Source organism: Camelus bactrianus, chromosome 12, assembly GCF_048773025.1.
Source record: "Camelus bactrianus isolate YW-2024 breed Bactrian camel chromosome 12, ASM4877302v1, whole genome shotgun sequence".
Taxonomy (NCBI): domain Eukaryota; kingdom Metazoa; phylum Chordata; class Mammalia; order Artiodactyla; family Camelidae; genus Camelus; species Camelus bactrianus.
Window position 1 is genome coordinate 64,976,290 of NC_133550.1, and position 131,414 is coordinate 65,107,703.

At 46.8% G+C, this 131,414-nt stretch overlaps 1 protein-coding gene across 3 annotated transcripts; it reads right to left on the reverse strand.

Moving 5' to 3' along the window:
* Window positions 1-395: 395 nt before the first annotated feature.
* PACSIN2 (protein kinase C and casein kinase substrate in neurons 2) lies at window positions 396-120,287 on the reverse strand. 3 transcript variants are annotated; one of them, XM_074375650.1, is made up of 11 exons: window positions 120,127-120,286; window positions 33,221-33,359; window positions 19,715-19,871; window positions 17,591-17,826; window positions 15,610-15,765; window positions 13,191-13,366; window positions 11,031-11,151; window positions 7,856-7,974; window positions 5,676-5,798; window positions 4,988-5,184; window positions 396-2,170 (listed from the first exon to the last, which is right to left on the reverse strand). In XM_074375650.1, exons 2-11 carry the CDS (start codon window positions 33,278-33,280, stop codon window positions 2,058-2,060), a joined length of 1,458 nt encoding a protein of 485 aa, XP_074231751.1. In that variant the 5' UTR covers window positions 33,281-33,359; window positions 120,127-120,286; the 3' UTR covers window positions 396-2,057. The 3 variants fall into 3 exon arrangements, with proteins under 3 accessions (XP_074231751.1, XP_074231753.1, XP_074231752.1); XM_074375652.1 differs by lacking the exon at window positions 5,676-5,798 and having other exon boundaries at window positions 120,127-120,287; XM_074375651.1 differs by lacking the exon at window positions 33,221-33,359.
* Between the last annotated feature and the right edge of the window lie 11,127 nt (window positions 120,288-131,414).

Sequence of the window (131,414 nt, forward strand, 5' to 3'; positions counted from 1 at the left end):
TGGGCATGTTCTTCGCAGACAGTGTAGATCAAGAGGGCCCGGTGCACAGCTGGTGCTCAGGAAATGTGTTCACAGAAGCTGGAGGATGAGTGGTCTCTGATCTGGTCCTGCTGTTCAGGCCTTGGGGTGGGAGGAGGAGGCACCGGCCTGCTGCCCACAGTGGGGGAGCCCAGGCCACACGGCAGCAGGTTTGGGGGAGAGAAGAACTCTGAGGGGTACAGGTGCCTCAAATCCCCAACCTCTAGCTTGGGAGAGGCAGTGGGAAGGGGACATGGCCCCTTGGGCAGTGGTCTTCTGCCTGGGGTCTTGCCCGGTTCCAGAGCTGGTACATAAATGCTGGTGGACAACCCCCCCAGCCGATGAGTGTGAGGCACGTGCAGGGCACAGACTCACACTCACGAGATCAATTGTTTATTGATTTTTTTTCCCTAAAATACTATACATTTAAAGAAACTCCTAAACTGAAAAGACTTGACAATTTTTGGTAAATCTGTAGCAAAGGAATGAGGATTTCTGCTGGTAAGTTCTCATGACAAACATAGACACACATCCACTCTCCAAGCAAGACATCCAGCTCACTGGAAACATTGAGTAAAATGCATAGCTTGTGATGGCGGCAGCCATTTCTCCAATGTCTGAGTTACACAAAATAAAGGTTTCCCTCCCTCCCCTGCCCCATGGTTACAGTGTAGCTTCCTGGCCCCAGCACGTGTGCTCCCCCATGATGAAGGACACCCAGAAGAGACTTGTGCTATGGGGTGAGGCCCAGCTTTTGTTTGGTCATGAGGAATACAGATGACTAAAATCTGCAACTGCTGGAAAGACACGGGGGTTTGTACAGTGTTCTGCTACGGAAAGGACTAAGGCTGGTTAGAAGTTGGACCCACGGCTGGCCAGTGGGGACAGACTTCCTACAGCAGGCTCCACTACAGAGAGGCCCAGGGCCCGAGCCCGGAAGGTCCCAGCTGATCAGCCAGGCCTGCACCCAAATGCCTCGGTCTTCAAGCAGTTTACAAATTAAACCCACTGTCAAAAGCCGTTAAACAGTAGACAAGCTCTTTAGATTCTCTGAATATCAAATAATATATACAGATATATACCAAGACATGACAGTCTAATATAAAGCATCTTAACTACAGATGCATTCGCTTGAAAAGTTAGTCTTATTTTTTAACCTTTCAAATCACTGATAAAATTGTTAATTTGCAAGAATAAAGTTTTAAGCACAAATAGAATGAAAATAGCTTTTAAATACAGCGACTTTAGAGAGTACTGCATAAGGTTATTTCTGAGGCTCACACTTGGACGCCCCAAATGCGGAGAGCATTCACAATAGAAAGCCAACCATGTGTTCTAGCTTCCTTCTGCAATCTCTTGCCTCAAACATTATCTGTCTAAATGAGCTACTGGCTCTCACAGCCTGCCCCAGGCAGCGGCATGGTTGATTAACAGCACAACGTGGAAACGGAGATATTTCCTCAAGACTGGTGTACATCAATCTGTGCCATAATTTAAGTATAAATGAATGGAAGAACAGGTATATAAAAAAGTATTAACTGTACACAGCCTTTAAATTAAAAACCTCAAAGTCTGCACTCAAAAAATGGCGTGTAAGTTTTGTTCATTTAAGTTGCAGGTGATGGGATGTGTCAGAGAAAAGTAATCAGCGGAGCAAGAATCAGCGTGACCCACCATTGACTTGGAGGAGAGGAGGAAAGACAAGGTCAAGACTATACAGATCCATGATAAGCCGACACACAGGGAGCGTGGGCGGGGGAGTGGGGCAGGGGAGGGCCCGGTGACTTCTGTTGTATGGCATCTTCCTGTGCTCAGAGTTGTCCATCTGCACTGTGGAAAGGGTGCCAAGTCCCAGGTGAAATGACCAGCTTGTCTGCCTTCAAGAGACACCACGAAGCCAAGAGCAACGGAACCATCATCTTTTGCAGGAAAAGGAGTGGATGCCCATGACCAGCTGGAGGCGCCGCTGCTGGGGCCAATGCTAACAGAGCTCCTAGGACCTCCGCCTCCATCCCTCCGCCAGCCAGCCCGCTGGCCTGTCACTGGATCGCCTCGACGTAATTCGCTGGGTACAGGCCAACCTGTCCGTTGTCCAAGCGTCCCTTGCACCAGCCCTGCTCATCCTCGTCCTCTATCTTGGTCAGCTCGTCCCCTGCCAAGACAAAAAAAGGAGCAGTCTGGTGACCACAGGGTCAGAGAGTCACCCTTGTGTTTTGGCCCCCACCCTGGGCCCACAGAGGGCCTCCAAATTGGGGGGGGGGGTCCAGGCATTTTCCTAGGCTAAATGTGGGCTGAGGGCCTGGTTCTTTCTCTACGAAGTTGCATCTGAAGTTGCACATTTAGCCCCGGGGGCCTCTGAGAGATCTAAAGACCCCATCTCACCCAGTGACCTAAAGGAAGCTGCTCTCAGCTGCCATGAGGGTTCCCACAGAAACTGCAGAATTAAATGCTGCAGGACTTTTGCCTTCTTGACTGTCCCAGGCCAGGTCAGAGGAATCCTTTCACAGGGTCCCTGCCACCTCCCTCATGGCCAGGTACTGCTGTCCCCTGGGCCCCGCCTGCCTGATCTTCTCGTAGCTCCTCCCGCACTTGTTGCCATGGACTCGGTGCCTCCATTTAATGACTGCAGGAGGGGCAGGGACCCATCATTCTATCCTCAGCACCCAGCTCAGGGCATTTGTCCTCCGAGTTAAAGAAATCAACCCCTTCCAATGCGGTTCTGGAATCTCCCCATGGCTCTGTGTGTTAGTGTGGCTTGATCTATCATTTGTTTGTTCAAGCATGAAGGAACCTCTACTTCAGGCCAGGCCCTGGGTGGCAGAGGAGATGCAGAGATGAGAGACAGATGGACCCCCGGTCCCTCAAGGGGACAGACCAGGGACAAGGACCAAACGTGTGATCGGGGCCAAGGTGGGCGAAGGTCCAGGTCTGGCATTTCCCTGTGTAGGGCGGACAGTGCAGCCCAGAGCCAGGGATGAGGAGCCACCTGGTGCTCTGGCTGGTGACCCCCCAACAAAGGTGGCTGTGGGAACCAGCGGAACACAGGCCAGCTGAGGTTTCGCCTTTACTGCTCCATTTGCAGCTTCGTAATTCTTGTTGGCATTTTGGCCCACTTTTCAGGCTTAGTCGCATTTTTTCTCAGCTGTGCCTTGTTCAGCAGCATCTCCCTGACTGTGTAGCAGCAGTGCTGGTGGGATGCCTGTAGGGCCAATACCCGGGGCGGCCGGTGCTCCCAGGGCCACTGGGTTCAAATCCCAGGCCAAGACACCTGGCAGAGGCCTCAGCTCTGGGGCCTGATTTCCTCGTCTGTGGACTGGGGGTACTGTGAGGGCTGAGTGTTAAAATGTGTAAGGACCTTGGGAGGGTGCCCGGCACGTCGTGAGACCTCAGTAAACGTGAGCTGCCGTTACTCCCAGAGCCGCTCAGCCACCGCACTGGCCCTGGGCCCACGTCTGTCAGCGCTGGTGTTCGTGCAGGTCTGACTAGGCAACGCTGGGAGCGAGCACGGGGGCTGCAGGGCAAGCGTCACGAGTGCTAACCCTCCTCTCCTCCAACCCCCGGGCGCCCCCGCGTGCTCTGACAGCTGGCGTTCTCTCATCCGGCCCTCGCACGGCTCGGCTCACAGCGCACAGTGAGGTACCAGTTCTATGGTGCTTCCACTTCCACAGTGAGAAGTGCACCGAGTGAAGGCTCCGTAGGCTCCCAGGGCCCAGAGGAGTGGAGAGCAGCCAGAGCAGCTGAAGACGGCAGAAAGCAGCGTGGGCCGGGAACTGACGTCATGTCAGGAAAAAGGAAAATAACACAGGAAACAGACAAAACTAATAGGAAAGCTTTCAAGTTGTAAAAATGAAAACGGGTGATTAGTAACATTCATTTCAGTTTGCTTTTGACAATTCACTGGAAGCAGAAGGAAACATTTTAAGCCCATAAAGTTGCTAGCAAATCCAATAGGTAAGATTTAGAAAGAATCAGAAATTAAAATCAACCAACAAGTTGGGGGGAAACAACCCTAAGCAAAGGTATTAGAAAACTCGACAAAAGTGTTTGAAGACACACAGACACTTTCTACAACCAAAGAGGCACCTGATGGCCCACCCTGGGGCCGAGCGCCTGCTGAGCACAGAGGGAGGGGCGCCTTTGGACACAGCCCCCGGCCGGGGTCCAGAGTGGGGTCGGGTGTGGGGGTCTGCCCCAGAGATGGAGAGTGGAGGGCACCCATCAGCCTGTGCTGGTTGAGTTAGGGCCCAGCACCCACCCTGCCCTGGAGGAGCGGACGCTGGATCTGGAGTGGCTTTGGGGAGGAGGCAGGGGCAGAAGGAAGGAGCTTGGTGCCCTTTGGGCCCGCTTGGTGTCAGGCCTATCAAGCCTTTGTAGTTAGGTTCTAAGATAGTGCTTTTCAGATGAAGGAGTGCAACCCATTTTGGTGAATTGCAACCAGCATTAAAAAAAAAAAGACAGGCTAGAAAATCTCCACAGGGAGAGCTCACGTAACCAGGAGCCAGACTGTTCCGTAAAACCAGGGCTTCAGCTCCTGGCAACAAAGGTGTGTCGGTGGTAGCTGTGCACATAGTGTGGCTGCAGGAAGAGACTGAAAGCCACTGCCCTGAGATGAGGCTCTGTGGGCCCAGGTGCACACGGGGTGCTATTCTGGGGTCTCAGCTCCTCTGCCAGTGGAGGGCCTCTGGGGCCCTGTAGGGCCAGCTGCTTCCAGGGGGAGGTGTGGGGGAGCTTCTCCTGCCCCAGTGCCTCGCTGTGCGCAGGTCTCAGCCCTGCTGGGGTGGCGTCTTGGGCAAAGGCACCCGGGCACCTCACTGTCTTCTAAGCTTTCATGTTGAGCATCTGCTATTTTTGAAATGGGGTCACACAAATGAAACTAGCAGGAACTTTACTGGACTTAAGTAAAGCAACCTCCCGCAGCAGGCTGGATCGCCCGCCCCTCAGGCCAGTGGGGGCGGGGGAGGGCACCTACCAGCCTTGAAGCTCAGCTCGTCATGCTCCTGGCCTTCGTAGTCATAGAGGGCCCGGACCCGCACTTCTGTCCCGGAGGCGGCATCCTCGTCAAACGGATTTGAGTCCCCATTGGCGTCCGTGGAGGAGAACGGGTTGTTAGACTCGTCGTCTGACCAGTCCGTGGGGTAGCTCTGCGACTTCTCGTAGCTGCTCACACTGAAAGAAAAGGTCGACCCGGGGAACCTGAGTACAGACGGGGCTGGCAGAGGCCTGAGGCCCTGCCTGGAGCCTTGTCCCCGCCGGGGAAGGCCACGGGAGCCCTGGTGGTGGGCTGGGGACTCCTTCCGCAGGAGCACGGCCCCCTCAGCAGCACTGCGCAGTCAGGCTCCCTGCAGGGCCTGCACCGGCGCCCCGCAGAGGCAGGCCTGGGCTCTGGCAGGGCACCTGGCACTCCTGTCTTCCTGTGCTGGGTGCTGGGACCTTGACGAGGGTTAATGGAGGGCAGAGAAAAAGCAACACAGATGGTTAACTGGTGCCCCCCTCCCTGAGAAATCGAGAAGCCAGAGACTGTCCACCAGCCGGCAGCTGGGCCACCTCCTGCAGGCCTCATGCATTGCTTTGAGTGCTGAGGAGACAAGACCCTGGACAGAGATAGAGGAGAGACAGCGAGCGAGGTGGGAACCAGAGGGAAACGTTTGTTCACCAACTTTTTGGCCTTAATGTCCTCCTTCTCACTGACGGTGCTCCCCGTGTCGTCCTCGTCCTCGAAGGGGTTGTAGCTGGACAGTGACTGCGCTGACCGTGCGGGGTTGCTCGGGACACTAAGGTCACTACGGGGAGAGAGAGAGCTTTCAGGGGACCCTAGCTCGGCGGCCCCCGTGGTCCTGAGTGCTCCCAGCTACAGGATCACAGGGCAAGGGTCTGAAGGGACAAATCAGCTCCCTGTCCAATGGGAGGATATATTTTATGAGCAGACAGATTGTTTTAGCAAAACACTTGCAATACTGTGGCTGTTAAACACACTTAAAGCGTTTAAGAGAACAAGATTTCCACATCCTCTCCTTGCGCCTCAACGCAGTCTGTCCTGAACAGGACGAGCCCCGGGGTGGGGACGGGCTACCGCTGGAGCACAAGTGCTTCTCTCCATAGTCCTCCCAGCCTGGCCCTCGTTCCCACTGCTGACAGCTGGCAGGCCGGCCAGCCTGAGGGGCTCAGAGCCCTGCTGAGAGAAGGAAGGAGGCTCCCAGAGTTCTCCAGACCCTATGGCAGGGTGCACCCTCTCCTTCTGACTACAAGAAACCTCCTCCCTGGCTCTTCTGGGTCTGGAGCTTCCAAAATCAGAACCAAAGCCTGCTGAACAGCACTTTCTAGGAACAAAGAAGGACCCCTTTTGTGCTCCAGAGAGGGAAAATCCATCTGCACAACTATCTCAACTTCCTACAGTGTGCCAGGCCCAGAGGGGACCAGAGAGAACCTTGACCCCAGCCACGCCTGAGCGCTGACAGCCAGGGGCGGTGAGATGCAGTGACTGCAGGTGCTAAGCGTAGAACAAAGTGGTAAGGAAATAAGACAGGCCCCTGAGAGCCAGGCGCTCCATCGTGGACTCCGAGCTGACGGACCAGAACACCATGTCGCAGGACGGGGCTGCAAAGGCCAACACTACCTCCTGCCTCCAAGCCCAGGGCAGCACGGAGTGGGCACTCAAAATGCTGAGTGGATGGCTCAGTCAGAGCAGGGAGGGTAGAGGAGGGAAGGAAATGCCTCAAATGCCAGCAGTGACCCCAAATGGCCATCAGTTTCAGGCCTGGCAAGGGGCACTGGGCCTAAGCCTGCCCGCTGCCTACATCTGGACCACATGTCTGAGACCATCAGGTCCTCCTCCCTCCTGGCACTTTCTTCAGCTGACTTTGAGCGGGGTTGGGGGGGCCAGTGCTATGCAGCTGAATTTGTACAAGAGCCCTGGGCAGCCTAGGCTTCCGGGTCCCTGCCCCCAGTCACACGGGTGCTGACCTGACCCCTGGCTCAGGGCTCACTGCTCTAGTCACCTGACCAAGCCCGCCTGGCACAGCAGCTGAATGATGATCAGCCACATCTGCCCAGGGAGCCTGGGCAGGGACTGCAGGGCCCAGGGCTACAGAAAGGCCCCCAGAACCTGTGCTGACCTTCCAAGGAAGCTGCAAGCCTGAGATGTATGCCCCTGAGCATGGCTCGGAGGCTCCGGGCCTGGGGCCTGTGGGGCAGGCATGGCTTCCAGAGAGGGCAGCTCGCAGCTGCAGCTCTGTAGGGGACAGCAACACCTACCTGCTGGCGACTCTGAGGCCTCACCAGCACAACTTCCCAGGAGATTCTAATGATCTCATTGCCACCTCTGTGATCCAAACTCAGTTTTAGCAAATGAGGTCAGAAATAACCAATGCTGTCAGCAAAAAGAGGACACTTGGCAATGCTCTACCCTCAAATCGGGCCCTGCATACAGCATGGGGAAGTAAGTACAAACCTGGTCAGGACACCTGGGCCCGCCTGAAGGACACCAATGACCATCACCTCCACCTGCCCATGTGCACCTCTGGGGACAGGTAGTGACTAGCACCTGACATCAGTTCCTGCCATCGCTTGGGGCCCAAAGCACGTTTGTGGCCCAAGCAGGCTCCTCTCTGGATCTTCCTGCAGCTCTGGCATCAGGTGGACTGATGATTCTCCCCAGAGATGCCCTTGGGCCGCTGCCCAGCAAAGCTCGGACACCCAGGGAGTGTCTGGAATGATGCCCCTGGGTTTCCCTGCAAGGCCGCACTGGGGAATCTCCCAGGTGTCCCAGTTGGGGATGTCCTGGCCAGAGCAGAGGACCCAGGGACCCTTCCCAAGGGACTGAGGCTGCCCCAGTGCCCACCTGCCAGGCTTGTTCTGCAGAGCCTGGTCGCCTGTCTGGTTGATGCCCATCAGGGTGACGCCATCACTCTTCTTCTTCTCTCTCCGGCTGAGAGTACGATTCAGGTCTGCAGACCACTCCTGGGCAACGGGCAGCGGGGGAGAGAAGTCAGGAAGTTCATTTGTGTCAGTCTGAAACACTGGCCAGTGAGCCAGTGGCCTGCCCCACACAGTTAGTGACATTTAGCCTCGCTGCCTCTGCTATCCCGTTTCTGAGCAGACTTCAGGCTCCTGACACCCACCACGGACCACTCCTCACCATGCGAGGTGGGGCCTCCTTGAGGCCTGGAGATCAGTACCAGGCCCAGCTCCAGCCTGTGCTGGCCCAGCCTCCAGGGACGGGTGGATGATGAGAAGACTGGGGTTGACACTCAGGGGTCCTGCATCCCAGTCCCGGAGAGCCTCCCGGTCCTGCCCCTGCCCCCGTGGCACTCAGTCTCTGGCCCCTCAGGCCAGCAGCAGCAGCCAGAGGCCTCGCTGTTTCCCCAAGTCTCCAAAGCAGACAGAGCCCACCCTCCAAAGTGCTTGGCCTTCAGTGCTGAAGACCCTCCCGCCTGCCCTGAACTGTCTGGTTCCCAGTGAGGAGGCAAGAGAGCTGGCTGCGGGGGCCTAAGCAAGCCTGATGTGGGGAATGAGCCCTGGATGCAAACAGAATCAGGGGCCAGGGAGCTCCTCCATCACTGAGGGGTAAACCCATCCACTCGAGTCTCCGGGGAACGGCACCCTCCCCTGCCCCAGAACTTCCTCTTCCGTCAGAGCAGCGTGCTGAGGGCCAACAAAGCAAAGCACAGAGCTGATCTTCCTGAAGGTTCACTATTTTTCCAGCACGTGAACAGGCTTTTATCAACTGCACTGAAAACACTGGGACTTATTTTCCAGAAAAGCACATGTGCACACATGTTTAATGAATCCGTCCCCCACCCTACTTCCACCCATTATCTGACAATGGAGTTAACACTTGGTGTGACTGAGCCCACAGCTTTGCTCACGTGTAGTCACAGAATTTCAAGGCTGGAAACCATCTTAGAAACATCAAGTGTAACCTGCCAATTTGTCAGATGAGGGAACTGAGGCCCAGAAAGAAAAAGTGACTTGCTCACACAGTTGGTGGCAGATCTGGGCCCCTGTCACCTATTTATATGTTAATTATTTTCTTAACTAAAATAAGTTGACTGAGAGCTCAGCTGAAACTTCAGAGTCCCCACAGTGGCCTTTTGAATATAAATCCATCCTGATGGGGTGGCTTCCAACGGCCAACGAGATCAACACCAGGCCGACTGTGAAGGGAAGGACCCACTATTATAATCTGGACAACAGAACAGCCTGTGCTAGGCTGCAGCCATGTTTTTTTAACAGCACATGCCGCCAGAACCAGAATACGGACGCTGCACGCAAACCCATGTAGGCTGAGCACACAACACAGGAGGTTTGGAATTCAGTAAGTTAGCCATAAAATAGAAACTTACTTCGTCCTTGTGGCATGGGAAAAAAAAATAATTTCATTAGAGAAAGGAAGTCAAGCAAGATCCTGTAAGAGCTGCAAGCACGTGTCACGTGCAGGGTCCCCAGCCTGAAGCGTCCACAGAGAGAAGGACCACCATGGGCTCTGACCAGGACACCCACCCCAGTGAGGCTTCCTGTCAAGTCTTCCTTTCCAGACCATTCTGTTCTCTGGGTAGTGACGAACAACCCTAAGGGACCTGGGGGTTGGAGGGGGTGCATATCCCGGGGTTTCCTGAGCCTCTCCTGACAGTAACAACCACACCCCCCGTGGGGTGGAATCCAGCTGTGTGCACAAGACCCATCACCAACTCGCTTCTTCCCCGTGTGCCATCACCCAGGGGAGGAGAAGCTGGGCTGTGTGCTTTCTCCTCTAGGCCCACTTCCACTTGGGAAGGCCCAGGGCCCCTGCTTTGTCCCAGTGCCTCCGTGAAGAGACATAGCCTGCTCTTGGCCCCCCCGGAAGCAGATGTCCTAAAGACGGTGTTGGGGGTGTGCTCAGCTGCAGGGACCACACTGTCATATAGAGAAGCTTTCTTGAGAATCAGAAAACAGAGGCACAGGTATGAGGACTAACAAAACTACAGGCTAAGACAGGGCCAAGCAGGCTTCTGTGTGGTGGGCCCAGGGGCAGTACCCACTGTGGACCAGGTCACTGACTCCCAGCCACCGAGAAGCTTGGTGCTGTTATCATTCCATTTCACACATGGGAAAACTAAGTCACAAAAAGGGCAAATGACTTGCTCAGCATCCCACAGCTGATACGTGGCAAGGCAGGATCTCAGTGCAGCCTGGGCTCTGGCCACGACTGAGTCAGGGGAAGTCACGTGACCTGGGCCCAAGGCAGAGGGGGTCGCCTCCAGCGTCCTCCCTCAGGGAGGCAGTAGCCATGGGCGTGTGGGGCCCCTCTCAGCCCCTGCTTCACCACAAGGCAGGAGGAATCCTTTCCCTCAGAGAACAGGGTGGCGGGACTGGTAGCCACTGCCTTCTCTGCTACCATCAGGGGGCCAGGTGGGGCCTGGGGACCCAATTCTAGGGCTGGAAGAGTCTCAAGATTCCCCAGGCTCTCAAATTCTGCATATAAAGACACTGAACAGCTTGGTCCCACGAAAATGGGAAAAGAGGAAAGTTAATCCTACACCAAAATTGGTTGAACTTATATAAGGAAATAAGGAGAAAACCCTCACATGAAGGGTAAGAATGGCTACATGCTGGGGCCACGCTCCCCATCTGTCCTGGACCAGAGGCCGCTGAGCTGGTGCCCTGGGCCCAGCGGGCCTGGAGTGCACTGTGACTACTCCCTTCCTGGCTATCTCACAGGGTTGAGCGGGGAACCAGGGCTCCTGCATGTCCTGCAGCTCCTGGGACTCACCACGAAGGGAATGCCAGTGGCCAACAAGTGACCATCAAAGTTCTGAATGGGAAAGAACACAACTGCACCTTCACCAGAGATTCAGAAGACCCTTCGGTAATGATGCCTGAAGCTCCCCAAACGTTAAACATCCGCTTGGTTTCTTTGGCTGCCTCGTAAATAGGGCCCAGGCCAATGCAGAGTTGGAAGGAGAAAGCCTAGGACTTGACCCTGTGGGCCCAGGCCCCTCCCAGGACAGCGGGTCACAGGCGCAGACTCCTCTTACCTCAAACTGCGGCCAGTTCATGGACATGCCCGGCCCGTGGTTGGCTCTGAACCACCTCAGGTCCTCCACTGCGTCGGCAGCTTTGATGCTCTGCTCCAGGTCGTGGTAAATGTTTTTGTAGCTAAATCAGAGAGAGAAGTATGACTCTTTTGGAAGGAAGAGAAGGCCACTACTATTCCTGCCCAGCGTCTGGCCAAGCTGGCGCCATGGTCTGCAGCTACACTAGAGTCAACTTCACAGTGCAGATCAGATACCCTGTCCTGGCTCAGCTGGACGGTCAGCTGGCCACGATGCACCCAGAAAGGAGCCAACAACCGTGGCATGGAAGCCACAGCTCCAGCTTCTGACAAATTAGCTTTAAATCAAACCAGGTGGCAGCAGCCTGGCTTTGCTCTGTGTCAGATAATACAAAAGGTACCAGCATCTGGACCACATGGGCCATCAACCTGTGTGGTCCCATCTAATCAGGTCCAGAACTGAGTGTCAGGGAAGTTCCCCCTCACCCCTTCAGGAGAGCTGGAAGGCTTACACTCAGATGTGCAGGAGCAGTCCAGCAAGACTGCCCGGTGCTGTGGTGGCCACAGAACCTGCCAGCTATCTAGGGGGACCCTGCTTCTGCTTGACAGCTCAGAGCAGCTTGCCTCCCTAGGAAGCCGACCGTGTTGGATGGGAGTATGGGCCACGGCGGGTCCTGGTGTTCTCACTTCTAATCTGTATGGCTGGCAAGTCATTTACCTTCTCAGGGCCTTGGTGTCCTCCTCTGTTGCATGAGCATAACGCTACATGTTACCGGTTGAAAACTGTGTCCTCCAAAAAAGATACGTTGAAGTCCTAACCCCAGTACCTCAGAACATGACCTTACTTGGAAGCAGGGTCTTTACAGAGGTGACCAAGTTAAAATGAGATCATTAGGTTGGGCCCTAATCTATGGGCACCTTTTTATAAAAAGGGGGAAATTTGGACACAGAGACAGTGAGAGGATGGCCATGTGACTGGAGCGACGTGTCTACAAGTCCAGGAAAGCCAAAAAGTGATGCCAAACACCAAAAGCTGGAAGAGGCAAGGAAGGATCCTCCCTAGGGAAGAGCTGCCAGAGGGAGCGAGGCCCTGCTGACACCTTGATTTCAGACCCACAAGAGAGTAAATGTCTGTTGTTTGAAGCTGCCCAGGTTGTGGAGTCTGTTACGGCAGCGCTAGGACACCACTGCACCATCTGCTCCCCAGACGGGCCGGAGGACTAAGCGAGGAAGCGTGTCAGGCGAGGACAAGCGCTTCCACGAGGGGCGTCACACCACACCTGGAAGAGCCTGGCAGCCCCAGCCAGCCGTGCAGCCTGGGCAAGTCATTTCAATGCGTCCAGCCTCAGCTTCCTCAACAGTAAGGTGGGGAATGATGCCACCTATTTTATAGACACTCATAAGATTAATTAATTGGTGCAGAGTAGCTGTACAATGATGGTTGCGTTTGAGTTTTTTATACTAGAGGGAGACAAAAGGAAAGTAATCTCCTATTAACAACAAAATTTGACCTGTGAGTCATTTCTAAATGGTTCTGTTATATGGGCGATAGAAGTCTAGGTCCAGGGTGAGCCCAGACCACTGCCCTGATGAAGGGGTCATGGGACCAAAGAGGAGGAAAGTGCAGAAGAAAAATAATGGCTTCCGTGTTCCATTCAGAACTGAGTCCCTGAGGGTCTGTGCTTCTCGAGGGCCCTGAACCACTGAAAAGTCAAGGAGCAAGCTGGTGGCCAGTTGCTCTGGATGGAAAGGACCTCATAAAGGTCCTCAAAGTAAGCCCACACCAGGGGCAGGATGTGCCAGCCCAGGAACTGCTGGAGTCGCTCCTGGGTTGATTTCAAACATGCATCTGTCTCTGGTCCGAGCCATGGCCCTCCCTTCCTGTCCAGACGCAGAGGACTGAGCCTGGCGCAGGCAGAGTGTGGCCGGAGACCGTCTGACTCGGGCCAGCAGTAGCTGTTCCAGGCAGAGGGCACTGCACAGCTGCAGACAGACTCAGCCAAAGGGCCCTCCCTGGGCAGGAGAACTTAAGACCTCCTGACAAGCACTGCCACCTGACGGCTGGGGAGCCCAACCGACCTCTATTCAGAAGCAGCTTTCCACTGACTCCATCAGGACTCGCTTCCCGCTGACGTGCACTTACCTGGCCATGTTCGACAGGTCTAGGTGCTTCTGAACCTCCAGCAGAACCTCCCGGAAGAAGCGCAGGCGCTTCTCCTCAAACTGCTGGCACTGCTCGAACACCTGCTCCATGCCCTCCATGTACTGGGGGGTGCTCTGGCCCAGCTCCTTCAGGGACTTCTCATACTTCTCTTTGGTCTACGAGAAAACCCAGGCACACGAGATGCAGCCTGGCTCCCTCTGAGCAAGAGCGAGCAAGCGAGCCCGGCTCCGCACCACCCTGTTCGTCACCCGGCTACTGTCCCTCTCTACACTCCTAGCCCGTCAGCATCCAGATGGTGACAATTCTCAGGTGACGATATGAAGTCCGACACTTTGGGTGACCCCACATCCAAGGAGCACCCTGACCTACTTCCTTTGCACCCTAAATTCCTCGCCCGAGGACTCACGCCCCACCTCTGCTCCTGAGGGGCATTCCCACCCAACCTGGCCTGTGGAAATATTTGGGAAGCAGCCCCCACCACCCCACACACGCAGGCCTCCTGGCTTATCTTGGGTGTCCTCTCCACCACCAGTGTCATCCTTGAGGAAAGCTTCTCAGGCCTCCTCAGATTCCAAAACATAAAGAGCATGAGCTCTGGGGTCTGACAATTCAAGTCCCGGCCCCTACACTTCTGAAATGTAAGTCATGCTCCTGGCATCTGCCAGGCCTCTCAGCTGGAGTAAGACCCAGACAGGCAGATGCTGGGGAAGGGGCGGTCACTCGGAGGATCACTGCCTCGCTGTCCCCCGTTCACGTTACACACACATGTCCTCTCTCCCCTGGGGACAGGCTGTCCTGGGTCACCCTTGAGCCTTGGATCTTGCCCACAGCAGCAGTGGCTCAACAGCTACCACAGAGGCAAGATCACAAGGCTTTAAGCACCAACCAGACCTGGGGCCAGATCCTGGCGCCTCTCTTTTCCTGGAGCCTCACTCTCCTTCCCAGAAAGCGGAGAACTTCCACTGCACAGTGTTCTGGCCCGGCCCCAGTCCTGGGGCAGCTGCAGGGGGTAGGGAGCTGCTCCCCAAGGGGTTGTGACGCTTGCGCTAAGCAACGACCTCCCCTCTCCCACCTTCCCTTGCTACGTGACGACAGCCGTGAGGAGCAGTGGAGAGGGCACGGGCTTTCACACCACTGGGCAGCACGGGACTGAACCTCTCTGACCTTCGTTTACCCAGTCACAAAACAGAGATGCCACCACCTAATTCCCTGGGGCTCAGTGATGCTTGTCTGAGGCCTGAAAATGTGGGCAGGTCGTGATGCACCAGCCCGGGATGCCTGCTTCCCCGGTCGGCGTCTTGACCTGTTCCTGAAGCCCAGCTCCTTTTTCTCCAAATCCAGCCTGGGACTGTCTTCTGCAAACGCTGCAGCGGGGCAGGCCCTTGACAGTGGCAGCCTCCAGCCACCCAGCGCTTAGAACAGAGCAAAGGAGGCAGGTGGGGCCAGGGGCCAAGCCGGGAGCCAATTACACAGGCCCAGATCCTTGCTCCCATCAGCCCTCACTTTCTGGGAACTTTAAAATTACAAGACGCTGTCTAGTGTTTAAATCCTGTGATTCAGACCTGCCTGCAGAATCACTGCCTGCATCTGTGGAGCCCGTGACAGTTTACACAATCATCCCATTTGATCTCACTGATCCAGTGTGGCAGAAAGCCTTCCCCCTTCACAGCAGAAGAAACTGAAGGGTACCCAGGACGCTACATTGCCTGTTTGCCGTCTTTTCTTGACTGAAAGGCCCTTTCCCACCACTCATGAGCTCCCACAGCCTCTGCCTACACCCCTTTGGGGGCCCTCACTGCCAAGGCTGCTGGAGAAATCCACCCCTTCCCAGCCCTCAAGTTCCCTGTGGTCACAGGGCACAGGCTTTTCAGCATATTCTCCCACCTCCACCCCTCCATGGAGACTCCCTTCTAAACCAGCCGTTTTGGTCCTCCACACCTCTGCCCTCCCCTCCCAGGCTCTAGAACCTTCTACTAGTGGCTCCCCTATCAGCAATGTCCCAAACTCCTTACTTTGCCCAACTTTCAAGGCCATTGGCAATGTGGTCCTCATAACTTTCCATACCAGCTTGTCGTCAGCTCCCTGCTGTTGATCTTCACAGCTCCACGTCCTGTACAAGCTATTCCTTCCTGCCTCCCTGCCTGCAGCAACCCCAGCCGCCCCACCACCTTGTTCCTTGGGTGCGGGAATCACCCGGTCCCCTTGCCTGCCCAGCCCACGGCTCCGCCCCAGTCCTGAGGTGGGCACAGATGGCTCTGGTCAGGGCAGGAATGTGTTTTACTGATGCAGCCATCTATCCACCCATCTGACCAAGCGGCGACAAAGGTTCACTGTGTGCCAGGTACGTGAACGGGCGAGGCGTGTGCTTTCAACACGCAACAAGAAGTGCACAATTTACCTTGAGAACGTCTTGCTTAGATTTTTCTACTTTGTCTTGCAATTTCTTAAGCTGTTCAGGGTTGAGGGATGGGTCCGCCTTGCTGTTGGTTTCTCGCGATATTGCCAGCTTCTCCTCTTTGCACGCCGCGTGGTACGCTTTCTTTGCTGCTTCTACCTACAGGGAGAACAAGTTCCTGAACATGAAAATCCTCACCAGGGGTTACAGACTAGGGGAGTGCTTGTGCGGCCAAGAGGGGAGGAAAGAGCAGGTACAAAGCTGTACGTTCAGTATAATCACAACTAGTTAAAACAGGAGTTCATTCAACAAATACTGACGGAGTGCCTGCTTCGTGGTCAGGCACTGTTCTAGGCACCAGGGGTACAGTGCAGACAGCCTGGCCTTCCAGAGCTTACAGTGTAGCTGCGGGAGGCAACCACAAGAAACAAACCACAGAGTAAGTTAGGAGGTGATTACATGCCCAGGAGGAGAATAAAGCAGGGAAGAGAGGCAGGTGCACTGGGGTGGTCGTACGTAGACTGGCTGGAGAAAGCCACCCAGATGGCACGGAGCTGGGGGTGAGGGAGGTGTGGCTGAGGGAGGAGAACGACAGGCAGCTGAGACCTAACACGAGGGGCGGTGGTGTTGGGAGGCAGGGCTATAGGCCACCTTGTCGGTATCTTTTAATTACTATTTACATATATATACCCATACACACACACGTATATACAGATGCAGATATATATGTAATTTAATAGAAGCTTCATACTTAAGCCAAAGGCACAGCTTTCATTCTAAAGAAAGTTTAGAATGAGTTTGTAACTGAGGCCTCATGAGGGGGAGAGTGTCCTTACAAATGGGGCCAGGGACAAGAGGGAAGACAAGAGAGATGTGGCAAAAGCTAAGACAGAGAAAAGAAGGGAAGGCTGCTGTTACAACCCAGAGATGGAGGCCTGTCCTGGGTGATTCTGAGAAGGAGGAAGGCAGTGCAGCTCCTGAGAAAAGCTGTGGAGGGGGCGGGGGTGGAAGGAAGCAGCATGTCTGCCCCTGAGAAGGGGGAGGGACAGGCTGCTGGCAGGGGTCCCGCGTGTGCTGAGGGCTGGGGTGTAGGTATGACAGCCTCCGGCTAGCCAAGGCTGGGTGAGACGCAACTGTTTCTGTTGCTGCTTTCATAAAAATGAGTATCAGTATCACTGCAAATTTGAGAGAAAAATCCATGCAAGAGAAAGAATAATTTAAAATTACCTCCTTTACTAGTCCGAAGGGACTTCTAATAGACAGTTCCCGAGGGTTGGGGGAATCATTGTTAGTGGTTAAAAGCTTGGGTTTCCAATCTAGGACATTAATGACCAGTCCCCAGTGCTACCAACAGTTCTTCTAAAACTGTGCTACTCAAAATGTAGTCCTTAGACCAGTGGGAGAAGCATTACTTGCGAGATAATAAGACTGAGCATTCATGGGCCCCATTGCTGACCTACTGAATCAGGATTTCTAGAGGTGGGGCTGGGAATCTGGGTTTTAACAAGCTGCTCAAATTTAAGAAGCATAATCTATAATATAGATTTCTATAATAGTTTAATATAATTTCTATAATCGTTTAATCTCAGATAACCTTTGGCAACTGTAGATTTAATATTCTTAATAGACCAGAAGGTTCGTGACATGGAGTTATCAAAAAAAAGAGAGAGCTTGGGTTTTGAGCTCTAAGCCCTGTGTGTGGTTCTAATCCTGTTTCCAGGACTGTAAAATGGGTTGATGAAGATCATGTAAAGAAGGCATATAAAGCACTGAGCGTCTTGAACCTGGGTAACATTGGCCACCACAGGCTTCGGGCCTGAGGGGTGGCCCTTTCTCCAGCAGCTGCGGCATCCTGTGCCTAAAGCAGAGGCAAGAATTCCCGGGGGTGAGGGAGGAGCCGTGGCGGGCGGGCGGGCGGGCGGGGGTCAGGCTGCCTCGAGAAGCAGGCTGCGGGGGCAGGGAGGGGCCTGCGGGAGGGCTGCACCTCCTTCAGCTTCTTGGCCCAGGGTTTCTGTGCCTTCCGAAAGCCATCTTCGGCCTCCTTGGTCTCCTTGAAGCCTCCCATCATCTGCTTGTGAAAGGCCTCCTTCTGCCAGTTCTTGATCTTCTCGAAGTCCTCATTCATCAGCAAGGCCTTCACCTCCAGGTGCAGCTCGCTCACCTTCTCCGCCTCGGACATGACGGCCACCCAGGCCTTCTCCACCGTCCCGTACTGAGGCCCTGGCACAGGAGAGAAGCCGGTGGGTTACAAGGCACTGCGGACCGGACGGGCCTGGGGGAGTGGGGGACCTCCTCTGCTAACCTCCCTGAGCTGTTAGGATGGGGTTTAGGCTGGCAGTCTGGCTGCCTGGCTGTTTCCTTTGGTTGTTTTCTCTTGGTGCTGTTCCTTTTTTAGTTCCTGGGATGAAGAAAAGAATAAGGAACCAAAGCTGGATCTGCTCTGCCGTTCTTTTGTTAGAGAATTTGAGGGATTGCCCACATTTCCTTTTTGTAAAATTACTGAGCTCTTTAAAAACTCAAATTTCTTCATCCTGGAAGTTTTGATTTGCTTAAGGCTGGCTAGAGAAGACGGGGTCTTCTAGAAGAAGTGAGCTGACCTCTGCCAGGCTGCTCTGAGCCCACCCTCTCGGGCTCCTGCTGGCCCCTGGCCCTCCTCCTCTGGGTCACAAGTACACGCAGAGCCCGGCTCACAGCAGGACCCCAGAACTGCTTGTTGAATGAAAGACTGTCTCCTCAGCAAATGGAAGCCCTGTCCTGGGGAGGAAGGAGAGGAAGGGACAGGAATCTGCTCTGGCCCAGATGGGACTCTCTAGAGAGTGGTGAGGGGGTGCCTGAGTCACCTCACTCACTGTTCTCAGGAAGAAAGCCCATAATCTGGCCTGTCATTTTGCTGAGGGTGTGACATGGCTCGGCATGAGGTGACAAAGGAGAGACAGGCTACACAGAAGCTGAGGAAGGAAACGGGAAGACCCAGGGCTGCCCTCAAGGGACAATGACAGAGAGGCATGGGGTGGGGGTGGAATAAACATGGAAGGTTAGCCCCTCTGAACCTCTAACCCCTCATGTCTACAAAATGAGCAGCTCCCTGTACTGCCTAGGTCTTGTGGCAGAATCCACAAAGTGAGGGGGCCAAAGTGCTTTATGAACCTCATGTTCTGAATAAACAGAATGGACAGCACTGACAGCTGGATCCTAAGAGGGGATTCAGGCAGGTGGAAACAGATAACGCCAGCTACCGTTTACTGAAGGAGCTGGGCCCTTACCAGCCACTCCTTGCCCATGCAAGGCCACCCCACTCCCTGGCACCTGCTCTGTACCACGGCTCTGTGCTGAGCCCCACAGAAAACCTGTTTCAGCATCAGGGAAAAGACCAGCAGCTGGTCCAGACCCAACTGAAGCTGCCTGGGGGCCCTACCCTGCACGACCCCTTGTCCTGGCCTGGCTTCCCCGGTCGTCTCCTCTGAGGACAACCAGTCATGGTAGAAAAGCCGGTCCCCAAACACACCCTGAGAAACCCCCATCAATCCGCTTCTGTCCCAGGAAATCCCGTAATCAATCAAGGTCCCCTCTGCTGCTGGGAAGTGCATTCTGAGCACAGTCTGCATCCACAGCAGCACTGTCACTGAGCTCTTGAATCTTCTGAGTGTTTTGCTGGGGAGGAAGGGGAGGCAACACCTGCATCATACAACACCTGCAGTAATTCCTGATAAAATTCAAAATTAGAAAGCCTGCCGATGTCACTTGTTATATCTGACTTGTTACATGTCTTATCTGACTTGTTACATGGCCAAGCTTACAGATAAACAGTGTCAGAAACCACTGCACTGAGCAGCAAGGCCTCTGACTGGATAGGAGCCTTCTCAAGTCTGGGCCCTGAAGGCTCTGTTCTCAGTTAACTCACTGTTCCCAGATGGGAGTCCTGCGTCCCCAGGAAGGGGGAGGAGGCTCCCGCCCACTGTCTGTGCTGCTGGGTCACAAATTACAGCCCCCCAGAAGTGCGAGATAAACTCCCACCTCAGTCTTCCGAGAGAGGAAGCCAGCCCAGAGAGGGTCGATGATTGGACCTAAGCGCCTAGGGCCGAGATGCGTCGCGCGGTGGCCTCCCTACCCTTGTCCACAAGCTGCTTCCAGCGCCGGGCCCACTCGGTGAGCTGCTGCGCGTACGCCTTCTCGATACGCGCCCGTTCGTGCAGGCAGTTCATGAGGTCGCTGCACAGGCGGTGGCCATCATCAATCCGCTTCACTGTCCGCTTGTAGTTCCCGACCTAGAAACAGAGCCACGCTGTGAGGCCCCCACACCAACCCCGCTCCCGGGGCTCACGCCCCTCCCATTTGAAAGGCACCCTGCGTTGTTACTGACAAGCTCCCACTTTGATTACTGGCAGGAACGTACAACACAGTGATTCGGAGCTTCTCAATTCCACGTGGCCAGCATCCATGCTCTGCCCCGTGGGTCACGGAGGGGAAAGGCCTGTGAGGAAGGGCTCTGACAGAGGAAGCGAGGGGCTGAGGGCGCCCAGAAGGGCCTCTCACGCAGACTGAGGGGCCAGGGACAGCTTCCCAGAGTAGGTAATGTATAACTAGAGAGACGGAAAACAACAAAAACAAAAATAATTTTTTTAGTAACTCAGATTAAATAAAACAATCTTCTAATAAATAATTATAGACTTGGCTAAAGGCCTTTTGATCATCACTGGAATAAGCAGGTTCTCAGGTGCCCACTGCTTTGACGTCGTCACATCCTGGATTATTGTTACTTCCCAATTATAGTAATAAATGCTGTTTCCCACGTACTGAGCACTTGCCATGTGCCAGGCACCACAGTGTGTTTTTTACACCTCTACATATTGCCACTGCCCTAATGAGCAGGAATAATTGTCCCCATTTTAAGATGAGGAAACCAAGGCTTAAGGAAGTTACAATTTTTGCTGAGATCCCACAGTCACAGTCATAGAGGCTGGGATGCAGTTGAAAGCAATTTTTCAAATGGTTCCAGGTAGGAGTCATGATGGAAAACTCAGATTCTTATTTGCTTTGACAAGGGCCAAGGTGAGATTTGACTATTTTTTCTCACATACGAAAGGAGAGACTAGCTTATCTAAATTATCAATAATAAAAGGGTAATTGAAAAAATATTAGTGGCTAACTTCGAGTGAAAATCAGCATACAATGTTTCATTCTTTGAGCTGCTAATTAGAAAGGACACCACATAGCTGAAAGTGGAACAGCCAGAGGAAATACGACAGAAAAAACGATCTATTGTATTTTCAACTCTTTCCTCCTTCTATCTTCAAAAACTGTAGTCACCCTTCTGTCGGCGTTACCATTTCTGTAGGTCTCTACCTGGCTGATCACTCTCACATTTTCTGTTTAGAGTCAATCTGGAAGCTCCTAGAGAACGGAGGACTACTGTCCCCCTCTACAGAAAACGGTGCCGTTCTCGCTCTGCGGTGCAGCCTGGCTAATTCTGACCTATGAACAGTTCAGGGAGTTCAGACTACCAAGGGGGGGGGGGGGTTCCTTCCCTCCTGAGCTGAGGTAGGCAGGGGGAGAAGAGGCTACAGTGGGCTGGCAGGGAGACAGTGCAAAGGGACAGAACACACGGAGAGGAGCATTGGGAGAGAAAGGGACTCTAGTTCCTCCAGGAAGAGCTGTCCAGAGGCCAGAGCTCTAGACAGGCTGAGATGACCCCACCCCCGTGGGAACAGCGAGGACTCTGGGAGGTCAGGTAGTGTGGGTGGCCTTCTCCGAGGTCCGTATGACTTCCAGCAGGCTTGCTGAAGTGCATAAACAGCTCTCCGGCCCCATGATCAGTCACGGTTCCCCTCCACAAACCCCTCCTGCCCAGGTTGGCCTGGCTGTTTCCCCAGCGAGGAGAGCAGGTCAACAGCTCACCAAAACACAGCAGCTGAACTGAGCTTTCAACCCCATCCTCCAGTGGCCCCTTTTTAAGAAAGGAGAAAGCAAGCATTTCACAACCAGTTAGAAGTGACATCACGTGCTCACTTCCTTTAAACTAGGGCCTTGCCGTCATTTTGAAGTTAAAGCAGAATGAAAAACGCACCCAGCACGACACGACAGCATTGCTGAGCCGGCGGAAGAAGAGCTAAGAGAAGCACAGCCCGGCTCAGACCTGACGGTCGACGTGAAACCACGGTGTAGGTCTGGTTTTCATCTCACTGTTACCAGCGTATTCAGACTGGTAATCAATATCAGAATACACTGGCTCCCCAGAAACCCGCCTAGCTCTCTGAATTTCAAAACCCTTGAAAAAGATTTCAGGAAAAGGAAAGGATATTTCTTAACAAGGTACATGTTGGTACAAAGCATCAGCACATACTGCAGTTCTCATTCACATTTAAATGAGAACTCTTAAAAAGCAGCAAAGAATACGAAGGATGTTTCTGGAAGCACGTGTTTTAGGTTTAAATGCTGGCACTGCTGGGGCCAAGGGGGAAAGGGAGTGCTCATGACAACAGGCACAGAGATGCTCCAGCAACATCTACCCTGCTGTCATTTGCTCAAAGAAAAGCTATATATGGGCTGTGACAGATCATCACTTTAGTCCACACACAGTGACATTCATCAGGTGTCACTCCTTCCATCTCCATAAACCACCCAGTGGAGGAGCATGTGGCTTTCCCACTCCCTGAATAAGGCGCCGGCGGTCATCCTAAGAGCAGAGCCACTGACGGCCGTTTTTCTAAATTGAGATATAATCTATATAAAATAAAAATCACCCTTTCCAGGTATACACTTAGATGAATTCAGACAAATGTATACTGTGTATAACCATCACCATATCAAGGTACAGAATATGTCCACCTCCCCATAGGGTTCCCTTGTGTCTTCTTGCAGTCAATCTGCTCCCCACACGGCCCCTGGCAACCACTAATCTGATTTTTGCCCCTTTTCCAAGATGTCCAGGATAAGTGGAATCACACAGCCTGGCTTTTGTGACTGGCTCTGGCACTTACCATAATGCTTTCAAGACTGGTCCATGTTGTTGCCTTTATCAGAAGTTCATTCCATTTCATTGCTAAGTAGGATTCTATTGTATGGATATACCATCATTTGTTTACCCTTTCATCCTGGGACATTTGGGTTATTTTTGGTTTGGGGCAATTATAAATAAAGAAGCTATAAACATCACCTATCGGTCTTTGTGTGAACATACGTTCTCATTTCTCTTGGATAAATACCTAGGAGTGGAATTGCTATATGGTAAGTGTATGTCTAACTTCATAAGAAAAAAATGGCTGTACCATTTTGCATTCTCATCAGAAATGTATGAGTTTTAAAACTGGTTTGCATTCTCACTAGCACTTGGTATTGTCAGGTTTTTTTTTTCAATTATTTTAGCCATTCTATTTAGTATATAGCAATATCTCATTGTGATTTTATTTTGCATTTTCCTAATATCTAATGATACAGAGCAACTTTTCTTGTTCCTATTTGCCATTCATGTGCCTTCTTTTTTAAAACTGAGGGATAGTGACTGGTTTTCAAAATGCAAGAAAAATTAATTTCAAATATATGATAAATTGATCGTACATTAAAGTCAGGACATACAGTTAGCTATTTCTGCTTTATCAGTTCTGTAATTAAAAAGCTTCTCTCTTGCTTTTCAAAATACTAGCTTGATTTGAGATGACTAAATGGCAGATAACCTTGTGTAGGAATTTAAAATAAACAAGCTTTCTTCCAATCTTTATGTTCAATTGATTTGTTCATAAAATGCCCATTTAAAAAAACTATGTCTGAAGCCATCTATGTTCCTAACTTCCTTTAAATTCAGGCTCCCTTCCTCAGATATCAAGATGCTAAAGACATGCTCAACATGCAAGTGCCCGGGTGCAGGGGGGACACCCCTCCCTCCCCTCAGGGAACCACCTGGCTGAGGGAGGAGTGAGGGATGGAGGCAACATCCAAAATCAGTTTTCAAGGACAAGCAGGAAGCTGGACAGATTAAAGGTGAGGTGAGGGAAATGATTCCAGGCAGAGACGGTGTTAGCAAAACGAAGGTGTGACAGTGTGGAGGCTCTATGAGAAGTCCGTTAGAAAGAGAATATGAAACACAGAACGCAGAGGGACGACTAGAGAATTAGCTGGGGGCTGGGTGCAGAGGGTGGAGTGGGAGGTGGGGTCAGACAGTGAAAAGTCTAGAGGGTTGGGCATTCGTCCTAAAGAGAAGGTGTGAGCAGCTCCTGACAGCAGTGAGGACAAGAGCAGGAAAGCAGGAAGAAGGATCCGCTCGCCCTCCAGGGGGCAGACGGCGGCGGGGACAGAAGTAGCAGGATCCCAGCTCCAGGCACCTTGGGGGTGGTTCCTACAGGCTGGGCCTGTCAGGTGGAAAGAGCAGAACCATCTCCTTTCCAGTCTCTTCCAGAAGCCTCTCTCTGCCTCCCTCCACCCAACCACCAAGCTCTGCCTTGGGCTCACCAGAAGCCCATCTGGTCCTACTGTCCTCCCAGGAATCTGAGTTCCTCAGCCCCTTGCCCCTTTCTACCCACAGTGCCCTCCGCCTGAGCCCAGAGGCCCCAGCTGCCCGCCATCCTCCTGGCCATCTGTATGCTTGGCTCTCCTCATTCCTCTGGCGCCCCTCTGCCCCAGGCCCCAAGAATCCAGCGTCCGACAAGTCTTGGTTTTTACAGCCAGCTACGATGAGTCTGGGGCTAGAGCTGCAGTGATCCCTTGGCAGAAACATCTACGTAATTGGGAATCAGAGCAGAGACAGTGGGCTCTGCCTAAAAACCAGCAGGTTTATAATTACAGGGTGGTGGGAAGGACTGTTCAAACAGGTTGCACCAGTTCCTCGTTCATCCTCTGCGTGTAAACAGTCTGGAGCTGCCTTTCACAAGGACACTGGAGAATGGCTGCTTCTCTGACTTTACAGCCTACTTGCCTTGGCCAACTCCTTTCTGTGGAACACGGTGGCCAAAGGCAACAGGAAAGCTGGAGGACTTGGCAGTAGGTCAGTGGGACCCCTGGGATCCCAGGTGGATGAGAGGAAATGTGAATGCAGACGTGCAGCTCCGCTGAGCCTCCCTCCTGTCGGCCCCAGGGCCAGCTCAGTTACCGCGGGCAGGCAGGTCGGCGGGACCTATAGAGCGCCACATCTCAGTCACCTCCTACACACCTTCCATTTCATTCCTTTACCCTCCTCTTTGGTCGGTGACCATCAGGCTTATCTCACAGACAAATCACCTGATTACAACCAAAGTTCCAGGGTGAAACCAGTGGGTTTCAAGTGAGAATGGAACTGGGCAGGAATGCCCTTTCAAAGCTCATGGTGCCTCAGCCCTGAGGCATGAATCTCTTCCTGCGTGTGGCTCATCTCAACACTGCAAAGAATCCCAATGGACTCTGGATGTCCCCAGGGACCCTGGTGAGGTTCTGGCTGTCTCACTGCTGACTCAATGCACAACAGAGTGAGGGAGCGACAGCCCTCAGGCAGAGGGTGCTCCTAGGCCCATGCCCCAGACTGGCCTGCCCACCCCTAGCCAGCCCGCCTGCCCAAGCTCCCGGACGGCCTCACTCCCTGCCGTCCCAGGCTGTGCAGACTGGAGCCCGCAGCACAAAGGACATCAACCCTACACACCTTCCGACTGTGCCCTAAGACAGTATTAACCTTTGTCTTTCTTATCCACAGCTTTCTCAACTGCCTTTCACTCACTGGGTGGGTCTTGACAGGCACTCAGTAAAAATGTGAAAGGTTAAAAAAAAAAAAAAGTGAAAGGTAAAACCATAAAGCGACTAGAAGAAAATGTGAGCAAATATCTTTGTGACTTAGGGCAGGGCAGGACCCCTTAAACAAAATTTCAAACGTAAAAGCCATAAGATACATATACACACATTTGTGCATGTGTATAAATATTATTTTTAACAATTAATACTAGCTTTAGCATTATTAGGAAAATAATAAAAAGATGCAAACCAAGGAATGTCACCATTGGGAAGGTATTATTTTACAACATAGGGTGACAGGTCAGAGCATCTCTGCTCTTCTGTTTAGGCCCTCAATGCTCGTAGCATGAAGTTCTCTTCAATTTTTAAAAAAATTTTTTACATTAAAAATTAAGGATTTCTGTTCAGAAACCAACAACACAAAGTTAACAGACTGCAAATATTGTCTCTTAATCTGCTATGTCTAAACTGACAAGGGACTAAGCTCTGGAATATCTCAGAAAGTCCTGTACACCAACATGAAAGAGAGGGCCCCTGGGAAGACAGGCAAAGGTATGAAGCGGTAACTTCAGAGAGAAGCAAAAGTCCCAGGGGCTGAGGGCTGAGCGAGGTGCTCACACTGGTGGGACCTGAAGGAATGCCCACGAGAGCAGCGGGGCAGCTCTTCACCGCCGCAGACTGGCGCACCCCAGGAAATGGGAAACACCAAGTGTGGGTGAAGCTGGGCACATAGGACCCCTTACTGAATATACTGGTGGAAAAACAGCCTGGGGCAGGCCTGCAACACCCGGGAGTAATGAAGTCATTAAGCATACACAGGCCCGAGGGGACCCAGCCATGGTGCTGCTTTTTATCCCCACAGAAATGTTGGCGTGGGACACAGGGCATGTCGGAGACTTCTCTCTGGGGAATGTGGGGGTGAATGTGGGGGGCACCCCAGTGTGGCTGCAAGAAGGAAGTGCAGGACCATGTAGGCACTGCAATGGGAACAGACTCACAAAGTATGTGGAGAGGAGAAAAAGAAACAGAATGACAGGGCACGTGATGCCTTGATGTGAATTAAAAAGAGCTGCACATAAAGCAAGGATACAAAGTTTACAGGAACACATGCTCACGGAAGCCTTAGCTTTAGAAATAGGGAGAGGATTAGGTGCCAAAGGCAAAGAAAGAACTAGAGAAGAAGGTGGTGTTGACCAAGTCCCGTCCTACCTGCCCCAATTGCAGCTCTCTGCTAAGGTTCAGTTGGTCTTCCCCACAGAGGCTTCCCTGACACCTGCCGTCCCTGCCAGGCCACCAAGAGGGAGCGCCTGGGTCGCCTGCACTAGCAGACAGGCGACACCAATTCCCCACCACAGGGTCCTGCTGGCTGGTCCACCTGGGGGCCACGAGGGCCCTTCCAAACACCGCCCCCATGCCCCGCAGTCGCAGCTTGTCCCACATGGGTCTCAGTCTGGCATGTGAGCCTCCCCACCCCAGCTGGCCTACAGGCCTCCTGGTAACAGGCCCCAGACAGATTTCATCATCATCATCAGCAGCAGCAGCAGCATCATAATAGAGCATGTCTGGCTTTGCCAGGCAGTGTGCTGACAGCTTTACGTGTCACTCCGTTTAGTCCTGTGATGGTCTCAGGCAGTGGGATTTTACAGAAAGGGAAACAGGTTTGAAGAGGCAAAGTCACCCACAATCATACTGCCAAACGGAGGCAGATCTCACCTTCCAGAACCTTCCTCAGGGTGAGAACAAAGAGGGTATAGAGCCAAGACTTAAATGGTTTGATATTAGGAGAGGTGTGTGCTTCCAACTAGCCCCGCGGGTTCCAGGAAAGGCCACAGCAGAGTTCAAGACTGTAAGGCCGTGTACAGACCCCGCTCCTGAATCCCCGACTCCTCTGTGTGCCGGCAAGGTGCATGCCAGGACGCACAAACTTGTAAACTACTGAGACCGCTTGCCAAAGATGACGTTGATTTGACTCTGAGTGCTCATGCCCTTTAACCTGCGACCCAAAGGCCCACACACCACAACTGCTCCCTCTACACCCCGCAGGGGCAGGTTCAAGAGTGAGTCAGCTCTGCCAAGCTCACTGGACCAGAAGTAAAACCACTGGTGGTGACCCTCCAGGCAAGTGCACAGTCAGAGGCAAATGTTTTATCCAAAGCTGACACAGTAAGCCCAGAGCCACCAGGGTCTTCTCAGCTTGAAAGGCAAGGATGAAAGAAAGCCCTTTGAGAATTCCTTAATTACAGCCCTGAGATGGCAATGAGCTTTGGCTATCTCGTTTGAATCCATCAGCCCCTGGCCCTCCCTGATATGGCCACCTTTCCTCCAGCTCCTCTCAGGAGAGGAGCAGCAAAGAGCTGGCCCTGCCCAAAAATAAATGACCAGGTCTCCTGCCTACATTTCTATCCCTTCAGCTGTACCGTGGAGTTAGAACTGATTCTGTGAGGACAAATGCACCTGAATTTGGGGAGTTCATTGTACAGGTTGGGTTTCTTCCCAGTCAGACATGCTGTCAGCCAGGGAAGGCATCACTTGAAAAGACTTGGCCATTTCTTCATCTTGTCCATTCAGAGACAAAATGAAGAGGGGGGGGGCAGGATTAGGTGACCTCCAAAGGACCTTCACAATTCCAGAATTTCTAATTGAACAGTCTGCCAATGCCACCAGCAGGCTGGCTACCCACCAACGCACTCATAACTCAGTTTTTGAGGGTCTGGCAACACCCTCTTACCACTCACAAATATAGGATGAACACCTACTGTGTGCTGACGGCTGTGTGAGGGACTAGGGGTGTAGTGGTGAACAAACTGTCATGGTCCCTACCCTCATGGGACTTGTGATCGAATAACAACAAACAGTGACAAGTTCTGGAAGGAGCTTTCCAGCTGGTCAGGTTGCCTGGAGGAAGTGATATTTGAGGTAAGAGCTGAAGGGAACTCTAGGGCAAGGCTGCCTTCTAAAGGCTTGAGGCAGGGTGACAAGGCCCACAAAGTGTGAGCTACATGCAGTGCTTCCCCCGCCGTGAATACCCGCCGCCCCTGAAGCTCATCCCTCCCATGTCACTCGTTTCCACGTCTGCTGTCACACGCAAAATGTGATAACACAGCGGTTTTGAGGACAAGGACTGTGCTTTTATTCTTCTCCATCCTCCATGCCAGGCACACAGAGGGCACTGGTATTATCTTCTCAATGCCTGAACGGTGCTGGAAGCAGAGATTCCATCCCATGTAGACAGGAGGGGACTGAGAGGTTGCCGAGCGCCCAGCTAGAGGAGCAGGCAGTGGAGTAACTTATATCCTTTATTTATCAGTTCTTAATCCAGTGAGTCCCTTGAGCTCTCCACACAAAAGCTGAAAGAACTGACTCGGCACAGGATCAGATATTAACTTTGTGGATGGCAGATGAGCAGCTAACCCTTCTGCCAGGCACAAACCAGCAGGAGCGTGTCGCAGTTCCTTCACTGCACTTACAGGCTCTCAGTCAGATTCAGGGTCCGAGTTAGTTTACCTCTGAGTCCCCCGTGTCCAGGCAGGCCGGGAGGGCCCGGGGACTGGGCTTTTCAGTGTCACTACGCCCCCTGCAGATGCGCAGCAGCGCCACATCCTGTACACACATCAGGGCCTCCTGTCTCAGGCACCTTGCTTACACGCTATCCCAAACCCTACTCTGAAACCCCCTTTCCAAACAGGAGTCACAACTGATCTTAGGGCGGTGAAACCTGTGATGTGTGCTTGAAAACACCAAGGAGTAAGGGGTATCCTTGGAGAACCATGGACTCTGGGCTCTGCTGTCAGACGGTGCTCTGGCAGCCCTCATTTCTGCAGGACTCCATTCTAGCTCTCCCACCTACCTTCCAGCTCATCCCCACCCAGGCTCCCAACTTGCCCGGCACTGGAACACAAACAAAGTCTAGGAGCCCCTCACCTTAACACCCCCTGAACCACTGCCTGGACGAGCCCTGACCTCAGTGGGCTCCCCACTCTCAAAACGGGTTGATGCAGTTTACCTTGCAGGGCCCCGGGAGGGTGAGACACTGAGGCCCCTTGCTGCGTGTTTATCAACAGCCTCAGTTTCCAGCCACCTTGAGCCTGACCTGTGTGCTCTGGCTCAGCTCTGACCCAAACTAGCCCTGTTGCTGCCTCAGGCCTCACTCTGTCCCAGCTCCTAGTTTTCAGTTCTCACCCCTAACACTCACCAGCCCCACCCCCAGTTCCTGAAATTTGTACTCATCTCATAGGCGGGTGAAGGAAGTGAGGCTCCCCACCCTGCAAGGGCACCCTTTGTTGTTTGAGAGTTTTAAAGCACAAATTCCAAACTTCAGCAACATCAAAGATCAACTGCATTATCAATCTTTTAGTGTTCAAGATGACAAACGGAAAAATGGATGAAATGGAAACCGAGAAATTCCAATTCTCAGATCTAACTCAAAGACAGAACACATAATAACGTAGGGAGGAAGGATGTGTCTAAACAAAGTTGTTTTAGACCTGAGGGACCTGCTCCTGAGCACAGTGCATGCCCCACCTGTGAGCCATCGCCCTGAAGACCCTGCCCTGGAGCTCCCGTCTCTGGGCGTGAGCACACATGCACACACGCATCCTTCAGCCAGGCGCCCAGGAGGCGGCGGGAGCACATGGCCGCCTGTGACCGGGTCACCACCCATCTTACTCTCCCTCACACCCCAGGTGGGTGCTGCGTGAGCGGCACCTCCCTGCATAAGAGCTGCTGACAACCCAGGTAGTGAGGCCAGCAGCTTTTGGCAGAAACACTAAACAGCAAACAGAAGCTTGGCCTCACAGCCCTCACACTCCACAGAGGCCATAGTCCTTTCTCCTCCAGCGCGCTCACGGTGGGAATCAGATCCCCAGCCCTCCTCAGTACTGGGGAATACAGACAGTGTCCCCTCTCACTAAATACTCCTGGCTGATAACTATGTCCCCGTGGGTAATCTCTCCTCCCAAGATCGCTCCTTGTTCACTCGTTCATCTGCCAAACATCTGAGTGCTTAGTAAGTACCAATCCTGAGCATCTCCCACGCTACCTCTCCTGCTCTCCCCCAGCAGAGCTCCACTTCCTCCTGCACACCCCAGCAAGTCCTACAGCACCTCACACAGTGATCTGCCTCCTCCCTCAAGGAACTCACCTCCAAACGTCACAGCCAAAGCTCCTGGAGGGCAGGAGATGGTTCTAGAATGACTCGCTCCAGTGAGTTCCTTTGGTATAAAGGAGTAAAATTAAGCACAAAAGACTTTCCCACTGCAAGACCACAAGGTTTCCTTTAGATTTGTACAGCCCTGTGGGTCACGCCAGTGAAAAGTGGCCTTCCATGGGAAAGAGGGACTTGCTGGCAGCTTGGAGAGATATGCAGCTGACAGCATGCACTTCTGTTGCCCAAAGCCGAGCAGGGCCAGGTCAGCCTGAGCAATGGCTCCTCCACTCAGTGAACACCCATGCTGGAAGACGAGGACAGCGGCACTGCTGATTTATACGAGCTGAAGAGTAATTTCAGGGAAAGCATCACACGGTGAGCAGAGCCTGCCTAGAAAATAAAACTATTTGCCTTAGCATCCTTCATACAAGAGATGTTCTTGTCTGATGACATTACACTGCAGTTAAGAATTTAACAAGGAGCCTAAGGGTTTACATCAATGACAGAACTTATTCAAGCTACTTGATTTAATCTATGCTGACAATACATACTGGCAACCTTCACCTAGTTCTTTTTTTTTAACAAGAAGCTGAAGACTTCTGTAATAGCACTGTATTTAGCTACTTAATCTCTCCATAGCAGTTTCTGCCATCGACTGGGTAATCAAGACAGTGCTGACAAATCACCCACAGGAACAGATTATATGGGGTGTGAGTGCCGATGACCCCATCTCCCATACCAGAGGGACCGAGCTCCCAGCCAGCACCTTTCTGGATGCCCAACACGACTTTACATGTATTCATTCCCTTAACTCTCACAATACTAGGAGGTGGTTACTATTATTATCCCCACTTCACAGACTGGGAAATTGAGGAAAAGAAAAATCAGTAACTTGCCCAAAGCCACACACACATAGTAAGTGACAAGGCAGGGAGTTAAACCTAGGCCACCTGGTTCCAAAGCGTGTATCTGGACTCGTCCCGTTGCCTCTCCTGGTCTATCCCTAACACGGCCTTTTGTGTGCCAGCCTCTCTGTACTGCCAACTCACTCAAGGCAGGTGCCAGTTAACACCAGATGGCAATGTCACCACAGTTATCAAACAGAAATTCTCCCCCGACCGTAAAGTATTCTGTCTATAGCTTGGGATCGGTAATGAAAAAAACCTGCATTTCCAAAGGCCAGTCTCACAAGGGCTCATAGAAGGCTCTGCAGCCAGCGCCAGCTCCCCAGGTGCTTCTGCACCGCTGGCGAGACCACTGCCTCCCAGGGGCCAGCAAGCAGGGCCTGCCTGTCTGTGCACCCAGACCTGCACGTGGGCCCTGAGCTCCAGCGTTATCCCAGAGGCTTCTCCACACTACATCTGGGAACTGCCTGTTCTGACCTCTACAAACTGTGAGAATGCACCTGACCACACCAGGGAGCCGCCGCTGCTGCTGAGTGGCTGGGACACACCCATAACCCTGGTGCTGCTCCATCACACCTGCCGCCTTCAGTGAAATGCTTCCGGGGCATCTGAGCCTTTCTGACTACTGAAATTTGAGCTTTGGCCTGGATACCCGCCAGGAAGGCTGCTACCAGCTGAGGGGTAGGGACTCAGGCTGTCACATTTCCCACAGGAATTCACAGGACCTAGCACACGGTAGGTGCTCAACAAACACATACTTTTAATAAAATGAAGTATTCAACTAAGTAAGGGTCAATAATGACCCTTCCCCCAGTATATACAGAAGAAAAGTGTTGAGAGAATTTTGAGCTCCTCGCTCATCTTTTAAAACATGGGCTCTCGTGATCACTTGTCTCTGTTAGGCTACAATATCAGATGGCATTTCATGTCAGACAAAACTGCACACCTAACTAATGCGTCCACAGAGCTAATGTGAGCTACTCCCCAGCTAAGCCCGGGCCTGCTCTCATCTCTCACAGCACTGGAGCCTTTTGTGTCAGGAAAGCACCCACGTGGTGCCGATGTCTGCATTCTTATTTCATCCTGGCAGCCTCCCTCGAAGACCAGTATCATCCCCCTCTTAGAGATGAAAACTCTGAAGCTCAGATCAGTCAAGCAACTTGCCCAAGATCACACAGATAGCTAGTAATGACACAGCTGGAATGAGAACCCAGATCTTCCCAACTGCAAAACCAGGGCTCTTTCTACTAAGCCCACAGCTGCTGGGAAGGCTCCAGAGGTTTTGCCACATGAACAAAATTTTATCAGAAATGGACCTTGCTTTAACCAGCAGGCAGGAATTACATGGGGCTCAGGAAGAGTGACCTCCAAAAAAACCCACAAAATAATCTGACTGGGAAAGGAGTTCCTCCTGGCACAGAATGACAGGAAGACGCGCCAACAAGCTAAGCTCAAGGGCAGCTTGTTCAGCCCTCTGGCCGCTTGCTTGCACTGTCCAGCATGACGGCGCATCACCGCCATCCATTTTTCTATACAAAACTTGAAAGTAACACTACCTCTCATGGCAAGCCCAGTAATTAGCATACATCACTCCAAGTCACATCATGACTAAACATGGAAAGGAAGCTCCAAGAATGGACAAACTGACAAGACCTTAATAAACACCTCCAACTGCTTTCGGTGTCAGACTTTTCTAGCAAGGTACCTTTACCACCGTCACTGACAGCTAAGCCACACCTAGATCTGACCACAAATGCCCAGCTAGTTTTGGGGCACACTCGTCTCATCCCCCAATCCTAGCCCCGCAAAAGGGGAGGCCATTCAGGCACCATTGGCTTAGTCTTTGCATTCATCTGGAAGAAATCATGGGCATTACCTCCCAGAAGCTATCACTGGACACTTCTACTCCAACTGAATCGTCATAAGTGACAGACATCTCTTCAAATGGTGAGGGAGCAGCAGGGAATGCTTAAACTCAGCGGTCAACTTCAGGTGCTCAAAATCTGAAGACAAACCTATAAAAGAAAAACATATCATTGTGGTTTTAAAATTTCCAAGGTAAAAAAACAGCCATCTTCACTTTACAACTTCCATTTCCGTTACTGCCTTCAGGAGAGAACAGTCTAAAATGTTTCCTGTAGGTGGGAGAAAGTCAGTAAACTCTGAACTCGCCACTGACATACGTGTGTAGGTTATATGCATGTGTGTGTATTTCACATTGACAAGTAAACCTTTTCCATATCTTACTGAAGAGCTCAAAGAGCTTTCTGAATAACAGTCTACAACTTAGATCAACAGATTGATAACCTTACTAATCTTCCTCATCCCTTGGAGAAAGAGGCAGAAAACATGCAAGGAGGACATGCAAAAGCAGAGTCCCTGCATCTCTGGGCTTGCCCTGTTCCAGCCTGTCCTACCCCTCCGGCAGGAATAGGACCTGGGGTAAAATGTGAGTGGAAATAATCCACCTTTGACACCTGACTCCACTCTCCACAATTTCCTTGTGGGGGGTACCGTCTCCCCCTTTCCATGACTGACTCATCTCAGCCACTGAAGGCCCAGATTCAGACCAGTTTATCCTGACACCATCTGTGTGAGGGTCACCTAGAAAGAGTAAATTAAAGACAAACAAGCTAAATTGATCACTTCTGAGCAACGATTCAATGTTCTAAATCCAAGCAAGGGTAACAGGGTGATTATTTCCCCTGCTAGAGGACCCTCGCTACCTTCACAAGCACAAATCATGTTGATGGAATGAGCAGTCCACAACCAGCTGAGATGCCCTGACTTTCTGGGGAAAAAAGTGACTCCACTCTCCTTTACACCACCCCGCATTCAGATCACACAGCCAGAGATCTGAAAGTTTCCTAACTGTCCAAAGTCTCAGCTTATCGCTGGGAGGGAAAAAGCAGGGCTGGGTAGGCAGAGTAATCTACATGTTACATCTACGAAGTGTAAGACTTTGTCCTAGGTACCTTCCCACATGTTATCACATTTAATCCCTGTGATTCCCTGTGAGACAGTCTAGAAGCATAGTAAGGAACACAGGCTGCCTGGGCTCTAATCTCAGACCCATTACTCATGAGCTGGGCAACAGTGGGCAAGTTACCTAACCACTCTGTGCTTCCAGGGCCTTATCTGTAAAAGAGAGACAGTAATGTAACCTACATCACAGAATTACTGTGAGGGTCAAATGTGGCAGTACACATAGGGGTGAACAGTATGTGGTCCCTAGTAAGCGCTATGGACATAGTAAATCATAATATAATTATTATTAGATAGTAATTATTAGCACTATCATTACTTTTATCTCTACAGCTGAGAAAACTGATGCTCAGGGAGGCTAAGTAACTTGTCCAAGGTCACCTAAGCAATGAATGATGGCGACCAGCAGGACACCAACTCTACCTGTTTGTTAATGTAACGTTCTATCATACCAAGATGTTTTCTAAAAACTATCTCAGATTTAAATAAATCATATAGGTGTCTTACAACCCAAGATCTAATTGCTAATTAAAAGGTTTAATCTGAAAGATTTAACAGCTTCCAAACTTGACCACAGCCCTGTATGGCCAATAAATTTAAAGTAAAGAGCATATTATGATACCTCGAAGCCAAGCACTCCAAATGCACACACGGTATAACCAGGCAGAGATGCGCAGGTGCCCCACAACACTCTTCCTGACAGCATGCTGGCAGATCTCTGCTCTGTAATCACAGAGGCAGCATGTCCTTTTAGCCCTTCAATATCCCAAAGGCTGGGCAGGCCACTCTGGCCTGGGCCCTGCTGCTTCTTCTTCCCGTATTCCCTGCCTGTGGAATCCCATGCTCTCAGCCAGGGCCCTCCTAGCAGCACCCCAGCCCATGACTGCAGCAGCAGAAAGTTTTCTACTCAAAGAGGCTGGTCTCTGCTCCAGGATCCTCAGGGAATATCTGGTCTTTTGGCTTATGCGGGTCTCAAGGTGGCAAATCAAGCCTCTGGCTGGGCTGCCTGGCCAGCTACAGGGAGCAGCTGCAGGGAGCAGGTACAGGAGGGAGCAGGTGCCTGCTCTGGGTAGAGAAGCAGCTTGACACCTGAAAAGCTCTGGTAGAGGAATTCACTTTCTATCTGAATTCAGCCCTGGTTTAGATGCTAATGGAAGATCAGTTCTGCACAAGATTTATTAAGAGCCTAATAAGTGCCAGGAGCCTAGAAGAGGCTTTTGTGGGATCAGCACAAAAAGACACAGTCGACTTCTAGGAGCAAGAACCTGAATCACTGAGTAGTGACGTCCTGCCCAGTAACAAAACCAACAAACACTGGAGCTGCTGAGGGCCCTCGTGATGAGAGGTGCACGTAGCTGACCAGTAAGAACTAGGGAAGTCCAGCTTTCCTTGGTCAAGTCACTCAGTGGCAACTTGGTAATCTTCCCTCAGTCCAGGGCCCTGTATCTCCCCAAAGCACTGTGCTCAGCCACTGCGACATCCCCAAGATCACAAGTGTGCGAGGGCCCAGCTGACCCCACTGGCACCCCATGTGGCCACAGCCCAGTGTGTAACGACTGCAGTGAGCTCACCTATCCGCGAGTGTGCTGCTTAGAGCCAGCTCCCTGCACAGATTCTCAGTTCTTGTTCCCCATCTCCCACTCACACGTTCTCCAAGCTCATATATAAGTGCCATTATCTAAGTAAATGTCATAATCTAAGAAAAACAGAATCTGGAGAGCCAATCTCTTTTTGTAAAATTGTGCAAGGAGTTTCAGACCCAATACAAATGACTTTTGGAAGTGTATGCCACCACACTTCTGACTTACAATGATTCAGAACTGATGGCATTTTCCTCCTGAACCCTTGAAGCAGATCTTGCACAGAGTCTCACTGAACTGTTCAGTCTCCTCTAAAAGGTCAAAAGTCAGCAAAGACATTCAAAGTCCTAGAGAAGAAACTGAGGCAAGGCATAAAAAACCCAACTACACATAGAAAGTAAGATGCAGAACTGAAGATCTCCTGCCCAAAAAGTTAGTGAGATAACGCAGATGGAAGCCTAGGATGGCGACGATCGGGAAAGCTCAGGTTCGCGAGCTCCACCACTGATAAGCTAGGTGGTGGCTGTGGGAAAGCCACTCTGTTCTCTGAGGCCCAGTTTCCAGAGCTGTGTTCCAACAGGTTTGAGTGACAGTTAAACCAGGTGGTGCATGAAGGCCCCAGGATCCCAGGTTGCAGCCCATGGCAGGGCCTCCCTCAGTGGGAGCCTCATCCTGGGCCAACACCTTTGGCTCCAAGTGTCCTCACTACTTCTTCAGCTCCACGTGACAGTCATAAGGCAGACAGGAAAAAGAGAGGGCCTGGGGGACAAGGTCTTTGCCACAGAGAAAGCACAACTGGTATGAAAGTACAGGTTGACCTGAAAACTCATCCCTGACATTCACAGAGCAATGCCAACCTCTGGGAGTCTTGAGTCCAGACCGTAGTTGCCCAAGCAGAGTTCTCAATCGGCAACTACCAAAGCTCTCCTTTCCTGCCCTGCAGTAGGGGTCCTGCCCAACTGTCCACTCCTCCTAAAGCACCCTGGACCAGTCTCAGTGGCCCCGGTCTCTCCTGGCTCCCTCCTCCCTCTCTGATAAACCCGTTTTCTTCTCCCCATCACTGGCACACCCCATGGTCCATTCTTGAGTTTCTTCCTGTACCTCCCAGCAATGTCTCATCCTCTCCTATGGCTTCAAATATCACCAATATGTGGGAAGCAGCAGCTCCGCTTCCAAGAGTCAGCCTCTCAATAAAGTAAGGATGAGAGTATTTTCCTCACAGGACTGTATGGGGATTAGAGATGAGGAAGCAAAGTCACATGGTGCACATCTGACACCCCAAGAGTGGTAGCTGTTGCTTTTAAAATCATGACCCAGCAAACCACCAACAGGTAGTGAGAAATGCCAGAGTCTGGGGCTGGATGTGATTTTTGTTTTCCCATAAGGGTTGCTACTGGCATAAGCACTTGTATGAGGTCTTCCCCACCACCGTGACACTAGCGCCAGCCCTCCTCCGCTCAGCAACCCTACGCGCGCAGGAAGACTTTGTCACGCGCCAGGTGCTGCACTAAGCGCTCTGCATGCGCTGGCAGTCTGCACCACCAAAGGTGTTCAGTAACGATCTAATGAGTAAAAGACGGCCCCAAAGAAGGCTCCTTGTGCTGAAGTCATGTCTGTGTCAAATAAAGCAAGTCTGCTTCAACCAGGTGTGGTTCTGTTGCTTCACCTGGGAGCCCAGGGTAAGCATAAACCAACACCTAACAGCTCCCACATACCAAGCACCTTTCAGCACTGCCCAAAAAAAGAAAGTCAAGAATTATTATACCCATATAGCAGGAATGGGCTGCTATGAAAAAGGAGTGATTAGGACATAAGTAAATATTTTCACTCAATTTTTAAGAACCTTATTACCAAAATAAACATTTTAATGTTTGACTTGTATAGCAGAATGACAAGATTAAAGATGAAGCTAGTGACCTGGATGATAAGACCACAGGAATTTCCAATCACACAAAACAAAAAGAGTAAGAGATGGTTAAGGGACAGGGAGGAGCCATCCTCAGGTCCCACAGGCTGGAAGGAGCAGGGGGAGCCCTGCTGTAGGCTCCACTGTGCATCTCATTTACCACGCAGCCCTAGTGCCCCTCAGTACTGCATGTAGTAGGTGCTCAACAAAGGTCTGAGTGAATGAGTGAGTGAATAATGAACCAGGTCTTCCAGGCTTTCCCTCCTCTTTCCGAGGCCTCTGGGAGGAGTGCAGCTCTGCTGTGGCCACTCCGTGAACCGCCAGTCATCAGTGGAGCACTGGGCAGGCCCTCAGGCAGGCTCCCCTCAGAGACCTTAAAATTCCAGTTGCACAAGGGGCAGGGAAAGTGTGTTTCTGCCTGGGACCTTGTCTGCTCATGGAAGGTATAAAAGCAACAAACTTGAAACTTGAGAGCAAGAAAATCCTAAGTGTAAAGATGTACAAATCATCACACCCTTTCCCCTCCCCCTTCCTGAATAACACATGCATGGCCCCCATGTGTCCTGGGTACACTGGATACCCTCAAAAGATGTTTGATACAAATATATGTATGCATATGCATGACTGGGCCATTGCGCTGTACACGAGACTGACACATTGTAATTGACTGTACTTCAATTAAAAAAAAAAGACGTTTACTGAATACATTCTAAGAGACATTCTTCAGGAATCCAAGAATGACTGAGGTGAGGGAAAACAGTTCCAGATCTCCAGATTCCAGGGACTTCTGCAACTGATGAATGTAAACACTGTTCAGTGAGAGCCATTCCTAAAATGTATGCAGTCTCAAAGGTTAATGTAGGCTGCCAAGGGTGCCCTTGGCCCAGGCTTGGAGCTGGAATAACCTCTTTTCTCCCCTGTGGGCCTGATAACAGGTATCAGGTAAACAAAAGGTACACATTACATAAGTACATCTAACTCCCCCTTAATGCCCTTACTTTGATCCAAGAAGAAAAAACAGAACAAGTCATTAGGCCAAAAGGCTATTCTTATAAAGCAAGAACATTCTGAGTAAAGGCACATGTTCCCTGTCTCCTCTGTAAGCTGGCCTTGGAAAAAGCTGTGCCCTGCAGGGGAACACACACTAGATCTAAGGTTTGTTTCACTGTAGTTACCCAAGGTGGGAAATTCTTCACTAATTGGAAATGACTACAACTTCTCTAAGACACGTTTTGGCCTGGATGAGGGGAGGATCATTCCTTAAGTAAGGGATGGATTTACTCATTCATTCTGCAATACCTGCTATGTGCCAGGCACTCTTCTAAGTCCTCGGGATGGAGCAGTGAACCAGACAGATATGGTCCTTGCCTGCCTCAGGCTGACAGCCTCATAAGGCAGACTGACACGCAGTAAAGTAAAAGCAGAGACAGAGTGTGAGAAGAGCTGGATGGAGATAAATAAAAGAGTAGAGGGAAAAGCAGGAGGGAGGGGCTTGTGGAGGCAGAACGGTGGGGCCTCTCAGAGGAACCCAGGTGGAGGGCAAGTGGCCATGTGAAGGGCAGGGAGAGGCCTTTCCAGCAGCAGGAGGCCCCAGGGGGCAAAGGTCCCTGTACTAGCCCCAGCAGGCAGGAGCCCACACGCCTGCCTGAGGCAGCACTGAGGACTCTAGGGAGGAAGCTGTGTGGTAACGCAGATCTTATATCTGTGCTAATGGATAAAAATTCAAGCCTCAAGTGCTTGTAAGATATGCTACTGAAAACCAAGCAGTCTTCCATACCTGTCCTTTACCTGCTGTTACCTGTCTCTCAACATGTGATGTATTTAACAAAAGAGAAACACCTAGCCTTTGACTCAACTATTTCTTCTAAAACTTTTCCTACAGATAAACTCACCCAGAGTCAAAGGTAGGTACTCACTGTGGCATTGTTTTTAATAGGAAGAAAAATTAATAACACCGAAAGCTACCTCACTGTCCACCAAGAATCAGAAATGCTGGCACACCTCTGGAGTGGAGCACGGGCAGCCAGAGGAGAGAGAGGGAGGGTAACTGTGTGCACAGACGTGAGCGACGTGACGATGTCCCGCGTGCCGTGTGAACACAGTGGGTTGCAGCCCAGTAGGTACAGTCTGACCCCCCTGGTATTAAACCACAATTGGGTACCCACCAAAGTATGCCAATGCACAGGAAGTCCCACAGGGGCCTCAGACTTGCTCTGGGGACAGGGGGGCTTCCACATTTTGCCTCACAATCTTCTAAACAATTTGGAAATTTTGACTATCAGCATGTAATACTTTTAGGATACAAAAATTAGTTCATAAAAATACCCTACTTTGTTTCATTAATGGCTTGTGTTGGAAGGAAGGAGGGGGTCCCTCTGGGCCACGTGACTGCACCACAGCTTCGAGAGAGGAGTCCACGCACATATCAAGGAATGACCACCCCTCTGCAAACCCCCCCAGCTCTGCCTGCCACAGGTGTCCCCTCAGGGATCTCGGTCATCTCCCCACGGTGTCCTGGCTTCTCCCGTCCCTTCTGTCTATTCTCAACACAGTAACCCTTTCAAAACTCAAGTCGGACCACACAACACTCACTCCATAAAATTTTGCTGGATGAATTCAGGATGAGAAAAGTTGAATTGAAGAGTCAGGATAATTTTGATTTATACAGACTGAAGATCCACAGAGGGAAATAACCGGAGCATTTATGTGAAGATATTTTAAGCCCAGTGGTTAGAGTTCTTTTATAAACACCACTGCAGACGTTAAACTAAACCACAAGTAGGTTCAGCAACCCTAGTGGGGGATGTGTGGCTCAGCCTCGGGTTGTGTACCAACAGCCACACAGGAAGCCCTCCTGCCGCTCCGCGCCAGGGCCCCGACCACCCGGGGGCCCACAGGTTCCTGGTTCCTCCCTGCCTCCAGCTCTGACTCAGGCTATTCCTGTACGTCCAGTCAGTCCCTCTGAGAAAGGACGGGGTTTCCTACTTCTCTCTGGCCCTCAAGCTGCCCCCTACATGGTGGGTGCTCAGGGAGTCAGGCCTGCACCATTAGCAAAGCAGGAACACTTTTTTTTTAATGACTCTAATGTCTGGCACAGCCTATTTTGTTTCCAATGATTTTATCTGGGAAAGTGAACATTCCTCAAAGGAAGAGATAGAGATCAGCAAATAAAGTGACTTATATCTCTGGAACACAGTGTAGTACATTTACCTCAGCAACGGAAAACAGCTTGTGTGTTACAGGATGCTTGGTTTTAAAGGCTGCCCCCTCTGAGGGAAGCATGCTGAGGCCACAGCCCAGCAAGTCCCAGGCTCCAGATGGGGTGGGGAGGGTCCTCTAGAAGCAGTGTGGGCCAAACACTCAAAAGTGCTTCCAGAAATTTTTTAAAAAGTCATCGCCTCTCACAGAGCTTGGAGTTGCGATGGAAACCACCTCCTGAACCAGCAGAGGAGTCACAGCCACTTGATGGCACAGAGCTACCTGCTGCAAACTGAAGAAAGGGCTGGTGAGAGGAAGAGGGACTTCAGGGGTTCCACTGGGACACAGGGCCATTTCACGGAAAACAAACATGGCTCAAGACCCTTGAATATCACAGTTCAGAAGAGAAGAGAAAGAGCTGGGGGAAAACACGTCTTATTTTGTTTTAGTCAACACCACAGAGGTAGCCCTCTTCCTCCTACAGAAAAAAAATCTTGCTGAGTTTGGTTAAAGAAAAACAAACTTTTCTAAACAGGGAGGCTATTCCACGCTATCAAACATGGAGCCGCTTTGGCTCAGCACAGCATCGGTTCCAGAGCAGGCACCTTCCTGCTTTGGTGTGACAATCTGGCTTCCATAGCTTTGCTCATTCAACCCACCTGCACTGCTAAGCCCGTAACAGTTTCAAGACCAAATGTCTATTCTTTTGGCTACCACAGGGCTGTCAAAACCAACGAGGGCTCCTTGTGGCCAGGCTCTGTTCCACCAGCCTTGATTCTCATCACTCAGCTCTTCCTTCTCCTGTCACCCACTGTCTGTCTTCGCTGCAATCAAGGCAAACAAGCCGTCCTGTGGTCTGCTGCTTTCAGTTGCATAATTTGCATTTCCCGCTTGTCTGACACATCATGGTCCCACACTACTGTGCTGGGCCCTCACGGTCAGACCTCAGGGGTTTGGGGGTCTTTCCCAGTCAGAGCCAACCCTGGAGGGACGTCACAGTACATACAGCTTCCCATTCTGTCCTGTCACTTCACTGGGGACTCTGGGCTCATACATTCCAACAACAGTTGGTGAACCTCTCAAATACAGCTTAAAAACCAAGAGTTCAATCTGACACCCTCAGTCTACAATTAAGGGGGAGATTATATACCCTTGAGAAAGGATGGAAAGATATCCTGAGAGGCACAGAAGACAAAAATGACCCCAAAATACACCTTGGCAGAAAAATGCTGCTGCCTTTGGGGTCCTACTCATTTCACACGACTCTGATAGTATTTTAGGAGGTGAAACGGCACCTGCAATACTGCGCATGAATAAGAAATGGACAGAAAAAGGAAAAGACAAGACTAAGTTCATGTGAAAAGGAGAACTTCAGCTGTAGCAGAGACAAATGAGCCTCAGCACACCTTCTAATTCTCACTTGGTAAATGCAGAAATCAGACTGGTTGGGGTTTTTTATTTGTTTTTAATAAACTTCTAGTAAATTAACATTTATGAAACTAAATATGAAATTCCTCTAATGTCTACACTTCCAGAGTGTGTAGGACTCACTCCACTCAACCTTACATGGACACTAGTTATTCACACATGGACCCTGATGGACCAATGTTCTTTAGTGGGATGTTGTGCACATCTGAACACAATTAATCCCCCACAAGAGGCAAGAATGGTAGCAGTGATGGTGGTTAGTATTAATTACTAGTTAGTTAACTAATTAAATATTAGTTAATCAGTCTGGTTTAGGAAATCACTGGGTATACACTGCCAGGAATGCCAATTTTTAAAGAAAAATATATGTAGATAATCACACACGCTTCAAATAAACAAGCCCTATAAAGCTATCCTGAACATAATTTAATTTTTGATGACTCAGAAGTCATTTTTCACTCTTACAAAAGGGCTCTCAGGGCCAAAATTTGGAAGACTCTTCCTAAGTTCACCATTAAACAGCAGTGGGATCTTGGGTACCTTCTTAGCATCCCACTACCTTCACTGAAGAGTGCAGGATTAAACAAACGCAGATTTCTCTGAGTTTAAAATGTTTTAAAAGAACCTCCTACTGGCAAGAGATTATGGTTAAACTTGAGTGGATTAAAGCTAAATCATCATAAGAGAGTGCATTTGCAGTGACTTTCATGGCTGCAAAGTACTTTCCTACTTTATCAGATCTGACCCCTACAGCCACCCTGCAAGGGCATTCTCACAGGTCCCAAAAGTTCAGCTATGAACTCATTTTCATGTGAAACATGCTCTAGTCAACATAAAGCCTCTACTTCTGAGCATGTCCACATCACAGACCTTACTGGACAATCTTGGTGACACAGCATGGCACCTGTGCTACAGGCCTGCACGTATAAATGTTAAAGTTTAAAGTTTAAAGGGAATATCAATAGCAATTAATACGTGCATTTTACAAAATGAGTAAAAAAAGGCATGACTCTCAGTAATCACAGCCTCATGCACTGTGACGGGCACTCTGACCTGGGGTCCCAGGGCTTCCCACTGAAGACCCCTTGTCAATGGCTGCTGGGAGGTCAGGCCCAGTGACAGCTCTGGGGGTTCAATGTGTTGTGAAGCACTAGGTGCGGGCAGTGCCTCTGCTAGTGGCTTAATCCTGCTTCCAAACTATGGGCAGAAGAAAGAGCATCTCTAAACCCAACAAATGATCCCTCAGGTTTTTCTCTCAAGGTTAGTTTGTCCACCTTCTAGAAGGCATATCATACTGACCACCACATGGCCGGGGACATCTTGTCAATCACATGACATGCTCTCTAGAGGATGACCTACTCCCAGCTCAGACAATGCAGGCGAGTTAGCTACCCATCTGCCAGGTTCGAGGCCCACTTTTGTCACCCCCAGGGCTCCAAGGAGAATTTAGATCTTTTAGGTCCTTGCATCTCCCTTCACACACTATTCCCTCTCCCTGGAACTGCCTCCCAGATGAGTGTCAAGATACTAATTATTCTTTAAGATCAGGATCAAATATCACCTTCTCCATGAAGACTTCCTTCATTCCCAGTCAAAATTAAGCTTTGCTGTCTGGCCTATCCTGAGTACCATGTTTCTCTCTTACAAGACTCACTCCACTCAACCTTACACGGACACTAGTCACCCATGCATGTGTCTCTATCATGAGACAGGATCCGTGAGGGCAGGGATCACATGGTATTTATTTCTGTAACCCAATCCTAGCATAAAGTTAGTTGTAGTGAGTATGAAAGTCCTACTTCTTCCATTTTGACCATGAGATGACTTGGGAACTGAGCCCATGCTCGACACAAGACAGAAGAAGCCTGGATCTCTGACTCTGCTGTGCCCACCAGCCCCTGGGATGCCACTCTGGGCTTTAGGTGTGAGCCCAGCTCCCTTCTGCCCCCAATTCCACAGCCCCAGGGCTCACCACCGCCGACTCCTCTGTGGAGCCAGCACTCTCTGTTGCCCTCGTGTCCTCATGTCTCGCAGAGCCCCGCACGAGTGAGACTTCGCTCAATCCTGACCCAAGAAGTATACAGATGCTCATGTTCACACCACATGAAGTCAAGGGGAACATCATCAAATAATGAATTTGAGACTGACCGTCTTTCTTTTAAATTTATTAAATTGTTTCAAAAATGCATTTGAAAGTATGAAAGTGGGTCGCCTTAAAAGAATAAAAATCATTTATGAAAATAAAAACACCTCCATGATTTGGGTTATCCAATCTTTCAATCTGGTTTGAGTTAATGGGAAAATTTAAGAATTACAAAATGAAAGCTTCTGACACTTCAAGTTCAAAACTAAACTAAACTTATCCTTGAAGTAACCGCATTTTATTTCTTACTGATACTCCTAATCTTAGAGACAGATGCTAAATGTATAGTATAATGGCTTCTAATGAGATGTTGGCCTGAAAACTTTTAATTTGAACTAGTAGCATTCAAGTTCTCATATATTATATTATTTGTAGTTTAAATGTATTTACATGTGCTTCCTTGATTAAAAGAAGGAACATATTAAGCAAATGAAATTAATAATTTTAGAAACACTGCTACCAAGGCTGTAGCAGATGCAGCAAAGGCTTAACAGCATTTGGGCAACAGTAGGTGAGAGGGGCCATTTCATTATCAGTTACCATTGCTAAGAGGGGAACTGGCAACACATGAGCTGATGTAAAAATTTACTGGACAAAAACATCAAGTTTGTCAGGGAACAGGGTGGGTAGAAGGGAAAAGTCAAGTAGGACAAAACAAGGAAACTTGCCAAGCCGAGGACAGGAGAAAAGGCCAGGGAAAAGGGGGCCAAAAGTTCAAGCAGTCCTGCCCCTCACAAGGGTCTCATAGGGTCAGCGTCCACATGCCCTGCAGCCATGAGACATGCCCCAGCGTGGGCAGGAACTCCAACCTCTCCCATCCTGTCTTCCCACATCCAACGTTTATGAGCCCTGACCGAGTGCCGGACTCCATGGGAAGAGTGTTGAGGGGTTCACAACTGCCTTCAGAGTTGTGTGGGGTGCAGTTCCTCTCCTCACCAGGTGGCAGAAATAACAAGTCAGTATTTCTTGAGCACTTCCTAGGTGCTAGGCACCATTCATCCTCAGAACAGCCCTACGAGGCAGCTACTACTATCACCCTCATCTTACAGGCGAAGAGACAAGGCAGAAACGTGTTTAAGTAACTTGATCAAGGCCACAGAGCTAGGAAGTAGCAGAGGTGGGACTCAAACCCAGGCCAGGCACCCCAGAGCCTGCTCCATGGCCGGTCGTGCTGCCTCCTGGGTGAGAGGCAGGCTAGGAGAGGCAGAAGTGAGGAACAGGCGCATGACTCCGATAAAACAACAGGTTGGGGGTCTGATGGGATGGCACTCCAGCAAAGGCGCCAATAGGGTAGAATGTCAGCATTCGGTCATTCATTCCTTCAGCATTCATGGAGCACCTGTGAGAAGTCCTGTTCTGGAAGCATCCCTACTCGAGCAGCTCAGAGTGTCTGGGGAGGGAGACAAGCCTGTAAGCCGCACCTGCCTCGCTCCCAGTTGTATTCCACAGGTGGGCACGGTACCCACATGAAAAAGGCAATAATATGAGACAATGAACGAATGATGAATGAATCCCACCCCTGCTGCTTAATAGCTAGATAACCATGGGTAAGTTATTTAACCTCTCTGAGCCTGTTTCCTCATTTGGAAAATAAAACCAATACTGCCTATTACTCCTTGGGCTTGCTGGGTAGATGAAATACCTCAGTCGAGGGTGGAGCGAGCTGTTCTCCACCAGAGCGTTCAGGAAGGCTGGAACAGGGCATCCAGCACAGACAGCTTCCCAGCCCAGGGAAGCTGGATCTTGAGGAGCCTATGGGAACCAGGCAGGTGTACAGGCACAGGGGCAGGGCATCCCGGACAGAAGAATCCTTAGGGAAGGGTGGGGGCGGGGAAATGGGGGTACAGAGGGGCCCACCCAGGATTCAGAGGGCCAGACAGCATGGGGTGGTGGCGCACATCCTGAAACAGGAACAGTGAGGAAGGAAGGAGGAACTGGTGTCACACTTCTACACAAAAATCCCCATGTGGTTTAAACTTCATGAGTTTATCATAATTTGTAATTTTCCCACTGCTGGCAAGGCTGAGAACAATTTTATACACTATTAATATTTACATTTTTAATTGACAGGGCCACACAGATATCATTGTATCATCATTATTAACAACCACAATGTATTTAGTTACACAATATCTCTCTTCAAAAAGAACCCAGAAAACTTCACAAAATCCCAAATCACTAGTAATGCAAGTGATATTACTAACTCTAAAATTTCACAGTTAAAATGAAAACAAAAGTGTAATGTTTTTCCAAGTAACCACAATGTCAGGTGGAACAGGAAATCCACCTTCACTTTCAATTTCTAGTCTCCCCAGGACAACCATTTAAGATACTTAAATCTAGTCACTTCTCTGCTCCAAACCCACCGCACTCAGAACTAAGCCCTAACTCCTCACCTCTGCTGCATCATGACCTGGCACTTGCTTGCCCCTTTCCACTCTCCCTCACTGGTTGGCCCTGTTCTGCCTCAGCCCCACTTACCTTCCCACTGTTTCTTGAACATACCAAGCCCATCTCTGCCTCAGAGCATTTGCACACGCTGTTCCCTCTCCTTAGTATGCTATTCCCTGAGATAAGTGCATGGCCTGCTTCCTGACACCACGTGAGCCTCCGCCCAGACAGAGATGCTCAGGAGCGTCCTGACCGTGCCCTCTCCTCCAGCGCCATCTCCCACCACCACCAGCTCTACAAGATCTGTAAGATCTTTACAATAATATACTGTTGTTAGCAATTTCACTCACAAAGCCGTATAGCGACATCTCTTGCATTATACAAGAAAGAAAAAAGACTAGTTACTCAGATAATTAACCACAAATGTTTCTTGAGCTGAGAACAAAACTTAATTTTTCAGTGATTATTAAAAAGTCACTTATTCTACAGTGTCCAGCTTATATAGCCACTCAATCAGAAGACCTTCCCACCCGAAGCCTCCTGGGCAGCCTCCAGAGCACCCAAAACTATGTTTTCTTTTGTATTTGTTGTTCAAAAAGGGGTCCACTCTGAATTGGTAGAAGCAGCTGTGTTAGTAACCAAAGGTCCAGTCAGTAATACCACACTTTAAATTCTTGAGTGTTAGGAACTGCTCTATCACTGAGTTAGCGTTTATATTTATAGTAGAATTTGAAAATGTTTGGCCAGACGAGTCCTCTATAATAAGCCCAGACACAGGCCCAGAACCTAGTTCAACACTAGGAAAATGGTTATTCCTGAAAAGCGGAAGAGGTCAAAAACTTTAAGAGACAGGAAACAAGACTATCTCCACGATTCCACAATGCTCTGGGACTTGCTCTAAATCCTGAACGATCCTTTAAGAAATACATATATTTCATCCAGAAGGAAATCTACTTCAGGATGACACCTGCACCCCAATGTTCATAGCAGCACTATTTACAATAGCCAAAACATGGAAACAGCCTAAATGTCCATCAACAGGTGACTGGATAAAGAAGATGTGGTATATTTATACAATGGAATACTACTCAGCCATAAAAACCGACAACATAATGCTATTTGCAGCAACATGGATGCTCCTGGAGAATGTCATTCTAAGTGAAGTAAGCCAGAAAGAGAAAGAAAAATACCATATAAGATCGCTCATATGTGGAATCTAAAAAACAAAAACAAAAACAAACAAACAAACAAAAACAAAGCTTAAATACAGGACAGAAATAGACTCACAGAGAATACAGACTTGTGGTTGCCAGGGGGGTGGAGGGTGGGAAGGGATAGACTGGGATTTCAAAATTGTAGAATAGATAAACAAGATTACACTGTATAGCACAGGGAAATATACACAAAATGTTATGATAACTCACAGAGAAAAAAATGCGACAATGAGTGTGTATATGTCCATGAATGACTGAAAAATTGTGCTGAACACTGGAATTTGACACAACATTGTAAAATGATTATAAATCAATAAAAAATGTTAAAAAAATACATATATTTCAAAGCAATGAAATGCAGAAAAGTATCTCCCTGAATAATCCTGAGTGCCGGGAAGAGACGGCAAGGCAAACTTCACTAGTGACTACCAAGACCAGCACTGTTTTTCTTTTGACTGCAGACTCTTAAAATAAGAGGCCTTCCCAAAGTGGAAGCCTCAATCAAGTCCAAAAATAAATGAATAAATGAACATGAGCAAGAGAAGAAACACACACTCAGGCTTAAGGAGAACCAAGAGTCTGTTGGATGTCTGGACCAAAACGTCCAGGGTCATCACTTCCCAAGCAAACGTGGCAGCCTGCCCATCCTGCGCCCTCATCATGGGATCCCAAGGGGAAGTGGCTCCACACAGATGACACTGGTCCCTGCTCACACCACTGATGGGACCACTGCATGGCCCTTCACAGAATCGAACCCTGTCTCTCCCCAGCGTCGATAGTGGGAAAAGCAACTAACTTCTCCAGTTTTGAGAAAAATGCTATTGCAGCTGGAAAAACATTCTTGGATATCACAAATAAGATATTCTGATTCTAAGGAGCTGTAAATTTGTATTGAAGTGTGTGGAAGTATGAACAAGCAGATTTGAGGAAATATTATGGAGCCATGGTAACAGAAACCATGGAAGAAACTCCAGTTGCACAGAACTGTTTAAAAATAAACGGATACTAAAATCCAGCAAAAAGTTACAATGACTCACACTGTTTTCCTCAAATACTTATGAGAACAGCCAGTCCTCTGACAGTGCTCCAGGCTTTTTCCCCATTGGAGAAACGTGAGACAAAGAAAGTAAAAAGCTTTGAGACTTTTCTCTAACTTTACCAGCAACTTGATATGAATAGGACCTTATATGTTTTACAGTTTGATGAGAGTATAGAAATGTTCATTCATGAAGAGAATTGTTTTGAGGCTTTTAATAAAAGCCAAACTAATTAAAAAATACACGAGGGCCCAGAGTATGCTTCTCTGAGTGCTCAAATACCAGTAAATGTAGTCAAGAACTATAGCTAACTTTCCATCAGTAATGTACAGCCTTTCAAGGCATTTTGTGTGTGTTTGACCACCTGTCCCCTTTCTTCACTTGTGTGAACACCCCACCTCCCTCCCTCAGATCCCATTTCCACTGCATGTTCTTTAACTACACATACACACCTTTTAAGGTGGCAGCGGCACACAGAGGACCCTCTTGGGCCCCACATAGAGTAAACCCACAGATCTCAGGCCTGGGAGTCCCCATATATGCAGCACACCACGGCCTGAGACTGCCCTTCCTTGTCAAGTCCCACCCATCCCACAAGGGCCAGTCTGAATGTTATCTCCTCTGAGGACCCTCTGCCCACCATGTCCCAGTTTCATTCCTCTATGGAGCTACTGCTTGGCTGCTATAACCCTGTTTCCCCAATCAGGCTATTAGTTCCTGGGGGGACTCTGGTGCTGTCACAGTACCTGCAGCTGCTCAGCTGAGTCACTGAGAAGAGAAATGGAGCCAGGGAACGGACCTCTCAGGAAACCTCGGAGCCCTGGCGTGTCCGAGCCATAGTCCTCACTAGTCAGGGCTTGGCTTCTCCCTGTTCCCTTTCCCCAGCCCTATTCACTCTCTCTTCTCTCCTCCCACGAAAATCATTATTCTCCTGTCCAAAATGCCACTCTGACACGTGCCCAAAGACCTGTTTTGGACATTCGACATACTTGCCTACAATTCTGTCTGGAGACAGAGCACCAGGAAACTTTCGTGAAACAGCTCTGCTGCCGCTTGGTGAACAGTTTCAATGAAGTAGCCGTGCTTAGGCAACTCTCTAAAATTTACTTTGTTTAGGTTTAACTTTTAAATCTTTTGCAACATAAATTATTCATTAAGCCCCATAATCACTTCAATTTCAATCTAGTTTGTTACCAACAGCCCAGGAGAACCAACAAAACATACACCAGCTTTGAGGCAGGGGAAAGCATGGCCCACAGAGACAGAGGTCAACTTGGAAACATGCTCACAGCAGGAAAACGGAACACACTGAGCTACTGGAAAGACAGGTGACTGACCAGCAACAGCATCACTCACCTCCAGGTCTGGGAAGCAGGCCCGAGACACCACCACGGCAGAGGGGGCGTCCTTGCACATCCCATGCCGGGCTCCAGGGGTGTCTGTGAGAGCGCTCGCTAGGAACAGAACGACGCAGCCACCCAGGTCTTACTAGCCATGTGCACCAAACAAATCACATCACTGCTTTGTGCCTCTGGCTTTCCACTCATAAAACAAACAGGGATGATGGTGTCCCCCCACCCCCTACCCCCTGCAGACTTCTTAATGAAGATTAGCTTAGACAATGCAAGGAAGTGCCTGTCTCTTATGTGGCAAACAATAAATGTTGATTCCCTTCCCTGGCTTTGGTGTAAATCTAATGAGAATGACCTTGAACTTAGCACAAGACTCCTTAGGCCCTCAGTTTCCTTGTTCATAACGTAGGTGATCTTTAAGTTCTGCTTAGACTTTAACATGCTAAGCAGAGTCTGGGAATATAGACAAAGGATGGATGAGGCTGGCACTGGTTCAAAGTTTTAAGTGAAAATGTGCATGATGTCTTTTGTGTCAAAACAAAACATGCAGATGATTTTTTAATAAATCAAAGTAGCAATCAAAAAACGTTTTGTTTCTAATTAAGTTCACATATATCCATTGGGAATGCATTGGTAATCTATCCACCCTACTGCTTTTATTTTCCATTCTTTCCACACCTGTAGTCGCAGGATGTGCTGGGGATTCTAATAAGGTATGGAATAAACAAAAATCTCCATCCTCATGGAGCTGATGCTCTACTGCAGGTGACGTCAAAGGAAGTAAGTCACAGAGCAGCAGCTGCAGAGAACTAAACAAGGACAAGGGGTGAGGGTGGAGGCAGAAAGGAGACTGTTCCTTTAGGTAGAGTGACTAGAGCAGGTCTCAATGAAAAGGTGACATTTGAAACAAAATGGGAACAAGTGAGCCACGAGGACCTCCAGGAGAAAGGCCCCTGCAAGAGGACGATCACATGTAATGGCACAGAAGGCCTGCCTGGCGCGTCTGAGGAACAGTGAGACGGCTTCTGACGTATTTCCATGGGAGAGAAGATGGTGACCGAGGCCAGGCAGACAGCAGTAGAAACAATGACACATAAGTCTGGAAAGAATACTGAGGAGAAAACAAAATGGCCTCAATCTTTCAACTTCTATCCCATCACAAGGTCTACCCCCAACTCCCTGACAAGGTTTCTGGGCTCAGTCATTCAACGAGCACCTGCTCAGCAGCGATCATGCCCTGTATCCCCCCGAGCTCAGCTCCCCTGACCCAGGCTTTTTCAAGGCCCACTGGGGGTGAGAAGCAGGGAAGTGGGCCCTAAGCCCTCTCCTCTGAAGCCCTGTAGCTCCAAGAGGCAGGCAAGTCCAGCACCCCGAAGGTCCCATACTGCTGCGTGGCCATAAGAAGTCTTGCCTGTTCTGCACAGCAGACTATTCCCAGCTCACTTCCTCACCACCCCTACCCGCACGTGCAGAGTAAAACAAAAACCATCTTGCTAAATGCTAGATTTAAGCCAACAACCCTAAAAACCAATGCCATTTAAACTGAGCAGAATGTAAATGTTTTTGAAGCACACAAAGTAGTCACTTCAGGTAAGTTTGGGGGGGAGGTCTTTTGAAATCACTCTTTGGATGATCTGCATGAGCGGTTTAGTCTCTAAATAGTTCCCTGGGCTCACAAAGAAGCACAAGAAATGAATAGTGAATACTTAGCAGTGAATTTCTATATCCTGAGAATGAAAATTAAGGTCGTTCTGAAGATCCAGAGAAAGGTATGTCTGTTTATTTTATTCTTAAAATTGTCCTGAAGAACAAAGGAAAGCCCCAGATGTAGAAAACACTTAATAAAGCCTCCCTTTGGACTACACAAGGAGGCGTTAAAAGGCTTGGCCTTTCCTTTCCGATTATCTTACAGGAAATGAACTCAAATCTTAAAACGAGTTGTTGTATCACACAGTAGGCTTCAGAAGCAAGTCAGGGAAGTTCTTTCTCTTGGGAGGGCTCACCAAGTATGTACTGTGTGTCAAGGGCCACACCAAGCAGTGGTTGTACAAACACGCAGGCGCCAAACAGGCCACTCGGCAACTCCCCAGGGTCCTTGAGGCCAGACAGCCTGGCCAAGCCAGCACCCACCCCACGTGCCACCTGTGCAGCCTCAGAGGGCTGGCTCCTACTTCACCCGGAATTCCACCAGGGGAGGATTCTGCCCTCTTCTTCTATGTATAACCCAAAGCAGGTGCTCAAGAAATGAGACAGGACCACAAAGTGAAGGGAAGAGAAGAGCAGAGAGGAGCTGCTGTCTGGGCTGGATCCTGAAGGTTAGACAAGGTGACAGATTTTCTATGCAAGAAATTCATATTTAAAAAATACTACATTTAGAGTCATGCAGTCACCTTTAAGATGACTGTTTTGCCCCTGGTGTCTTTCCCATCCTAATAGCTGAAAGAAAACAAGTGATGGCCAGCCCATCACCCCCCACCCCCATCACTTCCAGATGGCTTTTCAAGTTCTGGATAGTAACTGTCTCAGGTTACAGAGAATCAGCAGCAAAGGTAGGCTGAAACTCCGAGTCACCAGTCCACCAGCTGTTAATTCAGCCATGTGATTTAAAGAGGAGCTGGAACAAACAGCATTCAGATATGTCCCCAAAACTCATTTTTCTTATGTAATGGAAACACATCAGCTGACAGGTCCATGCCTTGGGCTGATTCTTGTGGTGATACTGTTTTAGACCTCTGGTTGGCAAGCACCCTGGGAACGGGAAGACTCAGGCTGAAGACTTCCCTAAGCTAAATACTGAGTTGATATTCCATAGGTTTAAAAATAGAAAAAGTTACTTTAAAGGGACAAAAATGACATGTTCAAATCTGATGTTAATGTGAGACTGCAAACAGCAGTGCAAGAAAATATACAGGCAGAGTCCCAAGATTTGAAAGAAAAGTTATTGAGAGCAGGCCTAGCTGAGCCAGAAATGTGTTGCCTGACTCTAGTGACTTCCCTCCCCGCAGTTCCTGTGAGGACCAACCCCACAGCGGGAATGCAACACATCTATACCCAATTTTGCTTTTAAGACTGGAGTGGGACTGGAATGTATAGTGAGACGATGGAGCCAGGAGACTAGGATTCTAGTGCTTGCTCTGGCTTTTACTGCACAAGTCACTTCCCAGCCAGCTCATTTCCTCACCTACTAAATTAAGAGAGACACACACCTGCCCTACCTAGCTCTCAGGTGCTGTGGAAGGACAGTTAGAAATTGCTACACAAACAACACCACTGCATCTTGTGGGCAGTCCCTCTGGTCCTTTGCTTATTTACCAGTTGGCTTATCTTGAGCACCTACTATGTTTAGGGCAGATCACAGGAGCAAGATAAATTCTCTGACTTCTTAGAATTTGCACTTGAGTGGGATTTGCATATACCAGACAGACCTTTGATAAACTGTTGAATTTGGGAATGCTCCACCTAGCACCAGACCCAAATACTAGATTTCTAAAGTTGGATTTTTTTTCCCTGTCCCATTGTGTAAGTGCAGCCTGCTGCAGGGAAGCTCCTCAGAGGGTGGTGAGGCTCGAGTAGGACAATGCTAGTGATCAGCCTAACAAATGTTATCTATTACTATTATCACATAGTCAGCCATCAGAGATCTAAAACTAAAACTAAATGAAAAGAAATAACACTGGCATAAAAACTCAAATTCCTCTTTTTTAATTGAAGTATGGTTGATTTACACTGTTGTGTTAGTTTCTGGTATACAGTATAGTGATTCAGTTATACATACATATATACATACATTCTTTCTCATATTCTTTTCCATTATGGTTTATTACAGGATACTGAATATAGTTCCCTGTGCAGTGCAGTAGGACCTTGTTGTTTATCTATTTTATATCTGCTAATCCTGAACTCCTAATTTATCCCTCCCCCTCCCTTTCCCCTTCGGAAACCATAAGTTTGTTTTCTATGTCTGAGTCTGTTTCCGATTTGTAAACAAATTCATCTGTGTCATATTTTAGATTCCACATACAAGTGATATCATATGGTATTTGTCTTTCTCTTTCTGACTTACTTAGTATGATAATCTCTAGGTCCATTCATGTTGCTGCAAATGGCATTATTCCATTCTTCTTTATGGTTGAATAGTATTCCGCTGGGTATACATACCACATCTTCTTTATCCATTCATCTGTCAATGGACATCAGCTGATAGCCTTATGAGGGTTCCCTTATAATTAATTCTTTCTTTTTCTCTTGCTGCCTTTAGAATCCTCTCCTTAACTTCGGCGATTTTAATTATGTCTTGGTGTGGGTCTGTTTGGTCTACCTTGTTTGGGATCCTCTGTGCTTCCCATACCTGGATATCTGTTTCCTTCTTTAGGTTTGAGAAGTTTTCAGCCATAATTTCTTCAAATACATTTTTGATCCTCTTTTCTCTTTCTTCTTCTTTTGGGATCCCTATTATGCATAGATTTGGACACTTTATATTATTCCATAGGTCTTGTATATTGCTTTCATTTTTTTCATTTGTCTTTCTGTCTACTGTTCTGATTGGGTGACTTCCATTATTCTGTCTTCCAGATCACTTATTTGTTCTTCTGCATCATCCAGTTTGCTATTTATTGCCTTTAGCTCAGCTTTTGTCTTGACAAATGAGCTTTCTAATTTTAATTGGCTCCTCTTTTGGTTTCTAGTTCCTTGTTACAGTAATCTGCATTTCTATCAATAGCTTTCTTAATTACTTCGGTATTTTCAATACTCCTTTTTTTTTATTAATAGACTTTATTTTTTTAGAGCAGTTTCAGGTTCACAGCAGAATTGAGCAGAAAATACAAGTTCGCACACAGTCCTCCCACCCACACATATATACTCCCCTACTCTCAACATCCCTCATCAGTGTGGCATATTCGGTACAATCTATGAACCAACACAGGCACATTATTATCAACCAAAGTCCATAGTTTACCTTAGGGTTCACCCATTACCTCCTTTTTGAACTCAGGATCTGGTAGGCTGGAGATGCCTGTTTCACTGTCTGTTCTTTCAGGGGAATTCTCTTGATCTTTTATTTGGGAGTGGTTCCTCTGCTGCTCCATTTTACTTATATTTCTCTGACTCGCTAAGTTTAAGAGAAATAGTTACCTACTGTGGTCTTGAAGGGTGGTCTTTATGTGAGACTGTCCCCGTACAGCCTCCATGAGTCTAACATTTCTGGTGTGAGGGCTATTTTTAATATGGATGCCTGCCTCATCTCCTCAGTGTGTGCTGGCCGTTACCCAATTGACAGGGGATGTGACTGCTGTTGTGGTGACCAGAGCCTGCACTGGACGTTGAGCAGGGCCTCTGCTTTGCTCTGTGGTTGTCACAGCCATGTTGGGGGCCAGGTCTGCTCCCCAGTTGTTGGAACAGATGCTCCTAGATTCATTTCTGAACTGCTGTTTGAGGTAGGTGAGACTGGAGCACTCCTGCTGGGAGAGAAGCCACTGAGTGTTCCTCTGCAGAACTGTCCACTCTGTGGTGCTGTTACCAGTCACGCGGGCTCACAAGTTACACTGTTTTTGGCAATGCCCTTGATCCTGCCTCAACTGGAATTCAGGCAATGGACCAGGTATCTCTCAGACACTGTGCTCACAAAGTCACTAGCACAGATCTGTTGGTGAGAAATGCTGAGGTCAGGCACCAGGACTACCATAGCCACACACCTGGACCCGCCATGGGAGCTACTGAGTCAGCCCAGACCCCAGCCCCTCCTCTGCATATACACACCTGGTGAGCCCACAGTGGCTGTCACTGGACCCGCCCCAGTAACAGAAGCACCAGTAATCTGCTCAGATGCTCCACAGGCACCAAAAGCCATCTGTGGTGGCATGAATCCACACATCTCACACCACTGAGACACTCAGATTTCAGCCTTGCTTCCGAAGTTGAACAGCCCCTGGGGATCACCTGGGATTTTGGCCCTGCCTCCATGTGTAGGCAACCCAGTGGTGCTTGTGTGCTCCCAGAACTCGTAGAGCTGGAGCTGCTCCCACTGTGAGAATGAAGCTAAGGCGGGCCTGCCCCTCCCTTGAAGTGCACATGTTAACAATGGGGCTTCAATGGTGGACCCGGCTCCTTCCTGAGCACAACCTCCCTGGCTGCAGTCTGGACCACAGTCCAGCCTCTTTAGGCTATCTTCACGCAGCCAACCTCAGTCCTCTCCCCAGGTCTGTCCTCTGAAGCCCGAGTTTCAGCACCCAGCCCCTGAGCACACCAGCAGGCGGATGCCTGGGGCTGGGGGCTGCAGCGAGATGGCCAGGACCTTCTGTGCAGGCCTCTCTCTGTTCTGCCTGCCACAAACTGGCTACCACACTCTCTTCAGAGCCTCTGAAGCTCCCTTTCTGTCCTGGCTGATCTCCCCACTGGTGAAAGAGCTTCTCAGGGTGAGGGAACCTTTCCTCTTTCACAGCTCCCTTCCAGGGGTGCAGGTCCCATCCCAATTCCTTTTTTTTTTTCCCCTTTTGTCCTACCCAGTTACATGGTGATCTTTCTTGCAATTTTGGTTTTATGAGATCTTCTGCCAGCGTTCAGCAGGTATTCTGTGAGAATCGTTCCACGTGTACATGTATTTTTTTCCCTTTCTTTCCCTTAATAGAGGAACTGAGGATTGGACCCAGACCTTGGTGCACACCCAGCACATGCTCTACCACTGACCTATACCCCCCACCCCTGTAGAAGTATTTTTGATGTATTTATAGAAGTGAGCTCCACATCCTTCTATTCTGCCATCTTGATCCAGCCTCAAATTCCTTCCTAACTACTCAGTAGTTAGGACAGCATTTTACCCCCAAAATGGATTTTTATATTCTATGCAATGAAAGGAAAGAGATGCACTGCAGAGTAAATTGTCAGACTGTGAACCACGCAGGGGCAAGCCCATGCTGTCCTCACTTTCGAATCTCAGAGTCCGCACGTGGCAGAGGAGCACTCTGCCTACAGGCCGAGAAAGGAGGCTGCAGCAGGGGCTGCAGTGCTCCAGGGACTGCCCACACTTTCTCTCTAATACCCACTCACCTTTCACAGACTTAGAAGCCAAGTCACCAAGGTCAGAGAGTTCAGCAGAAAGTGGTGCCACCAGAATGTGACCCCCACACTAGGGACAGGGAGACCAACGGGCCTGGAGATGGAGGCCTGCCAGTCCCATTCCCTTCCCTTCAGGCTGGCAGGCCCCCGTCACCACCACCATCGATGCTTCCTCTTCCTCCTCCTCCTCTTCCCCGCCAGACCTTTCCCCTTACTGTGGGGCTGAGTGTTTAATCATGGAAGTCAGAATTTAGGAGGTTCAAGACTTTTTTTTTATTTCTACAAATGAAAAAGACCCAAGCATATCTCAAGAAAACACAAAGAAATGATATTATTTGCCAGGAGAGGTTGTCAGAGGGGTAATGGTTTAAAGTACCTGAAACTTTTGCTGTTTTTTAAATAGCTTTATTGAGATATAAGTCACACACAATTCACCCATTTGAAGTGTACACAATTTTTAATGTGTTCAGAATTGTGTATCATCACCACAGTCAATTCTGGAACATTTCATCACCCCCAAAAGAAACTCTGCACCCTTTAACAGTCACCCCACTCCTTTCTCTTCCAGCCCCTGGCAACCATTAATCCACTCTCCATCTATTTGGATCTGCCTATTTTGGGCACTTCATATGAATGGAATCATACAATATATGATCTTCTGTGACTGGCCTCTTTCACTGGGCACAATGTTTTCAAGGTTCATCCACTTTACAGCACATATCATTACTTTTTATTGCTAAGTAACATTCAGATATACCACTATTTGTTTATACATTACCAAGTTGTTGGACATTTGGGTTGTTTCCACTTTTTGGCTATTATGAAAAGTACTGCTATGAGCATTTGTGTACAAGTCTTTGTGTGGACATGTATTTTCATTTCTTTCAGGTACCTAGGAGTAGAATTGCCAGGTTATGTGGTAACTCTATGTTTAACTTTTTAAGGAACTGTTTTCCAAAGTTACTTGTTTCCAACAGTCAATCATACTGCTTTCCAAGCAGTTTTACATTCTCACCAGCAGTGTATGAGGGTTCTAAATTCTCCACATTCTCACCAACTTGTTGTTTTCTGTCTTTTTTATTATAACCATCACAAGGGGTATGAAGTGATATCTCACTGTGGTTTCAATTTGCATTTCCCTGATGACTAAAGCTGTTAAGCATCTTTTCAGGTGCTTATTGACTAGTGGTATATCATCTTTGGAGAAATGTCTATTCAGATCTTTTGCCTAATTTTTAATTGGGTTCTTTGTCTTTTTATTGGCAACTTTTAATTGAGTTCTTTATATATTCTAGGTGTGAGTCCTTTCTCAGATATATGATTTGAAAATATTTTCTCCCATTCTGCAAGCTGTCTTTTCACTTTCTTGATAGTGTCCTTTGAAGTACAAAAGTTTTTTATTTTTATGAAGTCTAAAAACTATTTTTTCTTTTGTTGTTTGTGTTTTGGTGTCATATGGAAGAAACTACTGACTAATCCAAGGTGATAGAGATTTATGCCTATTTTCTTCTAAGAATTTTGTAGATTTTTAGCTCTTTACATTTAGTTCTCTAATTCATTTAGAATTAAGTTTTGTATGTGGTGTGAAGTAGAGGTCCAAACTCATTCTTTTACATGTAAATATCAAATCATCCCAGCACTATCTGTTGAAAGACTATTCTTTCCCCCATTGAATTGGCTTGATCCCCTTGTTCAAAATCAACTGACCATAATCATAAGGATTTAGTTCTGTTCTCCCCATTGGTCTACATGTCTGTCCTATATGCCAGTACCACACTGTCTTGAATAGTGTAGACTGGCAGGAATTTTTGAAATTGGGAAGCGTGAGTGCTACAATTTAGTTTTACTCTTTCAAAATTTCTTTGACTATTTTGGGTTCTTTGCATTTCCATGTGAACTTTGGATCAGCTTATCAATTTCTACAAAAGAAAAGGCAGGTGGGATTTTGATAGGTATTGTGTTGAATTTGTAATCAATTTGGGAAGTAGAGCCGTCTTAAAAATGCTTTCAATCCATAGATGTGAGATATCTTTCCATTTATTTAGGTCACCTCTCATTTCTTTCAAAAATGTTTGTAGTTTTCAGTATACAAGTCTTGTACTTCTTGTTAAATTTATTCCTAAATATTTTATTCTTCTTGATGCTATTATAAATGAAACTGTTTCCTTAATTTCATTTTTGGATTATTCATTGCTAGCTCATAGAAATACTATTATTTTGTACACTGATCTTGTAACCTGCAACCTTGCTAACCAATATATTAGTTCTAATAGGTTTTTAGTGGATTCCTTAGAATTTTCTATACACAAGATCATATCCTCTATGAACATAGATGACTTTACTTTTTTATTTCTGATCTGCATGCCCTTTAGCTCTTTTTCTGGCCTAACTGCCCTGGCAGGCCGCCAGTGAAATGTGAATAGAAATGGTGAGAGTAGACATCATTGTCCTTTCAGTCTTTTACTTCCCAACCCTTTGAGTTTTCATTCATGCCTTTTCTCAGGTCAAAGACATTCCCTTCTACTTCTGTTTTGTTCAATATTTTTATCATGAAGGGTTGTTGCACTGTGGCACTTGGGGTTTTTCTTAATTGTTTATTTTTATACAATTTTAAAGGTACTCTCCATTTACAGTTATTACCAGATATTGGCTATATTCCCCGTGTTGTACAATACGTCCTTGAGCCTATCTTACACCCAAAAGTGTGTACCTCCTACTCCTCCACCCCTATACTGCCCCACTGGCCCTCTTCCCCCTACCCCGCCCCTCCACCGGTCACCACTAGTTTGTTCTCTATATCTGTGAGTCTGTGAGGTTTTGTTTTTTTTTTTTTCAATGTTACAGAATGAAAAGGTATCACCAAGGACCAAAGTTAACTTAGATTAAAACCACTTAACATTGTATACTTGGATGAGTTTTAAGTGTCAAATGGAGCCAAATAAAAATCTATTTTAAACAACTCAAAGAAAATAGCTTACTCTCTGGCTTTTAGAAAATGATAAATTTGTGATACTAAAGAAACAAGAAATATCAGAGAAAAAGATGGATGTGCCCCAAACTTAATTATTTAAATCTCTGCACAACAAGGTGTAACGTGGAAAGCAAAGAAAGAAAAACGGATTTGACATAACTGATAATCTTAGAATCCAAAATACATTAAAGACTGATATAAAGACTGAGAATACAATTCCACTACACAAAGAAATTGTCAAAGATGAACATACAGGAGGGAAGACAGCTGAGGCACAGACAGGAATGCTCACTGAAGTTCTCTTTGCTAAGGCAGGCCACATAACTAGTGAAAAGCCTGTGCAAAGTTCCCAGCCCTCTCCTGTCTGCCTGTCACCCACTGAAGAGGCTCACACTGCAGCTACAGGAGAGAAAAGTCTCCTGAATCAGCCTGGCCCAGAGTGACTGTGCAGACTTGCACCCCAATGTCCTACAAGGGACATGCAGAGCAGGCGAGAAAGAATTTTAGTTATGTAAGCCTCTGAGATTTGGACTTCACCTGTTACTGCAGCATAACCTAGCCAAGTCTAACATAGCAAATTAACGTGTGGGTAAAAAAGCACAACTTCCTTTAAAAATGGAAATAACTTGTAAAAATAAGAAAAATTAAAGTGACAATGCTAGTTTTGGAGGGGCTCTAGGAAAACAGGAATGTGCTCTAACACTGTTGATAGACTTCATGGAAAAATCTGGAAACATGGAACAAGGCAGATAATAGTCACCAACCTCCGACCCTACAGTCCCACTCTGGGGAATATGCCCCAAGCAAATAAACTCAAGGAAAAAATAGCTTGTACAAAATGTTCATCCCAGAATATTTATAACAGCAGAGACTGGAGACAAGTCAAACACTCACAAACTGAGAAAACGGCGAATTGACAAAGTGGACACCACACAGCCATTAGGCCATTATACAAGACAAGAAGCGGGCACTTTATATTCGAAATTAGGCATAAGCAAAAAAAGCAAAATAAAACAGTGTATTACACTGTATAGACATTCATTACACACAAGCTTTAAGGGCGAGGACTGTGTGTTTTCATCTTTGCATCCCCAGTGCTTAGCATGAGGAAGACGCTCAAATATTTGCTAACTGACTGAATGTCTGAATCAACAATCAACCAAGCGGGGGGTGATAAGAGCTGGAGGAAAATGTGGATGGAGTTGAGTGCTCCTTATTTCTGTAAAATGACTTCAGTGTGTACATTTTAAGATGCATAGATTTGAATTAGGAAAAGGGAAATAGTATTCTTCCTTCAAGTAACACAGCTGGATTAATGATCATGACTTTGCACAAAAACAAACTCACTAAACTCTGAGCTCTCCAGCACTAGGAAGGAGCCATCAATAAGCGGAGAGGCTGGCTGGCCACCAGTCAGTGCTGGGTAGTGGGGGAAGCAGGGTCAGGCCCCTAGGAGGTCGTTTAACGGCCTCACTTGTTTTGTAGATGCCAGCGTGTGGAGCAGAGTGGTGGATACACAACAAAGGTTCATCATTCACACACCTGGACACTTTCTCAGACTTCCCCCGTGTTTACTTGCAATTCATTCCTATTTGTAATACTAGAATCTTCTTCTTAACAATAAAAACCATATGCCTTCCTTTGGACATTAATGAAAAAGTTCACCAGAAATTCAAGAGCAGTAATACTGAGTTGCCATCACTCCTTCTCTTTTTTTCTTTGTCCTGGCCTGGTCGGTGCCACCTGTCTTCATCCCTCTTCAACCCTCAGAACACCACTGGAACTAACATTGTCAACTCCTTGAGTCTAATTCTCCTTTCACACCTACCTGGTAAAAACTCCGCCCTCCGCCTCCTCCACAGTTACCAGCAGCCTGCCCTCTGTCTCCCCGCAGCTCTCCCAAGCTCTCCCTGCCAGCTCTTGCAGACCCTCTCTCTGGTACCGCCCTTCCCTTCCACAGAACTCGGACCAGTGAGCAGTCAGAAGCTCCTCCCCTTCTTGCCACCCACAGGCTGCGCCCACAAGCTGGCCTCTCCATACACACTCACGTCTAAGGCTGACCCGCTTTCTCCCACTGCCCCAGGACCACACTCAAGCCATCAAACCCTCTATCTTCAGCCTTGACTCCTTGACCCTCGCTAGCTCTCATTCACTCCTCTCCCCTTCACCGGCAAGCTTCCTACCAAAGCTATGCACTCAAGTTCCCTGGTTCTTATCCCACCCGTTCACTTCGCAGCTTACTGCTTCCTCTCCCACCTTTCTAGTGAAAGTGATCAGAGAGAAAGCCCAAGGCCTCCCTTGTGTCAGGTGGCAGATACTTCTCAGGCTCCCCAGTGTTAAGTCACCCAGCAGTTTAGGTCTTCTCACTGCCTCTCCCAGTTTTTCTCCTCCTCAGACTGGGCCTTGGATGGTAATTTCCCGGGGTTCTGTCGCAGACCCATACGCTCTACCTAAGCAAACACTCTTGTTCCCGCACATCAACACCTTTAAACTCTGACACCTGATATGCACCTCTCGCCCCAAACTCCAGACCCATACGTCTGACTGTCTACGGGACGCCTCCACTTAGCCGTCATACAGTCCCTCAAATCATTTCCTCTCTTTCCCGAGCCCACTCCTATCCGTGGTTCCCTCCATCAGGAAATGGTCCCACCATTCACCCACTGCTCAAGCCAGAAATTCCCTTTCTTCCCACACTCAACCTTCTACCCCGCCCCATATTTGATCAGTTCCCAAGATCTGGCAACATTAGTTCTTCAGTATCTCCTGAATCTTCCTACTAAGCCAGTCCCCACAACAATGGCTACCTTTATTAAGACCACCACCATCTTTTGCCTAGATCACTAATGGCCTGACTGATCCCCAGTCACCAGTCTGATCCCCCTTCCTGTCAATCTCCATAATGCTACCATGGTGGATGGTGGCATGTCTTTTGGACAACCAGGTTATGCTTCTACTTGAAATTCCTCCAAGATGTATTATTGTGGCCAGCAGGGCCTCTCAGCTCTAACTACTGTCCCGCCATTCACACCGTGTTCCCAGTCACACTGTACTCCCTCCACCAGTTAACAATCTGCAGTCAGTGCCATACAAGCACCACGCTCCTCTTGCCCCTGCACCTTCCCACATGCTGTTCCTGCTGAATAAACGCACAAATGAAGAAGAGGAGGAGAAATTAATCTCTCACTGCCAAATAGTTGCAAAAGCAAAATTATAAAATGCCTTTCAATTAGATTTACAATATAAAAAAAAGTTTCAATTGAATGTGAGTACAGTGTAATATATCTAATATAATCCAGGGAGGGTGTCTAAAGTCCACCTCAGTCTAGGAGTGAAGATCAGAGGAAGATAAAGCCCCAGGACTTGTCAGGGTAAGTGATACCCCTGTCAGACTGAGCACACATCACAGGCACGGGTCCCTCCTGGCTTCTGACATGGTAACAGCAGTAACTCACTGTGCGCCCACCAGACTCTGGGCCATTCTCCACGTGGTCCCTCGCGCTCACAGCAAGTTTGTGGCTGGCCCAGTCTCACATATGGTCAAACAAAGGCCAAGCCGCCAAGTAACTCATCCCAGGTTTCTTCCCATGAATGGGGAAGAAGCTGGATTCCTTCACAGATCTGTCCCACTTACACCCTCCTGATACTCAGCTTTCCCTTCTCCACAATGCAAGGTGGGCTAGATGATCAGGGTCTTGCAATTCTGACTTTCTACCATTCCAAATATGGAAAAGGGTTATGACCTGTGGTCGCTAGAATCGCAAGAAAGTATCTATAAGTTGTGATTAAACACATTCAACAGATGTGGCTTCTTCTGTTCCCAAAATGTAAGCATTCTACACTGATTGCCCAAGCAGTCATATTCAACAAAGACTCATTTTACAGCTCCAAAGAACAAGTGTCCATTGATTTGCCACCATGTCAACCCAGCAAGGAGCCCCAGTTACACCACAGCATGTAAAGCTGCCTGCCAAAGACTGAAGCAGTTTTTTTCCAACATAATCTCAGAACGCCTTCACACAAGGGCATCTCACACACACACACACACACACACGTGCACGCGCGCACACATCCTCCTAGAAACCTGCTGCTCCACTCTCACATCCAGCTGGAGATCAGGGCTAGTGAGCACATGAGGACACATGAGCTCATCATCGCCACCACCTCCCCCACTCACTTCAAGGTGTCCTTACATCCTAACCACAGCACCTAATGAGTTACAGGTGGCCAGAGATACAAGTGAAGGGTGTGATGAAGTTGCAGGGAACTGGGCTGTCGATTTGCACACTTCATTTCCTCTTTATTCCCTGGAATTCTCTGTGTGGCTCCACCCCATGGTGCCAGTCTTTGCGGGGCCCTGCCAGGGACAGCCATTAAGCTATATCAAACACTTCCTGAAGATTCCTTCTCTCAGTCAGAAGCTCTTGCCCAGTGGGATACTTCTTCCTTGAGCTGCAAGTTTTCCAACTCAAGAGCCATACTTAAACACTGAAAAAGAAAAGTCACACAGGCCCAGATGAGGCAGAAAGATTCTTCTGGCAAAAGTAGAAGGAAAAAATATAGAATGGGTCAGGAGGTTGTCCTTTGTTCAGAACAGAAAATGGGTGTATTCAACAAGGACTTATGTGACAGGGAAAGAGGGAAGAGAGACGCTGAGCACTGAGAGTGGGCAGTTACGGGCCGCCCTCCGAGCTCTGTGAAAGCAGGTTCCCAAGATCCGACAAAGGGCATCATTAATGACATGCATGAGTCAGAGTGGCCCCAGGTCAACCACTTCAGCTTTTCAGCCCCTCCACTTTGAGCTCCCCCTTCTAGGAGCAGGACTTCCTGTCACACAAAGGGCCTCTGTGGTCAGTTCCGCGGCCTCTTCCTGTGCAAAGCGACAGCACTTTCTGAGGCTTTTCCCTCCCTCGAAAGTCTGACTGAGCACGTGACCCTGCTGAACCCTCTGTAGGGGCTGCAGCCCAGCAGAAAGGGTGAAACTCACCCACCCTGAAATTCACTAGAGACAGCGAGAGAGAACACCACCAAGAAGACAGAGCGCATGCATGCGAGCACCTAGACCTGAAATCTGTATCCTCAGGGCTTCACTGGACAAGCTGGCGTGTCTAGCCCCCTCAGGCAAAAAAATCAAGAAGTCCGTGATTGACACTGCTCATCTGTACAATGGAACCCAATCTGTCTGGAGGTGGTGTGGATCATATGGCATCTGTCTGGGAGCTGGCACAGTGCCAGCGCGGGGTCTGCGATAATCAGTAGCTGCCAGAGTGCTGGTGACTCTGGGCCAGCCTCAGTCAAATCCGCCAGGCGCCATCATGGAGGCATTCACTTTCCCACGGCCTTGATGGACACTTGGATGACACAGCCTCCAACACACCACCGAGGCCTAGGAGAGGACTCATACAACACTGCATGGGAACACACAGGAGGGTCCAGAAAGGGAACACAGGGCTGACACTTCAGTGGGAATTCATCAGCTGGAGAAGTAGGGAAGGGCATCTCGGGCAGAGAAACCTGCGTGGCAGTGAGAAGGCGGCATAAACCAGTGTAGCAGAGGGTCACACAGGTCCTGAGAGCAAGCTCTAGGAAGTGGCTGTGGCTTCTAAGGAAAGGGGAGAGCGAATTTACAAAGCACAGGGCACCGATGGTTGCACCATCTGGTCGCCAGCCTGAGTTGCTCATTGTGCTGCAAGAAGAGTGACTTCTGCTCTGTCGCCTACCAGCAACAAAAAGTAGCACATCCTGAAAAGAGCCCATCACGAGAGGGCTAGGAAACCACTGACTAGACTCCACAGCCGTCAGAGCTCCAACAGGAAACAAACTGCTCAAATACTTCTCAAGCAGTGCTGTAAATTCGTGCTTTTGTAGTTAAAAAAAAAAAAGTTGTGCAAACCACAAAAGGATTTGGTTTTTAACTATTTTGTACGTGCCTACACACTCAACTATGGTGTCACTTTGTCAAGACACTATTCTATTTCATCCAAATGTACAAGCTAGCGCCAAAGCACTTGTTCTAGAGGAAGGGTAGAGAGCCAATGCGTGCCACGTGACAAACTGACAACTGAGTTCTAGCTTGACTGTGATTTCATTTTTTAAAAAGTTCCCATAACATGAAGGACTGTCCAGTAATTTGGGGAAATGAACAGGGAACCCACTTATCCACAATCTAAAACTAATAAGCTAAAATCAACCATAAAATTAATAGCAAAAGTTTCCCTTAAACAGAGAAAGAAGAAGCAGGGTTTGAACTAGCTGTGGTAGCTGTAATAGGTGTGAGTTTTAACTGCTCAGCCTCATTCTTCTTGTCTGTAAAATGAGGATAAACATGGCTGACCTACTTCAGGGGGAAGTAATGAGAAATTTAAATAACACATTATATGTAAGTGCCTGCATATAAGAGACACTCAGCAAATGTTCCTCTCTACCTGCTTGTCCCTAGTACAACTCCTTCTGGGCCCTGGATCTCACTGGCCATGACCCACTCCAAAGGGCAGGTATCACTTAAGCAATCAGGACATTCAAACCCATTCATTAGTTGTGCCACTAAAAATGCCAGGAACACAAAACAAAACTCTGCACTGTTAATCCATATATATGTATGTATTTTATGATGCTACCTGCCTAACAAACACTCCTAGTTACCAGATCACAAAGAATAGAAATTACGGACACTACCATGTGTGATAAAATGCCTAATTGCTATGCAGGTGTACTTCAGAGATCATGCAGGTTTGGTTCTAGACCACTGCAATAAAGTGAATACTGCAATAAAGCAAGTCACGTGAATTTTTTGGTTTCCCAGTGCATATAAAAGTTCTGTTTACACTATACTGTAGTTAATTAAATGTGCAATAGCATTACGTGTAAAAAACAATATACAGACCTTAATTTTAAATTCCTTTATTGCTAAAAAACACTAACCATTACCTTGAGCCTTCAGCAAATCATAATCTTTTTGCAATAGAAACATCAAAGATCAGTGATCACGGATCACCATAACAAATATAATAACGAAAACATTTGAAATTTTGGGAGCAAATGCTGTTGGAAAAATGGTGCTGATAAACTTACTCAATGCAGATTTACAACAAACCTTCAATTTGTTAAAAAAAAAGAAAAAGAAAAGAAAGAAAAAAAGCAATATAAGTGAAGTGAAATAAAATAAGGTATGCCTGTATATAATAAGTATTATCTGAGAAGTCTTGAGGAAAATGCCTTGGTTACTGTCTTAACTTCAATTGCAATACTAAACACACACACACACACACACACACACACACACACACACACAGAGGCAGAGTGCTCATCCTTAATTAAATATTTGTCAGTTTAGCTGGCTCAAGAAATAGCCTGTGTTCTAAATTTTTTAACACTTTCAATAAAATATGTAATTTACTCTGATAAACTCAGTAAAATGATATTAAGTCAAAACAATGGTATTTCATTCATTTTATGTATATTTTCCCCAAGATTCTGAAAACATTTACTTTCTGAGTGCCAGAAACCTTGCTAACAGTTGGAGGAGGGAGTGAAATGTCAGTAAGAGCCGGCCCAGCAGTCCAGGAGCTCAGTCTAGCAGGAATGATAAGACAAGGTCCCATCTGACTAGACTGACAGGAGGGAGGGAGGAGGCGGCGGTGGGAGGAAGGGCACTTTGGAAGAGGAAGGAGGAGGCCAGCTGTCCGCAGCCCCTGGGAGAGTATGAGATGATCCAACCAATGCAAGAATCAGGAGCTGCTCTGAGAGAAACACAGACTGAAAACACCCACATCCCAAGGGCACAGAAAGCTTTGTAGTAGCATTCTCAGGTCCAAAATGTCAACCACTTTAGATGATTTTAAAATGTATATTTAGGAGTGGGTGATTACCCAGGAAAAAAGCCTGAACACTATGTACCAAAATGTGAAATCTTTTGATCAACAAAGTGTACTGAAGCCTTATAATGTGCCAGGCACCGGGTGAAGCACGTGGGGCACAGGAGTGAACGAGAGTGAGAAAGTCCCTGCTGACACTGCAGGGCCAGAGGACTTAAAGACAGACCAGTAAGGAATGCAGCTGCAGGTGGTGTGGGAGGCTGGGGGAGCCATGATGCCAGGTGGGGGACAGAGTATCAGGGGCTACTGTGGATGGGATGGTGGTCAGCAAAGGTTTTCCTGAGAAAGAGACATTTGAGCAAATACTTGAATAAATGTTAACATTTATTCACCCTCTCTGGATGGTAGAATATGTGAGGTTGGTTTTTCTTTTTGCATATCTGTATTTCTTCATTTTTCTGCCCTAATAATATATTAGTTGAGTCACTTTTGAAAACCTAAAAGGAAAATAAGGCAGCACCCGGCACTTTCTGTAACTTCCATAAACATGAAAGATTTCCGTTTAGGGAACCTATGTCCCTTATCTTTACGTCACTGCTAACTGGCCTGCGTATCACTTTCATTCACTCAGTACCAGTGTCCACACGTCTCCCAGCCCTGTCCAGCGTGCAGCTCCACAGGGCCTGGGCTCTGCCTTCTCTTCTCTACGCACACTTGTTTCCTGCATGACTTGAAACACCACCCCCACCCCCAACTTGGCTTCTCCAGCACCAGCTCCTCCTCTTACCTGCTCATCTTACCTCTACCCTGAGCCCAGACTCCTGCAGAGAGCCCTAAGAAGCCTCTCAGATGCACCGTCCCAATCCCACCCCTGCCCCTCCATCCCTACCCAGATCCCTGACTCCTTTCTTCACAGCCCACATTCCATCAGCTTCACCCTGAAGCAAAGCCAAAAAGCAGCACCTCCCACCAACTCTGTGTCAGCTACTCTGGTTCAAGCCACCAAACTGGAAACATGTCAACAGCTGCCTGTCACACTCGTCTACATTTCCTACCCTGACCTACAAGGTATTGTGTCACCTGGCCACAGGTTCCAGCTCCAGTCCTAGCCCCTGACTCTTCCAGTCACAGTGACCTTCCTCTGGGTCTCCAAATGTACCAGGCTTGGGCTACCTTTGGCCCTGCTTCCCCTCTGCCAGGAACACCTTTCCTCCAGGATCTGCGGGTTTTGCTGCCTCACATCATCAGATATCTGCTTACACATCACTTTCTTCTAAAGAAAGCCTTCCCTAACCTGTCCCCATTCCTCTGACACGTCAGCCCCTAACTCCGCTTTATCTTCTTAGTAACACTCAGCCCCACGTGACATACTGTATATTTATATACCACCTCTCTCCATCTCACAAGAATGCAAGCTCCTGAAGAACAGGGACTGTCTTGTTCACTTCTACACCCCAGCACTGAGGCGTAACAGGTGCACTATAAACACACCTGCAGTGAGTGAGTTCAAGGAGCACGCTAGGCTCGGCGCAAACACAGTATGACAGAATAGACCTGCGCTTTCAGCAGCAAGGCCAACCAGGTATCTTAATGACCTTCCCACTGAAAACATTTAAAAGCTGAGTAAAGTATCACTGCATCATTTTATTATATTATAAAACATAACAGAAGAAACTAAAGATACCAAAAAGGCATATTTAAAGAAGAAACCCTAAAACGTAAGTAGATAAGTCAGCTTTCTCTCTGAGGTGTTACATTTCATGAAGTTCCAGAAGGAGATAACATTAAGAATGGGGAAGAAGCAATATTCAAAGGTTAATTTTTCAGAATGCTGAAAGACATTAAATCACAGATCAAGGAAGCCCAATGAACTCAAGCAAGATTTTAAAAAGAGAGAGCTACACCAAGACAAATTAAAGGAAAACTGGAGACCTTCAAAGGTACAGAAAAGATCATAAAAGCAGCCAGCAAGAAACGGGATGTTCAACATGCTGACCAACAACAACTGCCAACTGAGATTTCCAAACCCAGCAGAACTAGTTTTTAAGAACTAAGAACTAGACATTTTTCACACAGATAAAATGTATAACACCCCAAAAACCCTTGCAGAAAAGGGAATTTAAAGGATATACTTGAGGCAAAAAGAAATTATCTCAAATGGGAAGCTTGAAGCACAAGAAAGAATGGTAAGTAAATATATGGGTAAATACATGGATTGACAGTATGAAACATAGTATCTAATTTCTAAGATTAAAAAATTAGAAAAAAATATAGGACAATGTTGGTGGGGGGAGGTTATAGAGTTATAATGTTTTAAATCCTTCCATCCTTCCATTAGTCAAGAGAAAAGTAAAGACATCACTTTAGATTTTGTTAAATGTGTTGGTTAAAAAGGGATATGAAGGATAACCACTAAAGGACTAGACAGAATTTAATTCCTAGACTAAGAGAGAAAACCAAAATGTAATGGGTTGGGGGGTGGGGCGGCAAGAGCATGACGGAACTCAGTCCAAACAAAAGGTACATGCGCGCACACACCCCCACCCAAAACAGAAGAGCCACAGCAAATAGAGGGCACAAGAACAGGAAAGGGCTACCTCTGTTCAGTACCATTTCTATTTAAATTGTACTAGAGGACTAGCAAGCAATAAGAAAAGTAAGTAAAAAGTATTAAGAATTAGAAAAGAAGAATCAAAACAGCATTATTTGTAGATGACGTTTTTAGCAAGGATGATGGACACTAATACTAACTGTCCAGAATGACAGCTCTTAGCTATGATTTTAGAGCTGTCTGTTGAAATGTGGTGCTGGGGGCTCTAGGAGACCACTGTAACTTTCACTGCATGGAGGAAGAAACTGAGACCCAGAGAGGTTAAATATCATGCCCAAAGCCACACAGCAAGTAAATGGTTAGTTTTGAAATTAAGTCTATCTGTCCCCACAGCTTAACCATGATGCCTGCCACAGTGATGGACAAACGACAGTGATACCACAGGACAAGCACCATCTGAGCTCTCCCAGAGGCCAGTACGTCTGTGTGATCACAAGGACTGGAGCATAGGAGAGGGAAAGAGCAACCTGAAGGAGCTGGGACAGTGGGGGTGGGAGGGCACCTGGGGCAAGGTCTGCAGCGGCAGGAACGCTCAGACGGAGCACAGAACAGCATGTACGAAGGTAAACAGGTATGAGAGTTGAGAATGGGCCAGGCAGAGTGCAGAAAAGGGAGCAGCTGAGTAAAAGGCAAGATAGGTGCCACCAGGCCAGGGGCTCTGAAGGTCACACTAGGAATTTATCTGGAAATTTATGGGGAGGGACCTGGTCAACAGCCTGTGAAAGAAAGTTCCCTCGGACAGAGAGCAGGGAACAGACCATCAGTCCTGTGGACCTGGGCCGTCCAATGCAGCAGCCACTAGTACTGAGTGCTTGAAATGCAGCTAGTAAAACTGGGGAATTGATTTTTTTTTATTTTATTTATTGTTAATTCATTTTAAATGTAAACAGCCACATATGGTTACTGACTAGGAAAAGAGGAAAGAGGAGAGTCAAGAGGAAGAACAAGCAGGATGCAGTACCCTGTGAATGGAGGGTGAAGGGAGAACAAGCACTAAAAGTTCCTAATCTCGGGAGCAAGGGAGGTGGTCATGCCACAAAGAGAAGCAGAAAATTCAGAAGAAATGACTGGGTTAGAATGGAAAATAACTGGTCTGGACCTGGTAAATGTGGGGTTTCCGAAGCACATCCACATATATTACCAACCAGCCGTATCAAACTCCCCAATATGGCACATTCTTCCTGACTTCCCTGCCTTTGCATATATTGTTCCCTCTGCCTCTCTTGTCTGCCTGACAAACTCCTCCTTTCTCCAAAACACACCACCGAACTGTGAAGTCTTCCCCGATCTCCCTCATTCTTCGCAGCAGAATAAGAATAAGGTCCTTACAGTGGTGTAAGAAGACTTACCACCCTAGAAGTCTCTGTACCCTTCTGGACTGTGAGCTTCTCAGGGGCAAGAACTCAATGTCAAGCAACATGGATCCCAGGGCCTAGCACTGTGCCTGACACAAACTGAGTGGACGAGAAGCAGGAAAGCTGAATGCCTGTCGGCAAAAGGGAACAAATCTGCTGATCCAGCCAGCCAGCATTCAGGTGGACTGTCCCTCCAGGTGGTGGCCTAATGGGTGGCTGGGAATAAGCACAGAGTTCACTCAGGTGCCTGCACAGCCATCAGTGAAAGCAGTCAGGTGCCGGAACAATCACCATTTACATATGCTTCACATCATTTTTCATCATTCTGACAACTTCCACTCATCCCAAATTCAACCTCTTCAAACTTAGCAGTCTAGTGGATGTGCCTAAGAATAAATTTAATGCCTTAGAGTTCAACATTAAATATGCAATGATTTCTCCTCAAAAGTGAACCTGACGCTTCTCCGCATGGCCTTGTGGCTTTGCTGTGTAGCATTCTTCCTGCATGGGGGAGGGTCAGATCTGACAGCTAAGTGAACCTGAGCTGAACACCCGCAGAGGTGGTAAATTAACAAAATGTTTCTGTTTTCCAAGTCAACAGATATTTGGTCATCAGTCCACTGTGCTATTTTTCCTTTATGTGTCAGCACATACCAGAAAAGAACCATAAATAGATCACTTCATTGTCCCCAAATTGCCCTGCGCTTCATTTATTTTGCCAAATAAGCACTCGAGAATCAAAGAGAGAATTCCAAATTGGTAAGTTCAACATTTTAGCCCTGTTAATTCCATCAACAACATCTTGTCAATTAAGCATTTTCCAGCAAAATCATTCTCCCTTGATCTCCATCAAGGACTCCCCTGCAGAACAAATCCTGGTGGGAAACAAGACTGAGTATGAAATTTGTAGCACAGGCTTCATGCTAACAAAAAGAAAATTTAAATCCCGTACTATTCTGATGGCCTTTGGCATACATTTCAAATTCAAAACACTTACTGTTAGATTCTTTAAGTTATCCAAAAATAGAACATTATGTTTCATGAGTCTATACAGAGATTCATGTCTTATGATTCATGTATGACAGAGTCTAATGAGAAAAAAAAAACTATGCCAGATTCCCAGGGCTGGAGGAGATGCTGAATAGACACCTAGTCTGTCACTTGGCATCAAGGCAGAGCTGTGAGGTGCAAATGCATTTACAGCAGCCTGGTGAAACATGACTACAGTGCCTTCAACCTCTATGGAAAGGGGGCCACTGCAACCCATTCATTCATACATTCACTCATTCAAATTAATGGCCCACAGTCTCCTTTGTTACTATCCACCCACCCACACCCACTCCCCATATGCACACACAGAGTCCTCTCTACCTGCCTCTAGGGCCTAGGACCTACCTGGGCTACTGGGAGAAGTTTCTTCAAAGCCTTGGGGGAGGTTCTAAGGCCACCAGTAGAAGCTGGCCTGGAGAGAATCCCTGAGCAGACATGGAAGTGAAGAAGGCCCAGATGACCCCAAGAGCACACACTCTCAGAGACTTCTGGGCCAATGGCTGCCTCAGGGGCTGCCTTCAAACCCCTCCTCAGTCTACAGCAAAGCCAGCACCACATCCTCCTTCACATCTTTAAATTTCACAGGCAGAATCAGAATTTACACTAATGCGGGCAGAATCTAGGGGCAAGGAGGAATGTCAAGTATTACTTATTGGCTGGGACAATTATATATTAATTACGTGTGTGTGTATATGTATATATGTGTGTGTGTGTGTATGTGTATATATATGTGTGTGTGTGTATATACCCTAACCATATATATAATGTGTATATATATTAAGAAGGCCAATTATATATTAAGAAAAGGAAGCCACTTAAAATATTCTATACTTAATATGTACTGAAAGTATAAGAGTACATATAAAATGCTAATTGGGGAACAAACATAACTAAACTGCAGGAGAAGTGAACTAAGCAGACTCCTGAAGCAGACTCCTCATCCTTTCTTTAACCCCCAGATGCCATCACCTGGCTCACCAACTGAAAGCAGCAGCTTCTCTGAGGATAAGGACAAAAAGTGCCTGCCAGCACACCAGGAGGGAAGACACAGTTCCGACCAAGCACATTAAAACATTGCTTATGTAGCCTTCATTCCCAAGTTTTATAAATTAACAAAGGTATAAAGTTATCAACCACAATTTCAAGTACAATTAAAACATTTATGAAAATGCCTATTTTCCTGTAATATATTTGTTTCAGAAATTCTTCAAGACATACACTCTAAATACTTCAGAAAACACAAATCAGTGCTATTCTATAAACCTCTCCAAGGCATTTTAAGGTGACTTTGGGCAGACAGTGGGAGCCACATCAAGGTCTAAGAACAGCCACCCACTGTTCTCAGCATGCCTCTATTTGCATCTAATTCCCATACTTGAATATCAGAAGGATTCAAATTCAATTTTTAGGACAGACTATTTTTAATTGATTCTGGATGGTTATGGGTAAATTTCATTTTATTAATTAAATCATTACCCCCTTTATTTACATTATAATGTATTGGTTTAAAGTCTATCCTATTCCAAAACCTGGCCAGTCCAGACTGAGAGTTAGCAAGACAGAGCTATCAGTGTTCTTCATAGGAACCGAAATGCTTCCAGAGTTCAGGGTTTTCCTTTCACATCCTGAAGAATCCTCTTTCAAAGAATAGTCAAGTACTTTTGTTTGTTGTTTTTTTTTTTTTCAATTAGTTATGACTTTATTAAGCTTGGATTTCTCATCTAGCTGACAATCATATAATGCGACTTTCTTGTAACGGTAACAATGAGTAAAACCTAGTTTAGGGAAGAAGCAAGAAAAACTATAAAATAGAGCACTCCACTCTGTTTTTAAGAAAAAAATCTCTCAGAGGGAGAAATGTCAAAGCTATATGTGCTTGAGGTAATTCATTGCACACCTATGCCAAATGGTCCTCACTTAGGGAAATCACTGAATAAAAGCTGAGTATTTGAAAATGAAAATGGACTCATCAGAACAAAAAGCCAGTCTTGGCCAAGTCCTATTAATCTTGAAATAACACACAGATAAAGGAAAGGCCAGTGGCCCAGAAGTCAGGAGACCTGGGTTCTAGACTCACTCAGCCATCAACAAGCCATTTGACCTTGGACAAGTCAATAAGGCATTTCACCTCAGTCTTAATTCTTTGTTTAAAAAAAAATGAAAGTGCCCAACTATAATGACTCCAAGAGCCATTACAATTCTAAAGATCGTATCCCCACCTTTTTAATTATGGCACCACAGAAATAATAGAATTATGTGGCTGAGCAAAACAGAAGACTAACAATGTATAAAAAGAAAGAGGGGAGGAAAAAAAAAGGAAAGAGGGCTTATTTTCACTACTGGCATAAGTCTCAGACCTGCAAGACATGCTTCAGTTTGAAGCTATGATACCTCTTTATTATTTTCATAAACGCAGCATTAAAGTTCACCTAGAATTAGGTAAGGTATTTTATTATAAAGAAGGAAGGGACTTGAGAGATACTCTGAATTATGAGTAAGGACGAAAACTAAACACAGAAAACAAATTCATAGATACAATATGAAAGAGATTGATGGTTGCAAGAGACTGGGGGCCGGGGCGTGGAAGAAATGGGTGAATTTTTAAATTTTGTTCTAGTTTAAATAAATGAAATTTAAAAACAAGCAAACAAAAAAAGAGTAAGGACAAAACCTGATTAAGGTCTGAGAGAAATATTATATCTTGGGGGGATTTCTAGAAAATAGGAAACATGCAAACCTTGAAGTGTTAGAAACACACACACCTCACTAGGTAACAACCTAACAAGAAAATATACTTCTCTATGTGGCACAGACAGTACCAGCATGGTGCTTTCTGGAGAACAGAAAGAGGACACTGCCTTTCTAATGTTCACAGCAATAGGTAATCTAATTCACAGATTCACTTAGTGATGAGTCACTCAGGTATCAGTATTTTTTAAAAAAATCTTCAAATTAGAAATGCAGTACTGCATAAGTAAAGGGAAAGGAGAAGGGGTCACAATTTTTCAATTTCAGAATATGACTTCTAAGATAAGAAACAATTAAACATGTATGTAAAGCTGCTCCATTATTGAAACAAAAGAACTTTTACATTTTGCTGTCCAATAAAAGTGAAAACAAAGTGTCCAGTGACAGCAGTCAGATGGGGAAGAGGGCACAGGGTCCAGCTGAGAAGAGAAATAAGAAAAGAACAGACTGAGGAGGAAGACTGGAGAGGGCCTGGAGCAAGCCACATGCTAATTCTGGGATTCTGGAAGAGACGATCATGAAACAGCAATTACAGTCAACTAGAAAAGCTACTTTGTTCATTTGCTCTCACAAGTCCCAGTTATAAGTTTGTAGATTAGATTTGGCTGTTAAGAAAGGAAATGGCAGCATGTGATAAACATAATGCCTGACAGCAGGGGGAAAAAATCCAACCCTCTATTAACAGTTAACTAAAGTAATTCGTTTAGCGACACAGTAAGTAAAAAATCCAGCCAGAGGTATGCAAGCTAGTCTAAAATATGCCAAAGTTTTAAATTTATTCCATTTATTTTGAAATGAAGCATGCACATATGTCCTAAAACTAGAAATTATAAAATATAGACCTTCATTTGTTTGGGTCAAAATCTATTCACCAAGAAAATGCAAACATTTACCCTGACATTTTCTCAAAGCATTTTGGATAAAACACTCCACACAATTCAGTTGATATTGAACAGGCGGAACATTTCTGTCAAGAAGCTCTAAAACTAGGTGTGCTTAAAAGGAGAGATTTCTGTTAAATCAATCACACCAAGGGAAAAAAAGAATCAATGAAAATTCTACTTTCAAAAGGTTTCCCTTAAAGGAAGTATAGGTTCTAAGTAGTACGCTCACATTTTTCTGTCTAAGGTCGGCTTCAACTGCCTAACTTTGCAGATCAGCTTCGGTACCTGCCTCCTTCCGACCCTGCTGGTATGTCTGACCTCCAGCTCCCAGTCGAATTCTCCCAGCACATTTCATCATTTCCTGTTGGCTGCCGACTCCTTGAAGCCGAGATAAGGCCATTCCCCTCCACTGCTGCATTCACCCCCAGAGGCACCAGGTTCTCCGAATGCCGCTGTGAGCCTGCTGGGACCATCACAGAAGAGTTTTCTTTTCATAAAGTAGCCAAACAGAAATCTCAGTATTCCAAAGAAAATCAGAGAGATGAATGAGGTCTGAGAACAAAAGTCATATCACCACTCACCTAAAATCAACCTGTATATAAACTAACTTACACTCTATGTGATAGTCTTAGAATCTCTTCTTGTATTTGGAGTCCTTCCACTTAGCAGGAAAAAAAGACATGCTCTATATCTAAGAAGCAGGCACCAAAGGAGTTAATGTGACAGGGACTTACTTGCACATGTAAAACTCAACTTCTCTCTGTGACCACACACCACGGCAAAGCAGCTTGACTGGGAGCTGCAGGGGAGCCAGATGCAGGCTGGTGCTGGAGATAGGCAGGGGACCCCCGGGGCTCTCGGGAGAATGACTGCCTCCTAAGAACTAGGGCACTCAAACATGCAAATGTGATCCTCTAGGAGTAAAAACCAAACACAAAAACATCTTGTTTCCTAGAGTTTTACAAAGAATTGAAAGTGAAGGAAAAAAAAAACATGAACGTTAGGTGAGAAGGAAGAATCCTATCTCCTCATTTTAAAATGTATGTGCCCACAAGAACAGACTGTGTAGTTCCTGTTAGATAAAGAGGAGGCACCACTCCACTGTGCTGCCTGAGGCCAGGCCAGGGCAGTGTGGAAAGGGTCCGGGCAGGAAGGGGTTACCAGGAACGCTTCTGAGCAGTGCTGTTTCTTGAGCAGTTATGGGTGTGCTGCCTTTGTGAAAATTCACTGGTATACATACTTATAATATGTGCACTTTTATGTGTGTGTGTGTGTGTGTGTGTGTGTGTGTGTGTGTGTGTGTGTGTGTATATGCCTGACTAAAAAGTATTTTAAAGACTTATGAAACGGTATCAATATATATAAACACTACAAGAAAGAGCAGGTACTGAAACTAATCTGCAAGAACAAGTATTTCAAGGGCTCAGATTCCCCAAAGTACTCCCTCAGAAAATACACAATTGACAGAAGAATATACTGCAAGGGGAAATTATGCTAAGTGGAAATACATCCTTTACCAGTGGTCTTGCTACCCATTTTCAAAAATATTAAGTTAAAAACAGCCATCTACTCTCACCTCACAACACAAAACAGAATAGGTTAAAAATTTTTCCAACATCTTATGTTTAGAAATTCCTTAATAGAAAACACCAACAAAGCAGACCATAGCAAAAAAATCCTCGATTATTTGACATATGATAATAACTCATACCACTTGGGAAAATATTATACCATCTTCCCTTCATCCCCCATGTACCAAAAAAACCAGGGAAGTCAACCCAATGCGGACTTCACTGTACTTCATAGCCAGCTTGGTTAAGTCAATGACACCCTTCCAGAGGTGCACACACCAGAGTACCAGGCTGGCCACTCTCGGCCAGCTGCATTCTCTGCTATGCAGTGAGGCCGGCTGCTTCATCTCAGGGCTTGTTGTGGGACAGACAGAATCAGGAACTGAGTGAGGGTCTAATGGCCCTAAAGGTTATTTCGTACAGTGATAGACACTAAGGCTGGAAAAGGCTAAGCTACAAGCCAAAAAATGCTTCTGGAGATGACTTCAGTGTAGTCAGCCACACCAAGACAGGCTTTCTAAAACTAAAGGCATGGCAGTTATCTTTCAGAGTATGTGCTTTAACTAAATTTATGCAGCACAAAAATATGGTCATGAAAGCCCTTTTCTGGAATATTTTCTTCCACTAAGGAAGAATCAACACCCGAGTTCTAGCAAAGCAAGCTGACTGTCTCTCCTTGTTATCAGCTAGCATGACAGAAAACTCTGCTTTGCCCCAGAGCCCCCACCACTTAAGTGCTCTTGGTGATGGGAAGGGCAATTATAACAAGGCATAGGAGCCTCCTTCATTTTTTTCAAATCCAACAAACACAGCCTGCTCAATAAACATGTATGTAGTATTTATTTATGGTTAATCATGAAAATAATCCTACGACGGTAAGTATTGTTACCACCTCCATTTTCCAGGTGAGGTAACTGAGGTATATTACTTGCCCTGTGGCCCTGAGCTGGTACGTCGTGGGGCCTGGATTGGAACCCAGGCAGTCAGCCTCCTGAGTCTGGCTGTTAACCTCTGCACCACACTGCCTCTCCATCGTGGCCTCCTTGAAGGATCAGAAATGGGTCTTGGAGCTGCTGCTTAATAAAAATTTTGTATGAACTAAATTAAGAATGCAGATAGCAGTAAGACTATGCAGTAACGAGACCAGTTTTCCAGGGTGGTCAGGGCACTTTCTCCCTCCCCATAACTTTGGCCACACCTCAGTGTGGCTTCCTGGAAGGAGTCAAGCTCTCCTGTCCCTCTGGCAGCTTGCCTATCCTGAGGCAGGGGTACACCCCCTGAGGTGGTGCTGGGACAGAAACACTGCTCCAGAGAACCCCACGTGCTAACCTCTAGCATGTGGAGCCTAAACTGGTATTTCCATTTCTGATCTGGTTTCTGTCACCAGACTTAAAACAATTGGGCACTCATTCAACAAACACTAGAACCAGGCACAGTGTTTAGGGCCTCAGGGCCCCATGATTGAAAAGCCAAAGTCCCTGCCCTGCATTGCTCACAGTGCATGGGCAGGGCAGAAGTCTAAGTAAATTAGAATGGCATGAGCTGAGAAATGCTAGAACCAATGTGCCCCAAGGGCTGAGGGAATACTGCGACGGGAGCTTCACAAAGCAGGGGACACAACTGGGGACACAGGTTCTACAAGAGCTTACCACCAACCTACTCAAACCATGTGGATTACAGCAGAAAAAAATTCCAGAAGCAGAGAGTCCAGCAAGTTAGCTGAAGACTACCAGTGCCATCCATTACCTCAACCATTACTACCGGCGGCTGAGTACACGCACATCAGCAGGGGGACTGGAGTGAACAGTCGTTAACCTCACGTAACTCACAGACATCAGGACAACATTGACCAGGCTACCTCTTCTGTCTGGTACCTTTGTCATATGATTGTCACACGGTGGAAACAGCTACCTTTACCGAGCTCTTTTAAAAGACTCCATAAGATAGGTACTACTACCCCTGTTTTACAGAAAGGAAACCAACACAGAGAAGTTTAGTGACCTGCCCAAGGTCACCCAGCTAATAATGGCAGAACAGGGATTCAAACTCAGGATCACCTGATACTTCAAAGTCCATCCTCTTTCTACTACACTCTTATGCCTCCCATGGAACTAGAGCTGTGAGGAGAATTAGGATATTTAGCAACAGATCATGTCATATGGGGAAAGAATAAAATTTCTATGATGTCAGTTTTCCCCCATTCCTCTATTGGTCTGTCCTTGCTCTAATACCACACTTTTTAAAAAAACAGCTTTTTTGAGATTTAATTCACATAATATACAATACAGCCACTTAAAGTGTACAATTCAATGGTTTTTAGTAAATTCACAGATATGGCAACCATCACCTCAGTCAATTTCAGCACATTTTCATCACCTCAAAAAGAAATCAGGTACTCTTTATCTATCTCCCCTCTCCCCACCCCCTTATGTCTTCCCCCAGCCCTAAGGAACCATTGCCTCTAACAAGGTGATTCTTAAAGAGGTTATGGGCACACAGTAATTGGGTTGTTAATAAAATAGCACAAATTGCAGTTCTGTGCTTCATTCCCCCCAACTGGGCTAAAAGCTAAGAACTGAGCCAGGACAGAACAAGGGAACAGCCAGACAACTCAGAGGCAGGGGCTGGGGTGAGACGTGGGGGTACCTGGCAGCCCCACACCAGATGAACTCAGCAGTTCACGTCTCTGAATTTAGCAAGCCCTAAATGCAGAGCTAAGCCATCTAGCACCTGAAAGGATGGCAGAAGTCATGCAAAAACCCTAGAAGAGCCTCTCGGGTCACAAGTCCTTAAACCATTAGGACTGCCCAACCCCCTACCTCCAGGCAGGCAAGCACCAAGATCATACAGGCTGCCACAAGCTGGGGAAAACCAGAATAGCGTTGTTCTGAGAAGCCAAACTACTCAGGACTAGCAAGACTCAAGGCTTTGATGAACAGGTGACTCCCCAATTCTCAGCTTGTCTATTTGCTCTTCCTCTCAGCCTTCCTCAAGTGCTGAGGAGAGTTGGGGGAAGAGGGAACTACAGACCATTCATACACTCCTGGGGAGCCCTGATTTCTCTGCCACACTTCTCCACACAAGACATCAAAACCCAGCTGTGTGCAGCATCAAAACACAGTGGGAAACTACTTGGCTCTTAGAAGGAATGAGCTACTGACAGATGTAATGTGAGTGAATCACAGAAACATAACAGCGAGCAAAAGAAGCCAGACACAAAAGGTACACACTTGTGTCACAGATTTACATGAACTTCTAAACCTGGCAAGACTAATCTAGAGTGACATCAGTGTGTGCCTGGGGCCGGGGAACTCACTGCACAGGGGCAGAAGGAACTTTTTGAAGTGATGGAAATGATATATGTCTTGACTGGGACAGCGGCTACACAGGCGTATCCATTTGTCAAAGTGGGTAGATGGGAGAGAAGACAGGAGAGGAGAGAAGAAAGAAAAAGAGGCAGAAAGGCATCCTCTACAGAACTTTCTCTTGCTCCCGGCATCTGCATCAGCAGTACAACAGCCACTGACATTCACTAGGAAAAGCACTGCCAGGTGCATCTGGTTCAAAGACTAAATGCAGTAAGTTCTACGTAATGTTAGCACTAAGTGTATTTTATTAACTCTCAATTATTAGAATAACTGATCCCCTAACATAGACAAATGATTGTGATGAGCCCAAACGGTCCACTTTCTAACCAGGTAAGCTCAGTTCTCTCCATCGTCACTGCAGTAAAAGTGTGACGATGCCAGCCAGCGACTTAGAAATGGCAGCTCTCAGTGACAGGTTTCAATGGCTGTTTGACAATCAGTAAACAAGTAAAATCTAATACGATAATTACAGGTATTAGCTTTTCTTTTTTTTTTTTCCAAATGATAAGTAAATCTTACATTCTAGAAACCTACCGTGTTCATAAATAGGTTATATAAAGACATTCAGATAGGTCAATCTTTTTTTGTTGTTTTTGTTTCTTGGTTGGGGAGAGGGTAGTTGCTATGTTCAAATCCTGCTTATTAGCCTTTCATATTTTTCATGAACCAAGACATAAATACAGCCATCTTACCTCTACTCTTCCCACATATACACATTAAAAAATGATAAGCCAAGCCAAATTTCTAACATTTGCAATCAAAGTAGGTGCCAGGAGAAGCTGAGCTAAGTACTAGTTCTATCTTTGGCAAAGTGGGGGGAAAAAAAAAGTTAAAACCTTTTATATAAGCTTCTTTGCTTCTTTGGCACTTGCCCAAAGCTTTAAAAAAAAAAAAAAAAAAGCCAGGCTAATTAAAGCAGAAAGCCCAATTAAGAAAAACTTCAAAGCACCAATGTGATAGAAAAAAATGTTAATTTCTTTTCTTACACATTTTATAAATGCCAGCATGAGAAGCAGCACCTGGACTTTAACACATCTCTGTGGTTAAGATGTCACAGAGCCCGACCCCACCCCACCCTGCCCCAATCCTGGGAATAGCTCGAGCCCACTGTGGGTAACACACCCAAGGAAGAAGTGCTGAATTCAAAAGAGAAGTGGTGAGCAAGGGCTGTGGTGAGTTTTGGGGTACTTTCAGGAATAAAGTTAGAGATACGCTGTGCCAATGTTTTATTGGAGGTTTACTGCTGTGATTTTCCCCCTTGTTTATTTATAGGTACCTTCTCTCTGCTAAACTCTGGAAGTCACAAACTAAATAATTCACCACACTTTTCCTTAAGTAGCTTAACGTTTAGTAGGGTGGACAGACACTCACCCAGAGGACCACACAATGTGACAAGTGCTATGTAACAGAACCAAGCAGGAGCGAAGGGGGTTGAGGGGCCGGGAAGAGATCTGGGGAAACTTCACAGAAGAGGGAGCACTGTGCTGAGTCAGGGAAGAAGGGGTTGTGTTTCCTCTGGCTAAGGCTTCCTCTTCCCCAAGGGGACAGGGCAGGGGCAGGGCATCAGACGGAAGCTCCCAACTTCACTGACCAGCATCTTTCATTAAGAAATGCCCAACACAAGGCTGCCCACTAAGTACATTTAAGAAAAGAAAAAAACCTACCACTTCACATTATTCCATTTCAAAGGCATTTTAATATTTTTAAAAGTATTTTAACACTAAAAAGCAGGTCATGTAACTTCAGAATAGATGAAAAGCCTCAAACTAAATACCTTCAGCTTTGTGAAAAATAATTACACGTTTGGTATCTTGACTGCACCACAGTGAAAATACAATAAACTTGTGTTCAGAAACCCTGCAAATAGAGGATAAAATTAGGGACTATTTTATGACATTTTATACACATTTGCCAGGATCTTTACATAAAATGACTCCACACATCGTGATAACCTGGCAAGGTGGAGTACTGCCCCTAGTTCTCAGGTGAGGAAGCTACAGCCGAGGCAGGTGGCGTGCCCGAGGTCACACAGCAGCCGCAGTGCGCCGGCGCGACTGCCAGGCTTGGTTCCCTCCGACAGCGGAGCCCGCCTTGGGCCCCACAAACACGCGGTAGGAGTTTCTAGGTGATCTCTGAGGTCCTTATCAGAACTAAACATCTATTTTATTGCTGCTGCTTTGGGGATGGCAAAGGAAGAATTCAGTTCGGGCACATTTCATTTATTTTTTTGGTGGCCCCAAACAATCAACTCAAATCCTCTGTGAAAACCGGAGAGGTATAAGTATGTAAATACATGAAGCAATGATTACAAGCATTCCATAAGTTACCTTCTCCTTCCTCCTTCTCCACTTCAGAACTGCGGTAAGGATAAGACGATGGGAAAGATGGAAAAGACCAAGAACCTCTCTGTGCCAAGAAATAAGAAACATTTGAACTCTTATTCAAGATTTTCAATACCGTACTTCAATTTGATATGTAATGAGAATAGATTAAGTGTTTAATAAATGAATCTAAAGCCTGTAGGCACTGTTGAGTGTTATATAAATTCAAGTTAAAAGACATGGTCTCAGGGTGGAGGGTATAGCTCAGTGGTAGAGCACATGTTTAACATGCACAAGGTCCTAGGTTCAATCCCCAGTACCTCCATTATAAATAAATAAATTTAATTACTTCCCTCCACCAAAAAAAAAAAAAGACATGGTCTCTAACCTTTAAAAGCTTCCATTCTCAGTCTGAAATATGATTATAAATATAATATCAACTACAAACTTAAAAGTGTACCTTGTTTCACAAATTTTACATTTTTCTTCTACTTTTACCATTTAAAATTGAAGTCTACTGTACTAAAAAATCTTTTAACACAATGTTCCCAGTCATACTTCATCATGGGATGAGATTCTGCCATGTGAGGACACAGGCTACGTAACCCTAGAGGCTGGTCCCCTACAGGGCCCTCAAGACATCTGCATGGGGAAAGCAGAGCTGAAAAGGGCCAAGCAACAGAAAGGCACAGAGGTGAGCAGATGTAGGACCTCAGCAAGTTTCTAAGCCTCCTGCTCCTCTACCTGTAACATGAAGACGGCCTCAGTAACCACCTCAGGGCCTGAGAAAATTAAGAGAGATATTATACACGTAGTGTGTTTTTAAATGGTAGCCATGGTGACCATCTCCTGATGGCAGAACTGGAAACTCCTGAGCTTCTGAGGATGCTGATCACGACTAAAGTCAGGGAAGGGTCAAAGGGGCCTCTCCAAGGACAGGGTTGAAACAAGGTAGGCACATACTTAGGTGGCAGCAGCATAAAGTTAACCTCCAGGAAATTCCGACAGCAGGCAATCAGTAAATGTCAGAAAAATCAATGAATCAATGCCACAATAACCCAAAGGAAACAAATCCACAATGACCACAAGGGGTGAAGTATGGATATGGACGGGCTGGTTCAGGTCTCATGAAGAAAAACAAAGTGAGGGGACTTTGCCTAGAGGCTGACTGGGCTGAGCACCTGAGAGTGCCAAATCCAGAAGCGCTCTTGTAGACATGCTGCGAGCAACCTGGCAGGAGTCACAGGGAGAAAGCAAGCCACTCAGCCTGGCAGTGGGCGATCTGCATTTGTGACAGGTGACCCGTCTTAAAACGAGAGGCACACCTCCCATGTGTGAAACTAAGCTAAAGATGGTGGATTACAAAATAGTTTAAATAGTATGACCCCATTTGTTTTTAAAAATCACATTTGTGTGTGTGAAGTGTTCATCAAGATGTCGACAGTGATTTTCTCCTTTGAAAAATGCTTATTTGTATTTTACAAAGTACATGCACTGATTTTATAATGAAGGAATAAATGAGTTCCTTTATGAGTTTTTACACCTGGACAGATGACACCAAGGCAGAGTTCGAAAGGGCTGTCCAGAGCCCCACTGCTGCACAGAGGGGGTCTGGGACACAACAGTCACAAGTCCTCTGTAAACCAACAGATTCAGGGAGGTCACAGGCAAACCCCTGCCTGCAGGGCTTTCATAATATCCCCCCTGCCAGATAAATGGAGGGAGGAGTGTCACCTGTAGCTGGCTTCACCAATTTTGCAATATTTCTTGGGGTAAAGAGAAGATATGTGATTCCTGAGCACTCCACATAATTTACTCCATAAAGTCTGAGATTTTGCAAACCATTTCTGTAAAGAAACATAAGTTCTAGGAAGAGTCAACACTCTCTAGCTGCATCCAGAAGAAGGAGGTGCTACTCCCAGCCTCAAACCTGCAATCTCACCCACAGTGTGGAGGTTCTTTAAAACCTCCACATTACATCAATAAATTCCACAAAGAGGCAGGTCTAAGGGAGGCATCTGGTGTATAAGCAAGTCTTAGTTTGCTGGATGAACAGAACCAAATGAAGAGGCCCAACCCTGGCACCATCCACACACAGGCAGGGAGGAGACTCACCAGCCAGACAGCCCCTTCCCTAAAGGGGACAGAGACCCCAGTGTCCTCACAGTCCACAAGACCCACAGAGCTGGTGATCACCAAACCCCAACAATTAACATGCACAAAGACCTGCAACAGGTAAGACGAGCTGGACCCACACACTGGAAGCAGGGCTAGGGGTAATTTTATAAACAGTCGCAAGTTAGGACTGACTTCTGGAGCCAAGATCTTACAGTGTGGTCCCACCAAGTGTGCTTAGGTAATTCCTGCAGCGTGCACTCCCACAACTCATAGCTCAGTGATTGTGTTCACAGGTTAGCCGAGGGAACACAAAGACAGCAAGTTTACACTGTGCTTTTTCCCTCAGTACACCCTTCACAACCCACTCACGATCCGTGGCCTCTTAGAAAGTGTCTTGGGGTTCAGGAGGATGACCTAGAATCTTTCAATGGAATCAGTATTTCTCTACTACACTCACTGAAAGACCAGACATTCATAATTTGTAAGGCCAAAATACTGCACATATAAGCAATAGACCACATCCAAATCCATTAGATTCAAATGTTTTTTCCAACAAATCAGTGTGACAATAAATGGTAAAGGTTTTCTTTCTGTTCCATAAATATATTCCAACTAATTTGTAACCCCATTTTAATTGGAAGTATTTCCTGTTGGCACACTAATGATTTTTCTTCTTCAAAGGTGTCAAGAAATATTATTACATAGTTATTAGCAGCAGCACCTAACATTTGTTTAGATGCAAGTTTTTCTTCCTATCAAGGACTTGGGGAAGAACCAAATATGTTTAAGATGGGTAACAGCCTGAACAACTCTGGCAACAACCAATATCATAACACCTACACTATCTAAACAATATGGGATTCATTATATTTGTAAATTGGAAACATTTTTCTCTTTATTTTTTATGGAAAATGTCAAACATAAAAAGTAGACAGACTAGAATAACCCCTACTTTCAATTATCAATACATGGACAATCTTGTCTCACCTGTGAATGTGAAAATTGCTAAATGCTCATAGAAGAATGCAACTCAAATATGTCTTTACATGACCCAGCAGGTCCACAGCTCATGTCCTCATGCTGGGAAGAGGCACAAAGCAAGCAGAACAGGGATCCCGGCCTGGAAGGCCTAGCAACCTAATGGGGAACCAGAGCCACATACAACACGTATAAAATCAAGGAGTAAAAATACTAAGCCTGCGAGGTGGACCTCTCCAGTGATAAGGCATGCTCACATCACTGGAGTCCTTGATAAGACAGGATGAGGATGGCCTTTCACCTCCCAACTCATAAGCCCAGTCTAATAATGTAAAAAAAACCAGGCAAATCCAAATGAGGAGCATTTCACAAAACATCTGACTAGCACTCTTCAAAAACTCTCAAGGTTGTGAAAACTAAGGAAAGACAGAAACTGTCAAAGATGGAGGAGACTAAGGAATTTTGACGACTAAATACAATGTGATATCCTGGATCCTGGAACAGAGAATCTCAGTGGAAAAACTGGTGAAATCCAAGTAAAGTCTGCAGTTTAGTTAATAACATTTTACCAATGTTAATTTCTTAATTTTGACAAATGTGCAGTGCTTGGTTAAGCTGTTAACATTAGGGAAAACTGGGTGAAAAGTATACGGGGAATTTCTATGTTATCTTTGCAACTTTATCATCTATCTAAAAGTTTTCCAAAATAAAAAGCTTATTACAGAAATAAAAATTTTAACTGGCTAATGAATATTCATTATATCCTTCACAAGAAAAAGTCAGTGACAATGTGGTTTTCATTTTAAAATTCAGCCCAAGAAGATGAAACTTAAAGAAATAAAATAATTTGTTAAAAAGTCTCAAAGAAAGTAAGCATCTTGAAATGAAGGCAGGGCTCCCTGTAAGCTAAAGGCCACACTGGGTGATTGATAGCAGTGTCCAGCAGGACAGAGCATCTGACTGTGGTAATGAATTGTGCTGACAGCCAGTGACCTCCTAACCACAAGCCTGTGCCTGCCTGGTCTCCTCGCTCCAATCACAGCAGTGATGGTCAGGGGCTGACCCAGTCTCCCTGCACCCACAGTCTCCCCATCCCCTCCCCTCCAGCCTACCCTCAAAGCACCTCGCCACATTCACTCAGCAATCTCTGAGGGGCTGAAGGTTACAGCCAAGCTGAAAACAATAAAAGGGGGAGGTATTACAAACCACCATGTAGTAATTCATTTTAAAAAACAGTTGTTTATATGTCTCTAGAGAAAAGATGAACTATGATCAGAACTGTACACTAGGAAACCTGAAGTTGCAGATCTGAACAAGGCAGGGGCTGGAAGCAGCAGCAGCAGCAGCAGCAAATTCTACCTTCAGTCTTTCTGACCTGGAGACCACGCTTGGAATAACCAAGCCTGTGAGGGCCCACTCATGCTTTTAAATAGCTTTGTATGAGCTTCTTGTAACAAGGTCATCCTATGTCTGAAACAGGACACAATTCTAGAAACAAAAGCACATACCTGGAATGTCAAACTATGAACAGCATGTGGGGATTTCATTCATTATGAACTAGATTTAGAAAGACACAAAAGTAAGCACTTGTGACAGAGCAGCCAGATGTCTGCCGTGCACTGCAGCAGACACTCCTTGCACTTGAATGTCAGCCCAAAGAATCTATATGAAATATTCCTGCCCAAGATGCCCTGCAACAAAATTACTGAAAGGCAAAGAGAGAAAACCAGACTGATATTTTAAATACTCTTTAAAAGAGAAGAATAAGACAATCTAAAAAAGGTTGTACTTCTTCTCCATAACGATTAGAAAATGATAGAATCTGCCATGTTTCTCATCAAGGAGGCAATCCCTCTTGAGCAATTTCATTATTTCTGCTTATCTAGTAACTGAAGAGTGTCTTGCAAAATGCAGGTCAAAACTTCCCCAGTGCCCTGAATCATGCAACTGGGAACCTATACAATAATGTCATTGCTCAGCATCCCTCCATTTAGGCTTCATCCTTTAATGTCCCATTAAAAAAGAGGGAATATATGCCTTTTCCACTCATTTTTAAATGTTTTATTAAACTATAAACTTTCCAAATATGCCCTGGACTTTACTCATTTGTCAGTTGCAGAATTCATGGACAAGCTCTCAGGCCACATGCCTGAGCTCTGGCAGGTTTGACAAGCCCTGCACTGGTGCCAGGCACCCAACGGGGTGGGCACTCCCCGCTCGAAGCTGCTGCTCTCCATCCAGTCTTAGGCCTGTGCCTGTCCTCCCTCTCCCTCTCCCATCATGTCTCACTGCCCTTGTTTCCTTGGCACCTAGGACAGGGCTTAGCACCTAGGGGTACAGAATATGCCAAAAGAAGAAAGAAAAAAAAAACCATGAGAGAAATGGCAGGCTCACCCCTGGGCACACACAGCTCAGGTGTGAATGCCAAGCCTCAGAAATAGAAGGGCACCTTCAACCTGCTGCCTAAACAAATCCCAGCTCACAACCTACTGGCTGTGGAACCACAAGCTGATTTCACGCTGAGCCTCAGTTTCCTCAAATGTAAAAAGATCAGTGCCTCCCATCTCTTTTCCTTCTCTCTCCACACAAGGCAGCCATCTGGAACAAGAGCATCCACTCTACAGATCCAGCTGACCTCTGAGGAGGCTGTGCCAAGCCTAGCAGGTAGGTCAGGGAGAATTAGCAAGTCCACCGGCTGGCGCTGCGTATGAGCCACACCACACCATATCCATGGCACCTGTTACGAAGGTGGTGTCTGGGTCACATTCTGACTCTCCCATATCACTGTCTCACAGGTCCGAACCTGAGTGAGTTTAACATATTAACTCCCTCAAATCCAATGCCAATGCTCAATTATTAGCACTTATTAAATTCCTATCACGTGCTCACCACAAAGTAAGTGCTTTTAAGGGATACAAAGACCATTTAAGACAAAAAAAAAAAATCCCCATTCCTGTGATTTATTCATCGGTAAGATAAACTAAAATACTTCTGTTAAAATGCAGAATGGCAGAAGGGAAGCTTGCTTCTTCTTGTGGTGTGTTGACCAGGTACAGACTGGAAACAGACCCACAGGCTGGGGGAGAGACGGATGGGGACTTGTTCAATGGGGACAGAGATTCAGCTTGGGAAGTTGAGAAAGTTCTGGAGATGGATGGTGGTAGCAGCTGTACAACAATGTGAATGTACTTAATGCCACAAAATTGTGCACTTAAAAATGGTCAAAATGATAAATTTTATGTTATGTACATTTTACCACAAACACAAAAAGTTAATTTAGAAAAAAAAGACACAGACCCGCACATTTCTAGACTTCCTAAGTGACAGAGGTAGGGTCTCAAGGTGCAGGAGAGCCAGTCACTAGTGATGCTGATTCAATCAATTACCCGCTCAGATGGAAAAGTAAAGAAAGCTGGATTTTTACCTCACACCAAACCCAAAATCAGTTACAAATCAACTCCAGAAAGACTAAGGGTTAATATGAATTTCTCTTCAAATTTCTCTTAAAATTGTTAAGAGAAAATACAGAAGAATATCTTTATGGCCTTGAGGCAGAGAAGGATTTCCTTTAAAGAGTCCTTAAAAATACCTATCATAAAAGAGAAGATTACTATAGTCAACTACATTGAAACTTAAAATGTTTAACAAAAGACAACATAATGAAAGTGGAAAGACATGCACAAACTAGGAGACAATTCCTAAACTTCATATAATTAATAAATAGATTATTATACAGAATATACAAAAAACCAATATGAATCAATAAGAAAAATACAGACAACCCAAAGAAAAATGGGAGAAGACCAGATCAGGCGTGTTACCAAAGAGAACCCATGAACTGTTAACACTGTGTGGAAAGAGGCTCATCCTCCTCAGTAAGCAGGTAAGCTCAGGCCAGAACGAGACAACACTTGACATCACTAGGTGGGTACAATAAAGAAGTGTGACAGCCCGTCTGGGCGAGGATATGGGCAACGGAAACCTGCATATGTGGCAGGTGGGAGAGTTAACTGGCACACCACCTGGGGGGCTGGGGGGGGGGGGGGCATTTCTGCCTGTTTAGCACACTCAACACCAGAAGGCAGAAGTGTAAACCTTAGAAAAATGATTGTGCCAGGAGACCTGTATAAAGAAGGTTCATAGACACAGAACTCCTAATGGTCAAAAAAAAAAAAAAAAAAAAAAAGGAAGCAACCCAATGTCTGCTGACAGGGGATGATAAATTGTGGCCTACGCATGTGATGGTTAATTTTACATGTCATGAAATGCCCAGATAGTTCATCAAACATTATTCTGGGAGTTTCTGTGAGGGTGTTCTCAGATAAGATTGACATTTTAATTGGTAAAGTAGATTGTCCTTCATAGTGTTGGTGAGCCTCAATCCAATCAGTTAAAAGCCTGGATAGAATTTAAAAAAACAACCATCCCCAAGTAAGAGGGAATTCTCCACCTGCCAGCCTTCGGTCTTCATCTGCACCATCAAGTCTCCTAGGTCCTGGGCTCCAGTCTCTGCAAGGAACTGGAACTGCACTACTGGCTCCCCTGGGCCGAGCCTGCTGGCCCGCGCTGTAGATTAGGGCCTGTTGTCTCCATAATCACCTGAGCCAGCTCCTCAAAACAAATCTCTCTCTGTATACACAGAGATCCTATTGCTTCTGTTTCTCTGGAGAACCCTAACACAATACATTTATATTGTATGGAATATTATTCAGTAGTAAAAATGAAAGTTGCAGGTTACTTGATTCTCTTTTTATAAAGCTCATAAACAACAACTGAATTTATTATTTATAGGTACATATATATGTACGCATACATATGTGTGTGTGTGCGTGCGTGTGTGTGTGTGTGTGTTTGTAAGTGTTCTCTTTTTAAAAAAGCAAGAGAATGATCAAATATCCCTGAATACTTTTACCCCTAGCAGGAAGCCCCAGCTAAAAGCTTCCCTGTGTTGCACAAGAGTTTCAAGCTGGGAGGCTGGTTTTGAGGTTTTTATAATTAAACATTTCTAAACTAGAGGTAAACAAGAAAAGTGCCATAAGAAAGATACAAGGAAAGAACCACAGGTGTTCAACAAATGCCAGGCTAAAGAAAGACCAATGCTAAGACCCACCCTCTCCCATTAAGGCTTTCCAGGCCAGTCTGTAAGGTTCAGTCTGACCTGAAGCCCTCCAGGGTCCAGAGCATTCAGTCCTTCCCTCCTTCTCTCACTTTGAGAACACTGGTCCACTTATTTTGCATGTGGAAGGGGAAGGTTAGAAATGATGACTAGGCTAATTCCAGAGAGAATACAGATCCAGGTTAACCCACCTGTTGCTGACTCTTTGTTCCCAGCACTCCTACTACTATGATGAAACTGCTCCCCATTCTGAGGTGCCTTTTACAATCCTCTTTTCCGCTCAACCCTAGGAATTTATTTCTGGTTCCTGCAGGGTGAGACCAGAAGCCGCACCCACGGTGGTGAAAGGCCAGTGGGAAGTGTAGACCTTAAGGACTGGTTGTCATGTGCTCCAGACAGAGCAGAAGAGAAACACAGGGCCAGCTCAGGCTAGACAGACACTGCCTCAGGGGTTCCTCTGGCCCCTCTCCCCACAAGCCTGTCAAGTCCCCAGGATGCTCTAGGGATTCACAGATGTGGAGGAAGACTGCTGCATGCAGACCTTCCCATCATGCCTGGAGCTTAATGAAATGTCCACTGAATGTGCTTGCTGCTGGGAATATTTCTGTATTTCTTCTACGAATGTTTATATTTTTATTAGGATTAGCTGAAGAATATTACTATGTGCCTTCCAAACATCTGCTAATATATTCAACATAGGTTTTCTTTTTGTGTAGTGAATTGTTGTGCATGACATTAAATACTTACTATGCACCAAGTCCTGCTCTAACCACTTTACGTGAATTAGCCCATTTAGTCCTGACATCAGCTCTATACATGATACTCTTCTTGTCCTGCTTATTTTACAGATGAAATTGAAGCTCAGGGAGATGAAGCAATTTGGCCAAAGTCAGAGTTAGTGGATGGCAGGACTGGGACACACCACGCTCCAAGCCCTTAACCAGTTCTTCCTTCAGCTGACAAAATTCCTCATGTGAGGCTACCCTTGTACTTCTGGAATAAACCTTGCCTGGTTATGAAGAATTGATCTTTTAATACACTACTGTTTTCAAGTCATTTTATTTAGAAATACATTTAGAAGTATTGCAAATATATATAAACATATATATGCACACACACATAAGAAACTGTCTACACTTTTCTTTGGATCATGGGTGGAACAGGAAACCTAAACACCATAAAGAGACATATTTGACTGCATAAAAATCTTTAAATTTAATGGTAAAAGACATCTAAACAAAGTAAAATCAAATTATAGAAACAATAACCAGGAGGACATATTTGCACTACAAACAACAAAGGATTTATAGCCCAATATACAAAAAGCTTCTAAAAACTGGACTTTTTAATGACGGTCATTCTGACTGGTATGAGGTGATATCTCATTGCAGTTTTGATTTGCATTTCTATAACAATTAGTAATGTTGAGCATCTTTTCATGTGCTTATTGGCCATCTGTATTTCTTCTCTGGAAAGATGTGTATTTAGGTCTTCTGCCCATTTTTTGATTGGGTTGCCTGGTTTTTTGATATTAAGGTGTATGAGCTGTTTGTATATTTTGGAAATTAGCCCCTTGTCGGTAGCATTATTCTCAAATATTTTCTCCCATTCTGTAGGTTGTCTTTTCATTGATCAGAATGGCCATGATTAAAAAGTCTTCAAATGATAAATGCTGGAAAGGGTGTGGAAAAAAAGGAACCCTCCTACACTGTTGGTGGGAATGTAAACTGGTGCAGCCACTATGGAGGACAGTAAGGAGGTTCCTTAAAAAATTAAAAATAGACTTACCATATGATCCAGCAATCCCACTCCTAGGCATATATCCAGAGAAAAATGTAATTCAAAAAGACACATGTACCCCAATGTTCATAGCAGCACTATTTACAATAGCCAAGATATGGAAACAACTCAAATGTCCACCAACAGGTGACTGGATAAAGAAGATGGAATATATATATACATATATATGTATGTGTATACACACACACACAATGGTATACTAATCAGTCATAAAAAAAGAATAAAATAATGTCATTTGCAACAACATGGATGGACCTGAAGATCATCATTCTAAGTGAAGTAAGCCAGAAAGAGAAAGAAAAATGCCATATGATATTGCTTATATGTGGAATCTGAAAAAAAAAAAAAAAAAGGACACAAATGAACTTATCTACAAAACAGAAACAGACTCACAGACATACAGAACAAATTTATGGTTACCAGGAGGTAAAGGGGTTAGGAAGGGATAAATTGGGAATTCGAAAATTGCACCTCTTGAGGAGTGACGGAAATGTTAGCTATCGTGATTGTGGCGGTGGTTTCTTTGGTGTATACATCTATCAAAATTCATCAAAGTGTACATCTGAAATATGTATAGTTTACTGTACAGGAACCGTATCATAATAAAGGTGTTCAAAAAAAACTGAAAAGCAAAATAATCTGATGCTGAGGGAGAGGTGGGATGGACAAAAAACATGGATATAGAATTCATAAAGAAGAATACTAAGGGCCAATAAACATATGGAGTGATGTTCAATTTCACTAGTACTTACGAAAATATAAGTTAAAATACAATGGGATACGATTTTTGCCCATCAGATTAGCAAAAAAAAAAAAAAAAAAACCCAACAACAACACCTAGTGCTGGTGGAAATGCCCAGAAAAGGGTGTCCTCATACACTGTTGGTGTAAATATATCCTATAAAAAGCCTGAAGCAATTCAATCTGGCCTAACTGCCAGGACTACTGACCTGGAGAGAGAACCAGAATGCAGTACTCACTCATTCACTCAACAATAAACATCTGCCACACACATAGCACTTTGTTAGATCTTTGTTCTCAGAGAGCTTAAATTCAGAAGTATGAAAGCTAAAGGGAAGTGAAAACAGCAAGTTGCTGAATGATGCCTGCAGTACTTTTCCTTTTACTAAAACGTTTGTGAGGGCCTGGAGGAAGTTGCTGAGGCTCCGCTACACTGAAGCGGTCAACGCTGGTGCCTCTCGGCGTGCTGGGCTGCAGGCTTATTACCATCTTGCTGTGTGTACATCTTTTTTGTTTCGCCTGGCATGAGCATATAGTAACAAATGCAATAACCCGTAACTCTGAGAAATCTCACAAAGAATATTGCAAGCAGCATTTGTTACACACAACAAAGAAGAGCACAAGGTCCACATCAAGTTGACAGCAGAGCCAAAAGTCCACCCTCTGTCCAGCTGACTGATGCAGAACTGGGCTCTCACTCCCAGATGATGCTGTTTCTCCTCGCTTGAGCCCACTCACCCACACAGGGCAGGACTCAGGAAGGCAGTTACGCTCATATGGATGGTAAGTTTTGGGAGGAGGTCTGGCAACATTTCTTGAATTCATAAGAACTACGTATTTCTTGAGTTCCTATGGATAATGTGCTATGCTTTTTAGCCTCCAGAAGTTCAGGTGAACTCATCTGAGACAATACAAAAGTGTATATGCCACCTGGATGCATCCTGGTCCTTGGTTAATGTATTATCCATTTCATGGGTGCTCTCAAAGCATTTCCAAACAGGCTGCTCCTTGCCCAGCACTCATTCCTCCCCTTCCTGCCAAGGGCATTCCAATCGGGCTTTGTGGAATCCTCTACCCTCTGGAAACAATCGTCCCTCCCCTGGCTCCTTTGCAGGTTCCCTCTTAGTCTTTGAGACCAACCCACTGAATGTCACCCAAGGAAGTGCTTCTATGCTCAAGTTATCTTAGGACCACAGAACTGTGACCAGTACAGTTTCCTAACTGAAAGGAACACCATCCCTCTTGACAACAGCAGAGCACAGATAATAAGGGTATTATGAGACTTTGTCACTCAGGAGAAACAGCATGGGCCTCTACAAAGGACTGAGAAGTAGAAACTTCAAAAACACTTCAGATGTTCCTACCACTGCCCAAAACCCAGCGACAGTTACGTCTGTTATATCTTACAGAAAAATATTCCACTAAAGATAGAAAGAAATGAATGGCCCAGGTTACATACCTGCTTCTCCATGACTTCTGATCCTTCCTACTGGAAGCACATTCTCTCTCTGAAAGCATCTGCTATTTTTTAATTTATGTTACAGATATTGAAATATAGACATTGCCTCCACTAGGCTAGAAGCTTCCTGAGAGCAGAATCCCTGCCTAATTTACTAAAAGACCCCCTTGGCATAGTGGTCATATGTGGCAAACAGAACAACATGCTGCCCAGTTTGCTAAGCAAGTATTTGTCCCCAAATTTGTTTATGCCAATTGTACATACAAATGCATATGTACATATAAATATATATGGACATGTATATGTCACTGTGTGTATATATATACATGCAGGCACACAGTATACAAGCCATTAAAATAAGTATACACTTGTTTCTACAAGTTGCTAAAATTTTTTCAAAATTTTAAAAACCCTAACTAAATCATGGGTGTGGTAAGACAAGTAAGACAAGTGTGACGGATTGGGTGAAAATTTGTAAAATCCAGGACTTAGCAACTCAGGTTGCTTAATGCATCTAAGTTCTCAATCTTCTTCAGGCAAAAACTGAATATCGAACACAATACACTAAAGGTGTAGTTTATGCAAGAAAACAACTGACAATTCTGATCAGCAGATTCAAAGTAAATAAATGGTCAATCAAAAAATGGCACATGAAATATAATCTTTTTTTTAAGTTAGAAACAAAATGCTTATGTATTTCTTTTTTTATGATTCTTGCTTTATGCAGCTTCTTCAGTTAGCTGACTGCTGGTCAGTTCCCCTCCCATGAGACAAATGCTGAGTGACCATTGGTCAGGTGTCATGTCAAGTACTGGAGACAGCACTCCCTCATGGAAAATAAACTAGTGTAAGATTCAGCTGAAGAAGCTATGCACAGGCTTTGAGGCACCACATTTAGCATGGCACCAAAAGTATTTTTTCTTGCCATCAGTGAAAACAAAACAGCCATGTAATTTGCTTAAAGACCAAGACAAATTAATAAAAGTACCTAATTCAGAATTCTTAACTTCCAATCTAAAAGAAAAAGTCCCAGGCTTCCCTGAAGGTACTCTGCTGTGGATATGTTAACCAAATAAAACTTTGCTCCTGCCTGGTGCTTACCCACCTCCCCAAACTGTGCCTGGAGATGATGTGAAAACCTGCCTACCAGGGACAAAAGCATGGTGTCTGTGAGCTTTTGTGCCTGACCCAGGCCAGCTGGTTAGCTGCATCAGATGAAAAGGCTCCAAGTGGAAAAAACACTCCCTTTGCTCGGTGTTTCAGGGCATCTGGGAATAAGGAGCAGAGGAAACTAGAAGGAAGTAGAAATTAAATTTCTCTTGCCTCACCTGTGCCACAAGGTTGCAAAACTTCAGTCTGTTTGACAGTTGCAATATTAATTTAGTCTGGGGAAGGGCTGAACACCTCCCCATTACAGAGACACAGATCTCCTCTCCTTGGCTCATCAACAACGCTACAATTTAATAACAATGAGATCGTAAAGCCAAGCTGTTGTGACTAACTACTCCAGAAGAGGCAACTGCTTGCCCGCCCCCCCCCCCCAAAAAAAAGCCAGGAGAGGGGGAAAGTGGCTGGAAAACAGAAGTGGGGCCAATACTTAATTTTCCTTATTCTAACTTAAACCATAGAAATGGATATATGTTGGTTTGTTTGTTCTATTTGGTAACCAAAGGTCAGGAAAGCCAGCTGCTTCCTATTAAAAACTGAAATCAGGAAGTGTGCAGGGATGACGTGACCAGAAAGAGACCTTTCCTTCAACTGCACACCTCACAGGACGAGGTGCTTACCCCCACAGACCGGCTGGCTCCCCCCAAGGGCTGCTCCCCATGGGCTCCACACTCTGCCCACCAGGGCCAGCAGATGGGCATGCTTGCAGGCTCTTACCGCCTGGCTTCACTTTCCTCCACATCTAGACCCAGTTCCAGGGCTCAGCAGGGTTACCCTTTACTAACTAGCACCCCATCCAACGACACCATCCACCAGCCCTCAGCCAATCCCACAGAAGGGCCTGCCTGGGAACACTTGCTAACAAAAAGAGAACAGCACAAAGAGCAGCCCTCACCCCCGCCCATTTCCCCAAACACATACTCACACTTCTGTCATCCAGCTTCGGGTGGTTAACCTTTGCCTTTACACCATATCATATTCTTAAAGAAGGGGTCAAATGCCCCACCCTATCACCACCCAGAAATCACCCCTCAGACTCCAGAGCTCTATCTCCACCTGGAGCCGTTGTGCCCACCTCCATCCCCATCGTGTCCTCCCCTCACTGACTGCTGGATTGATGTCCACTATGGGTCCATACAGAGCCACTAGCCACCTGTCTTCACCACACACCACCAGCACAAAGGACACATCAAGTTCATCTTGACTGAGCCTCAGAGTCTGGCACAGTGCAAATGCCCAGAGTCAGGAAGCTCGAACTTTAATTTCAAAATTGACAATTTCCTTGTTCTACATGGCCTTGTTCAGGCAACCCCAAGTTGATTTCCCTTTCCCCAGAATTAATACAGAAAAAGCAACCATTACACAAGGGAGAAACATGAAAAGGAAGACCAGGAGCCACACTGGGAGACTTTAAAAGAGGGCAGTGATAACTAGCAAAAGAAAACTTGCTGAACGGAAAAGGACAAGCAATCCAAACTAAACAAAATAATGTCTCTGTCAAAGCCACAAAGCTCAGCCGCAGAAGTGGTCAGCAAGTCTGGCAAACATCCCAGCTGTTCAGGAAAGAGCAGTGGCCACCCAACTGGAACATCCGCAAGTGTAAGTCAAGGGCAGCAATAATCTGGTTAAATAAAATTTAAAAGAATGACCTTAGCACCCCACTTCGCTTTCCAGCCTTGCTTCCTCCAGACCAGCTCCATCCCACTGCATCTGGATCTCACACCCCACATTCATCAGGGCCTTGCAGGCACTGTTCTGAGGAGAGGAGGGGAGAGAGACAGATCGCTGCTTGCATGATGGTGACAGTCTAACGGAGGGATGGAGGTAACTCACACTGAGATCCGTGTGGGAACACAATGACTTCAGACACACAACAGAGATGGCAGGACAGGGAGCAAATTTAGACTGAGTGGCCAGGGAAGGCCCGCTGAGGAGGTAGCTGTGGTGCTATAACCAGAAGGATGAGAAGAAGCCCACCAGGCAAAGGAGAGTTCCGAACGTGGGAACCACACGTGCAAAGACACTAAGAAGAGGAGGCTGCTATTGCATCAAACATTTGCCTCTCTACATCCAAGCCCTACCCTTTCCTATCCACTCCAGAAAACGCTCCTGAAACCCAGAGCTGATCTCACCCTACTCTTCTGCTTAAAAACCTCTGCTGATTCCCAACACCTACATAATAAAGTCCCTGAATTTCTCAAGAGAATTTTATTGTATAGAAATTATAAATACACACACAGAGAGAAATACAGACATTTCTGCTTCCTCCATGAAGCCTCCCCTGACTACCATCTCCTGGCTGCACCCACAGGACCCTCTGGAGCTCTTCTCTGTGGAGAGCTGACCACCATACCACTCTGACAACTGAAGAATCTATCATCCCCGCCTCCACACTTGGTTATTGAGAAAAGACACTTCCCATGGCTGGGGTGTGTCCACATCTCTGCCCCACACACAGACCAGGATGGAGCAGCGTGCATCACAGCATTCAGATGAACACAGCACAGACATCACCACTGACACCGCAACGCAGAACTGTGTGCGAGTGGAGGCCAAGTGCTCACATCCCAGGCTACCTTCACTTTCTCTGCAGCCGGACACTGAGAGAAGGGCCTGTGCCAGGGAGCTCAAGAGTGTGCTATACCTACCAGCCCCATGGTATAGGGGAAAGGCAAAGACAGACATGCCTTCAAATCCCAGCTCTGCACTTACTGGCTGTGTGATGCTGAACAAACACCTTAACTACCTCTCTGAACCTGTTTCCCTTATATGTAGAAAGGAGGTAACAATATTAGCCTTGAAGCACTGCTGTGAGGGTTGGATAAAATGTGTGCTAAGTACCTGCCACCTGGAAGGTGCTGGAACACTGATCCCTACTGTTATCATTCAGGCTGGTCAGCTCTCCACAGAAAACTCTATCCTAACCCCCTAGACAACACCCCTAAACACAGCTAGCTCTTCCCCTCAGAGATCTCACTGGCCACCCACCATGGTGGTTTAAGACCATCCACTTTGAGTTCAGGAACAAAGACTGCACACACCCCTACCCGCACCATGTTCAGAAGTCAGGCACATGCCAAAAGCAGGAGTGAACCACTACCAAATAATACTTGAACCCATTTTCATAAGATACAATTCAACCTTCTGTTTCCCTTACCTCCCTCTGACCCTCCTTCAATACACACCGATATAAAAGTAGACAAGTGGGATTGATCAATCCTGCCTCTGAGTAATTAAGGGGAAAATATATCATGCAATGAACTGAAAATTTAATTCAAAGGTTCGTATCTCAACAACCCAGGAGAGTCCAGCCTCAGAGTCCATCAGCCAAAAGTCTAACTGCTCCTTGAACTACAGCAGCTCAGGAGTAAAACCACACAGTCACAGGCATGTGAACTACAATGAAACGCAGCAAAACACTTCTAAATAGCTCTCTGTACTAAACACTGTTCAGTTAACATTTCTCACCAAACTTCTTTCCCTTTCAAAAAGAAACACCAAACTAATTTGATCTAGTCTAATCAATCCATGCTGGCCCCAATATTCCAAAGAAACATTTTCAAAAACTCAAATTATTTACTGAGCTCACCACAAAAGTTACAATGGCACCACACACGTCTGGGGAACATGTAGGAACTTAAATTTATGATCTAAAAGATGGTCAAAGAAAAAGCACTTTTTTTCTAAACAAAATAGAAAACTCATTCCCATAGAGGGGAAAAAAAATGTAAGCCTCACTCAGGATTTAAAGGAATCACTGAATGATGCTTTTTAAATGCATCAACATTACTTTCCCCATGCCAGCTGCCTGGGCACCTGTGCTCATAGGTGGTAACAAACCAACAGGCCTGAGAACTGAGGGTCCTTGCATTATTCATGTCACACTTGTTCATCCAAATGTCTGCCCTCTATTATATGCCAGCACAAAGCTAAGAACTGTGGATTCCAAGGTAAATGGCAGTCCCTGCCCTCCACCTCACCTAGCTCCAGGCCCAGTGGGAGAAGACCAGCAGGTAGTCAGCCAGTCAGGCCATTCATGAGAAGCACTGGCACAGGTGCAGGCTTTGCACTCTGCAGGCCCAGGGGCAGGATGCCTTAAGGTAGGGGGAGGGGGATGAAGCTAGAGCTGAGTTTTGAAGGATGAGTAGAAGTTTAGCAGGCAAAGGTGAGAAGAAAGGACATTTACAACAGATGTAACAGGATTTGTGGAAAGCACACGTGAGGAGGGAAATACACAAGAAGTTCAGTATGGCAAGAGATGAGGTTGAAGAGGTAAGCAGGGACAGATCACAAGTGTGGATTCTACTGTGATGGCAACAGGGAGCCACTAAAGAATTTTAATCTGGTCAAACAGCCCAACTGCTCTCTACTGCTGATAAGGAAATAAAGACTTAGAAGTGAGAGCCCCATCAATTTTGTTTCATCAGAGTTAAAAAAAAATGTTAAACAAAATCCCTCCTCCAACATTCAGTAATGGAAATCATGGCCCAAAGACTTCTTACATCTGGCCTTCTCTGTGCCTCAGTTTCCTCATCTGTAAAATGGACTGCAGCCACTCCATGGGGTTGTTGTAGGGACTAAGTGGGTAATACACTAAAGGGCTGAGAGCAGAGGAAAAGCTCCACGGCTGTTAGGTGCTGGTCATGGTACTGGCAGGACTAGCCAAACGTGAGGCACAACAACTGCCCAGGGGTCAGAAAGCAGACAACGATCTTACCGCCCCCTGTGAAGCTGCTGCATAGTGGTACAGGGGTGGAGCCCTCTCGAGCACCTTTGTGACTGAAGAGAAAAGAATAAACACCCATTCCCTGCACTTGGGGTCATAAAGGTGAGCTGAGAGGGACCAGGGACACACAGTGGAGCCACATTCCCTCAGTCTGATGACAGGTGACACTGCTGCCAGCACACATGGATGGGAATGGCTCCTTCCACCTTCTTCAGCTGTAGGCACATCCCCAGCCTAGGTATATCCCCACCCACCCAGGCACAGAAGGTTTATTGTCCCCTCATTTCTCTGTACCTGGCAGGCCTCCAGTCATGGCTGGAAATGAGACACTACCCAGAACTTACCTACAAGAAAGTCCTTAAAGCCTCTGTGCTCCGGGCTCTGGAGGGCCCAGAGTAGAGGAAGAGATACGGGATCCCAGCAGGCACCTCCCAGCCCCTTACTCATACGGCAGCCTGTGAAAGCACCTCTGTTGTCAAGGGACTTAAGATACACATGAAATAAAGAGAAAGCCAGGCTATCTGAAACTGATGAGAACAAGACCAACAGTCATAAGAGGGAAGAGATCTGCGTGCCTAGAACCACAATCCCCAGACCTTTGGATTTCACTAACTACAAATCCCACCCTCCAAATTTGAAACACTTTTCAACAAATAGTACTGAAAAAATTGGACATCCACAGGCAAACAAATGAACTTCAATCCACACCTTACACCATACACAAAAAATAACTCAAAATGGATCATAGAACTAAATGTAAAGCCTAAAACTATAAAATCTGTACAAGAAAATATGAGAAAACATTTGTGACCTTGGTTAGGCAAAGATTTTAGCTATGACACCAACCAAAAAAGCACAAACCACAGGAGAACAAACCGACTTCATCAAATTTTTTAAATTTCTGCTCTTCAAAAGACACTGTCAAGAGATTGAAAAGACAAGCTACAGACTGGGAGAAAATGCTTGCAAATCATATGTTTCATAAAGGACTTGTATTCAGAATATATAAAGAAATCTCAAAGCTAAGTAATAAACAACCCAATGTTTTAAATGGGCAAATGATTTGAAGAGATAGGTCACCAAGGAAGATATACAGACAGCAAATAAGCACATGAAAAGATGCTTAACATCACTGGTCACTAGGGAAATGCAAATTAAAAGCAAGTGAGACACCACTACAGCTCTACCAAAGTGGCAAAAGTTTAACACTGTCCATACCAAGTACTGGCAAAGACATGGAGGAACTGGGATTCTCACATGCTGCTCGTGAGAATGTAATATGGTACAGCACTTCAGAAATAGAAAATAGTTTGACAATGTCTTAAAAAATTAAATGAACACTACCATATCACCCAGCCATGCTACCCAAGAGCTACGATAGCATGTGTCCATACAAAGACTGGTATCCAAATGTTCGTGGCAGCTTTCTTTGTAATAGCCTCAAAAACTATAAATAGTCCACATGGCCACCAATAGGTGAGTGGATAAACAAACTGGCCATATCCATACACTGGGTTAAAAAGAATGGAATATTAGTATATGCTGCAACATAGATAAATCACAAAACAATTTTGCTGAGTGAAAGCCAGACTAAAAAAAAAAAAGTATGATTCCATTTATGTAAAATTCTAGAAAATGTAAACTAATCTATAGTGACAGAAAGCAGATCAGCAGTTTTCTGGGAGCAGTGAGGGGTGGGCAGAGGGACTACAAAGTAGCTCAGGAAAACTTTTGGGGGCGATAGATATGTTCATTATCTTCATTGTGGTGACAGTTTAATGGGTGTGTTCATGTGTCAAAACTTATCAAGCTGTATACTTTAAATACGTGCAACTTATTGCTTGTTAGTTACACTTAATAAAACTTCAAAATTTTGGAGAATGACATGAGGATAACTTTTCATTTTGTCAAGTAAGAATACTCTGTAAAAGCTACCAGCTCATATTGCCAACACCAAAAGAAAAGACACCTTAAAACTAAAAGATACAAAGGTTACAATCTTATACTAAAAGAGAGCCCTTCCCAAGAAAAGGCAGTTGCTAACCTTAACATATAAAAACTACATTGTCATTTTTTTTCACATTGGTGAGAACACGGGTTCAGATCAGCTTTTCTGACCCTCTGGGCTGGGGACACCACCATCCTCAGGCAGCTCCCAAGCTCTTCTCCATCTCCAACCTGGCAGTCACTTCTGAAGGGGCAGCACTCCAGCTCCAGCAGCACTGGGACGCTCATGTGTACCGTGGGACACTGCAGCTAGGGCAGTGACCCGAGACACTGTGTCCATCCCCTCCCAGAGGACAAAAAGTCACAAGAAAAATGTGCCCTGAAAAGTTCCTGGAGCCCTGCTTTGCAGCTGCTGAAGTGAACTGACTTGTTTCAGGAAGAGCTATTTACCCTCGAGCTAGACTATCTGCGCTTTGCTGCAAAGAAGTTTTATATGACAATGTTAAAACTGTTCACTGGGAATCTTCCAGGCTAAAATCCATGGATAAAGTGAAAACAAAATATGAGCTCTAAAAAAGATAGTGATGTAGACTGGAATCCTTCTGACACTGTGCCAGAAAGCTAACAAAATCCAAAAAACCTCAATCAACCAAGCCCTAGAAGGAGACTGTGGTAAAATAACACAGTGCAAGTAATCCTCCTCCAGGGTGGCTGGTTTAATGCCTAGAACACTGAGCAGCAGACAGGCCTGCTATTGAATCCACCTCCCCAAGCCCCAGCTGTCAGACAGGGAAGGATACCTCCAAGCTCTGCAGGGTGTCATGAGCAGCAGAGATGGCATGGGACAAGCGCATTCAATAAATAAGTGCGGACTTTGTTATTTCAAGAAGCCAAATACGCAATGAATCCAAAGCAGTGTTCTGCACCACAAGGACCCCCCAGTACACTCATGGGAACGCCCCACCCTGCACACCCACGCTCCATCCACACACACACTGTGCACACAGGCACCATTCGGCCACCTCTCAGCCGCAGGTGTATGTACATGACAGCACAGTCCACCCTCAGTGGGACACAGCCAGGGAAGAAGCCCAAACAGGTCTCACACCAGGACTAGGGTTCCTGGGGCAGAGGATTCCAGGGCCTCTATCCCCGGGCAAGGTCTAGAAAGGGGAGGCATGAGTTTCAGGTAGGCACAACCCTTGGGTCTCAGATTCCTCACCCTGACGGGGGGAGAGTCGCACTGGAAGAGGGCCCAGGACAGGAGTCCCAGCGACACACCCACCCTGGTGCCACAGCCCCACAGCCACAGAAAGAAGCCACAACAGCTGCCTTCTCCAACCCACCCCGCTCAGAAAGCCTACAGGTTCTCTCTTGCCAACCACCTCCATACCCCCATCCCCCATCTCCATCTTACTGGGCTTCAAAGCTAGAATCCTCCTACCCTGCCTCACTCTTTAGATTGGAAACTCCATTTAGAATGTCTCCGGGACTCTCTTAGGGCTTGACTTCCAACAATCACCCCCTGGTCACACAACAAAGGAACCCCTTCCCCGCCCCCTCAGCCTTGGGGCTCCTCCAGACACAACTGCCCAGGAAGAATGGCTGGAAACTGCAACATCAGACTAGCACTGAGCCAGACCCACAGTCCAACTGTTCCTCCATGACGTGAGATGACTATAGAGAAACTTAGAGAAACACCCTGGCATTTAGTCATGCTTCAAAATAACTCTAAAGGTGCAGTTTTGTGTTGACATGAAGTTGTGGCACGCCTTAGAAGGAAGCAGAGATACAAGGTTATTAAGTGTAAATAAAGAACTAGCAGCTGTTGATGCCAGGAGGATGGCAACTTGCAAACTTCTAGTCAGAATAATGATTCTGTTATGTCAGGGGCTGAGTCAAGATCACAAATACTGTTTCGTTCCACCCTCTGCAGAGGATAAAAAGTTTTTTAAAGCAACTTTTCAGGAAGTTACTCTGTTCATTGGGTAGTGCCTTAAAAATTAAAACAAGAAAACAACTGTCTTGTGTGGAAAAACCAGTGTGCATATAAATCTCCTCAGCCAAGTACTACATAATGTGTACTATAAATGTCACTCATGAGGCAATTATTTGGGCTGAGGATGGAATTATGCAATTTTGCTAACAGACACACACACACACACACACACACACTATATATATATAGTAACTTCAAGTGTCTGTAATGTCTACCATGTAGAGACCTGAAAGCTTGTTCCACTCATCTTCCCATCCCTGAGCAAGGCAATTTGCTATCATAGTCGTAAAAAATTAAATTTCTGACTGCTAAAGGAACCAGACAGAATGGACATGTCCAGGAGAAAATGATCACAATTTTTTGCTGCCATTTCTGATGATATCCTCAAGACTGGCTTGCTGAACTCCACAACCCCAAGCTGCATGCTGATTGAAAAGCACCACACTTCCTAGCTCTGATGGATGTCACTTAATCTCGCTAAGGCCAGCTTTCCACCTGCGAAGTTGTCGTAAGGATAAGTGTAACCGTGCATGGAAAAGTAGAGCTGGTAGGTACAGCACACTCAACAAACATTAAATCTTTAAAAATCTTCATGACAATGATGGTGATACCAAAAACCCGTTCAGGAAGGTGAAAGTCGGAAGGGAACTGGGAGGTAGGCAGTGAGCCTAGCCCACGCAGGCAGGATGAGGCCTGGACGCTCCGGCCCACCAGGCTGGCCTTCCCTCCACACAGGACATGAGTTATCTAACCATGGTCTGTCTCCCCTGACTGGAATGTAAGGTCTTCATCTATTGTGTTCCTGCTGCAACCCCAGTGCCTAGAACTGTGCCTGGCACGTGACAAAAGTTCAAATATTTGTTCAATATTGAATGGGCATTTATGAACCTGTCAGAATTGCAAGCAAAAATGCTTGTGTCCATTGAGGGAAGGGGAGATCTATTTCATGAAACTCAGAAGAGTTTCTGAGAGCAAAGACAGGTCAAGAAACATAGTGCTGAGTTTCAACCACGTATCTCAGAACACCAATGACCAAGGTTAGGTGAGATCAGCAGAAAAATTACACAGCAAGATCTAACAAAGAGGAGAGCTTTCCTAGAAAACAGAAGGCTTCTCAGGGGCCAACCACCATGCAACCAGCAGCTTACAGGGCAGGCCCCAGCCTTTAAGTCTGTGGTTTGGATTCGGGAACATACTTTGCAACTAGAGCCCCAGGTTAAGGAGGAAGCAGGAATTTATTGAATTTAAAAAAAAAAAAAAATCACTCTGCACCAGGAAGGCAGCCTAGAAGAGTCTAGTGAGGGTGAACCAGAATCAGTGCCTCAGAGAATTGAGGGATCCAGCAGAATTCCTTCAAGACCCCTCAGATGTAAAGCACCTTCTTTGCTCCCAAGGAGATTTTAGACACTCCTGTTTGAACCTGGTATGGATTCTGAGCTCCCAATCTTGCTTCCAGGTTACAACTCAGCCCAGCCACACTGAGGACTCTATCTCCCCAACATGCCTGACCCTTGAGGAGGCATGCAGATGCCAGACAGAAGGACATACACCAAAGTACAGGGCAAGAAAAGGGAAACAATAAACATCTACTGAACCCTACCCCAAAAAGGATCCATTGTTAAAACTAACAAGGCCCTTCGATACCTGGATGAGAGTACTTTCAGCGTTCAATGACCGATGGAATCAAGGTGATAAAAGGTTACTATAAACTCAAGCTTTAAAATTAATTGGTATTTTACTAATCAAATCACAGCATTATTTTTATAAAGAACCGATATATATTTTGTGTGTCTGTGTGTCTTTGTGTGTGTACAAGGGCATTAAAAAAAAAAAATCTATCTACAAAGCACACTTGGTAGGTACAGCCCTGAGCCAGCAGTCCCTTTGTAATCATCCTCTAAGCTCCTGGAGAACCAGGGGCCCTGTGGGGAACCACCAATGCACTGAACAGAGCACTTTAAGGCAGATCTGGGCCTGGGGAGTTATTAAGCTTCTGTGAGCCTGTTTCCTCAACTGTAAAGGGGGAATCAAAGAGTCATGTGGCAGGACAGTTGGGAGGCTTGGAGGTACACAATGGCTGCACTAAACAATGCTCTCTAAGTGCAGCACTGTCCCAACCAAGTACAGGACACATATTCATCCAGTCCTCACAACAGTCTTGTCATCATCCCCATTTTAGAGGTGAGGTAACTGAGGCACAGAGAGATGCAGAAACTTGCCCAAGGACCCACAATAAATTGCAGAACTGGGTAACCTGCCTGCAGAGTTCCTTACATAAGAAACTTGCTACATACACCTGCAGAACAGGACACCAGACTGTCCCATGACCAGAACTCAGCAGGGTTTGTCCCTGACACACTGCTCCCAGAAGGCTCTCCCACAGGGGAAAGCAACCTTGGACCAGGTCAGGGCCCCAAAAGCCAGCCCTCCATCAACAGCAGGAGTCTGCAGAGGGACCAGGGAGCAGGACTTTGCAGCCTCTGTGGATACTGCCAATTTGCCACCTCCACCCTTCTACCCACCCCTCAGGAGTTCTGAGGGAGCGACAGAGTTCACTTCGTGAGAGTGGACCTCCAATTTTTCCAATCACACTAACATTCAGTTTTTGTAAGACAAGGATTTAAAGGTTTGTGGGTTTTTTCCCACTGCCTCTTTACTTATTAGTTAAGAGATTATGTTATTTTCAACTATTTCTAAATTTCATGAACCTGCAAGTTCCTGGTGGAAGTTACAGACAAAAACGCACAGGTTCAAAGTAGCAATTCTGGAGATGAGCACACACAAACAGACAAAAACCTTCGAGGGTGACTTGTCTGAGCTTTAAAAGGAGACAATGAGATAGCCCAGCCCAGCTCACCTGCAGTCAGGCAACTTCAGATCCACACCTGCAAGAGCAAGAAAGGAAGAAAGAAATCCAAAACAAAATAACGAAAGTCTGGAACTTACTATGCCAACCACTGCACTCAGTTTTCATAAAAGGAGGCATCCTGCAGCACTCCAATGATTCAATCAAGCCATGTCCCCCATGACTTCCATGTGGCCAGGACTACCCCTCTGGCCCCACTGCAAGGCCCTTTCTCTGTGCAACTCTCAGGCAAGGCCTAGCTCTAGGCTCCAGCAACCTGCCCCAGTTCTAAGAAGCAGAAGAAATAATGGAACAAAATGTACTTGTCCAACCCAGAGTAAAGCTGGGGTCAAGGGCTGCTAAGGAACCGTGCCTTATGGTCCAAAGGTCCATGTCCTGAAATAAAGTAGCCCCATTCCATTCCATGCCACACCCTGCCAAGCTGGGGCAGCTGGGCAGAGATTTCTCAGGAAATAAAATGGGAAGCGTGGAAAGGACAAAGGGAAGCTAAGAGCATATGTCTCTGGGGCTCGGCAGTTACCACCCAGCTTAGTTGAGAAGCCATAAGGATGTCTTGGGACCCCCATCCAGCATCTACCAGAGCCTTCATCACACATACAACCAACAGCTCAGCCAGCTGCCTAGGCAACAGCCAACTTAGACATGTTTAGGCATCTGTGGAAACCAGGGCAAAGTACAACTTCCATGCTTGTAATAAAAACAGACTACCAAGCACAAAGCAAAGCATTACTCTAAAATTTGGGTTTATTGACAGAATAAACAGGGGTGGAAAGGGCAAGCAGGAACTAGGCAGCACCTGGCTGAACCAATGCAATCAGACTAGCCCTACAGTGCCGGCGTCAAAACCCACTGTGCCTGAGAAACAAAACTCTCGTTATGCTCCTGTGTTGTTTGTGATTATTTCCTCTACGTCTACCTTAGTATGTAGTAATGTCCTTCTGTTTTGTTGTGAATCTCAGCCTTTCTTAGCTAGGATAAGAGGAACCAAGAAAAGAGGACCTTTTGCCCACAATGAGGCCAGAGAACTACAGAGGAAGCAGCCTCCTGGGGGTGGAGGAGTACAATGGAGGCACAGCAGGAATCCAAGGAACGGACCTAAGGGCAAGAGTTGAGGTCTGGTCACTGCTTCTGGGGCCCTCCTTGTCCCTGCTAAGCACCTTTTCCTTTGCTGACCCTCAGAAATGAGCCACCAGGAAAACAAGACTCTACTCAGTCTGCAGGTGAATACCTAAGGGACAGTGGAAGGTGAAAAAGTCAGCCAGCGCATGGTGAAGGGACATGGCAAAGGGCAGAGTGACTTCAGAACAGGAAAACAAACAGGCCAAAAAAAGAAAAAATGCATAGGCACCAACACTATAAAGCCCCCAGGACTTCTCTGAGATGTCTGCCTCCAGCAAAGGCAGAGCTGGCAGCCTCCAGGAGAGCAGCATCTAGGAGCTACCCACGCAAAACCCAAAGGGTCGCAAGATCCCCTAGGCGGCCCTGATGTACGAACTACACCAACACAGACAGCCTTGCACCGTCTTTCCCAATACGCGTATTTCAAGTGAGGAAAAGAAAACAAGACCAAGTTCGGAGAGAGACTGTGGTTCAGAGTATCATGACAGCTGAGTTGAGGAAGGAATGCAACCACAAGCACTTACAACCTTGAGAATGTAGAACATTAGCTCAGGTGATTAATACAGTAGTAAGGGCTTTTTTAAAGACTGTTTCTTGCTTATGAAAGTAAAGCATCTAATTCAAGTAAAACTAATATCCAAAAACTTAGGAGGAAATGCAACTCCCTTAAGAAAACCTCACAAAAGTTATCTCACAGAGACTTGAAAGTTCTAAAGGTCAAAGCATTTTAAAGGGAAAAAAAAATCCGTCAATTTTTTTCATCCATGAATATCAGAAAGATAAACCCAGAAGCAACAAAGTAGGCTTTGAAAACATTCTAAGATGTTCAGATCTTTTAATCTAAGATTTCTATTTCTGGGAATTTATACCCAGGAACTAGTTACACAAATGAAAAAAAAAAAAAGAAAAGAAAAGAAAAATGAGATTATAAACTGTGAATTCATCTACAATAGCCAAAAAAAAAAAAAAAGTGGAAATAACCTAAAATGCCCATCATTAGGGGAATGTTTTAATCTCATTACATTAACAGGATTATGCAACCATTAAATATCTTTTTAAAGAATTAAAACATTGGAAAATAGTTGATAAAATATTTAAGGGAATCTGAATAATACAATTGTCACAATGTAGATTGATGAAAAGGGGACAGGCACGTGTAGCCAGTGCAGGCTTCAAATCCTCTCCCCTATTTACTACAACCTGGATGACCTTGGACTAAGCACATGATCTACCAGGAGCATCCTCATGTTCAAACTAGAACCTGTAGTGGTGAGTGTTGCTGTGAGGATGGACAGAGGCAATACAGCTCTCTCACCTCTTCTGAAGCTTGAAATAGTGGCAGTTACTGCTTCTAAGATACATAAAAATCCCCATTCATGTGGAAAGTAAAATAAAAAGTCTTCTTTATTCAAAGAAACTCCATTTTCTACATTGTACCTTCAGTTTTTTAAAAGACCTAAAGACAAGAAAGCAAAATAAAGTAAAATAAAATAAGCCTTTTGACACAAAAATGAAAAACAAACATCTGCTCTAATTTACCTGCACAGAAAACCTTCATTTGATATCACAATGTCAACAAAACGTGAACCTCTCACAATCTTACAAAGTGTAGTATAAAATGAAAGCTTTACAGAAATGTAATCTCCTCTCCCTTAAGTGCCTTTTTAATCATATGACACACCTTCTAAAATGCAGCTAGTGGAAGGTGAGGCAAGGGTACTCCCACCTGAGTGAGGAGCTCTGGGATCCCGGCTGGGCTGTTTAGAAGCCTCTCCCTCTCTGCCCTCATCTCCCTGCTGCATAAATTACTGCAAACTTTTGGATTATCTTGACCAAGTTAGCTGTAGGCATAGATCCTATCTTAAAAGACTACACAACTTGCCTCTTTTCTATGTTTCTGAGAAGCAGGGAAGGAAGATTAACTTAAAAGATTTGTTTCATATTTGAGGGCAAGTGACTCAGAATCCACTTAATCAAGACAGCAAGATGAGTGATGAGCATGGTTTCGGAGTCAGGCTGAGGGTCAGCTCTGCAGGGGACCCTGTGAGGGTCACTTCATCTCTCAGAGCTTTGCTTTACTCGTGTGAAGTGGAGTTAACCATCTTGTTGCAAGAATTAAATGAGCAGGAGTGTAAAGCTTTTTGTATGGTCCCTCAGAAACCCCAGAACCCAGAGATCTATCCCAGATGGTGACCCCACAACCCCTGATCTACCTACCCTCCCCCCGCCTCCTTATTGGCTGCCCAGGCTCCTTAGCTGATGATACCTTCATGGGTGCAGAGGTCACAATTTCTTCCTTATTAAAATATCTCACGTCCAAGCTAAACAGTGCCCAGGCAGGCCAGCTCCATCCTCTAGCAATCAGTCAGCTACAAAATCCACTAATAGCAGGCTTCGAGGTCCACGTGGGGTGTGGAGCCTGCTCTGCGGTTCCTCTGAGGACCACAACTCACAGACTTGGCACACTCAGTTGGCGACAACATAATTGGATACAATGGAACTCAAAAGTGGTATAAAATATGAAAATGTTCACAAACTACGGCTTGGATATCACTTTATAATAATAAAATTTCATTTATTCAATAGGAAACTTCAAAGTACTAGCCACAGTTTATTCTATATGTTAAAAACCACCCTGCAGGCCCAAGCAGAGATCCCCATCACTAGGCTCCCTAGAGCTACAGACTTGGGCTGAGGCCCATATGGGGGTCCTGGCTGGCCAGCTTAAGTAAAACCACGGACCCTCTGGTTCCCCCTCTCAGCCTCTGAGCAATGAAGAGGGGAGCAAACCAACAAAGCTGTTCTGAAAACAAAATGAGGATTATGGGAAAGTTCCTTATAAACTGAAAATGCCTACCCAACCAAGCCATTTATATATATATATATATATATATATATATATATATATATATATACACACACACACACACACACACACACACACATATATATACATACACATATATATACACACACATACATATATATATATATTTTAACTATAGAGTTGAGTTATTACTTAAAATGTTAATTCTGAAAGTAAAACCGTAATGAAACAGTTTGGAAATCAAGGAGAAATTTTCCATAATTCTACAACCTTTAACTATAGTTGCTGTATATTATTTTAATACTTTACACATGATAAGTGTACATATAGCTTTACAATTTGCTTTTTCAACTCTTTATATTTTTCATCATCTAAGTATGAGCTATTGTCATCATCACACATGGTCCCTTCCAATTCTGAGAGTCACTAAGTCTAGTCACAACGACAGCCCCTCACCCCAGGGTAAGGCTTTCTATAACTTAAGTAACATTCAACTCAAGCATAGAATCGCCAACCCAGACAGGAGCAAGGCCTCTGTGTGGCAGGGCTGCCCTCAAAACTCAGAGAGCATAAGATCATCCTCAGGGCTTCACTCCCACAAACGGGACAGAATCAGAGAGAAGCTAGCGAGAGAAGAGACAAGACCTTCTACATAGCAAAATGGGAGGGTATTCCATCCTCATCAACCACCCCAACAGCATCCCTGTGACCCCGAGCCACCAAGGAAAGGTCCAAGTATACTGAATACACCTAGGCTCAGAAAGAATAACACATCTTAGAAGGATTTTCAAAAATTGGATAATACAACATCATTTTGAACCCTTTAAAGATTTGTTTCACTTGATTAGTGAGTTCACCTAAGTAGACACTGCACTTTGAGTGATACCAAAGTTACAGCTCCATGGACCAGGCATGGGGGTCTGCAGTCCATTCCTTCACATCACCCTCCCCAAGTCGAATGAGGAAGGGACTGTCAGTATGCTGGGTTTAGAGACGCTGAAGGATTTGGCCAAGGAAGACCACAGTTACCTAGTTGTGGAGCTGGTACTCAAACCCAGGGCTGTGTGGCTCTGAAACCATGTTACCTTCTATACCTTACTGCAATATTTTTCTGCAAGAACTGGTGGTAAAAGTTACATACTAACTGCATGGATTTGTGAACATAAACCATATGAAAAGAGAAGCAGAACCCAGGCAGCTGCTATATTACCAACTAAAAACGTAAATGCAAGCAAAGACACTGAGTCAAGACTGACGCAGCCCTGCTCCGGAAGCCCCTCTCATTAGAGTTTGGCACTGCTTCCTAAGAACTTCCCTGGTAATCCTGGAGCCTCCAGGGACACAGATGACCTTTGTTAAAATGAGCTACCTGAATCACCCTCCCCCATCTGCATCCCCGACTTCTCAACGGACATCTCACCACTGCGCAGTTTCTGTGTCTACTACTCAAAACAGCTGTCCATTGAACTCCATCCTCCAGGAGGGCCTGAGCTGGGCCTGCAAGGCAGGTCACACAACCTGAAGCCTGTCTACCTCCCCCCTCAGCGGCCCCTCTCACACCCCCATGTTCTTCACAACTCCGTGTCTCTGCCTGGGACTCTCCTTCCAGTCATCACCACCTGGAGAGTGCCGGGGGAGTGGCAAAACCACTCGTCACCTCCCTGAAGGTCAGCTCTCTACAGTGTCCTGAGAGCAGTCAGATCCGCCCTCCTCTGTCTGTCCCTACTTTGTACACACTCCTATCTACTACTGTCACAAAGATGGGAGGATTGCTTCTGAGGCCACCTCCTGATCAAGAGTCACCTTAATCTTGCGATCCCAGAACTGTGCATACAGCCAAGTGTCAGAGCACCACACACTCAGTGGCAAGGAAGGCTCCCTTCAACCTGCCTTGCCCACTTCCCCTCACCCACACACACTCCCTCCAAACAATCTCAGCCCCAGGAGTGAAATTTAAATGAAAAGCAGGTACTGACACAGCAGCCTAAGGGAGTACCCAGCTCACTGCTGACAACTCTGCCACTCTATCAATATTTAAATCGCAGACGACAGGCCACAGGAAAAAAGAGCCCACAGATGCAAGTTTCCTGGTCAGAGAAGGGCCCATAAATACTAGCAGAGCTAACAAAGGAGGCATTACAGCCGGTCATGTAGTTAAGTGGACGCCATCCCTGCACAGCGGCAGCAACCTGGAGTTTACACTTCATCATGGGCCTTGCCCTCTGACAGCCTCATCTGCTGACCAGGCTTCTACTTTTGATGATTTCCTATTGCTTAATGTTCTGAATTCAATGCCTGCCTTTAACCTCCACCAATTCCTTCTCTGGCAAGCAATTTGCCTATGGAAGCTGACACATGACATCAGGCTTTATATCCAATGCCAGTGAGGCTGTGCGTGTCTGCCTTACCCTCTCCAGTGTTCTAAAGAAGTGCATCGTGAAATGAGCAAATATCCTTTTCCGTGTCTGGAGAGGGAATGATGTTGGCCAGTCTCCCTACAGGTATCAGACAGAGCATAACAGGAGGACAGGAGGACACACATATATACTACATTTGATACCTACTGTATACCATCCTATTACCTCCATGTCTGATCATTCAAAACATCTTTATTATGATGATTCTTTTCATCAGTAATAAACCATCTAACACCCGTGAGGCTCTAAGGTTTAGTGCTCTTTTGCATGCATGAGCTCTTCATATAGCTGATACTCTGTACTCTGTTAATAAACGGGGGGGGGGGGGGGGGGAACAGTCCCTAAAACATTCAAAATCTGGCCAGAAGGCCACAAGAAGCCACTGTTTGACAACCATGGTCACTGGCACAATCCATACCCAACTCTCAAAACTACCCAGCAGCCTGGGCCCAGGGAGGGGCCTCTCAGGCTGCGGGGAAAGTCTCATCTGTGAGGACATATTTGATTAAACAAGTGAAACATCTGGAACTTTCAGTTAACATTTATTTCACAGGTTTCTCAAGTGCCAAGCAACTGAGAAGTAATCATCTCAGTGTACTCTTTAATCAATAAACATTAAACAAGTCTGCTCAAAACACCCAAGTCCCACAAATGTTTCCCTGTGGAAAGCATGGCACAAAAATAACAAAAACAAAATAAGTAAACTTTTGACAGGCAGAAAGGTGTTTAGTTACCCAAATTCAGACAAAAAAAAAAAAAAAAACAGTCCTTTCAACAGATGAAGAAATATTTCCTCTGCAAGTGACACATTCTGGGATATTTACACTGCCAAACATAACTCATAATGACAACCACCAAGGAAGCAAAAGCTAATGGAAAAACCCCACACTGGCAACCAGGAGCCCTGATTCTGGTCCCAGACAGGCTGCTGGCTGTGTGATCCTACTGAAGTGGCGGCCAGGTCTGGTACCCCTTTCTTCATCATAAGAAAGAATATCCACCACCACCCACACCTCTCAGAAATGTTTTAAGGACAAAAAAGTGAGAGGTGAAAATGCTTTGGAATGTGTCTTCCATAAATACCAGTCATCATTATTATTAGCTCAAAGATGACCAGGAAAATAGGATTACAGAGTATCAGAGGTGAGAGGGAGCTTACAGATGGGGTGATCAAGGAGTTCCTAATCTGGGGTCCAGGCCTCTGATGCTGCCCACAAGTGTGCTTTCTGGAAAGCAGTCCATATTGTTATCAGATTCTCAAAAGGATAAGAACTTCTAAGATCCTCCTTTTACAAACATGAAAACTGAGACCTTAGATATGTGATTGTCCCAGGCCTCAGGGTTAATAAGGAAAAGGCTGGACAGAGCCCAAGGCTCCTAGTCTCCCTCCATGCTCTTCCCACTCTACCATTCCACATTCCAGGAGGAAAAAAGTCACATAAATCTCATGTAGCCTTAGAGTATGTTATACAAACCACCACACCGTGGTTTCTAAGGTTATAGAAAAATTTCCATCCTTATTTTTCTTTCTTAAGGCTTCTTGCTGAGATCTGTGATCATTTAGACAGTATTTTATTCATTTTTATATTCTTGTATCTTGTTTTCAGTGCCTACTGTCAAGAAATACTCAAATGATATTTTAATATTGAAAATAAAGACTGATTTTAGAAAACAAACAAACAAACAAAAAAACCAGACTACATTATACTCTGTTTTATTAAGCAAACAGATAAATATACAATCATGGGAATAAATACAAGTTAATATATAATTTAAGTGAGAAGTTTTTGTTGTCTTGTGTTTTTAACCAAAATACCAAAACCTGTACTCTTAGATGGCCGTCGTCCCTCAAATAGTGACCTTTGGAACGACACGTATGCCAAGAATGTTGTATTGTACAGAATACTTTTGAGAATTCCTCATTTAAGATTATCTCCAGTCAGCATAGCATAATTGTCTGAATACTAAAAATCTGAAGGAATTCCTACACAGCCATCCCAGGGACCACCACTGGGCCCATCTGGAATCAGTTTTCAGGCACTGACATGCTTTCAGGTATGTAAAGGATCACTGCCAGGGCCATAAAGAAAGATCTCTACCTGTGGAATGCAAAGTGACTTCATAACTAAGGCACTGTTGCACTGCCTTCGAGTATGCAGCCACACTTCCAAACAATCTAATTGGAAAAAAACTGAGGCAGCACTATCGCTGATGTAAATGTGGTCATTACCCAAATAATCTACAGGGTGGCCTACACAAAGCCACCAACACAATCTGATGGCAGATAAGGCAGGCCAAAGTCAGATGGGAGGTTCAGGTAAGGGTGGCCAGAGAGCACTTGGTAAATGCTACTGTGATCTCTATAAACACAGGCGCCATTACTATTATTAAGGAACCTATGCCGTAGTTTTGATGTTTCATAACATCCTGGAATCAACTGATGACCCAGTCAGAAGCAGGAAACCTGAGCATCATGTCCTTGACTTGGTCTGCACAGACTTCCAAGTGAATAAAGAAATGAGAGAATTAAGGACAAATGCACCTCAGCTCCCACCCCAGAAATCACTGGCCATCAGTGATCTGGACTAGGCATCCAGGACCAGAGAAAGCCAACTTAATCTCCCAGCAGCAAGCTGTGTTCAAAACCCAGAAACTGTTTTTTGCATGTGCATTACTTTTAGATTATTTAAATATTATGACCAGCCTTACACATTTGAAACTGAAAGTAATAAAATTCCAGTTCCCCAACAGCATGAGCTAAGAGTGACATTTCCATTCAAATGAGTTTTTATTCTTCTCCAAAAAAAGTGAATTAAGAGTGCAGACCTAATCACTCATCTACTCCTCCGTGTTACACTACTTTCCCAAGTAACAAATATCGTCAGCCTAATGGCCAGTTTCTTCTAAGATTCAAGACAATTGTCAAAAGAAAAACACACCACAGAAAAGTTTTTGATGCAGGGGTCTCATATCTCAACTAATATAACCTCTCCAAGGAGATTGCGAAACTCTAGAATTAAGTTTAAATACACACAGATTATTGTTTCCCATGTGAATCAAGAGAAACCCCAGTTGCACTGGCTTCCATTCAATGCCTCTATGGAGAGGCTGCAGGCAGGCTTGTGAATCAAATGGAATAAAAACTTTCAGGCAAGGAGAGGTCCGGCATTTCAACAGAGCCCACCTGGTTCGTTCCCTTGCCCTCCAACCTGGCGATTCTAGGAGGGTTAAAACAGAACTTCAGCATATTCGGATAACTGGAGAGGAACTGACCGCAGAGAAGGGAAGGAACTGGTATGAGTTCACTGCCTGTGGCCCAGGTTTAAATTCTCTGAGCTGGCCTCCTGATTTTCATCAGGACAGCCAGGGAGTGTTTGGTAAACAGTGTAATGAGTAGCCGTGGAGACTCTGAACAGCCAACCCTCCTTAACCACAGAAGCACAGGACAGTTGGGGTAAAAGAGAGAAGACAAGGCCCAGGAATGGTGCACACACCCCAGCTGAAGGCCACCCAACCGGGGAGCAGTATCCTCAAAGGCTGCAGCTGTGTGGGACCCCAGGCGACAGCACAGCTCGATTCCCTGACCAGCTTCCTCTAAGAAAACGGACTTTCTCTGGTGGAGCCAAAACCCAAGGAGCCACTGAAACTGAGCAGCAGAAATCACTACCTCTCCAATCCCGGGCCTCTTTGGATGCCCCAGCAGGCTGGAAACACCAGAAGAGGATGGGTGCATAGGTTTCTAAAAATGACAGTCTGAGAAAATTCCAAGGGGCAAACGGACAAACACCCTCAGCTTCTCCTGCCTGTTCCCCCAGCCCTAAGACCTGCTCACAGAGGGAGTGCCACTCCACCCCACCCCACCCCACCCCACCATAGGAGAGGGACAGGGAGGGTGGGAAGGAAGGAAATGGAGGATGGTCATCAAAGCGCCCCAAATCAGCGCATCCGCTTAAGTGTCCTGCCTGCTCTGGCCGCCCCGTCCGCTCCAGACCACACTCGGACCAAGCCCTGCCCTCTAATTGGCGCTTACCAGCCCCCTCTCCTCCGGCGCGGCGGTAAACCCTTGCACCCCTCGGCCTCCCCGCTTCCCCTCCTTAAGTCTCTCCTGTAGTCTTCTACCTCCCCTGCTGCAGCAGCCCTTTGACCCGCCGCGGGCCCCGCTCCCCAACTTCTCCCTCCAGCAAGCCCTCAACCCGAGAACTCGTCCGCTCCTCTGTGGCGCCCCCGCCCCAACCCCAAACCTCTCGGCCCCCAGCCTTCCTCAAGCCCAGCCCACTGGCCCTCTAGATGCCCCGCGACGTCCTCTCCGCCCCCCGGACGCCCCTGAGCGCCCGCTGTGGCCCCTGAACACAACCCCCTCCCACAGCGACAGGAAGTTCGAGCGCCGGCGGCGCGGCCCCAGAGGCTGCCCTTGGGCTCGGAGCGCGGCCCCGGCGCGGCGGCCTGACAGGGCGCGGGCCCAGCCGCCGACCAGCGCCCGCGTCCGCCCGCTGAGCCCCAACCGTCGCGGAGCGCCCCTCACCTAGGCCGCCGCTCGCCTCCGACACGCCGCGCACCCAGCTCCTGCTGTGACTGCGTTTCCAGTCCCGGCTCCGGCTCCGGCCCAGCTCCCGCCCTCGCTCCGGCCGCGACGCCCAGCCCGGCCCTGCCCTGCTCTGCTCCGCCGCGGCCGCTTCTGCCGCCAGCCCCGAGCGCACCGCCCCCGCCGCGCCCGCTGTGCTCGCCCCATTGGCTGCTGGGCGCCGGGCGCCGCCCCGCAGTCCCTCTGGGAACTCTGATTGGGCCAGAGGAGTGACGAAGCGGCACGCCCCCCAGCGCGCCAAAGAGACCTCCCCTGGACGTCATTGGAGATTCCCCCTGTCAATCAAAGGGTAAGCGCCTACTTAATTGAGGAGAGGGCGGCTGGGGTCACTCTCGTCTAGTCGCTCCCGGGCTGTGGCTCCAGAAGTTTACTCTCCCGGACCAAAGTTTTTCAGTTTTGCAAGCGCCCAGAGGTGGGGGCCGAGGCAAAGTAGCCGTGCACTTGAGTGGGAATTCAGGGAAGGTAGACTTTCCTCTCCTACGGCACTTACAGAAGCCGATGTCATCAGGGCTTCCTCAGAGTCAGACAGCAAGAGTATATTCCACTTGAGCCGACTTAGGTTAAGCAGGACAGAGAGTGGTGTAGGATGTGTGTGTGTGTGTGTGTGTGTGTGTGAACAGAATCCACCGGAGGGTTTAGGAAACCGAAGCCAGGTAACTTGCTGGGGGGTGGCCCAGTGTAAATAGAGTAAAATGACAGAGCCAGGTCAGCCAGACCCCAGACCTGCACTGGTTCCACATCACCACCTTGAAAATAGGTACACATCACGAGGATGGCCCAGCTCTATGGAAAAACGCTTAAACTAAAATGTTAAAAGGAAAAGCTAGATACAGAATGGCAGGGACTCTTAAACTGCTACTATGTGTGGATAAGGACTAGAAGAGAGTCCATATGAAAAAGCAGAGTGTTTTTTCCCTTTCTAAAGTATTTGTTTTGTTGCTTTGTGTTGATGATAATACTTAAGAAAGAGGAAAAAGAAAGGCACCACAACGCTGTGCCAGGACCAGCCACTGCCAATAAGTTCCTGCCATTCCCCAGGACTCAGCCCACAGAGACCACTCTGCTTCCCCAAACACCTCTGGACCATGTGTGCAGAACTCAGTCATCGGCCAGGGTCTCCCAGGCCTCTGAGATCTGGGTAGATTCCAGGTACTCCACTATTCCACACCCTGTGTAGATCCATAGTCCTTCCCCCGGTTTCTGAACAAGTGTCCACCACTTATGCCTCCAGCCTCCTGCTCTTGCCCTGTGCTCTCTGGTCCTTGCCATCATCCCCATCTCCATCTGCACACACACTCACACAATCCCCCTTCACTAGTGAGGCTAGTAGGGGTTCCTGGACCCCTGCTGGACACCACAGGGAGGCATTGAGCCTGGCACCACCTGGCGACACAAGATGCCTCCTGAGCTCTTTTGGCCTCTTGGCCCAGAGATCAGTACCTGGCCACATGACGCAGGCAGCATTCTGGCCTTTGGGCATTGGCTCTCTTCTCTCCCCTTCCTTTTAAGGACAAAAACAAAATTCCTCTCATTTCTTTCACTAGCAGTCTGACACTTGCTCAACTCTTTGAGCCTCACCTCTGTCCCAGCAGCTTATCAGGGCATTTTTCCAAAGAGAGGTCCCCTTTGCCAGCTATGAGCATCCCAACTTTGACCCCCACAAACATTTCACAATGTTGCAACCAGCTCCCATCAGACCCAGGCAGACCAGGAGCCCAGTCCTGCCTCTGCCCTTTCCCGACTGAGAGGCCTTGGGCAAGTCACTGCAGCTCTCTGCACCTCTGTGTCCCAATCTGTGACATGGTGGTGATGACAGAGCCTACCTTACAGGGTTGTGTTGAGGAATAAATGGGCCAAAATGGGTAAAAGTGTGGAAAGTGGCTCTGGACGTGCAGGTGTGAGTGCTCAGTATCTGAGCAGTTAACGTGGTCATGCTTTGTCCCTGTCATTTTGCTCCCTCTTTCCCCCTAAATGTGCCCATTACCTGGGTCTGGGATAAAGGCTAACTGGTCCTTTATTAACCATTTCCCACTAATCAGTCAGGATAAACAGACAGCCCAGGTTAAAACATAGTTTCACAGAGACCAAAACATTCTCCAAAAAAAGTTATAACACTCAGATATACTTCTTGTGCAGTGATATATGTGCTTCTTTCAAGAAAAAAAAAAATCTGTTGCAGATAATTCACTCAGTCAATAATTAATCCCAATGTTTAGAATATGCGGGGCAGGGGATAGGGTGGGTTCAGGGAAGGATGGATCTGGGTCCTGTTTGTGCTCCTGGGAAAACCCAGCAAGGATGTAGAGGCTAGAAGGACCACAGTGATGCCTGGAGGATGACAATGTTGAAGGCAATGATATTTAACTGAGCCAAGGTGGGCAGAAAGGACAAGAGCAAAGGCCCAGAGGCAAGAAATCTCACTGTCCAAGGAGGTAGAAGAGTTCTGCTTGGTCAGAGCATGGCAGCTGAGCAGTGAGTAGCTGTGAGATGCTGGCAAGCTGCTTTTGCCATACCAGGTCTCAGTTTTCTTAACAGTAAAATGCGCATAGTCACAGAGTTCTAGAGCTTAGGGAAACTGCAAAGATTCTTGAGATCACATCTGTGATGCTCTTAGGCTATAACTAATACAGTCAGTGGTTGTTGAGTGTTTTCTGCATGTTTTGTAAAGCTACTCTTTTTTTAAAATTGTGATTTAAAAAAATGGTTCAAGAACATGTCCTTTACACTGCCTGCAAATATTTTGGAGACACTAGAGTGTTATTGTTATCTGTTAAGGCTAGAGGAACACATTTTTGGATATATCTCGGAATGAAGCTCTCCCCTGCCAAGATGTGTAAAGATCTGAATTCCTTGTAAATGTGTCATTGATTAGGAGGCAATTACCTTGGACTTTCTCGCTTTGTTTTGTTTTGTTTCACTCTGACCTACACACGTCTGCCCACGTAAAATTGTATCAGCAAGTACATGGCTCGAATCACGTGCACCACGTTCAGTTCAACGCCACTGGGCAAGACACCTGGGCCCAGACCCTGAGCCCTCCCAAAGTCAGCAGGATATGGTCACATCAGCTGGACAGTCCTTCCAAAAGTGGGCATCTCCAGGATGCCCTGCAGTGAGATCACCCCGTTTCCCACGAGTTCCTCAGTTGGTTCCCATGCCTCACACAGTTGGAAACACTATTCCTGATGCTGATGTGGATGGATACTTCCATCTAACTTTTACTAAGTGGAAAGGCTCCTTTGAGTTCTGAGTTACGGTGTTGCCATTGGTACCAAAGTGGAACAAGTATCAACAATGAAACCAGTACATTCAAGTGAGTGTTTTGAAACTTTGAATGAAGACCTAGCAATGCCTAGATCTTATGTGATACATTGTAAAGTGTTTTCTACCACTCGATAAAGATATAAACTCCCCCAGGCACTCCTTCCTTGAGGCCCTGAAATTCAGGAGGATGAGGAGAGCCTGGATGCCACAGTAATTCCATTCCAATGTATCATCTTACCCTTTTTGGGCTCCTAGATCAGATAAACTGAAGGTCATCCTGTGATTGCAGAACAAGATTTTGCTTTACAGTCTTATGCATCTACTTGGTATGGATCCAGATTTCCTTGAAACAAAATAAAATTAGATGCTGAAGCTAATTATTTTTTAAAATGGAGCAGTCTCAAGATGTGCATTCATCAAAAAAGTGACATTGCTCTTACTAGTTCACTTTATAGAACATAAATGATACAATCTTGAACTGGTAAAAGAAGTTGTCCACCAACACTTAGGTTATAAAATAAATGTCCCCCAATAAAATGCTGCAATTGACTATGTGTAAGATATCATGGAAAGACTTCCACAGCTAAAAACATAAGGAGATTTTGAAACCATGGTTGGAGACAGTGGGGCTCCAGACAAGGCTGCCCTTGGCCCCCAGACCAGCCATAACCAAAGGAGCTGCTGACCAGGAATGACCTTTCTCTCAGTATCTGTGCCTGACTTTTTGAACCACCATCTGTGAAACACTGGACAGAGGCTCTGCTTCGGGGGTGTCCATGTCTCACCCAGGAGGGGGAGGCATTTGCAGGTGGGATGGACTCCCCCCGACCCCAACTCACTCAGGGCCAGAGGTTATATGTGGCTCAAAGCTACTGTCATGGCAGTAGTACAGAAGCAGTGGCGGAGGTTGGGCTCCCAACCCTACCCTGGTTAAATATTTAATTGGGTCCTGGTCACTTCCTGGTGTTGGAAGAAAGGAGGAGGAGAGGCCTGAGCCAGGCAGGTCCAGTTTTATCTTTTGCTAAAAAGAATTTTTTCCACTAGACAATTAAGAAAGTATAGGACTCAGTCAAAGGCTCAGGGGTTCCTTGTTTCTTTATTTTTGTTTGTTGGTCTGTTTGTTTGTTTGTTTGTTTTGATTTTTGCTTTGTTTTTGTAGATTTTATTCTTTAGAGCAGTTTTAGGTTTGCAACTTTAGGCATGTCACCTCACCTCCTGGCCTCAATGTCCTCGTCCGGACAGCGGAATGGCAGCTCACCCCTACTAGACAGGGCGCCTGGAGGAATTTAACACACAGCGTCCAGTGCACAATATTGCCCAACCAGTGCTGGTATGAGCCCACACCATTGAGCACCTGCTTGTCAGACCCACCTCCTCACCTATAAAGGGGAGAGTGGGCAGGGGAGGTGGGGGACAGACTTTCCAGCTCCCTCTCTCTCTCCCCCGCTTCTCCTGCACTTCCTGCCCCAAGAGATGCAGAGCACATTTCAGGGAAGGAGAAGTTGCAGCTCAGGGGAGCACCAGGCCCACTGGTACTATCACCCACGGAGGAATGCAGGCACCTCCCTCCATATCACAGGCCACCCCACCCTGCTGCCGCGTTCCCACTCCCACAGCCCTCTGCTCCTCCCAGGCCCCATTCAGCCTCCATCTCATCTCCCTGTTCACCCTTCTCCCTCTGGGGGAACCTCCAACCAAGTCTGAGACCCATCAGAATCCACCTTCCCATCCAGACAGCTCCGCTGGGGACAAGGGGTGGGGGAGGCCAACTCCACGTCAAGTTCAAGCAATTCCTGTGCCCAGTGGACTGCCCGCCTGTGGCCACCCACTTTCTCCTCTCTCTGGGCAGCAGGTGTAGATCCACGCCAGGGCCTACCGGGGTGGATCACAGATGGCTTTGAACCATCTGAACTAGAGCTATGTACACACCATGGCAGGAGCTCAGAAGTGTATGTGACAAAGGACTATTCCTTTGCTTCTCCAGGGGCATGAATGATGGACAGTAGTTCAGAATGGGTGGTCAGCAGGTAACAGGATGACCAGGTGAGTCCTTCTTTCATTCTAAGGTGAGGAAGCAGAGGCCCAGGGAAGTCAGGTGGGTTGCTGGAGGTTTTCCAGCCATCAAGGCCAGAGACCTCTCTCAAACCTGGGCCTCCTGGCTCCTTCTCGTGCGTTCTTTCCTTCTGCACAGAAACCCTATCTCTCCCTCCCACACAGCAGACATGTGATGCTGGGAACCAGGCTGGTCATGAATGAAAAATACTCAGTCCCCACTTTCCAGCAACTCATGTTGGTGGGGGCCAGAGGAGGCAGGTTGTGAGCAGTGTTTGAGAGCGGCCCAAGCAGTGCACTGGGTGGGGGGCCTGGAGGGCTCCTGAGAAAAGCAGAGTAGGAGCACGTCCTGGAAGTTATGCAGGGCAGGACTTGGAACGACACATCTGAGTGGTGGGGGCGGGGGTAGGGGAGTGGGAGGGCAGGCAGTGGGAGCGAGGGGTTGTCGGCCTGAGCTGCATCACAGGCAGATTCCTAAAGGCCATAGGCAAACAGCCCTCCTTACAGTTTAAGACCAAGGTCAGGGCGGCCAGCCAAGGGCATGATCCCAGGAGCCATCCTCCGGGCATTTGGGTCCTGGCAGTTCCTGGGTGGGCTGGGGTGTGGGAGAGGCCAGCCAAGGCCACCTCCCTCTGTCCCTCCGGCATCTGAACAGGCCCTTCCTGTTGTGACAACTCTATTCTCTGTGCAACTGGTTCCAGCCTGTGGCTCTGGTTTCAGATTGTGGCTGTGCGCTCACTGAGGCTTCTGGAAGTATCCCGTGGGCCCTGTGGAAAGCTGGCTGGCCAAGCACGGCCTGGCTTAATTACAGGTCCCAGCTTCCCTGTTTTGTGCCCAGACAGCAGGTGCCGGGAGTCAGGCCCTCCCCGAGACTAGGCCTGGGAGACTGCCACCACTCACAGGCTCGTGCAGTCGGGCACGCGGTCAGGCTTCACCCTGCACCTGCTGGGAGAGATCACATGCTGGGTGACTGGAGAGGGCCCCAGAGGCTGAACTGGCCCTGGCTTCTCCCAGCCCCCAATAACTATCACAGCTGCCGCCCAAATGACCCCTCCCACGGTGACAGCCCCCCAGTGGTGCTTTACACATGAGAACTGGTGTTTCCTCCCAACGACTCCCTTTGCACTGGGGACCTGAGAGGTCAAGTGGCTTGTCCAGGGTCATAGACTCCTCTCTGGGTCCCAAGCCATGCCCTTCACCCTACCCCACACCCCGCTGAGTCTCCCAGTAAAGAGGGCATGGGAAACGAGTATATGTATGTATATGCATGACTGGGACATTGTGCTGTACACCAGAAATTGACACATTATAACTGACTATACTTCAATTCAAAAAAAAAAAAAAAAAAAAAGAGGGTAGGGAGAGAGCAGAGGCCATGTCACTGGCCAGTGTCCCCAGCCTGGGGCCTCCCTGACCACTGACCTTGGAGCCTGGCCCAATGTCAGGGACTATTTCTAGGCACTTGCTCTGTGGTGCCCTCACCTGTCTAGCGCACCTGCTCTCTTCTACTTCCTTGATGTGCCTTCACCTGTCAAATGGCCTCAATTTACAGAAAAGTTGCCCCAAAAGTACAGAGCTCCCACCTGTCTACCTCACCACCCACCCCCCTAATTTCCCCTATGATTTACATCCATGTTAGTGTGGTACATTTGTTATAATTGATGAACCAATATTAAATATTACTATTAACTAAAATTCATAGCTTGCATGAGGCTTTATTCTTTGTGTTGCACAGCCTATGGATTTTGACCCATGCATAATGACATGTGTCCATCCTTATATCACACAAATAGCTCCACTGCCCTGAAAAGCCCCTGTGCTCTGCCTATTCGCCCCTCTCTCCACCCTCAGCCCCTGGCAACCACTGATCCTTTTACTGTCACCATAGTTTTGCCTTTTCCAGAATGTCACAGAGATGGAATCATACATTCTGTAGCCTTTTCAGACTGGCTTCTCTACTTAGCAATACAGTTTCCTCCATGTCTTATTGTGGCTTGATAGCTCATTTCTTTTTATCTCTGATAATATTCCATTGCCTGAATGTACCACAATTTATTTATCCATTCAGCCATTGAAGGACATCTTTGTAGCTTCCAAATTTGGGCCATTATGAATAAAGCTGCTATAAACATCCTTGAGCAGATTTTTGTGTGGACATAATTTCGCAGCTCATTTGGGTAAATACCAAAGAATGGTAATTTTTTTTTTCGGTAAGGAATCATTTCTTATTTATAGACTTTTGTGTCATAGAAATGTAAGATCAGAAAAAGCACCTGTGAGAATTTTGAGTAAATATGAATAGAGTTATAGGAAAATATTTGAGGCCACCAGAACCATATTCCAGCTGGGCGGCGGGGGGGCAGCGCGGGGTGGGGGTGCGGCTGGCAGGGAGGGAGGATGATTTAGTGGGAGGAGAGAAGGATGAGAGGGAGATAAGTGTGGAACACCAACCCACCTGCCAGGTGCTGTCTTATCACCAAGGCCCGAAAAGTCGAGGGCAGGCAGAGGAGAGTGGCAGGTGCTGTGTCAGAAGATGGTTTAAAGCCTCAAGGACATGATGTTTTAACTGGCCTCAAGAATGGGCAGGATTTCAGCAGAGGGGTGGGGGGAAGTTGCCAGTTTGTAGGAACAGTGTGAGCTATGGTTTTTTTGTTTGGTTTTGGTGGAGGTAATTTGGTTTCTATTTGTTTATTTATTTTAATGGAGGTACTAGGGATTGAACCCAGGACCTCATGCATGCTAAGCACTCGCTCTACCACTGAGCTATATACCCTTCCCCTCGTCCCACCAAGCTGTGGTCTTGAGGCAGGACTGTCGGGCAGAGATGGCGCATGCGTGGCTGGCCTGGGGGTTCAACCACACCTGCAAATAGGAAAGCTGCTCCAGGCCAAGTGACAGGGCTTTCCAGGTGCAGGTGGGGAGCTGATGCTCCAAAGACGCTGCCAAGTCGAAGGGATTCCTGGGTGGCTGTTAAAATTTTCCATTTGTCCTCCTGCTTCCTTTCTGTCTCAAAGCCTTTCTGTTTGAGCTCACTTGCCTGGAGGAATGAGACACCCTCCTAGCAGGAAGTGAGTGCAATGTCACCATGACTGACACCCCCCCCCCCCCATTTTTATAGCTGTGACTCAGCCCTCACCCAGCCCAGGGCTCTGCCATTTCACACCCTCCCTTGGCTCTTGCCCACATTCTGGCTCCCCAGCTGGGCTGCTCTCCTCCACAAGCTGGTCGGTGGGACCTGGAAACTGCCTGCCAGGGGGCAGTGGGAACGGAGGAGGTGGACCCAACAACAAAGATTTATGATCATCACCACTAAGAATAGCAGGACAGCAACCAGGAAGCCAGGGTCCAGGTGCACAAGCTCTGCCATTCCTCTGTCCACCTGGCAGGTAAGGATTGTCATCACCCTCATGTCATCATGCTCACTTAGGAGACAAGAAAACAGATTCAGAGAGGTGAAGGCACTGGCCCATGGTCACACAGTCAGTCAATGGACAAGGGCTCTCCCAGGGACTCAGACTCCCGAGTCAGCATTGGCAGTCAGAGATTTACTGAGCACCTACTCTCCATCGTCCGCTCTTCTGGGTGCTGGGGCTGCTGAGCTGAATGAGATGACAAGTCCCTGCCCTCCTGGGGCGGACCCCTATGCGGGAAAGGGCTACTCCACAAGTCAGCAAGTGAGCAGAAAATCCACTCTCAGGGCTCTGGAGACTGGCCCGTCCTCTCCCCCCGGCGGTGCTCGGGCTGGCACAAGCACACTGCTCTCTTTCCTTCCCGTGCCCTGAAATGACTCTTCCCCTTTTCCAGAAGCACCAGATCAAAATTCTAGGTCACCTCTGAACGTTGGGACTGTGCAGCACAGGAAATTCCTAGAGGCTCAGAGGCAGAGAGGCCCTGCCAGCCGCCTGTGCCAGCCTTCTCCGTGACGTGCGTTCTCTACCGCACCGTAGGGTACCAGGGGAGTAGTACCCTCCCTGTGACCTCAGGCTCACTGTCTCATGAGATGAACCATTCTGCACCTGGGCAATGCTAACAAAAAAGCCAATGTCTGCCTCCCCACTTCTGCCCGCTGCTCCTAGTTCTGCCTTTTGAAACACCCCCAATGCATATTAGTCCTCCTCACCTAACAGCCCTTCCATAGTCTGTGTCACCCCTAAATCTTCTCTTCTTGAGACTAAATTTTTTCACATTTTAAACCATTCCTCACACACCTTCTGGCCTTTCTTTGGCTTGTCAGTGCCCCCCAGTGTCTGCTGCCCCCCAGTTCTTCCTTATTTTAGCCTGAGGATGGACAGCAATGCCTGGGGTCAGCAGGATCCACACAGGAGAGGGCACAGACCACCACACATGAGCAGCATCTTAGGGTCCTTCAGTCAGTCATTCAGCCATCATCCACCTAGGGCAAGCTACACACAGGATCAGCACCAGGCAGGGGCTCTGCTGCCCCCATGGAGCTGATGGTTTTGTAGGGGAGAAAGGTAAAAAACAAGTAAATACCTAAGATAACTTCAGATAGTGATCAATGCTTTGAGGAAAATCAAAGAAGATGATGAAAGACTGCGGCTAGAGGGACGATCATGAAAGCTTCTCTGAAGAAGGTGCTCCCAACGATGAGAAACGCCAGCCCCACAAAGATCAAGGGAAAGAGAATTCCAGGTAGAGGGGACTGCCAGTGCAAAGGCCCTGAGGCAGAGGTCAGCACGGCTCATTCAAAAGCCACTATGGCTTCAGAAAAATGAGCAAGGGCAGAAGGGAGACTGTGGTGGGAGGCCAGAGAGATAAGGAGCTTGGGTTTATTCTAAGTCCCAGAAGAAGTTCCTTTCAATTAAGTTCCTTTCATTAAGTCTCCGATATGATCTGAGATATGCTTTAAAATTTAAGAGGAAGGAGAGACTAGTGTAGACAAGATTCTTCATGGAAGAGTCAGTGAAAGCTTCCGCCGCAGAATTAGAGAAAAGTCACAATCTCCTACGATTCCTCCCAAGAAGACATAGGAATAAGTACATGAAAAGATGCTGAACATCGTAAGTCACTAGGGAAATGCAAATCAAAACCACAGTGAGATACCACGTCACATCCATAAGGATGGCTATAATTAAAAGGCAAATAGTAAGTGTTAGCAAGGATGCGGAGAAATTGGAGCCCTTCCTACACTGCTGGGTAGGAATGTAAAATGGTACAGTTGCTTTAGAAATAATTTGGCAGTTTCTTAAAAAGTTAACCATTTATTTACCCATGACCTAGCAATTTCACTCCGAGCTATCCACCCAAGAGAAAGGGAAACATCTGTCTACATGAAGACTTGCACGTAAATGCTCATAGCAGCATTACTCACAATGGCTAAAAAGTGACAACAACTCAAATGCCATCAACCTGGAAACGGACAAATAAAATGTGGTATCTCTATCCATATGATGGAATATTATTCGTCAATAAAAAGATACGAAACGCTGATACGTGCTGCCATGCGCGTGGACCACGATGCTACGTGAAAGAAGCTAGATGCAAAACGAAAGAAAAACAAAACAAACAAACAAACAAACCTTCCACATATTGTAAGATTCCATTTACATGAAACGTCTAAAAAAAGACAAATCAACTGAAACAAAGTAGCTTAGTGGTTGCTGGAGGCTGGAGGTAGGAATAAGGAGTTATTGCAAATGGGCACAAGAGATCTTGTAGGGGTGATGGAGATGACGTAAAATCGGATTCTGGCGAGCATTGCACAACTCTAAATTTACTAAAAATCATTTAATTGTACACTTAAAATAAGTGTGTTTATGGTATGTAAATGACACCTCAATAAAGCTGTCCAAAAAGATGCTTTCTTTAGGGGGAGGGTATAGCTCAGTGGTAGAACACGTGCTTAGCATACACAAGGTCCTTGTTCAACCCCCAGTACCTCCATTAAATAA

Bases quoted from the DNA above. Each gene is read 5' to 3' on its own strand.
- PACSIN2 (XM_074375650.1), bottom strand. From the start codon at position 33,280: ATGTCTGTCACTTATGACGATTCAGTTGGAGTAGAAGTGTCCAGTGAT. The intron at 17,827-19,714 runs GTAGGGAGGCCA...CTCCTGTGCCAG, and splicing joins GAAGCAGCTTGTGGACAAGG to GGCCTCAGTACGGGACGGTG. The intron at 13,367-15,609 runs GTAAATTGTGCA...GTTTTCTCGTAG, and splicing joins CTAAGCAAGACGTTCTCAAG to ACCAAAGAGAAGTATGAGAA.